The sequence below is a fragment of the Danio rerio genome, chromosome 14 (assembly GCF_052040795.2).
Source record: "Danio rerio strain M-AB ecotype USA chromosome 14, GRCz13ab, whole genome shotgun sequence".
Taxonomy (NCBI): domain Eukaryota; kingdom Metazoa; phylum Chordata; class Actinopteri; order Cypriniformes; family Danionidae; genus Danio; species Danio rerio.
In genome coordinates, this window is record NC_141034.1 from 10,046,405 (window position 1) to 10,190,583 (window position 144,179).

The 144,179-nt window shown below is 36.6% G+C and overlaps 5 protein-coding genes and 2 long non-coding RNA genes across 16 annotated transcripts in view; 5 read left to right on the forward strand and 2 right to left on the reverse strand.

The window, feature by feature from the left end:
• The first annotated feature begins 645 nt into the window (after nucleotides 1-645).
• hmgn6 (high mobility group nucleosome binding domain 6) lies at nucleotides 646-7,128 on the forward strand. Its single transcript, NM_001161336.1, has 6 exons — nucleotides 646-836; nucleotides 1,472-1,498; nucleotides 1,606-1,635; nucleotides 3,548-3,595; nucleotides 3,699-3,815; nucleotides 6,389-7,128. Exons 1-6 carry the CDS (start codon nucleotides 822-824, stop codon nucleotides 6,431-6,433), a joined length of 282 nt encoding a protein of 93 aa, NP_001154808.1. The 5' UTR covers nucleotides 646-821; the 3' UTR covers nucleotides 6,434-7,128.
• A 4,342-nt stretch (nucleotides 7,129-11,470) lies between these two features.
• On the forward strand, nucleotides 11,471-30,355 carry rnf128b (ring finger protein 128b). 2 transcript variants are annotated; one of them, XM_087281158.1, is made up of 7 exons: nucleotides 11,471-11,948; nucleotides 16,355-16,599; nucleotides 16,735-16,806; nucleotides 24,569-24,651; nucleotides 25,880-25,967; nucleotides 26,048-26,189; nucleotides 29,310-30,355. In XM_087281158.1, exons 1-7 carry the CDS (start codon nucleotides 11,507-11,509, stop codon nucleotides 29,438-29,440), a joined length of 1,203 nt encoding a protein of 400 aa, XP_087137284.1. In that variant the 5' UTR covers nucleotides 11,471-11,506; the 3' UTR covers nucleotides 29,441-30,355. The 2 variants fall into 2 exon arrangements, with proteins under 2 accessions (XP_087137284.1, XP_087137285.1); XM_087281159.1 differs by having other exon boundaries at nucleotides 29,313-30,355.
• Nucleotides 30,356-35,504: 5,149 nt separating this feature from the next.
• Nucleotides 35,505-54,637, forward strand: rell2 (RELT like 2). Of its 3 annotated transcripts, none has more exons than XM_087280792.1 (6): nucleotides 35,505-35,716; nucleotides 41,728-41,926; nucleotides 46,515-46,577; nucleotides 46,710-46,773; nucleotides 48,309-48,488; nucleotides 53,352-54,634. In XM_087280792.1, exons 2-6 carry the CDS (start codon nucleotides 41,734-41,736, stop codon nucleotides 54,055-54,057), a joined length of 1,206 nt encoding a protein of 401 aa, XP_087136918.1. In that variant the 5' UTR covers nucleotides 35,505-35,716; nucleotides 41,728-41,733; the 3' UTR covers nucleotides 54,058-54,634. The 3 variants fall into 3 exon arrangements, with proteins under 3 accessions (XP_087136918.1, XP_087136919.1, NP_001035391.1); XM_087280793.1 differs by having other exon boundaries at nucleotides 35,517-35,716; nucleotides 41,722-41,926; NM_001040301.1 differs by lacking the exon at nucleotides 35,505-35,716 and having other exon boundaries at nucleotides 41,639-41,926; nucleotides 53,352-54,637.
• A 5,786-nt stretch (nucleotides 54,638-60,423) lies between these two features.
• st3gal5 (ST3 beta-galactoside alpha-2,3-sialyltransferase 5) lies at nucleotides 60,424-78,200 on the forward strand. 6 transcript variants are annotated; one of them, XM_087280319.1, is made up of 8 exons: nucleotides 60,424-61,166; nucleotides 64,052-64,167; nucleotides 64,249-64,369; nucleotides 71,529-71,597; nucleotides 71,760-71,866; nucleotides 73,754-73,940; nucleotides 74,042-74,200; nucleotides 76,958-78,200. In XM_087280319.1, the coding sequence occupies exons 2-8, from the start codon at nucleotides 64,130-64,132 to the stop codon at nucleotides 77,207-77,209; spliced, it is 933 nt and encodes a 310-aa protein (XP_087136445.1). In that variant the 5' UTR covers nucleotides 60,424-61,166; nucleotides 64,052-64,129; the 3' UTR covers nucleotides 77,210-78,200. The 6 variants fall into 6 exon arrangements, 5 of the variants coding, with proteins under 5 accessions (XP_087136445.1, XP_087136446.1, XP_087136447.1 ...); XM_087280320.1 differs by having other exon boundaries at nucleotides 60,424-60,592; XR_015506673.1 differs by having other exon boundaries at nucleotides 71,529-71,866; nucleotides 74,042-74,931; nucleotides 76,678-78,200.
• An 8,108-nt stretch (nucleotides 78,201-86,308) lies between these two features.
• Nucleotides 86,309-101,357, reverse strand: atoh8 (atonal bHLH transcription factor 8). 2 transcript variants are annotated; one of them, NM_001079991.2, is made up of 3 exons: nucleotides 100,477-101,357; nucleotides 95,450-95,641; nucleotides 86,309-87,296 (listed from the first exon to the last, which is right to left on the reverse strand). In NM_001079991.2, the coding sequence occupies exons 1-3, from the start codon at nucleotides 101,077-101,079 to the stop codon at nucleotides 87,291-87,293; spliced, it is 801 nt and encodes a 266-aa protein (NP_001073460.2). In that variant the 5' UTR covers nucleotides 101,080-101,357; the 3' UTR covers nucleotides 86,309-87,290. The 2 variants fall into 2 exon arrangements, 1 of the variants encoding a protein (NP_001073460.2); XR_015506836.1 differs by lacking the exon at nucleotides 86,309-87,296 and adding an exon at nucleotides 91,022-91,909 and having other exon boundaries at nucleotides 92,330-95,641; nucleotides 100,477-101,300.
• Nucleotides 97,314-100,551, forward strand: LOC147833866 (uncharacterized). Its single transcript, XR_015507236.1, has 2 exons — nucleotides 97,314-99,355; nucleotides 100,157-100,551. It is a non-coding gene; the product is annotated as an uncharacterized LOC147833866 (long non-coding RNA).
• Nucleotides 101,358-130,376: 29,019 nt separating the features above from the next.
• LOC147833867 (uncharacterized) overlaps nucleotides 130,377-144,179 on the reverse strand; it is an 18,845-nt gene continuing 5,042 nt past the window's right edge. The window contains exon 3 of the long non-coding RNA XR_015507175.1: nucleotides 130,377-130,749. This is a non-coding gene — a long non-coding RNA (uncharacterized LOC147833867). The remainder of the gene's footprint in view (nucleotides 130,750-144,179) is intronic.

Sequence of the window (144,179 nt, forward strand, 5' to 3'; positions counted from 1 at the left end):
CGATAAATTTGCAGATATGGTTAAGCTACATGTATCTTTTTCTCCATTTTAGGTTATAATGTTCTGATATTATTATGCCCGTATTGTTTTAGACACCCGTAGAATGTTGTTTTAGTGGAAAAAGCACGTTTAGCACTTTTTGTTTAATGTAAGTCCTGTGAAATCATGAACGGTGAACGCGCATGTACTTGTGTATGAACTGCGCGGCAGTGAGTTTGCTTCAAAATAAAGTTATCTGTTGCTCCAGTGCTTTTGTGTGGAACAATGCTATTGTTACAAGGGACAACTGTGCAGCAGTCTGCTATGCTCAAGACAGACAGAAGTGTGGTTCCCCCTCTTTTGTCCCGTCATCTGCAGGCTGGAAACAAACCCTAACCCGATTCAAGTCGAAGGCGCCATTTTGAACACAGAACTCGAACAATGATTCACCCTGTACACAAACGACAAAACTGTTACGAAATTGGCCTCGCCTAATATTTTCCCTCGTCTACGTTAGCTACTGAATTGTAAGGCTTAAGCCTTCATATTTTAGGATTAAAGATTCATATTTTCAGTCGACCTTGTTGTACTGTCGACATTTATCAGCGATACCGGCTTAGATCTTCTTCATGCTTTGCTCTCAGTTCTCAACGCTGATTGGTCCAAACAGACGTCTATCACGCGTAGCCACTCCCCTCATCCCATTCAGTCCCTTTGCTGTAATGTTCCTCTGTGTTTACTACTGTATTTAGTGAATCGAACTGCGCACGTATATGCAGAGATCTCTTCCAAAGCTGCTGCTTTCCTAGTGTTTTAAGAAAAAAATCTGTTCAGGACCCAACATGCCTAAAAGAAAGGTACGTATCCTTTTGCTCGCGCGCACACACTCCTACACCAGGGAGGCGTTGTTCGGTATTGATAGCCATTTTCGTGGTTTATTTATCCGTTGCATTGCGAAATATATGTATGCACAGCTTAAACATGATTATCTCTGAAATCCGAGCCTCACACGGTTTATTTTTGCGCAGTATGAACAATGGCGGGATGAAGTTTGTTTTGCTGCCTTTCTTGCTCCTCGAGTCAACCATGCTGTGCAAGAAGAAACTCTTAGAAATTCATTCACGAAATATCCACATATGGTTAAATATGACTTGTTCAATGCTCACGAGTTCGCTAACCGCGAACACGTCGATATCGATAATAACAATGTAATAATTATTTTATAGTCTTTGTTCGTGTGAGCAGATGGCAGTAATGGCGCTTGAGTACCGAAAGATGGCGCTGCCGTCAGCTCCTCCTCAGGTCACATCTAGGGGTTGGTTGTGCTATTAATAAGGGGTGGTTGAGCTGAACTGATCTCAGTTGATTGTAATCACACACGTCACACGATTTGTTTTAGGTTTTACATTTGAAAAGTGAATTAATGCACGTGTTTTGAATAAAATGTTTAAATGATTTGATTTTAACTTTTGTTTTGTTTTTTCATTCACAGAGAGCCGATGGAGAAGCAAAGGATGAGGTGAATATGTTCATGCTTACACTTAATACACTGCATGATAATTCTGTTATTTAATTGTTATTTATAGTGGCGTGTGCATATTTCACTCATATCTGTACTCTTTTCAGCCTCAGAGGAGATCTGCACGGTTATCAGCAGTACGTATATTTCCCAGTTATTCTCTAGGATCTGTGTGTGTGTGTGTGTGTGTGTGTGTGTGTGTGTTTAAAAATGCTTTACTACAGAGCTTTAGGCCTGTCTGTTGGTCAGATTTACTGTCAGTGATCACCGTATTAGAGAAGATTTGACATTCTACACAAAGCCAATAAGCTGACAGGTCTACTTATTTATGTAGATCCGATAGAAAAGCTGTAATTTTCTGCTAAACCCAAAATAAATATTTATATTCACTTTATGTTAAGTGTGTTTAACGTACAAACATTTAAAATTAACAACTTGATGCACAGTATTACAGTGTACATATGTGTATTAGAAGTGAAGGTTTTGATAGATCCAACCTATGCTGAAAAGTGTTTCTTTTTTCCATCACATGACGGATTGGAAAGAAGTTTATTCTCAATTAAAATGAATTCAACACTTTAAAAGTGTAAATAAAATGCTTAATGGGTATAAAGAAGAAAATACTTTACATCATAGGCCTCAAACTCAATTCCTGCACAGTTTTGTTCCAATCCTAATCATACACAGCTGATCCAACTAATCGAGGTGTTCAGAAGAGTCATGAACACCTTCATTAGTTGGATCAGCTGTGTTTGTTCAGGGTTGGAGCAAACTGTGCAGAGCTGCGGCCCTCCAGGAATTGAGTTTAAGGCCTATGCCTTACATAGTGTAAATACAATCTGTTGCTTTTTGCATTGCTTTTACACAGTGTAAAAGTATGTGTATGCTAAACAAATAATGCTGCATTCCTTTTGTGTTTACAGTATCTTACTGGGATTTGTGCTTATAGAATCTATCACTATTTGAATGTAGTCAAACAATAATACAATAATAATATCCCGACCCTACCCATTAACCAATTATTAAACCTACCAATACCACCATAGTTTGCCTACTGTAAATTTAATCATATTCCAAAACAGTTTTGCAATACCACAACATGAGCAAAGTGTGTGCATAATATTTTGTTTTTTTTTTACAATTACTTTCTTTTAACAGAAGCACATAGTAGTTGGACCTTATGAAATCTTTATACAAAGCGGCATCAAATATCTTACTAAAATTAATTTTACCAAAGGGTATTACACCATAATCACGCACACACTCTATATATATATATATATATATATATATATATATATATATATATATATATATATATATATATATATATATATATATATATATACACAGTGCTTAATTAATATTGTCTTTAGGAAGCTTTACAATATTATATTTGCATATGCATTAGATTAGTCAGTACTGAAAACAAACCTGGAACTTATCTAACAAAACATAACTTACAATAATGGTTTAAAAATTTGTAGCCCAAATTTGTGTTTTAGAAAAATATTAAATAAAATTTTCAAAAATAGCAAAAATCAAGAGTAAAAAAAAGATAAAATTTTGTTAATGTTGTATTGTCATTTTTTGTTGCAATATTTTGCATAAATTAATTTTTTATTATAATTATCTTTCCATTTCTAAAGATGTGACTAAAATATTGTTTTAATAAATATATCTGTTTAATAAAAACTATTGCCCATATTTACTGAGAAATGGGTAAAAATATTCACTTTCAAAATGGGGTGTACTCAATTATGCCAAGTGCTGAATATATAAAATTTATACAAAATAAATAAATATATATATATATATATATATATATATATATATATATATATATATATATATATATATATATATATATAATATTGTAATAGGATTTTTATTTAATCATTATTATTTTATTACTATTAAGAAAATAAAAATAATAGTAATGGAACGTAATGAAAAGTTTTATTATTCCCTTTTTGTTTACGTCTATATTTTCATGTGAACAATATCTGGTTACACTCATACATGATTTTTTAACCTATTTGTTTATAGCGACCAGCTCCTGCGAAGGCTGAACCCAAATCAAAAAAGACGGCTAAGGTAAATAATATCACAAAACTAAAGAGCGAACAATAAAACTGTAACATTATAATACTATCATGAATTTGCAAAATGTGCTGCTAATCAATCACTTCTTCTGTAGAAAGACAAAGCTGTTAAAAAGGAGGATAAAAAGACCAAGGTGAAGGCCAAGGAGACCTCAGAGTCTGCAGCCAATGAGGAAAACCATTCCGAGAATGGAGACGCAAAGACCAATGCGGTGTGTAGGGGAAACACTCACATATCACAGCACATAAAAACAATAAAAACTCTGTTTGATTATATTATCTTTAATTATCATAGTCATTTATATTGATTAAGAGTGATGAAATCAGTAGTTGTTCTCACACTAATATATTTAAAAAATATAGTTCACCCAAAATTAAAATTCTGACATTATTTACAAATCCTTTACTTATTTAAAACCTTTTTGAGTTTCTTTCTTCTGTTGAACATTAAACAGGATCTTTTGAAAAATGCTATTAGCAGGCACCCACTAACATCCATAGCAAAGAACTATGAATGACCAAGATGCGACACTCAATAGAACGTTCCATTGCAAAAGTCCAACTATGCCGCCATTTTGGTGTGAAAGCGATCGGCCGTCATTTGGATCTTATTGCTGTTGCGATGGCAAGCAGCTGTTTTGTTATTTATTTGTTTGTTTAAAAAGCGCATTAAAGCTGAGATACAACCTGTAAGATGACAAAACATTACTTACTATCACAATCATCAGCACTTTCAATAGTTTATTTTACAGACTTATAATATGCTGTTGTTCTATTGAAATTTTCACTCCAAAATGGCCACTCTGTGACACTAGCGGCATCTAGTGGCTGTTTCCTAAATCGCAGTAGACTTTCGCCTGATGGTAATTCTATGCTCTTTGTCCATAGTATGTTTTTTTCCTGTTAAGGAAGTTCATGGTTGCCAGTAATCAGCATTTTTCTAAATATCTTTTGTGGAAGAAACTCATAAAGGTTCAAAACAACATGAGCAAGAGTAAATGAGATACTTTTCTTCTTTGGTTCAACTATGCCCTTCAAGGCCACGGTATACTTCCAACAAAATCAGACAAGCTCCAACCAAAACTAAGCCCTTTTTGAGGTAAATTTCGCAGTTCAAAACAGCTCCTAAAACCTTTGAGCTACCATTGGTCTGTGAACATTACACAATCAGTGGACGTGATATGGAACTCCGCCACCTTTGCCTGATTCATTTCTTATTCAAGGGGGTCTGACAGGAAAACAGCATCCAAAATAACAATACTAGCCACATAAATACACTGAAGGGTATTTAAGGGTGAGTAGCAAAGCTGGTGCAGAAGTATCCGCACCTGTAAGTTCACTTGCTAGAGAGATTTTAAGACTCAGAGATGGTCAAAAACTGGATGAGAAGCCCACCTCTTAACTCCACAAGTTTTTTGTGTGTTTATGAAACTGTTCCTCTTTTAGCTGCCGTCGTTGTGTGTAGGGCTACATACAAGCAGCGTGACACGTTTACAACCCCACCTACTGCAGCGTTTTGTGTACTGTTTTGAGTATACAGTCACTCAGCCTTTTAAAATTTTTTGTGCTTTCAAAGATTCATACAGAACATAGTTTGAAGTATAACAGGGCCTTTAAAGTCAGATTTATACTTTCGCCTAGCAGAGTGTACCTCCACTGATTCGCGTTTGCCGTTGGGACATTCTTTAAAACGACAGGGGGTGGTCAAAAGTAACTTACTGTAAAATCAGAAGGATAAACAGAGAAGTAGAAAGTTTCTATATTCTATATCATTCAAGGTATTTGAAGTTATTATTTTTATTGTTTTTATAATTTATTTGAATGATTATAAGCTTTTTTTAAACATTCAAGATTTTTTCAATCAAACTTTGATGCATCACTTGCTTTTGTTTATATCTCAGACTTTTACTTATCTCAGTTTTACCTGTTAACGTTTATTAAAATATTAATGGCAAGAGAACACGGGTTGCTCTACAAATATATATTTTTATTATGACAGGAATAAAAGCTAAAAATACATTTATTAAAAAATACAGATGTTTTTTTTTTGGATTTAGCTCGCTCCACAATTCACACATTACTGTCTGGCTAATTTTTATAAAAAAGGCAATAATGGTCCAACATTGCTGACCATTATCACCAATAAAGCCTAAAAATGGCATCAGTATATTGTAAAGTGATAGGTTCAAATATTCCTCTCCAGTTATCAAAGAAATAATTTGTTCCTTCGTTTTAGTTTTGTTACTATTACATTGTTTTAAATTTAAAATTGTAATATATACATCACTGTAAAAACTGTGCCTTGTGGAAAAAAACATTCTGTAATTGTGTATTAAAACCACCTGGGTCTCCACTTTTAGCAAACTTATGCCTTAGGTTTTTCCAAACTCTTACAAAAACTTTCCACTGTTGCAATTACTTGCCAATAAATACTGTCCATCTGATTCTATGATCACACATAGACGGATCATAAAGATGTCTGTACAGTCATACCCGTTTCAGAAAAAATCTCTTTAAAGTGGTTCATGTTCAACTCAAATCAAACGTGATGCCTCGCCAACTGTTCGCTCGAGTCTCAAAAAAAAAAGTGTGCTCCACCAGCTGAAATCATGTTGCACGCACCCAAAAGCGAACCTTCGCAAACACAATGATGAAGTCACAGTCGCCACGCGCACTCAAGCGAACTAGCGGGTGCATCAAGTATAAACCAGGCTCAAGGCACATGCAAAAGTCAAAACTGTAATATTACACTGTTACATTGTTATTTCTCTCAATCTTTCCTCAGGTTGCGAAGACTAACAAAGAAGCGAAGGAAGCAAAGTCCGAGTAGCACTATTGCCCTCTCATCAACTCTTGTCATTGCAACTCCTCATCACTCCTAGTATCGTGTCATTGTCCAACCTCCAAGGCATATTGTTAACAGAGAAATATTTTTATCAATGGTTTTATAAGTATCCGTACAGATTTTTAGCACAAACTGAAGCTAAATACTGAGCACCTTGTAGATTTGCGGTGATTGCTTCTGCGAGAATGCCACTCTAAAAGTATTTTTAAATGCCACTTGTTGTTGATAACTTATTTGGTCTAGAAGAAAAACAAACCATACCCCCCCTCTAGAGCTTTGAGTGTTTTCTTGAACTGTTTCCACATGCATTCTTCTTCCTCACTCGTTTTAAGGTTTTTCAAGCGATTATATACATGGTTGGGAGAAATTGACCTCGTGTATATTTTCCTTGCTATTTAGTAATTTGTCCTAGAGTTAGTGTAGTGTTCATGATAGAAATGATATAGAAACAAACATCATAACCTTCAAGCAGATATTTGACAGAGCTGATGTATTTCACTCTACCCTGCAAAAAAAAAAGAATGAAAATGATGGCAGCTTACTAAAGATCATGATGTTTTCATGCAAATTGTAATTTTTTTACCATGTGAGTCTGACATTTTTTGAAGTCTGCAGGTTGTTATGTACATTATCTGATGTTGCAATGTCTGCTAATAAAGAAAACGGTGGAATTTTCCTCACTTTTGCCTCACATTCTTTTCTTCAGAAATGATAAATTAATTCAAAGGATATAAATACAGTCCTGTGTCTTTCATAAACGTAGATTTGCATATAATGTTGTAGTTAGAATTATTATAGTATTTTTGGTCCCACTTTATATTGTGGCCTTAACTAATATGTACTTACATAGGAATTAATAGTTTGTTACAATGTACTTATTGTGTAAATACATGTATTTACTGTGTACTTATGCTTGATTTAATACATGTATGTACTTACTTCTGTAATTAACTTTTGTAATTACATTTGTAAATACACTGTTGACCATCCCTTACACCTTAACCCACCCTTAAACCTACCCATACCACCAAACCTGTCCATAACCCAACCTCTATCCCAACTCAAAAGCACCACAAGTGTTCTCAAATACATTATAAACACAGTAAGTACATTGTATTTATTTTTCTGATGTAAGTACATAGTAGTTAAGGATACTTAATATAAAGTGGGACCGTATTTTTTTCTGTTTAATGGAGAAAAGCTTTTTTTAACACATTTCTAAACATAAAAGATTTAATAACTCATCACTAATAACTGATTTATTTTATCTTTGCTATGATGACAGTAAATAATATTTGACTATTTTTCAAGACACTTCTATACAGCTTAAAGTTACATTTAAAAGCTTAATTGGGTTAATTAGGCAGGTTTTGGTAATTAGGCAAGTTATCATATAACAATGGTTTGTTCTGTAGACTATCGAGAGAAAAAAAATAGCCTAAAGGGGCTAATAATTTTGTCCTTAAAATGGTGTTTAAAAAATTAAAAACTGCTGTTATTTTTGGCAAAATAAAACAAAATAGACTTTTTTTCTGAAGAAAAAATATTATCAGACATACTGTGAAAATTTCCTTCCTCTGTTAAACATCATTTGGGAAATATTTAACAAAGAAAAACAAATTGAAAGGGGGCTAATAATTCTGACTTCAACTGTATATAACTCTGAACAATATAAAGAGACATTTCTTGATAATTAATCTGGAAGTGGGCTGACACGGTGGCTCAGTGGTTAGCACTGTTGCCTCACAGCAAGACAGTTGCTGGTTCCTGCTCCGGCTGGGTCAGTTGGCATTTCTGTGTGGAGTTTGCATATTCTCCTTGTGTTGGTATGGGTTTCCCCTACAGTCCAAAGATATTAGCTATAGGTTAATTGAATAAACTAATTTGGCTGTAGTGTATGGGTGTTTCCTACTACTGGGTTGCAGCTGGAATCCATTGTGTAAAACATATGCTGGATAAGTTGGTGGTTCATTCCGCTGTGGCGGCCCCTAATGAATAAAGGGACTAAGTCGAAGGAAAATGAATGAATAATCTGGAAGTCCTTGTTGACCTTGGAGTGCGTCAGGAGATCAGTGGTTCTAAAGCACAGTAACTGGGGGAGGGGCAGACAGGAGCCACTCGTGTTATCAGGGGTCACACTTTAGCATATACATTATTCAGAATGATTTCATTGTCATTCATTTCATTTATCAATACAATTCAAGACGTAAGCTCATACACATATTACATATTCTACATTCTGATAAAAATTCAATTTAGCAAGCCAGTAAAACAAGTGGTTCTATAAGTGGCATTATTATTATTATTAAAGTAATTAATATCTCTTTCCTCTAAGCTTGCATAATCATGATTACTTCAAGGTGGCACTGTGGTTCAGTGGTTAGCACTGTTGCCTCACAGCAAGAAGGTCACTGGTTCGACTCCAGTTGGTATTTCTGTGTGGAGTTTGCATGTTCTCCCTGTGTTGATTTCCTCCTGGTGCTTCGTTTCCCCCCACAGTCTAAAAACATGCAATATAGATGAATTGTATAATTAATTGCCAGTAGTATATGATTGTGTGTGAATAGGTGAGTATTACTGTGTTGTGGCTGGAAGGGCCAACCTTTTCATTTTGTAACATTGACCCAAAGAAGAAAAAAAAAAAGAAAAAAATACATAGTACTGCAAAAAGAAAAAGAAAAAAACAACAACAACAACATAGTACTGCTATGTACTGCATGGTACTGCAAAAAGTTAGTTTATGTACTGTATGTGCTGTTTCCATGTTTGGATAGGTGTTACTGCAAATAATGACAAATATTTTAGCCAAAATCGGTTATCAATACCACACTTTAATCACTTAAAGTACCGGTAGGTACCGGGTTCGTGACGTCATCGACTTTCGCTTTCAGATTTAAAGGGCTAGCGTTGCACCAGACCCCCGTAAGTGGTGTCGTTTAAAAGAGTAGAATCTATATTTTATGCACATATGCATCACTTTGGTTTTTATACCACTGTACAAAAGTTATTTACACTTAAATACACAGTATTTTGGATACCCGAGCTAGGTATTTTACATTGGTTCATTTTCATATTTTTTTCATATAACACATGTACAAGTTATAGCTCAAATGAAAGCTCTTGCCGGTGCTCATACAGTTCTAGCATTCTTTTTACTGAATTATATTCATGTGTCAAACAGTTGTTGAATGAATTGTGGTGTTTCCATGGCACAGAAATGTAAACAATACATTCATGATCACTAAGCAGCCCCAGATAGCACAGACAGCTGTCATCTCTTACCTTATGCTGAGCGCTTCAGGGCCATTCTCCTCTGTTTTTGAGGTGATGTGCATAAGTAATCCTTTTATATGTCTGATGTGGTCCAAACACAGTGAATTATGTTTGATCAAACAAAAGAATAGTGAAATATGAAAACAAGGATTGGTCTCTGTGGCTTGTACAGCACCTACCATCAGTTGGAATGGAATAACTTTTGCATAGATTATGGTAGAGACATTTTTCTTTTTTAATATCATTACAGATATGTGCAGGAATCAACAAAATTAATTACAGCACGCTAGGACACACAGAACCTAAAAGGTACACTTTCAAATTTGAGTTTATTAAAAAAAAAAAAAAAAAGCGCCTCTTTTTTTAGGTGTTTATTAAAACACAGACAACATATACAGTTATTTTAAACACTTTCAATAGTGTTTTATGAAAATTCAAAGGGTTTTCTTTAAAATGATACCAAATTTTTGCATTTACACCTCTGCATGTGGATTTGGGAAGCTTTTAAATTTGGGAAGGCAAAACCTAGGCGGAAATCCCCAAATAGCAGCAGAGTTTAAGTGGTTAAAGGAGTGGTTCTCCTCTCTTTCACGCTATTGGGTCTGTGATTGGGGATGTGGTCCCCGCTGCAGTATGCATCCCTTATTTTTTTGTATTGAAAGTGGTAACCCTAGAGCCATACTAAATCACACATTCCAAATAAAAACTGAAAAATTGAGCATTTAGAATAAAATATTCTATTAATTGCAAATTAAAAATTGAAAAGCTATAGAGAATCTCTTATTTTGGATGTAAAATTTGGATTTTTAAATAATTTAAAACTAAAGAGGTTTTTTTAGTCCAAATATCTAAAAATTCTTAAATCAAGAAGCATTTTATTGACAAGCAAAAAAATAAATTCTTGTTTTAAGAAATAATATGCTAAAATTGAGTGTGTTTTTCCTTAAAGCAAGCGAAATAATCTGCCAATGTGGTAAGCAAAATAATCTTGATTTTCTTTGTGACGAGATTATTTTATCTCATTGCCAAATCATTTTATCCCACAAACATTCAATCATTCATTTTCTTTTCGGCTTAGTCCCTTTGTTAATCCGGGGTCGCCACAGAGGAATGTATCTTCCAACTGATCCAGCATGTTTTTATGCAGCGGATGCCCTTCCAGCTGCAACCCATCTGTGGGAAACATCCACACACACTCATCCACAATCATGCACTACGAACAATTTAGCCTAGCCAATTCACCTGTACCACATGTCTTTGGACTGTGAGGGAAACCCGGAGGAAACCCGCGCAAACGCAGGGAGAACATGCAAACTCCACACAGAAACGCCAACTGAGCCGAGGCTCGAACCAGCGACCCAGCAACCTTCTTGCTGTGAGGCGACAGCACTACCTACTGCGCCACTGCGTCACCATCCTACAAACATCACAAATGTAATGGAAAACTAGTATGGCCAATGTGCCAACACAGAGTGCTGAAACTTTCTGTGCATATTCATTATCCTAAATGATAAAAGCTCAACATCAAAATACGCTGATGTATCAAGCCACAGACTTATAAAAATGAAGCAGATGTAAAGCAGTGGTAAAAACAATGACACTGTTGTTCTACCAGATGGATTAAAGTAGCAGAAGTTTCCTGAATACCAAAGCCCAACCCTTTCAAATGAACTATAATGTACATAACCAATGTCCAAGGTCCACTGTGATAAGAACACTTCACCTAATGTAAAAAACCACCTAGTAGGTATCTGATTACGGACGATTGAGTGTTTGCCTGAAGCGATGAAATCGAAGTTGGGGTTTAGAGCAACTGGTGAACATGGCCGTTCATGTATTTGGCTGACAGTATTAACTTTCCAGTGCTGCTTCCAGCTGTCAGCCGCTGCTGCCACCTTTTTTTACTGGACTGCAGATGTTGGCTTGAGTTACTTCGACAGAGAGTCTAATGAAACGGTGATCAGTATGTGTGAATGTGGCAAGTTTGGAATAAACTCACCCTTGAGGTCAGCTTCTGGGTTAGCGGTGCTTCCAAATTCGGATCCTCTGGCATGCTCGAAGAACACTACTTTCACTGCAAGTCACCAGCCATGGATTGCCCTGATAAAAACTGGAAAATGCTCCTACACTAAGAAGATCAATTCGGCCCAGCGAGAAGGAGCCTCTGCTGTGGTTATTTACAATGAGGACGGGACAGGCAATGACGTTATACTTATGATGTATTCAGGTATGAAACTTTCTTTACTTGACAAAACACGTCAGTTTGTTTTGAATCAACTTTAGAAATAAATTGAGTTCTGGAGTGCCTTAATGGCACACAGCGGCTATTTGTGACAAGATAACAACTCCATAATGCATTAGATAACTGAATTAATACCAATGCTAAACAGTTTGAGATGTCGTTCTCTATTGTGTTGTAAAATGTCTCAGACGATCACGTTCTCTCACAAAACACGTGTTAGCAAAACTGAACTGTCGCCATTGTTGTAAAAACCGGAACAAGAGAGATGAACTTTTAGCTGAAAAAAATTCAGAATGCACTGTAATCAAATTTTCTTAAGACACGAATTCTTAAAGTGAGAAACAGAGGGAATTTTTCACATCAATGCTCGTGTCACGCTTCTTCAGGCACCAGAATATGAGTTATATATACAGCCAAGCCTGAAATTATTCATACCCCTGGAAAATACTGACTCAAAGTCTTTGTTAAAATGTAAATAAAAATTTAGATTGTTTTTTTTTTCCCCACAATGTTGCCTCTTGTTCATCGTCTTATTTTCTTTTGGCAGAAGTCGGTGTCATTTCCGGTCAAAAAAAAATGTTGGTTGAACAGAAGTAATTTTAAGTAAAAATTTATGGGTAATGAATAATTTCGGGCTTGACTGTGTGCTCTTCACACTAAGAAAAAACTGTTCACTGATTGGTTCTTTTTGGAACCAACAATTTTTTTTTTTTTTTTATGGAAACATTGTAAAAAAACATAGTTTTTAGGACTGTGAAATTAAATGACTGAATTAAGGGACTCAAAATGAAAATATTTCTTTGCGTTTTGGTCCTTTACTTCCACAAAACCAGACTGCATAGGTTACTTAGATATTGTGTTCGAAAACTGATTGCAATTTACATAACGAAAAATTTGTTAACATTTTCTAGATTAATTTGAGAATGTCACCAAATTTATCACATCAGTTTGATCTAAAATACATTGAGAAAGACAATAGATTCCATTCTATGCTATAAACAACAAATACATTGTTTTATTAAATCAAGGTAGATCAAATTGGGATTTTGCGAAGGAACTACATGGGGCTTTGAGTAGTTATGAAGAAATTTAATCGTACCAATGTAAAATTTAAATAAATAATTAATAATTATCATTGACTTCTGTTTTCTTCATTAGTTTCGAAAACATAGATTTCATTAAAATTTATAATGACATCGTTAGATTTGCTTTTTGCTGGGAATACTGTTCTCCTAAAAAAAACTAGATTAAAAAAAAAAAACGTAAATAAAAAATTCCTACACATACCTTAGGAATGGAATAGCAGAACATTTTGGCGGTTTTAAAATCTTGAGTTTTTTGAACCGCGGTAAAACGATTGAAAACAGTTATCGTCCCATGCCCATTTGTGAGTAGTTTTAAAGATATTCAATCTTAAAAATGTAAAATTAAAATAAATAATTGATAAAACACACAAAAATATTTACAGGAATGAACACTAACAAATCATGTGACTATCTGTGAATATGCAAATGTACTGTTAACTGACATATTAACTTTACTTATAATGTAAAGATTCATTTTAGAAAATTTGTCACCAAATTGATCACATAAATTTGATCTAAAATACATTGAGAAAGACAATAGATTCCAGTCTGTGCTATAAACAATAAATACATTGTTTTAAACTTTACATTACTTCAAGGTGGATCAACAGCATGTTTTTTTTACAATGGATGCCCTTCAAGCCGCAACCCATCTCTGGAAAACATCATTCACAAACACACTCATACACAACGGACAATTAAGCCTACCCAATTCACCTGTACCACATGTCTTTTAACTGTTCTGTTTCGACTGGGTTGATTGTTGTCGTGCGCGTACTGAAGGGGGGGGGGGGGGGGGGGGTATCGCGGGGGCACTTTGGATCATTTTGGAAGGGCACTTTCTATCCAAGACTAAAAAGGGCATGTGCACTGCACAGGTTGAGCCCTATGTGTGCACGTGCCTGAATAGTGTTGTCTTGGTACTGAAATTTAAAAATTGTAATTTCCTGCTAACATTTAGGTGCCGTTGACCATGTCTTAAACACAGCTGATTTGCCATAGTATTCACCAGTGCTCAACAGAGACGACTGTGATTGGCCGTGAAGGTCATCAGTTCACCACTCTTCACCTAGAGCAAACCCAATTACAGGGACACTGGATCGATTTAAAGCCGCGAGGATCGGTCAAGTCATCTGCAGGTCGCTCCTCTGTGTTTGCACGTGGTAAACATTAGTGAAGTGCAGTGAACTGATTTTTTTTGTAAATTTCAGTACCGAAATTCAGTTAAGTTTGATAAATGGCTTCTAAAATGTGAAAGTGTTAGCTAACTAGTGCCATTTCCCTTAACTTAGCTGAATATTAGGTCCGACATCTCTTTATATTTTAACTCTCCATTCAGAACAGACCTTCAGGTCTCTCGAAATCTGTGAAATGATAAATGTGTGTCACCTTCTCTTCGCTGACAACATATACAGTCAGGTAAACAATAATACACCATCGCAGATATTTGTTGTCTGAGCAAAATGAAAAACATTTGTTTGGTCATGTAAATGTAGATGTATAGTGGATCTGACAAACTATTATGTTGAACGTAGGCATGGGACGATAACCGGTTTTAAGGTATACCGGGTTTTGAAAAGTCAAGGTTTTAATAAACGTTAAAAAGTTCAGTTATACCGTTCCTAGGGTATTTGTAAGTTTGTTTATTTGTGTTTTTTATGACTATTTTAAGTTTCTTTTAGGGCAACATTAAAAAAGGACCCTCCACATCCCAAGTTACTGGTCAGTCCATGATTCAGGAAACATCAGAAAAAGAAATCTTGAATAAACCAACATCCAGCATGCTGTAGAGCTGAATAGAGCAGAGACTTGCTTTATATCCAAAGTAAAGAAAGATACCCAAAGTTACCTTTTCAAGTTGAAAATAAATCTATGTTTTTGAAACTAATTGAGACAGCAGAAGTCCAGACTTATTTAAATTATTTAGCCTGACATTTATTGTTTCAAAATATTTTAAATATAAAAAAATAAACCATGTTTAAGGGGGGAAAACGTTTTTAACCCAGACATTTAAAAATAACTTATTTTTAGAGCAATAATTACAATACCGTTATATTGTGGAACCGTGATATTTTTACCTAAGATTATCATAACGTCAGAATCTTATACCAGCTCATGCCTAGTTGAACGGCAGAGGTTTTTGTGGCTATTAGTTAATCTGGGTTTTGTGGAAACATTTGTATGTCAAGTTTGTGAAGTAAAAGGATAAAATAGACCACTGAAATAACCTGGCTTTTCTATTTCATTGGCATCGTTTCTTATTAAATAAATATAATTCGGCAATTATTTCAAAATGTCCAAAACTGTTGATCAGCTTTTGTTATGAAAGTATTTAAAGTCAGAATTTTTATGTCATTAACCTTGACTGTTTATTGTTTAATACGCTTATGGCCCAGTAAAACTTTATGTGAGTTGGGTTTTACCTGAGACCATCAGAATGCATTTTATGACTCACTGTAAACTTGTTCCATAACGTGTTGCACCAAACCTGGTTTTCCTGACTTTTGTGAAATTTGCATAACATGGTTTTGTAACGAGTTATTATCTAGTCTCATGGCAGCTTCTTTTTGAAAATTGAACAACAGTATTTGTTTACATACAGTTGAAGTCAGAATTATTAGCCTCCCTGAACTATTCACCCCCCTCCAATTTCTGTTTAACGGAGAGAAGATTTTTTCAGCACATTTCTAAATATAATAGTTTTAATAACTCATTTCTAATAACTGATTTATTTTATCTTTGCCATGATGACAGTAAATAATATTTTACTAGATCTTTTTCAAGACACTTCTATACAGTTTAAAGTGACATTTAAAGGCTTAAATGGGTTAATTAGGTTAAATAGGCAGGTTAGGGTAATTAGGCAAGTTATTGTACAACGTTAGTTTGTTTTGTAGACTATCGGGGAAAAAAATTGCTTAAAGGGGCTAATAATTTTGACCTTAAAATGTTTTTAAAAAAAAATTAAAATTGCTTTTATTCAACCCAAAATAAAACAAATATTTTCTCCAGAAGAAAAAATATTATTAGACATACTGTGAGAATTTCCTTACTCTGTTAGACATAATTTAGGAAATTTTTAAAAAGGAAAAAAAATCAAAGGGGGACTAATAATTCTGACCAAAATATGTTTTGACCTATCAATGCATTTTAGCTGTAAATATAACCCAAGTTGCCCTGCTGATGAAGAATCACTGCAGCAATATATAAATCTGCACATCACATTTTTAAATAAAGTTTTCATTTGCTGTTATGTTCATCCCTTAAATCAACAATCATGGCTAATATACTATTTTATTTCAACAGGTGCTGATGATCTAGTTGCTATCAATATTGGCAATATTTTAGGCACACAGATTGCTTACCTGATCAACAATGGTTTGGATGTTAATATGACGATTAATGTAGCCACTCCAACTGGCGTGTGGAAGGGTACATGGGCATATGTGCTGTCTTTCACTTTCATTGGAATAACAGCCGTCACGATGTTCTACTTTGCATTCCTGTTTATGAAACGCATGTACATAAACCGACAACTTCGTAGGCAACAGGTAAAAGTTCACTTAAGCACTCTCAAACGTTTATCGTCTAATATAACATTAAATATTTGTCTTATTTTCTACAGTAAGAAATCTCATAAGTGATATTTTAATATTTATTCTGTTCTGTCATTCATTTCTGTGCAGATGGAGATAAAAAGAGAGACTGAAAAGGCAATTGGAAAGTTAGAAGTGCGGACTCTACGGACAAATGACCCGGTATACAGCTATTACAAAACAACAATAAAAGAACAAAGAAATAGCTCTTAAAAAATAAAAAATAAAAGCTTGCTTTATTTACTCAGATATAGATAACTTGACCTTTAGCTGAACTCGTGTTTCTTATTGATTCATAAAATGGGTGCTGTCATGGTGCACCTTAGATACTTTAGTAAACAAACACTAAAACATAAGACTGAAACTTAGTCAGTAAACATTTTAAACTGAAATAAAATAAAAAAAATGCACACTAATTGAAAACTAAAAGTAACTGAAACTAACAACAATCACCAAAAGACTAATTGAAATAAAATAATAATTAGCAAATTGAATTCATTCATTTTCTTTCTGGCTAAGTCCCTTTATCAATCTGGGGTCACCACAGCAGAATGAACCGTCAACTTATCCAGCATATGCTTTACCAACGGATGCCCTTCCAGTGGCAACCCATTGCTGGGAAACACCCATACGCTCTCATTCACACACATACACTAAGGAAAATTTTGCTTATCAAATTCACCTAAAGCGCATGTCTTTGGACTTGTGAGGGAAACTTGAGCACTCTGAGGAAACCCACGCAAACACGGGGAGAACATGCAAACTCCACACAGAAATGCCAACTGAGCCAGCCGAGGCTTGCATCAGTAACCTTCTTGCTGTGAGGCGAGAGTGCTGCCCACTGCACCACCACGCTGCCCTGCAAAATGAATAATTAAATTAAAATTATTAACATGTATGATTTGACCAGCCTGATCTCACGAGAAAACGTAAGTATTTTACGTTTTGCCAGTTTAGTGGCTAATTCGTACAAATTCGTACGAGTTCAGTCGTACGAAATGGTACGATTTTAAAAAGGAGGCGTGGCACCTGACCCCACCCCTAACCCCAACCATCATTGGGGGATAAGCAAATCGTACTAAATTGTACGAATTAGATCGTACGAATTCATACGAATTAGCCACTAAATGGAAAAGTTACGAATTGCCGTGAAATTGTGTTGGATTTGACCTGTGGCTGTTTAGAGAAGAACATGTAAATGGCACTTTTACCATAAAACAGACAAGACCTGTTAAAGTCGGCAAGAAACAGAAGTTAAGAAATATTGAGGGTGGTGAGAGCGTTGGTTATTCGCTATCAACACCCAGCAAAAAGCGTTTGTGTTTAATAGACATCTAAAAGACATCTAAACGTAGACAGCTTGGCTAAAACAAGGCTAATCTTGGGCTGTCAGTGAAAATCTAATAGATATTTAAGGATTGCCCAAAACTAGACTAGTCATCAAATAGACAGATTAGACAGACTTTATATGTGTAGTCATTAATTTCTGTTTAGATGAAGTTAGTTTTTTGCTTATTCTTAGAGATCTTTAAGATTTTCACATACTGCCCAAGTTTACCCTGGTTTTAGTCAAGATGACTGTTTTTTTGACCTCTATTGTGAATTTCATACGCTTGACATTATCCTGAATTTAGAAAAACTAATTATATAAAAACGAAATGGAAATATGTTCAGAAAATAAAAACTAAGCTAAAACTAACAAAACCATTAATGAAACAAACTGAAACTTACACTAGCTGGCCTCTATAACACTCACCCCCCCCTAATCTCACTCCCATCCGGGTCACGGCACCAATATATGGCACCCTCTCTGAGCTGGGATTGAACCAGTGACTTTCCGCATAGGAGTCAGCTGCAAGGAGGCTTGAGACCATGGCCTCTAGCGTCTGTTGCTAGAGCACCTTTTACAGGTCAGAGGACTGATGTTTTACCTGCACAGCACTTCACTAGCTGGCCTCCATTACACTTACCCCCTTTAACCTCACTCCCATCCGGGTCACGGCACCAATATAACCCCCCTGTTCTTACATCACCCAACCCGCTCTGAGCTGTGATTCAACCAGTGACTTTCCACATGGGAGTCGGTTGCACTAACAAGGAGGCTAAAGACCATGGACTCTAGCGTCTGTCACTAGAGCACCTTTTAGAGGTGAGAGGACTGAGGTTTCACCTGCACATCACTTCAATATCAGGCCTTCGTTACAAAAGGACACTGTTTGTTTTCAGAAAATAGAGATGGGAAAGAGGTTGGCGGGTGATGGGGGTTGGGTTGTTTGTTTGTTTTTACATGAAAAAAAAGTGTTTCTATAGATGATTTGTCAAGACCACTCAGCATTGCATGATGTTTAGAAGTTGTCCTGTGGAGGAGGAGGAGGTCCTGGTTTTGATCACAAGGTTTCAGGTGATTCCGGAAACATGGGTTTTTAGTTGTCGTTTGAAGACTACCCATGAATCCACAGTCTGTGTAAGAATGGGAAGACCATTCCACCACTGTGGAACATTGAATGAAAATGTTTTGGAAAGTCATTATTGCCTTTCGGTGATGGTACCACAAGGTGATGCTCATTCCCTGAAAGGAGGCTCCTGGAATGGAGACCTTCAGGAGCAGGTGGTAAGAAAGTGTGGTGCCAGTGGCTGTTCTGTAAGCAAGCTTCAATGATTTGAACTTGATACAAGCCTCTACTGGTAACTAATGCAGAGAGATAAGAGAGGTGTTACATGAATTATCTTGGGCTTAATAAAGACCAGGCAAGCTGGAGCATTCTAGATCATTTGTAGAGGTTTAAGGGTGCAAGATTGTAGTACAGCTAGAAATAGCATTTCTGTAGTCCAGACATGAAAAAGAGCTGTCACTTAAATATGTGCAGCATGACCTGTTAGGAAGAATTTGATTTTTCTGATGTTAAAAAGTGCAAACCTCCATGATCCAGCTGTGTTGGCAATTTGCTCTTTGACAGCTGATCATCCAGGATTACCACAAGATTCCTTACTGAATTGCATGGGGTAAAACTAGATGAAGGGAAAACAAGAAGTTCATTTTTGGCAACATTGAGCTAAAGGTGATAGGTCTTTCATCCAAGTCCAGATATATTGAAAGTAATGCTTAAGTGATCTGAAGTGAGCAATGGTTTAACTGTGACTTTACCAGAATTGCAATGTCTTGTCTAGATAAGATTTGTGTGTGATTGTGGTGGTAAGCTGCTTGAGGCTGAATAAAATTATGAGAGAATGGAAATCTGTAGCATAAGGTTTGTACAAGTGAATGCTGAAGTTATCTAATACTGTAACTTATAAAAGAAACAGCCAATTCTTCAGTAAATGCACCTAACTGACCAGAAGGATGGTAAATGAGCAGAAAGTCAAATTTAGCAAGAGAAGTGATACAGACTGACTGGTATTTAATATTATTGATAAAGTGAGTACAAATGGAGTATTTCCAATTATTCTCAGTATATTCCTCATTCATTAGAAATGAGAAACCCAGTCTTTCCTCCCCTTCCAATCAGGCGGGCAGTGTGGGTGAATGCAAAGTTTTTAGAGAGAGCAATTGCAGTAGGAGTCCTAGAGACGAATCCAGGTCTCAGACAAGGACAGGATGTTAAGATTAGATTATGATGCAAATGCTGGGATAAAGTCTGCTTTGTTGACAACTGACTGACAATTCCACAGACCATAAGGAAATGTGTATAGGGTGTAAGTTGTTGATGTTTCAGTGGCATCTGCGTGTGTTGTGTGTGCATGGAATTGTAATGACAGGAATGTTCTGCAAGCACATAGTGTGAAAAGTAAATGGAAAAGCCTACTAGTGTTGTGGTGGTATCCCTGATCGGTGTAGTCATGTAAGCCAAGTCAGTACCCTTTTCCCTTGTTGGTCTTCACACGATTATTGCTTTCGATGACATGGTAAGCGTTTACACCCAGGTTTATATACAGCTACTCATGCTCCACTGAACTGAATGAAACTGTGCTCAACTGTTCATTAACTGCCCAACAAAGCCTCCAGCTCACGAATGCAGTGAATTGAAATCAAAGCTGCTAAGAGCCCTATCATACACCCGGCTCAATAAGTCGCAAGACGTGTTTGGCATGATTTGTTGCTATCATCAGACCAGGGCAATGTTCACATTTTGCGGCATGTTGTTTAAATAGCAAATCCATTTGCACCACTTTTTGGACTCATGGGTGTTCCAGTCTAAAAAAGAGGTGTGTGAAGGCGCATTGTTGATGAGTTGCTATTCTTAGGAACTGAAATAGACTGTGCCATTGACAAACTAAAACCTGGTCTAAGTCTAAAGTATTATTTTCTACATAAATATAAAAAACAACTACCTCCATGCCTTCTACATGTTGGGGGCTTTTTTAAATTTATGATAATTTGCATTTTTTTAATGTTATTATTAAGATTAGAAGTATTTATTATATGCATATTTATATTTGTTTAATAAAAGTTTTTGGATATAACTTTTTTGACCACACTCCGTAATTATTCTTCATTTATTCGTTTGGTGGAAATTAGAACTGAATTTAGAAATAGTTTTGCTTAACAAACTAAATTAAATATGTAGGCTAATGGATGTTTTCAGTGGAGTGTGTACAACACCGTTTCGTTATCCACAAAAGTAAAGGAGTAAAGTAAAGAGTAGAGGTAAACAAAAGAGAAAGTAAATAGGCAGAATGGAGGAGGCTCATTCTTTATCCTCGAGCTGCAGATTGTCTGTTTAACTATTTTTTCACTAGTGAAGCGTTCAGTTTATCCTCTCATAAAGTCCACTATGTAAATAGCAAATGCGCCATGGCGTGACGCAACAGACTTTTAAAGACACCAATAACTCAATATAAGAATAAGCACAACCCATGCGCCAGGGTGCAAAATGTATATTTCAGTCCTTAAAATAACAAAAGTAGTTTCGGACACACCCTTAATGCTTTTGCCATGCGCTTTACAATTTGCGCCCTTTTTTTTACTGAGCGTAAAAACAAACATATTCCTGTGAAATTCAGTCTATGTCCAGTCTCTAAAGAACTTTTGACTGATTTTGACCCGACCAGCATACTTGTTTAAGCATTTGAACAGAAAGCATTCTACAACAATACTCGTCACCAAGGAGGACACCGGCGCCCAAAAGCATGATGGCCCAACTCAGCCTGAACAGGCTAAATAGTGTTTTTGTGCACAATCTGGAGTGAAGGTGTCTTCTGAACGTGAAGAGAAGCATAACTGCTTGGGGCAGTTCACATATCTCATCTTTTGCACATATTAGTAGTGCACATTGCACGCGCTCGCATTTCCCAGGTGTACCAGTTGAAAACCATGAGTCGCATGACAAGAACTGACCAATCAGCTTCTTACTTTGTAAGGAATATTAGGGGTGTAAAAATTAATTGTTTCTTCTGTATCAAGACAATTCGGTATCGATTCAGTAATAATCATAACCGGTTATTATGTACTGACGTCATTTATCTCCTATGCGCTCTGTCGCGAGGGAGGTGAGCGCCGGTATTTACAACACTCAGCCAACTCAGGGCCGGCCCGTAGCATAGGCTCCATAGGCAAATGCTAAGGGTGTGCATATCCAGTGGGGCGCCAGAAATGAGCGCGCTTCAGTTAGTTTTGTTTTCGATTTTCCTGACACACATTTAGTTATAGACGGCAATAACTCAAAAATCTCTTACCCTAAAAAGATCTAAAGTGTGTTTCCTACAGAAAGACAAAGCTGGTTATGTTTCACAGCTGTCTTTCTTTTTTTTCATCTGCGTTTACTTTAGCCGGCAGAGCTCGCGCTGACAGGAGCTCTCAGTAAGGGACCGTCGGAAAAGTGCTTATTTTTTTTCGTTTTTCTGCTCCGCTCAGTTGCAAGGGCTTAAGTGTGTGTGTTTGTGTGTGTGTGTGTGTGTGTGTGTGCGTGCATGTGTTTGTTTGATGCTGTCTATGTTTGTGAATGTGTTTGAATGATAGACAGTGTGGTGCTGTGTGTCTGTGTGTTTATACAGACAGCATGTTATAGCCTCCCCCCTAAAATATAACACTGTATATGGAAAGCATCGTCAATGCACCGTGATGCACCGAGATATCGAATTGAACCGAATCGATGGCATGATAATCGTAACCGAACCGAACCGTGAGACCAGTATAGGTTCACACCTCTAAGGAATATACACACTTCGGTAGACTAATTACCTCAGACAAACACAGAACACCCAAACACTGCTGTGCTTTTTCATACTATGGATGTCAGTGGTTTCGTGTATCCAGTTTTCTAGTCTTTCGAATATCTTAAGCTGCTATGATTAACTCATTGTAATATTTTTCAGTGAATATTAAACTACTGAAAGAGCTGCAGTTTATTTTGTATTTTCAGGGGTAAAATTTATATGTTTAAAAAGTAACTTCAAAGTAATTAGTAATTGATTATTTTTACATGAAGTAATTAGTAATGTGATCAAATTACATTTTTCGAGTAGTAATCAGTAATTTGTAATGAATTACTTTTTAAAAGTAACTGACGCAACACTGTGAGGTTCAGATCTAGCCATATTACCAAAATGTATTGTATACACACCCCCCAGTTGAAGGGGGGGGTGTACACATAGATATACACATATACACATATGTCTATAATCGGGAGTTTTCCTGGATGTTAGTATGCATTTTTTTTTAATGATGAAAATTTTTATTTGACATCACTTTTCTACATTGATGGATCACTTATCGCACAGGCATTCCTGACAAAAAGCTTGTGTTTGTGTGTATGAAAATGTACTATTCACTCTCCCTGTTAAATTTGATCTAATCGTGTGCTGAAATACACCTCCTCTCCTGCTTTCACTTCTCATACTGACGGAGGGAGCGATTTGTTTGTGAATGAATCTCCGTTATGAACGACTTGTTCACTAGCCGACAATAGTTTCTGGCACCACAGTATCTCTTTGTCATATTTCTTTTGCATTGTTTGCTGATTTATTCAACAAGCCTAGCATAAACCGAGTGTTTAGTGCGAGTTAGTGCTGCTTTGCCTTATGGTGAATGCAGACTATAGCTATTATTATCAATAACGTGACATGTATAGCACAAATTTCAAAACATACAAAAACGTAAAAAACTTAATCCTATGAAATGTTCTGCCTTTGTGCTTTGTTTTCTTTGTTTGCTCGTTACTTCACCCGTAGACAGCGCTTAAGTCCAGCATCTTCACGTAATAACACTGTCTTGACTAGTGCGGTTGAATGACATTTGTCCTGGGAGCACTGTACCAATGTGGCGGCGCTATAGACGCATGCTCAGGGTCCCTATGCGATATCTAGTGTATATATCTATGTCACAAATTGAGGAGCGGGGAAAGGAGGCGGAGTGGCGTGACAACGCGGGGAATCCTTCACAAACTGAGGAGCGATCACAAACCGAAAGTGGCAAGAGCGTCAAAGTAGCCAGAAGTCATTCATTTTTTAACGAGAACCGGCGGCGAGAAACAGCGGCGCGTCTTCATTGGCTATGACGCGGTTCGGCGGCAAGCAATCAGAATGAAGTAGTCCACCGCCTGAGCGGAGTTCAGAGAACACAGACCTGTAAACTTTGGTTCCGACCACAGTTGTTCCCAAGAGTTTGATTATTGCGGTTCCTGGATTTTCAATTATTAAAAATCGCGACGACGTTGGGCCCCCTAATCACGCAGGGCCCCCCCGCGGTGGTTGCCCTGCGGGCCCGTCCGCTACGCCACTGCCTCTATATGATTTTGAATTCAGTATTCTACTGAAGAAAGGGATGTATATCATGGATGGCCTGAAAGTTAATTAATTATTTGCTGATTTAACAAAAAAAAAAAAAATGGTAGGAAAACTATAGCTTTAAGAGAGCATTTCAGCTTAAGTGAGTTTTAAAGATGAATTTTGAGTTGAATTAAAAGTACAATGTCTGTGTGTTTTAAAGGAGGTTGATTCAGATGACACTGGCTGTGTGGTTTGCACTGACTCTTACCAACGTGGTGAACAAGTCACAGTTTTACCCTGCAGGTGCAGTATAAAGTTAACATATGATTTCGGTTAAACATTACTTTAGTACAGTAACAGTATAAATTATTTAAATAGACTGTCTTCATTCTAACACAACATGTATACTGTATGTTACATGTTGTTAAATCACAGAGGTAAATCAAAATCCCTTTAAGCCAAGAAAATTAACCTGGCAGCAATCTATGAAATTCTTCTTATCTCTTTGAATGGGGAAGCATCAAATTCTCCAAAACTGCTTGCCAAGCTTATAATTAAATTTCATATTTGGCATTACTAATGACATTTAACAACAGCTGTCTCTTAAATTTAGTTTCAAAACATTAGAATCAAGACAACAAAAGGTTTTTTTGGCTGTTTCTGAAGGACATGGTCAGACATCATCATGTCAATCAAACGATTTAGCCAAACAATAACTTACATGTGACAATCATCCTCCGAATAAGACCCTGTCTGTTTACGCCGGTCTTCTGAAGTAATTTCCAACTTATTCCTGATCCAAATCTTCTCCCAAAATGACGAGTGAAGTGGTTGCTGTCATGTGATTTGCATTTGAATGGTGGAGGCGGGAATTGGTCAGACAGGACACACTTTACTTCACATTCGTTTTATACAGATTACAAACCCTACTAAAAAAAACAGCTTAAACCAGCCTATGGTTATGACCAGCTAAAACCAGCTTGACCAGCCTAGCCAGGCTGGAAGCCCAGCTAATACCAGCTATGTCCAGCTTAAACCAGGCTGGTCAAGCTGGTTTTAGCTGGATTTAGCTGGTCAAGACCAGGCTGGAAATGGCTGGAAACCAGCCTGAAAATGGCCAAAACCCCTCTAAAACCAGGCTGGTTACCAGCTTAGGCTGGTTTAAGCTGGATTTTTCAGCAGGGAAGCCATAGAACATTTGTTTTCAAGTGTCGTTGGTTCTTTTAAAAGCAGAGATTGTAAGCTTTATGTGAATATATTTCTCATAAATGTCAGGCAAGTATTCGCTGAGATTCTGTCATTTTTGACGATGCCAGACATAACATTAAAGCTACAGTCGTCTGGATAAAGCTCCTCCCCTGGAGAATCATCAATAGCCTGTGCTGGCTCCTTTACTTGACCACATTAGTCCTTATTACACTTATTATTAAATTACATTTTTCCCATTCAAAACTATATGAGTTTTGATGCATTATATTTTGGTTTGCTTTTAATAAGAATAAAATTAACTCTATTCTCTCTTGTTTTCTAGGCATTTATACCATAAGAAATGTATTGAGCCATGGCTTTTGGAACACCCCACCTGTCCTATGTGCAAATATAACATCCTCAAATCCTCGGTTAGTTTGCAAGCAGATCAGCAGATGTAGTCATGAATGATATTATGTAACATGGGTTCTTTGTTTCTTTATATGTTTAGATTGAGGAGGATAGCTATGACCAGCCTTCACCATCATCATCCTCTTCTTCATCATCTTCCTCAAATGATACATTCTGTTTAGCTACAATAACATCAGCAGATCAACGCAGCACATTACAATCAAACATCCAAACTGAAGAAAGTAAGTAAAGTCTAAAAAAAAACCATTTGGTGCTTAAAATTTTTCATTCATGTTTGTGGGTATTAAAGTGATAATACCTCCAAAACTACTTTTTTTTGTTGTTGTTTACTCACCCTTACATGTTTTACTTTCTTCGGTTGGACACAAAATAAATTTTTTGAAAATTAGTAGAAACTCATAACCATTTATTTTTATAGTATTTGTTTAACCTACTATGCATGTAAGAGCCAGTTCATTCATTCATTCATTTTCTTGTCAGCTTAGTCCATTTATTAATTCAGGGTCGCCACAGTGGAATGAACCGCCAACTTATCCAGCAAGTTTTTACTCAGCGGATGCCCTTCCAGCCGCAACTCATCTCTGGGAAACATCCACACACACTCATACACCACAGACAATTTAGCCTACCCAATTCACCTGTACCGCATGTCTTTGGACTGTGGGGGAAACCTGAGCACCCGGAGGAAACCCACAAGAAGGCAGGGAGAACATGCAAACTCCACACAGAAACGCCAACTGAGGCAAGGTTCCAACCAGCAACCCAGCGACCTTCTTGCTGTGAGGCGATAGCACTACCAACTGCGCCACTGCCTCACCCTAAGAGCCAGTTATGCATAATTAATTTGTGATAATAATTTAGTTAAAATGGTTAAACATGGCGAAAGTTTAAAAAATTCATAATGATTCTATTATCTAAAATGCATAATTTAATAATTAATACAATTTAAGAACTTTAATTTTTATTTATTTATTTATTTATTTTTTCTTCCGACAGTAATACGACATGATGTCATTAGTTTGTACTTTAGGTCAGATTGCAGCTTAGGACATTGGAAGCAACACAGTTTTTTGACCGAGCTATATCAAGTCTACCCACAAAGCAAATTATCTCTGTCCCAGCTCTGGCTCACTCAGTCAGCTTTTGCTTGGCTCACATGCCACATTGAATTACGGTACATGACTGTACCAAGTCTGGCTTCCAGACAAGGGTCAAACATGGACCATATGTGGGTCAAGCGTCAGCCAAGTTTATAACCCATAACTGAGCCTGAACTGGGCCAGATATGCTGGTGTGTCATGACTGCAATGGAATTGATAAACCCATGAATCATTTCTCTTTAGGCGTGCTATAGGTGTGCTTTTTCTTTATTTGATAATAATTTAAATGTATTTTAAATGTGGGTCAAACCTACATGGCCAACAAATCAATTTTTAACATCTGTGGGACTGGGGGAAGCCGGAGCATCCGGAGTAAACTCATACAAGGAACATGCAAACTCCACACAGAAATGCCAACTGACCCAGCCGGGACTCAAATCAGCCACCTTCTTGCTGTGAGGCGATAGCGCTACCCACTGCGCCACTGTGCCGCCCTTCTTATATTAGCCCAGGGCTCCCTCCCATTGCAGGGCGAGAGGAGAGTTTGAGCTCAGGTAGATTTCGAAACTCCCCTTCCGTAGTAGCTAATGAACAGAAATGGGTTGCTCTTAAGAGATAACTACTTACTAAAAGCATGTCTATGGTGCAGATTTACATTAGTCAGTTAACTTAAGTTACAGGTTTTTGGGCAGTGGGAGAAACCGGGAAACTCACGTGAACACAGGGAGAACGTTTAACTTCTGCACAGAAACGTCTGCTTGCTTGGTTAGCACTAAAATCAGTGACGTTCTTGCTGTAAGACAACAGTGCTAACGAAGATGGCTGTGATATGGAACTTAGGGTATTTATAATGACTTAGGAAACGTCTGATTGGTGAATCATGAATTGGGTAATGAATGACCAGCTGTGTTCAATCCATAGACTGTAAAATATATGGACGTAGTGTCCGTGACGTCACCCATAGGTTTCTAAAGAGCGCAAAAGAAGCCACAAATAGGCGCGGCCAACCGTCGCCTTTTTGTTCGCGCGTCATCACACCCACGGCGGGATACCAAACAAGGGCAAAGAGGCGGAGAGTGAGCGGAGCTACAGACACGTGCTGGCATTTTGCCTGGACCTGGCTCAGACACACTGTACTTTGGGAGAACGCTTAATACTTTATCACCTGTGACTCGTTTGTGTTCTGACCACTTGTGCTTGGTTGTATACTATATCAATAAAGTGTTTAGACTTTTAAAAACACTGCTGTAATACATTGAGCCACTAAACATTGTTCTTGTGACGTTTTTCAACAGGAGGAAAACGCGAATTACTTCCAAACACTTCAGATATAGTCTGTGTTAGTTAATGTAAGACTATTGATGAAATCCAGCATAACACTGTATGACAACGCTTCAGAGGACTGTTCTAGAGCCTACAGCTAATCAATTCGTCAGATTCTGGAGTGCATTACAGCTCTAAATATAAACATAAACGATAAATGATCTTAAATAAAACAAATACATGTATAAAGATGGTATATAGTATATAACTTTACTCACATGGGAAACGGAGGCCACATGAATGGTTTGTGAGCACAATTAAGTGCACTCAGCATGCCATGCCATCTAATAATTGTAGGAAACAAGTCCAAAAGGCAGTTGACGGTGTAAAGCCACATAAAACAACACAGAAATACGATAAATATGCCAAGTTCAGTGGCTAATCTGCAGGATTCAGCTGAGGTGACGTGACGGCGACCAACGAGACCTAGCTGTCACTCAAGTGGCCACGCCCTTAATTATGCAAACCTAATATAACTTAATATAAAGGAAACGGATGAGTTCTAAAAAAATTCACCCCCCTCACAGTTGTCATGAAGGGAAATATTAGCTGTATTAACCAAAATCTTTTTTTGTATCAGGCTGTAAACCTCTTTTTTTCTGCTGTAAAGTTGGCCATTCTAACAGTGGGCTCAATTGAAATTTGCTCTATTTTGGAGCCAGGAGCAGCCACGACTAGCGGAATTTCGGATGAATTGCAATTTTAGTTACTTTCGTATTGGCTTCCTGAGGGAGAGCGGGAGGTTGACGCTTGGTTCAATCATAAGCACATGGTCCTCTTGAAATTAGCTTATAAATAAACTTCACAAAGTGTAAAATACGGTTTTGCCATCCTATCATTGTTATGCTGGAATAATCTATGCATGCCATGGTGTATAGTTATGACTTATGGTTAACCATGTTTTTTTTTTATCGACAGCAGCAGCTGGACATACATCCGACACTGTGAACTGCAACCTGGACATTCACACTCAACACATTTATGATAACCCAGGATTTGAAGAGGAACCAGAGATAATCGAGCATCAGAACATCAACCAACAACTTTAATACTAAACTGTGACATAATATATATTTGAATATTTACATATTTTGACATCTGAACAGGCACTGCACACATAGGGCTCAACCTGCCCTTTTTAGTCTGTGATATAAAGTGCCCTTCCAAAGTGAACAGAAGTGGCCCCGCGATTTACAACCACCACCACCCTGATCTTCAGTTCTTGACATGTTCTGCCCCGCTCATCAGTTCTTGACATGTTCTGCCCTGCTCTTCAATTCTGCACAAGCCCCCTGAAAGCCTCTGCATGGCATCTGAATATCTGAAACAGCAACATCTATGAAATAGAAGGACATTTAAAAGGATGAAAAATAGGAAAAACAAAATTAAGATGTGTAAAGTCAGCATGAAATGGAAGTTAAGATCGTCCTTTCCCCCTATCTTGACATACATCCAATTGAAATGGTTTCTAAAATGAGAAAAAATGTAGGGCAGTGCATGATTTTGCTCTCTGGCTACTGATTAGATCATTTGAAGATGGCTGCTCACAGCAAGCTAAGTTGCTAACAAAATGGAGGAAGCTTTAAATGCTTTTTGCACTTAGATTTTAAGGAATCACAGTCAGCTGAGCTCCCTCTGAAGCAAAAGGTTTTCAGGATAAGAAAGAGGAGCTAAGTTTTACAGATGGATTAGTATCATATACAAAGCACTGCTTCATAGAAATGAGGCATGCGCTGATAGTCCCGCCCTAAAGCCATGTGACCAGAAGTGAGAAAAGTTGTGTCAAGGAAGAAGAGAATGCTAAAGCGTATGGCGCAAAAGCATTAAGGGTGTGTCCGAATCCACTTTTGCTATTTTAAGGATGGATAAATAGGCTTTGTGCTGCGCCACATGGTCTAACAGGGTTGTACTTATTCTCTTAATGAGTTATGGGTGTGTTTTGAGAATAAACCAATCAGAGTGTCCTCTTCCATTCCCTTTAATGCCGAGTTCAGACTGCATGATTTTAGCTCCGATTTTGGCTCGGTGACACGTTTTGAGAAATTGCAGACAAATGCCTGAAATCACAGGCAAATCAGTGCTCGTGCACGTTATCTGAGGAAAAGGAAGAGATGGGGTGGAAGGGGGGATTCTTCCAAAACGAAGATAAGGCAATAGGGCGAAATCAGTCTATTTATTCTAAGCTTGAATCAATCTAATTGGATTATTACTGATTACGGATGAGAGGCCAGCTGTGATCAATCATATCACGTGCTCCTCTCAAAGTTAGCTTATAAAACTTCACTTATTGTTTATTGTGAATCAGTTTTAAAGGCCACCTACTTTGTTTTCATTTTCATAAGGGGTTTAGGCAACAGTGACAACTGTGTGAATACATCCAGTCTCTAATGGTAAAAAATAATTAATTCTGTTTTTATAATCCACATTTTTTTATAATTATTTTTAGGGGTTTTCACCGCTATTTGGATAGGACAGTGAAAATTTTACAGACAGGAAAGTGTGGGGAGCAGAGATAGGGAAAGGATTGGCAAAGGACCTTGAGCCAGGAATCGAACTCAGGTCGCCGTGAGCACCTTGGTGCTATTTGTTACTATAAATCCACATTTTAATGGACGTTTTCCATTTGTACATTTCATCAGAGGGGGAAAGCCCCCACCCATTCATGACGATTTGTCCCTCTTTAGCATTGAGAGCCATGAGTGAGAAGCTGCCGTCCGCCATTAAGGTTTTCACTTTGTACCTGCAAAAGATGGTTGGCTTGTTCGACTTCACACAGCATCACAAGAATCGGCTGCCACCTGAAAAAAGCAATGCATTCTGGTTAGACATTTAGTCCCACAATGTACTGTGAGAGCAAAACGAGAGCAGGTGCTCAGGTCAGATGCTGCAGTTGCTCAAAATTGGCTGTGAAAGACTTTCATGACAACACACTTTATTCTAATTGGTCAGAGTCTGTGACGAAAAGTATGACATGTGCTACATGGTTTAATCAGTAATTTATTTATTTATTACTCGTTTATTTATTAACCAAACTTTATCTTGAATAAATATATCAAAATATGTTCTTATTGATAAGAACAAATGTTTGAAAAAAAAACATTCTATATTAATAAAATAAAATAAAATTACATCGTCTTCATATATATATATATATATATATATATATATATATATATATATATATATATATATATATATATGAAGACTATGTAATTTATTTTTTTCAGAGGAAAAGTTTTACAGCAAGTGAAATTTTGTAGTCCGGGCTCCTGCTTCTGTGCCTGCAAACAGCAGATCTTGCCTGTAAGTTGCAGGCTAGTGTGGGTCAGCACGAACAAACCTCATGTCAGGGACTAAGAGGCATTATAAATGCAGAGTTTTAGGATGGCCAAATAAACACAGTAGTCTCCATAGATGACCTTCTTCTGAGCCACTTGTTTTTCATTTTCAGAAATAACGTTAGTCCTTTTTTGATTCTGCCGCTATGCTGATTCATTGCCATTCCATCATCTTGGACCACCAATTCATTGGAGTTTTAAGTTAAGACGGTCGCACTTCCCCATTCCATGTTGAACTGCTCTTGGACTTTTGATGGCTTTTCTGAGGTAAAAGTGATGCATTTGTACATTATTTACAAGCTGTTAAATAACATGCAGTCAGAACAATTGAGTGATTACATGAGGTGTTTTCCATTTTATTATGTTGGACTGTTTTTTTTAACCAGTAGGATTGATGTTCACAATTTGCCATGGCACATTATAGATTGTCAAAAAAGGTTTAAATAGGCAGAATTTAAATTTAAACTGGGATTTTCGTCTGGGCTTTTTATTATTGCAAGCATAAAGGTTGTGATTATTGGGTGCCAGATGTTCTACAAATAATGTTTAGTACACTGTAAAACAATTCTGGTTGCCTTAAATTCTTAAACTGAATCAAATTAACCTTATGAGTCCATTGAACTCATGTTAAACTGACATAAATCGTAAATTGTAAATTACGCTCACGTAAATTGTAGAATTAAGTTAGAACATGATTAACTTAGTTTAATAAGTTACAATGAACTAAAAGCATATGCTTTCAGGAATAATTGATCATATATTTTTTTTTACAGCATGAAGGTGTTCAAAAAAATGTCAAATAAAGAAGAATGTATTCTTCTAACCAGAAGAGCTGTAATGTTTATTGAAACAATGGATCCAGGAAACTGTAAATTGATGTAAAACTGTTCTTGTAATAATGGAATTTAAAACTACAGTTGGCTATTTTGGGGAGAAAGCACCCCTGATCTGTAATTGATATTATACTTGTACTTATTAATGGGAAACTCTATGTTTGTATTTTTACATAAAGCTAATAAATTTACAGGTTGATTAACTAATATGTTCAAGTGAAACAAATGATCCTGCTGTTGCTATAAATACTTTATGAAGCTCTGTAAAACACTACAATTGTTATATGTTTATTTCTGTTGTACTGTAATGTGATGGTTTTGAGGATTTGCCCAGACACAAGAACTCTCTCTCTCTCTCTCTCTCTCTCTCTATATATATATATATATATATATATATATATATATATATTGCAATCACATTTACTGATCCAAAAACTAACAAAAAGTGCTCAGGGGTAACTTAGATATTGTGTCGATACTTTTTGGGCAAGGGATACATCAGAATAAACAGCAAAACCAGTCCAAGGCAGAGAGAGAGATTGAAACTGTGTAAAAAAAAAAAAAAAGTGTAGTGTACAAATAAATTCACATAAACATGCAGGTAATTACATTCAGTGCATCCGGAAAGTATTCATAGCGCTTCACTTTTTTCACATTTGTTTATATTACAGCCTTATTCCACAATGGATTAAATTCATTTATTTCCTCAGAATTCTACACACAATACCCATAATGACAATGTAAAAAAGATTTTTTGAAATTGTTGCAAATTTATTAAAAATAAAAAACCTGAAATCACATGTACATCAGTATTCACAGCCTTTGCTCAGTACTTTGTTGATGCACCTTTGGCAGCAATTACAGCCTCAAGTCTTTTTGAATATGACACCACAAGCTTGGCACACCTGTCTTGGGGAATTTTTGCCCATTCCTCTTTGCAGTACCTCTCAAGCTCTATCAGGTTGGATGGGAAACAATGGTGTAGAGGCAGTTTTTAGATCTCTCCAGAGATGTTCAATAGGATTTCAGTCTGGGCTCTGGCTGAGCCACTCAAGGACATTCACCATGGTGTGGTGAAGCAACTCCATTTATATTTTGTTGGTGTGCTTTGGGTCATTGTCAAATCGTCACTCCAGTCTGAGGTCAAGAACACTCTGAAGCAGGTTTTCTTTCAGGATGTCTCTTTACATTGCTGCATTCATCTTTCCCTCTATCCTGACTAATCTTCCAGTTCCTGCTGCTGAAAAACATCCCCACAGCAGCTGGAATGGTATCAGCCTGGTGATGAGTGGTGCCTGGTTTTCTCCAAACATAACGCCTGGCATTCACACCAAAGAGTTAAATTTTAGTCTCATCAGACGAGAGTATTTTGTTTCTAATGGTCTGAGAGTCCTTCAGGTGCCTTTTGGCAAATTCCAGGTGGTGAGTGGCTTCCGTCTGGCCACTCTACCATACAGGCCTGATTGGTGGATTGCTGCACAGATGGTTGTCCTTCTGTAAGGTTCTCCTCTCTCTACAGAAGAACACTAGAGCTCAGACAGAGTGACCATCGGGTTATTGATCACCCCCCTGACTAAGGTCCTTCTCCCCCGATCACTCAGCTTAGATGGCTGGCCAGCTCTAAATTCCAAACATCTTCCACTCATGGATGATGGAGGCCACTGTGTGGAATCGGAACTTTCAGAGCAGCAGAAATTTCTCTGTAACCTTTTTCCAGCCTTGTGCCTGGAGACAATACTGTCTCTGAGATCTACAGAAAATTCTTTGTCTTCATGCTTGGTTTGTGCTTTGACATGCACTGTCAACCCTGGGACCTTATATAGACAGGTGTATGCCTTTTCAAATCATGTCCAATCAACTGAATTTACCACAGGTGAACTCCAATTAAGCTGCTGAAACATCTCAAAAATAATCAGTGGAAACAGAATGTACCTGAGCTCAAAACACAGGCTGTGAATAATTATGTACATGTGATTTTCCAGGTTTTTTTATTTTTAATAAATTTGCAACAAGGCGATGCGGTGGCGCAGTAGGTAGTGCTGTCGCCTCACAGCAAGAAGGTCGCTGGTTCGAGCCTCAGCTGGGTTAGTTGAAGTTTGCATGTTTGTCCGTAGTGTATGTGTGTGAATGAGAGTGTATAAGTGTTTCCCAGTGATGGGTTGCAGCTGGATAGGCATCCGCTGCATAAAACATGTGCTAGATAAGTTGGCGGTTCATTCCGCTGTGGCAACCCCAGAATAACAAAAGGACTAAGCCAAAACAAAAATTAATTAATTAATTTTGATTCACTAATTTTGATTCACTATTTCATTTGTTGCCAGGTTTTTTTTTTTTTGAAAAATAAATGTTGCTAGATCAGTATGAAAAGTTGCTAAGTTGGTAGCACTGAGGCTGCCCAAACAAATGTAACAGTAGAAGCAGCGGGGAAGATGCTTAAAGTTTAGGGCGAGGATGCCCTCTGCTGACAGAATTGAGAACTTGTAGACCTATCGTGGCATTTAATTTAGTTAATAGAAGTTAAAGTCTGGATAAGTCAGTCATTTGGTTTTCTCATGAAGAAAACTGCCCTTGATATTGGCTAATTTGTTACATTTCAATAAATGTCACATAATGATGAGTTAAATTAAATGGGATGTTTTTGATCATCTAGTTGTTATATAATTGAATAGTAAGCAAAAGCACCAATTGTCATTGGAAAAAAAATAAGTTAGTATTATTTGATGTTGTATGATTATATTCAGTTAAACTATTATTATTTATCTTTTTATAAAGTTGAATATAAGATATGTCTTAATTTTATAATAACAGTTTTTTAACTCAATGACTTCACTCAGCTGTTTACAATGCAAAAATGAGGATGTCTTAAGTTTATATTTAATCTATAGAAATAATAAGCCCGTTAAATACAATTAGGTTACTGCACCTTTAATCTTTCCATCTCTGCAAAAGTGAAAGACCTTCTCCAAACAGAGTCATAGACAGACAGCTGTTCCAGACTCCAGTAGACAAAAAAGCTATTCGCTGTCATCTGCCTTTAAATATGTAGCGGACTGCAGCTCTTCAGTCCAGCTGCTGATGCTGCTGCTGTTTCGTCCTCAATGCCATGCTGAAAACATCCGACAACAAGCTTTTCTCCTGATCGTTAAAAGCTTCGGTGAGTCCCTCAGAATTATGCCATTATTAATGTTGATGTTTTCCAACAGTTTTACTGCATGTGGTCGGTGACTTTACTTCATTTTAAAGGTTATTAGGCCTAGGAAATGTAGCGTGGTATGAAAGACACTTGGGTTAAATGACACCGCGATTGCACCGTACAAGTAATATTGATATTAACAAACGAGGAATGTTGCAGTGATTGTGTTACGGGATGAATCGAGCGCACCAGCAGCAGTTCACACAGGATTCATTCTTACGTTTACCTCGAGGGACCCAACGGAATGCAACTCTTGCCTGAACTATTTTTAACTTGGCACGAGTCTGGAAATGAGCGTAGACAAAAGCATCTCTATGTGGGAACCAGCAAAGGATCACAAAGCGCAGAATGCGTTTTTATGGCGTGACAGAAGTAGACTCGATGGCATTTTTTAATTAAATCATAGACAGCAAAGTCTATGAAGGTGGGACGTGCTCTCAAGTCATAATAAACATTGTAAAGTACTTTGAGTTTATTTCTGTTTTTGTTTTTATAACTACAACAAATATGTACACCCTAAAAATGCTGGGTTATTTTGGGTAGGGCTGCACGACACACGGAAAAAAAAAAACTGACATTGCAATAGTATTATTCACTGCGATATACACTTGCCAGCTACTTCGTTGGATGTCCTCTATTGGATTGAGATCTGGTGACTGTGGAGGCCATTTGAGTACAGAATTAACATGACTTATTGTCATGTTTAAGTAACCAGTCTGAGATGATTGACGCTTTATGACATGGCGCGTTATCCTGCTGGAAGTAGCCATTAGAAGATGGGTATACTGTGGTCATAAAGGGATGGACATGGTCAAAAACAATACTCAGATAGGCTGCAGCACTGATACTATGCTCAATTGGTACTAATTGGCCCAAAGTGTGTCAAGAAAATATCCCCCACGCTGCTGCTGCTGTAGCCCATCTGCCTCAAGGTTGTACGTGTTGTGTGTTCAGAGATCCTCTTCTGCATACCTCGGTTGTAACGAGTGGTTATTTGAGTTATTGTTGTCTTTCTAGCCGCTCGAACCAGTCTGGCCATTCTCCTCTGACCTCTAGCATCAAGGCATTTGTGCCCACAGAACTGTCACTCGCTGGATAGTTTCTCTTTTCAGACCATTCTCTGTAAACACTAGAGATAGTTGTGCGTGAAAATCCTAGTAGATCAGCAGTTTCTGAAATACTCAGACCAGCCTGTCTGGCACCAACAACCATGCTACATTCAAAGACACTTTAATAACTTTTCTTTCCTATTCTGAACTGCAGAACTGCAACAGATAGGCTTGACCATGTCTACATGGCTAAATGCATCGAGTTGCTGCCATGTGATTGGCAGTTAGACAGGTGTACCTAATAATGTGGCCAGTGAGTGTTTATGGCGATATAAGCACAATTTCAGCAAATGACTTAAATAGCTCGTGAAGACTTCATAGTTTTAGATAGATTGGGATTATTCTGCAGGGAAGCACATCTGCATAAAATATCATTTAAATAATGACAAGCAAAGTTAAAGACAACAGAGAAAATATGCAAATAAAAAATGATTTATGATTTTTTGGAAAGTCAAACAATATTCAGAAGCAGAAATTAAATAATCACTGTATAAAAAAAATAATAATAACACTATTGTTTTAATTCAATATATAATTATATAATGTATAATGAATCTTGGCGATGCAGTGGCGCAGTAGGTTGCCTAACAGCAAGGAAGGTCGCTGGTTCGAGACTTGGCTGGGTCAGCTGGCGTTTCTGTGTGGAGTTTGCATGTTCTCCCTGCATTCCCGTGGGTGACACCGGGTACTCTGGTTTCCCCCACAGTCCAAACACATGCAGTACAGGTGAATTGGGTAGGCTAAATTGTCCGTATTGTATGGATGTGTTTGGATATTTCCAAAGATGGGTTGCAGCTGGAAGGGCATCCGCTACGTATAACATATGCTGGATAAGTTGGCGGTTCATTCCGCTGTGGTGACCCCAGATTAATAAAGGGACTAAGCTGAAAATGAATGAATGAATGAAAAATGTATCTTTAAGCTACAAACGTTTTATTTATTGTGCCCAAATGGCAGTAATTTGCTAATAATAATGTGTTAAAAACACATGCAAATAATAATCTTTCACTCTAAGGTTAAAATATGATTTTACTCCAGTATGTTGTTATATAACTATAATCTTAACTACATTGCAAATTCCTGCAATGTGATTATTGCGTACTCGCACATTGCGATATCGACGCTGAAACGATATATTGTGCAGCCCTAACTTTAGGTATATGTTTGGGTAAAAATGCTGGGTTCCACACAATTCCTTCATGTTGTCCCAACACAAATTAATTTCACTAATTGTTATTTATTGTTAATTGTTATTATTTGTTAACTAAACCGATTGCTGGTTTATTCATTCATTCATTTTCTTGTTGGCTTAGTCCCTTTATTAATCCGGGGTCGTCACAGCGGAATGAACCGCCAACTTATCCAGCAAGTTTTTACACAGCAGATACCCTTCCAGCCGCAACCCATCTCTGGGAAACATCCACACACACACTCATTCACTACAGACAATTTAGCCTACCCAAATCACCTGTAAGCCACGCGAACGCAGGGAGACCATGCAAACTCCACACAGAAACGCCAGCTGAGCCGAGGCTCGAACCAGCGACCTTCTTGCTGTGAGGCGACAGGACTACCTACTGCGCCACTGCTTCGTCCTGATTTAGTTTATTTAATTAAATTAAATTGATTATAAAACCTTATTTAATCTACCATTTGGGTTTGTCCATATTTTATTTAAATTTATTTGTAGTGAAATAACCCATCTTTTTTTTTAAGTGTACAGATTAGTAGACCATATACAATACATTGCATGTGAATGTTCCTCAGGATATTTATTGGCTGTACTGTGATAAGTTTAGTGCAGTTTTTTTCTGACATCTATTGTACACTGCAAAAAATTCAGGGTTATGCACAATTCATTCATGTTGTCCCAGCACAAACCCATTAAGTTAACTTCATGAATTTAAATGGATTAAACATAAGACAATTAAGTTGTAAACATCCCAAGAATTATGTTGTTTCAGCTCATTTTAAATAAGTCATTTGAACAAACTGTGAAATCCTTATTTTGAGTGTACCTTTAGTACATTCAGTACTAGTTTATCAGAAATATGAATCCTGCAAGTATATCAGTTTATGATTGCTTCTCGATAAATGGTAATGGAAGAAGGATTGCTTGAAAATCAGTAATTCCTGTATTTGTTGTTGAATATACATCTCACCATCACTAGCTAATTAGCTGTACTGCTTTAAAAAATTTGTTTACATAAACAATTTGGGGAATTAGATTCCTGCAGACAGGATTTGTACACATTAGTTTATTTTATATTGTGTTAATGAGTAAATTACTGTATAAAAAGACATAGGCTGAGCTAAAACACATAGATGATGAGGTGGAGGGTAGGGTTTCAATCATTTGAGGATGAGAATAATTCATGCGGTGTCATCAGTGAATGTTGGTTGTAGAGGTCATGAGAATGCTGAGTCATACTGCAGAACAGCTTTCTCATGCTTACCTGCTTTCCTCTTTTATAAATAGAGGCCACAATTTGTAAGTTGATCCAATGTCATAACCGAATCAGCAATTTCTATAGAAAGACTATGAGCCATGAAAGGTGGCATAAAAACACACTTCTTTGTTTACTTCATGCTAATACCATTCAAAGAGGTTTTCACTGTTTACATGCTAGGGCTGTTATATATGTGCCACTAGCATACCATCTGGCAGACTTCACAGGCAGTGTTTTTACATGTTAAAGAAACACACTTTTTTTTAGGGGAAATAGACCCATTCAAGTCACTTATAGTGTAACAGGTGAATTTTTATATTTTTTTATTCATTCAGTCGATATATGTTTCTGGCAGGAGCACTTTTAGCATAGCTTAGCTTAGCTTAGCATAAATTATTGAATTAGACTTCTCTGTAGTTACATCGGGTACTAAAACCAACAGAAAAGTTACTATTTTCTAGGTTGATATGTCTAGGAAATATACTCTATTACCCACTCACTCCTGTATATAATAAAGCTTTTAATGAGTTTTAAAAAAATTAATTCTGACAAAAATTGATCAATCAACTGATTGATCTTAAAACAATTTAGTTGTCCCAAAGAAAACTCAAGAATTGTGCGGTTTCAACTTATTTTAAATAAGCAGGGGAGGCACCATGTAACACGGGGTAAAATGTAACACAGAGTTTTAAGGTCTTTGCTCAGGGTTAACGATGTTAACCATGCTTCAAAGGTTTTCACCACAGTGTTGGCACATGTCTTCCTGCCAATTTTTGAAAAAAGAAACGCAGATGAAACCATTTTTGCAGCATAAAAGTATTTTTATTATACTCAATATTTTTTTTAATAATTGAGGGTGTTTTAACCGAATCTAGCACTGAACTGGGAGAGATTCTGGAAGTTTTCCTTTGTCAAATATTAGCGCTATATTTTTTAAAAATATAATTCTCTCTAATTAAATTGTAAGCACTTCTCTCTTTGTGCCATGTCCTTTGGAAGCCCAAATTAAGAAACAGAACAAGCCCTGTGGAAAAAGCAGCGTTTGGACGCCATTTAAGCTTTCACTGCTTTAACATTACAGTGCCTCTGGCCACGCCTCTTCGCTGGGCAGGGTGTGTGCGTGAGGTGAATGTACATAACCTGAAGCGTTTGTGATCTCACTTACCCGGACTTATTTTTTTGTAGTCCCCAAATTTTTTAGCTGTAGACTAATGTAAGCTAACTCTGTAAAAGCCAATGTCTTCCTTTGCATTGAACTTTGAGTGTATTACATTCAGATATGTTGCTTATGTTCACAAAGCTACATTACACATCAACTAAAGTTTAAAATATGTTATTGTAGTGGACCATCCCTTTAAAACTTGTGGGTGGGGTAAATAGTACAATTTTTACTCCTGCCACTTTTGGCATACTGCACAGAATTCATAGGTCTGGCGTTCATACTTTTCAGTGCTCATTTGTCGGAGAGGCTTGTGTGTTGTTGGTAAAAACAGAATATGGCTTGTCTAACCCCATTACTTTGTTCATTATTTGGCCAAAACCAAAAAAGTGTTACTCTGTGCCCCGCTCTCCTCTAGTATGAACAAACAGAAAATATTTTTTTTGAACGTAACCTATGAATTTACCCAACAATCTAAAGGAAAGGAATTTTCTCAAACTGTTTTTAACAAACAAGGTTTTGACAAAAAAAAAACATCACCATCATACCTAAAGAGACAGTTCACCCAAAACAGCCAAAAAATTGTAACAAACCACTTTAAGTTCTTTCTACCGCTCAACCCAATAGAAGACATATTGAAGAAACCTGCAACCATTGACTTCCACATTTGTTTTTCCAATTACGGAAGTCAATGGTTCACAGCTTTTATCAATAATATATTCATTTAGGTTTAACAGAAGAAGAAAAAAAAGACATAAAGACTTAGAACCACTTGAGAGTGAGTAAATAAGACTCTAAATTTTAATTTTGGGTGAGATCTTCCTTTAAAGTAATGTACTTCGCTAGATAAGTCTGGTTTCTCTCAAGGAGACATTGAAAAATAAACAGTATTTATGGCAGATTTTTAGAATAACTCGAATAGACTGAAATGTTAAACAATGTTATGATAATAAATACTTTTCAGGCTGTTGAAGTGTATCTATCAGTGGCTGAGTAAAAACAGAGGGTGTCGAGGGGTTGAGTTGCTCTCACCACATGCCTGGATGACAAGATAAAGGGACTTGTTAACATGAAATGTGCCCTGATGCAGCTTAGTGGCTGATTATCTCTCAGAGCCAAGAGAGTCAGATGGCGTGACAAAAACAAACATTCTGAAAGCTGGAGAGACCATTCAGGCTGTGTGTGACCATTACCTGCCATATAGTGTAACTCTTTCCCTTTTGTGTGATTTCTAACCTTCTTTGTAAGCGACAGAGGGGTATGACAGACCAGGAGAGCCCCACTGTGGATGATCCCCCTCCAACATACCCAATCTTCCTCCTTGTCTTTTTCTTCTTCATCACCGGCCTTCTGGGTTTTCTAATCTGTCACTTATTGAAGACGAAGGGCTACCGCTGTGAATTGGAAGAGGATGAAGAAGACTGTGAAGGCAAACTGGGAGCAGACCAAGATGGCAAGTCATGTCAACCTTTGTTTTATCGAATTCATACGTATTAAAGGGATAGTTCTCCTAAAAAAGAAAATTCTGCCATAATTTACACACTGTTTACACGTTCTAAACATGCTTGACGTTCTTTCTTCTGTTAAATACAAGATAAGATATTTTAGAGAAAACTGGAAACCTGTATTCATTGATGTGTTTGTTTTTCTTACTATGGAAGTTAATGGTTTTCAGCTGTCTTCAAAATATGCTCTTTAGTGTTCAACAGGAGGAAGAAACTCATAAAGGTTACATAAAACCACTTGAGGCTGAGTAAATAGTAAGCAAACGGAAACTTTGGGGTGAACTATACCCTTAAGAAAAAATCTAATGAAATGAAAATAAATTTGAGTAACAATATAATAACTGCACCCTGTTAATCATATATGAAGCATTAGCAAAAAGCTAATTCATCATTTGTTAAGCATTTACTTAACAATAGTGGACATTAGTAAGCAGTTTAGAAATAAAACTGAAATTGTGGTATTCCTGGCTTATAAAAACATATATAATGTGCTTTAAGAGTGTTTTTTGTTTATGATAGTTTTTTCATGTCTAAATTAAGTATTGCATTATTAAAAAAGTAAATGATAAAAAATATGTTTTTTGCATTCTTACCTAAAAATGAAAATATTGAACAGTTTAAACATCACTGAATAAGACTGAAACGTTTCATCATACACTCAAAAATATTCAAACTACTTATTTAAAATAATCAACTTAATTGTTTTATGTTCAATCTACTTAAATTTGTAAAAACAATTAAGTTAACTTAATTGATTTGAGTTGAGACAACTTAAAGGAATTATGTGGCATTTTACTCAATTAATCATTTTACACTCAAAAAAATAAATAAATAAATAAATATATATATATATATATATATATATATATATATATTAGCCTGTTCAAACTACTTAATTAAAATGAGCTGGAACAACACAATTCTTGAGATTTTATTGGGCCAACTTCATTTTTTTATGTTCAATCCACATAAATTTGTTAAAATTGTTAAGTTAACTTACAAGTCCCTTGTGTTGGGACAACATGAATGAATTGTGTGGAACCCTGCATTATATACAGCGTATGTTCGATCTACTTAATTTGTAAAAACAATTAACTCAATTGATTTGAGTTGGGACAACATGAAGGAATTATGTTATTTGTACAGTGTATTCACTCAGAAAAATGGTTGTTTAAACTCCTTATTTAAAATGAGCTGAAGCAACACAATTCTTGATATTGGTTGGGACAACTTAGCTGTTTTAAGTTCAGTCCACTTAAATTAGTTAAGTTAACTTAATTGATTTGTGTTAGGACAACATTAATGAATTGTGTGGAGCCCAGCATTTTTACAGTGTTTTAATATTGTTAAAATTATTATGTTCTTGTTGTTTCATCAAACTTGTTGCATGCACACAAAAAAGTAGAATTTTTTAACTGTGCAGTTATTCTGTTTTTGGATAAGATTGCAAAGATTCATTTTTCATTTGATAAAGTTTCTTTTGATAAAGAACAGTTTTGTTTTTCTATCTTGAAATTAATATTTTTGGTTCTGAACCACTCTGTCGTTCATTTCCTTTGTTCTGTTTAGAATATAAGCAAAACATACAGTTGAAGTCAGAATTATTAGCCCCCTGAATAAATAGACCTAATTTCTGTAAAACGGAGAGAAGATTTTTTCAACACATTTCTAAACTTAATAGTTTTATTTGCTCATCTCTAATAACCGATTCATTTTATCTTTGTCATGATGACAGTAAATAATATTTGATTAGATATTTTTCTAGACACTTCTATACAGCTTTAAGTGACATTTAAAGGCTTAACTAGGTTAATAAGGTTAACTAGGCAGGTTAGGGTAATTAGGCAAGTTATTGTACAATGATGGTTTGTTCTGTAGACTATCGAAAAAAATTTTATCTTAAATGGGCCTATCATTTTGTTCTTAAAATCGTGTTTGAAAAATTAATAACTTTGTTTATTTTAGCTGAAATAAAACAAATAAGACTTTCTCCAGAAGAAAAAATATTATCAGACATACTGTAAAAAATTTCCTTGCTCTGTTAAACATTCTTTGGGAAATATTTAAAAAATAAAAAGAAAACAAAGGGGGGCTAATAATTCCGACTTCAACTGTAAATAGTCCTCACAAAACTGTAGAAATGTATGTTGATAAAGTGTAACAGAGCCCAGCTAGCGAAGTGCTATGCAACTAAACCTCACAGACGCTAGAGGTGATCTTTATGGTCTTTAGCCTCCTTGTTAAAGTAACCGACTCCTATACAAAGAGTCGCTGGTTCGATCTCAACTCAGACTGGGTTGGGTGCAGCAGGACCAATGGGTTACATGTGGGGGTTCGTCCGGGATGGGAATGAGGTTTAGGGGGTGAGTGTAATGGAGGCCAGCTAGCAAAGTGCTATGCATGTGAACCTCACTCCTCTGACCTCTAAAAGTGCTCAAGGGCTAAACGATAGAGGCCATGGTCTTAAGCCTCCTTGTTAGCAACTGACTCCCATACAAAGAATCACCGGTTTTATCCGAGCTCAGACCATGTTGGGTGTTGTAGGACCGGTGGGTTACTAAAGCATGTATTAACATACAGAATAACTATTAGTATACGAATGAATACTAAGATATATAAATGTTCGTTTGAAGTTCATTTATCATTTCCTTACTCATTCTGAATGATCTTATAAAACACCAAATAATTCTAAGTAACTGGTTTGTATATAATGCAATAGTTTAGTAATTAACAAATAATTATTAACAGTCAATCATTAAGCACATTATACGTGTACAAATAAGTGAAGAAAACAGCATTTGCTGCTGTATAAACTGCTTACTAATGTCTGTTAATGTCCTTCTAACTATTTGACTTATTATTTAAGAAATTATTAATAGGTGGCACAGTGGCTTAGCACATAGCACTTTCGCTTCACAGCAAGAAGGTCACTGGTTCAAGACCCGGCTAGGCCAGTTGCCATTTCATAGTTTACATGTTCTCATCATGTTGTTGTGGGTTTCCTCCGGGTGCTTCAGGTTTCCCCCACAGTCCAAAGACATGCACTATAGGTGAATGTGTGTGCTTGTGAGAGTGTACAAGTGTTTCCCAGTACTGGGTTGCACCTGGAAGGGCATACGCTGTGTAAAACATATGCTGGAATAGTTGATAGTTCATTCCGCTATGGCGACCCCTGATAAAGTGTGCAGTTATTATGAAGTGTTATCTAGTTTTTAGAAATTAACAAGTGCATTGTATATATTATAACTGATTTGAGAAATTAAAATTCTTTTTACTTTTGTAGCTATGTTCCATAGAAGTTATTTGTCTTCAAGGTTCTTGGCTTAACATCAAGACATCCCTCAGATCGTGTGTTAACGTAATCTGTCATTGGATCCAAAAATAAACACAGTTTTTCCATTGACCTTTTGAATTTCCCCCGGACATTTATGGGTAGCTGGGATATTATATGATAAATAGATTTATTAATACATTTTTTCACCCACAGAGGACACAGAATGAGGATCACTCTAAATCTGTTTATGACTTTAATTAAACATTGTTAAAATGAAGTTGTGACTATAACCTTTGCCAGTGAGGTTGGAAATACCTCATTGTTCAACTGAATGTAACAGACACTACCACTGGAAGACTTTATATGCTTAAAGGGACAGTTCACCCACTCCAAATAACAATAATATCCATTCATTCATTTTCTTGTCGGCTTAGTCCCTTTATTAATCCGGGGTTGCCACAGCGGAATGAACCGCCAACTTATCCAACAAGTTTTTAGGCAGCACACATTCACACACACACACTCATACACTACGGAAAATTTTGCCTAGCCAATTCACCTGTACTGCATGTTTTTGGACTGTGGGGGAAACCGGAGCACCCGGAGAAAACCCACGCGATCGCAAGAAGAACATGCAAACTCCACACAGAAACGCCAACTGAGCCGAGGCTCGAACCAGCGACCCAGTGACCTTCTTGCTGTAAGGCGACAGCACTACCTACTGCGCCGCTGCTTCGCCTCATAATAATAATAATAATAATAATAATAATAATAATAATAATAATAATGTCATCATTTACTCTTTCCTGATTTGTTCCAAATAATTTTTTAATACAAAAGAAGTTAAATTATAAAATGTTGGAAACCTGTTACCATTGACCTCCATTACATTTGTTTTTCCTACTATGCAATGGTTACTGGTTTCCAGCATTCTCTACTACAAACAAAATGTTGTTATTTTTTTTTGTTTTTTTGGGGGGGGGGTGAACAGTTCCTTTAAACATTGCATGTTATGATTAGTTCACTAGCTATATATGAGAGTAAATTTTGAGGACTCAAAAAGGCAATTTTAATTAATTTAGTTATTTAAATTGATCATCATCTTGATCTAATGGAGGATTTACCCATATGGGCAAAGCCAGGGTTTGACATTAAACAAATCTCCTTAAACTGAACAAACTAAAAGTGTATTGACACATTTTTGTACAATCATGATCAAAGATTATTTAAAAAAATATTGAAAATCTCTGTTTTCCCTCCAGATGTATCAGAAGACAGTCAAGACACTGTGGAACAAATTCTGAAGTGTATCATTGAGAATGAAGGTACAGAAAAAGTGCATTATTAAATTCTACATCTATTTCAATGACATAAAATGTATGGAGCTGCATTTTATTTATAATCCTTCATGTATTTAAATAGTTTCTTACAACCTTTCTTATGGTTTTGTGTTCCAGCTAATGTGGAGGCCTTCAGAGAGATGTTGGTTGGCCAAAATGTTTGTGAGCATTATGACCCACGGTATAATAATTTAATTATTTACTGTCATAAAAATATAAAAAACAGCCTTCAGGTCACATTTGTCTCATTTTAATTAACATGTGGATTGAAAAGTTGTAGTTAGTACTACTGTAGTTTAAGTCACAATTCATGCTATTACTTCTGGCTTATTATCTATAGTTGAAGTCAGAATTATTAGCCCCCCTTTGATTTTTTTTTTTTTTTTAATATTTCCCAAATGATGTTTAACAGATTAAGGAAATTTTCACATTATGTCTGATAATATTTTTTCTTCTGGAGAAAGTCTTATTTGTTTTATTTCGGCTAGTTATTCATTTTTTAAATGTAATTTTGAGGACAAAATTATTAGCCCGTTTAAGCTATATCTTTTTTCAATAGTCTACTGAACAAACCATGGTTATACAAAAACTTGCCTAATTACCCTATCCTGCCTAGTTAACCTAATTAAACTAGTTAAGCCTTTAAATGTCACTTTAAGCTGTATAGAAGTGTCTTGAAAAATGTCTATTCAAATATTATTTACTGTCATCATGGAAAAGATCAAATAAATCAGTTATTAGAAATGAGTTACTAAAACCATTATGTTTAGAAATTTGTTGGAAAAAATCTCTCCGTGACAGAAATTGGGGAAAAATAAACAGGGGGGCTAATAATTCAAGGGGGCTAATATTTCTGACTTCAACTGTACCTATGATTCGCATATCAACACAATTTTTTTGGTAGTAATAAAGTATGATTTTATTCTACATCCCTAGTCCTACCCAAAACCTAAATCCAACTTGTTAATTATTAATAATTAGCTAATTAACATTCTATCGAGCTAATAGTCTTTATTAAAGGTTTGTTTATGACATGAATTGTGACTTAAAAATAAAGTATTACCAAAGTTTTTATATATATATATATATATATATATATATATATATATATATATATATATATATATATATATATATATATTGCATGCAAAAGCAGCTATGGACATACATAGACATATTGTATCGGACTTCTGGTGTCAATGGATTCACGCTATATTTACACTGTAAAAATTGCTGTGAAATTAACAGTATTACTGGCAATTTTGGATGTAAAAAACAGAATTTTTTGCTGCTTGATAGTTTGAAAATTTATCTTGAGAAATTACATCTGCATTGAAAAACTAGGAGAAGCAGTTTTAACATGAAGTGACATGACATCTGACGTACCAACACTGTCTCAAGGCAATTTGTAACTTTTTGATTTAGAGGCTAATTCGTATGAATTCGTACGATCTAATTTGTACAATTTAGTACGATTTGCTCATCCCCCAATGATGGTTGGGTTTAGGGGTGGGGTTAGGTGCCACGCCTTCTTTTTAAAATCGTACAATTTCGTACGACTAAACTTGTACGAATTCGTACGAACTTGCCACTAAACTGGCAAAACGTAAAATACGTTTTCTCGTGAGATCAGGCTTTTTAGTGAAGTGATTTATTTTTTAATTTTTACATTTTTAGTGAAGTAATTTATTTTATAATTATCTTGTTTTCACCCAGGCTGCGTCATAAAGACAGTGTCGGTGGTCTTCCCCTTCACCACCACACAGTTCATCTCGGAGGTGAAATCAGCTCTTGTGTTCACTGCATGCAAGGACAAATCTTAAAAACGCGACGCAGAAGCCGCGTGGCCAAAAGCAAAGCCCGGCCAGGAGAGCAGACTGTGTTTTCTGTGGGCAGGTGAGACTATTAACTGTGTGAATTACATTATCAGTTAAACCAGTACTGGACAAAGTGTTTTTTTTTTTTAATTTATCAAAACACTACCTAATTAATCAATATCTTCTTCGGATACTAAAGTTTCTATCAAGGAAATTAGACAAAAGAAATAAATATTAGCTGGAGAACCATATTTGTTCAAGGCATAGAGGTAAATAATCAGTTAATATATGAGCAATATCACACGAGTAGCAGTGTGCTATGGCTGTATATCAGCACTGGTGGGAGGCGTGCGCGGCCGAGTGCCTTAGCGCCCCACCAGTGCTGATATACAGCCATACTCGTGTGATGTTGCGTTTATACAACAGTTCGACGGCACAATCTTGTACATAAAAAAGAAAATCAAACACAGAGAGTCTAAAACCCTTTTGTTTTAGGAACTACTTTCTTCCGCCATTCATTCACATCTGCAGCTGACATCAGAAACCGTAACTAATTCACCAACATCACTTTAGAGCTAGTGTTTGAATGATTCTCTATAGCGTAATGTGAAATGGCGCTTCTGATGTGTGACCCCTTTAAGGTGATGACAAAACAGCAAATTTTGCTCACATTTAAGAATATAAGGCTGAACGTGACATGAAATGGCATCCGTCTACAGAGATTTCTCACCAGACGAGAGGGGTCTGGATGCAGACCTGGTGCAGTGCAATCTGAGCTGCATCGAATGCTTTTTAATGGGCTCACCTAACCCCACCCCTAACCCTACCCCTCACCGGGATGTCACTCGCTCCATTTGAGTGCATTGTGACTGACATTGCGTCGCTGAGTGATGCAATCTCAGCCTGCATCATAAAGGCTGCATCCAGATACTATTGCACCAGACTGCTGTTGTGTTTGCGATAAGGAGGGACAAGGCTGAATCCAGCTTCTTATTTGCAGCTTCATATTGACTTTATCCGGTCCACCTTAAAAACCACAAGGCTTTTCAGCTTTTTATTTGCGCTCAAAAGGACACACTCAGCAAGGGCTTATTATGCGGTTCTGGCGCAATCTTGTGGATAGACAACATCAACCCTGTTTGGCCCCCGACAAGCTGTCTCTCAGAAATTGTAAATATTTTAAAATAGGCACTGTTCTTGCAAATAAACTGCATAGTTGCAATTTAAACAACTACATTCTCAACTAAAAAAGCCTCAAAAGTATATTTTGTTGTGTAACAGCAGTAATATTTGCTGGCTGTATTTGGTCAAAGTAATACACAAAGGGTAAAGAGGCTATCAGCCAATCAGATTTGAGATCCAGACAGAACTGTTGTATATATGTATATATATATATATATATATATATATATATATATATATATATATATATATATATATATATATATATATATATATATATATTTATATATATATAAGTCACTGGACTTGTTATTTTAGGGGTACTTATATATATCGCGGGCTGAAAAGTTTGAGTACCCCTGCTGTAAACTATCGACAAATTTTTTTTAGCTTAAATGGGCTAAAAATTTTTACCTTAACATTATTATTAAAAATTTTAAAAACTGCTTTTATTCTAGCCGAAATAAATCAAATAAGACTTTCTCCAGAAGAAAACATATTATTAGACATACTGTGAAAATTTCCTTGCTCTGTTAAACACAATTTGGGAAATATTTAAAAAATAAGAAAAATTCAAAGGGGGGCTAATAATTCGGACTTCTTCTTTTTCTTTACATCAGAAAAAGTGTCATGACCTATTTTTTGTCTCAGTGATGGTACACTTTAATAAGCGGATAGATTAATTTTTAACATAATTAAACTGCAGTTTTACTGTATTAATGGGACAGTTCACCTAAAAAAACTCTGTCATCATTTGCTCATGCTTTAATTGTTCCAAACCAATTTGAGTTTAAATAGACTGTTAACTAAAAGACAGTTGAAAACCTCCCAGATAGCAAAGAATTCGGGCCCATATTTGGCATAAATCTGGCCCAGCAGGCATCCATCCGGCACTGGCATACAGCATGGGTTTGGCAGAGGTGGCACCGTCTTTAAGAATGGCACAGAATACTTGGGCCAGATGTAAAATCTAGTATTTGGCTCAGATGTTAATAATTGACATGTGGGCCATGTAAGTTTGGCCTATCTTGACCCACATTTAAAATACATTTTTATTATTTTCAAATAAAGAAAAACAAAATCTACCTATTAGGTTGCTTCGAGAAAAAGGATACCCATAGCACACTTAAAGCGCAATGATTCATGGGTTTATCAATTTCATTGCAGTAGTAACACACCAAAATATCTTGCCCAGTTCAGGCTCAGTTATGGGTAGGCCCACAAGGAATCTGCGCGTGCAGAAGTGCGCAGATTTTTAGCCGATCATTAATTTTGTTTATTTATTTGTGTAAATGTGTGTACATTGATGTTATTTCAGTTCTAAAATTAATTTCAGTAATATTATTGACTAATATGAAAATATTTATATCATTTATTTTTAATACAGTTTGTAAAGTAATATTTTCTGTCTTTTAGTAGATATATTTTAGTAGATATATATATATAAGTGGAAATAATTGGATTGGCATTGTAAACATTAAATACAAGTTAAAAAGGTATTACTTTTTATGTTATATATTGAGGTTTTAGTTATGATACTCCCAAAATAATTCTGCAGAAATTTGCTAATTTTTACCAAAATTCTGTGCAGAAATAGCAAAAAATGTACGCAGATTCCGTCTGGCCCTAGTTATGGGTTATTAACTTGGCTGAAACTTGGCCCAGAAATGGTCCATCTTTGGCCCTTGTCTGAAAGCCACACTTGGTCCAGTCATGTACCATAATTTACTGCGGCATGTGGGCCAGGCAAAAGATAATTGTGTGGGCCAGAGCTGGGCCAGAGATATTTTGCTATGTGGGCTGTAACCATTAAGTTCCATATATTTTTTTTTCTAACTATGGATGTCAATGGTTTCCAACATTCTTTAGAATATCAACAGAACACAAAAATGGTTTAAAACAAGCCAAGGGTGAGTAAATAATGACATAATTTTGATTTTTGGGTGAACTATCCCTATATATTTTTTTATAAGAATTTTTTTTTTCTTGTCCAAAAATAGGGGAAAAATATTTCCCACCCTGACTCATTGGGAATATGGGCTACATTTTTGCAAACGTTACAAATCCAACAGCGGCTGAAAATTTTTTTTTTGTGATTCTCAAATACATTACTGTGCACAATTCAATTCAATTCATCTTTATTTCCATAGCGCTTTTACAATGTAGACTGTGTCAAAGCAGCTTAACATACAAATTCTAGTTAATAGAAACTGTGTCAGTCCAGTTTTCAGAGTTGAAGTTTAGTTCAGTGTGGTTTAATTTTCTGAAAGTCCAAACACTAAAGAGCAAATCCATCGATGCGCAACTCCACAAGGCCCAAACCAAGCAAGCCAGTTGCAACAGCAAATAAAATCACCTCACGTTCAACTGACTCGCACCCTTCCCTTAATCCAACCGATAGTGTTTTCAAAAGCAAAACAGGAAAAGTGGATCATGGGTTTTACCATCATTTTATTTTACATTGCTTTTTTACCTGGTTCCTGGAACCGTCCTTCACCAGACACAAACCCAGTCAGCCCCAAGTGCGACACTGTACAAGGCGAGCTACCGAGCAAACTGCTTTTATTTATCAATAATATATTCCTGTAAGCATCAGTAGTGTGAAAACAAAAGTAGTGCATTGGCATCATACCACATTCGTTTTACCCAGAAAATGCAGCCAAATGTAAGCTCAAGTATGTTTTTGTGGTTTACAAAAATGTGGCCTTGGCCTTGTATTTCAGAACGGGCCTTGATTGAAAAATGTATGAGCATGCATGAAATGTAGATGTTGAAAATTTAATTTTTCAACATAGGCTTATTCTGAAAATGTAGCCCTACTGTATATACATTTCTGGAGATCGCGAATTGTGTAGCCAGAAGTATGTATAGCTGCATTTCATCTATGAAACGAACGCTATGTCGCGGTATGATGCCATTCCTTTTTCTGCTACCAGCTAACCACTTGGCTCTATGTTGACAGCTTTTCCACTGTAACTTGTTTGTCTAAAGGCTCACCACGGATGGTGGAAAATTTGAGACACAGAGTTGACTGTGTCAACAAGGTTTGAGTCCAGTGAAGAACAGTTCCAAAAAGCAAGCAAGACAAGAACAAAAGTCAAAAAATAAATAAAACAAACAAGTAAATAACACGGTGAGAATGTGGTAAAATCTGAAAATGGGGTAAAAATCAGGCTGCTGTGAGGGCTTTACTGGATTGCTTTTCAAAACACTGTCATTGGGTTTAGGGAAGTGGGTGGACACTGGTCAATTGGTGCTTTTTAAAACACTATCGGTTGGGCGGATTTACACGAGAAGAGCAGGCTTGAATTGCACTTAAGAGAGAAATTTGAGATCTCAAAAAAACATACACAGAAGCCTCTGGTGGATTCGGGAAAACAAAAACTGCATAAAATGTAGCTCCTGGGACGTATTTGGCGCTTCCCAGAAATGTACACAGGGGTACTTAATCAGAACAAGCCTGGTTTGTAATTTTTAGCCCTTAAACATTATTCTTTTCATCCGAAGCATTAAAAATAAATAGAAATGTAAAGTCAGACAAGTGTGTTTTGATGGTGTGTTGTTCACTGTTAAATATCTGGCAATGAAGTATAATTAAGATTAGCAAGATTTACAAAAAAACTTATATATTATATAATAATGCTATATTAAATAGTACTTATTACCAACAATACTACTTTTCATATATAAATAGTAATTATTATTAATATTACAATATTAAATATTACTTATTACCAACATTAATTACCTGAATTCACAGATTCCGTGTCACCCACATGGACAAGAGAAACAGCCTTCACGGGTCAATGAATCTTCCTACCCCCAAGCCAGGAAACACATCGAATGACACAACGCTCTCAGACAGCAGGACGGGATTGAAGGAAACTTCACTGAAGTCTCAGGAGGAATACAACATCCGCAACATGTTTAAAGACTCTGGAGCAACTAACGGCAAAGTCCCAAATGTAGGCAAACGGAAGAAGAGTGTGACTTTGCTGGGCTTTTACAAGACTAGTAGTCCTGTGGAGATCAAAGCAGGGCCGGAAGTATTTGTGGAGGACAAAGAAGGATCAACCACTGCTGATCAGCTCTCCATCTCACTGGAAGAATGCTTGAGCTCCGTTCCGGTGTCTCCCTCTGACACTGAAGCAGCTTTAAATCAAAATTCAAATAAAGGTTCTGGTTATAAATTAGATGAGACTGTTAGGGAGAACAGCCCAGAGAAACAAAAGCCTGAGGATGATGAGACTTTAAATGCGAAATCGCAAGAGAAATTAAGTACGAGCACGGCAGAGATTGTTGATGATAGTTCTAAAGGATGCTCTAGATTTTCTGTGGTACGAACTGTGGAGGAGGCTGTCGTCATACCTGCAGCTGATACCGACAACAGAGGCGAAAGTACAGTACAACAAGATGACCCTAAGACTGAGCAAATTAGTCAGAAGAGTATAGACAGCAGCAAATAATCAGTAAACTAATAGACCATAGATATGATTACAGAATCCCAGCCCCACAAATATTAACGCCGGTCAGACAATCGTGTTTAAAGGAACACTTCACTTCAAAAACTCGCAAAAACTCACAAAAGTGTTTAGATAATTTTCCTACTTAAAGTTTGACTCTTCTGTAGTTACATCGTGCATGAAGACAGATACATTCATTCATTGATTTTCCTTTGGCTTAGTCCTAAGGACTGAGCCTGAAGGGACTATGTTTCTCGGCGGGCCTGGGAACGCCTCAGGATCCCCCTGGAGGACCTGGAGGAAGTGTCTGGGAAGAGGGAATGAATAATGAATGAATAATATAAAATAAATTGAATTGATTAAAAATGGTCAAAACTCAACTGTTTATCTCTAGGGAAGTGGTAAAATTAGTCTATTTTCAAAAACAGTATAGTGTCCTTTGAGAATGTGACAAGTTTTTGACCCTGGGCCACACAATGAGTCTTAAATTGCACATGTAAACTTGTGCGAATAGCTAAAAACGAATTGTATTCTGTACAAACTTCTATAGAATATTAAATAAAAATGTTATGTAAACATGTCATGTCATGCACTCAAAATATGACTTTTGCTGCTTAAGTTTTTTTGAGGGACAACTCTTAAATTTGTATAAATGATTTGGTTAACTTAGTCTATTTGTGTTGTGACAACATGAAGGACCTATGTGGAACCCGGCATTTTTTTTCAGTATGTGTACATTACTAAGCACTTCAATTTGACAGGTTTAAAGGTGATTCTTTCAATATTTCGATTTTTTGGATCCCTCAGGTACAGATGTTCAAATAGTTGTATCCCAGTCAAATATAGTCACATTGTAACAATCCAAACATCAATATAAAGCTTATTTAGTTAGCGTTTATTTGATTTCAATTTCCAAAAGTTGTAAGACTTAAGACTGGCTTGTGGTCGAGGGTCACATATGGAAAATGTATCAATTGTCATTACTCTGCTTTTACTAACAATACACTTTGTACATAACTAATTGCATATCCAATCTATATATATATATATATATATATATATATATATATATATATATATATATATATATATATATGTATATATATATATATATATATATATATATATATATATATATATATATATATATATATATATATATATATATATATATATATATATATATATATATATATATATATATATATATATATATATATATATATATATATATATATATTTATATATATATATATATATATATTTATATATGATGCGCCTAATAGAAAAGCAATGGCTAATAAATAAACAGTTCAGCCAAAAGTTAAACTCTGCTATTAATTTAATCACTATTAAGGCCGTCTGAGGTGTAAATGACTGTCATCTCCTCTCCAGTCTAGGGTTGGGAATGTGAGTGACAACGATGAAAGAGAAAAAAATAAAGGACTGACTATTATCAACTATGCTCTCCTGTCACCAGTCACAGTTGTTGCAAAGTTTATAAAGAATGTTCTTAATTTGTGAACCCCCAGTGCTTGGAAACACCTATACACTCTCATACACTATGCCAAATTTCATGTTTTCTTTCAGCTTAGTCCTTTTATTCATTAAGGGTCGCCACAGTGGAATGAACCACCAACTTATCCAGCATATGTTTTATTCAGTGGATGCCCTTCCAGCTGCAACCCAGTAGTGGAAAGAGATCTCTTCTTTAACAGCACCACAGTGGAAAATGAAGCAGCATCCATGCTGACTGGCCTGCATTGGCATAGAATGGAAGGTTTAAACAAACAGAACCGTCTGGCCAGATATTGGAAAAGTTGCTAGTGTCTCTTTTAGTTCAGTGGTACAGGTATTTTCTTTCAGAGGCACAATCTCAACCAGTTCTTTCAAAATTTGCAACGCATGCCTAATGACAGCTATTGCACCCTTAGATTGATTGGGATGATATCGATTAACTCAACTCTTTCAGCATCTCACACTTTGGTCTTTTACACTGCATTTTGTACCTATTACCTAGGCTACTGCTACTAGGCTACCAAAACAATGCTGATCGTGATTGGTCGGCGAGAATCATTACTAAAACCATTATTATCAGCATCATTACTTGGTTAACCCAGAATGAAGACGATGATGCCATGGTAGTACAGGCATCCAAACCGTAATGATAATCCCACCAACTTTAAACGATACTGACCATCAGTGGAAATGCAAACCAAGCTGAGCAAAACAAAAGCAAGCTGAGCTGTGCCAAACTGCACCATACTGTGCAACAGAAAAACAGGTTTAGATCAGGACCCTGAATTTGCCATTTTATTATTTCAATGTTTTCAGTTTTAATGAACTGTTGTTTTTTCCCCCATTGAGTACATGTGTCATGAAGTTTACTGACTGATTGAATGATGGACAACAACAAAAAAAAAAACAAAGGAGCTTCACTTTGCATTTACTTGTAGATGTTTAAGTAGCCAACTCCTGCAGCAGAAAACATCTCCAAAACCATGAAACTTCTGTAGAGACAGGACAATCCACAGCAACTAGAGTCGTGTCTTTATTAAGAGGAGACAAGCAGTGAATCCGGATCTCACCATTTGCTGAAGAGAAAAGCTTTCAGGTCAATGTTTCTTTGACACGTAAGTTATTGTTGTCGCGTGCACTGTAATCCAAACGTGAGTCCAGCTGCGCTCTCATAGAGAGAAAATGAAAACAAAACCTTCACTGCAGCAAATTATAAAAGCAACACTGCACGCCTGTTTTGCCAACACAACGTGGCGTCTCTGCCGTCTACACTGTAACATTAATGAATATTAATGACGTTGCACAATAGAGTGCGCTGATTGGTTTGAACCAAGCCCTACTCATGCATTAATGCAGCACACTCTGAGACGTAATACACACTCCCAGGTACAGACGTCCAGTCTGCATGCTGGAATACACACTAAGATCTCATGGCCATGACAGAGCTTCAAAAATTCGTTTCAAACTCGAAAAAACTTAAAAACAACCAATTTTCACTTTTTAGTGGGATATGTGTCCTAATAGTGTTTTTAGCAGTTTGGGACACATATACAACTCTTAACAGCTCAAAAAATGTGTTTTGGTGTTTCGTGACCCTTTAACATATATACAGTCTGCACTCCAGAAGATGCACCAATGAATATAAAGCAAACCACTACAAAAACAAGGTGATCTGTGCAATTCAAATGGGATATATTGCCCTCCAAAGAGCACTTCAGAGTGAAAAAAAGATGGCTGCCATACTGAACTGTTGTTCTGAACTGAAGGGCCCTTTGAAATGAAGCATTTTGAAGAATAGACCTGATAGACACTTGGGGCAGGGGAGATGTTTGGTGTCACACACTGCATTCAATCACCCGCTTTAGCTGGATTTATACTTTCGCTTGGCACCACATTGCACACCTCTGCTGACTGCGCACACACCTCGCGAATTCATTCATTTATTTTCTTGTCGGCTTAGTCCCTTCACTAATCCAGGGTCGCCACAGGGGAATGAACTGCCAACTTATCCAGCAAGTTTTTACGCAGCGGATGCGCTTCCAGCCGCAACCCATCTCTGGGAAACATCCACACAGACATTTACACACACACTCATACACTACAGACAATTTAGCCTACCCAATTCAACTGTACTGCATGTCTTTAGACTGTGGGAGAAACCGGAGCACCCTGAGGAAAGCCACGCGAACGCAGGGAGAACATGCAAACTCCACACAGAAACTACCTACTGCGCCACTGCTTCGAGTTGAAGGTTTTTAAACTTGCTGCGTTCGCCTGTGATATTCTTTAAAACGACAGGGGGCAGTCAAAAGAAACTGACCGTAAAGTCAGACAGATAAACAGAGAAGTAGAACCTTTCTGGAACTACGTCATCATGAATATCATTCAATACTCTTAAACTAGTTATTTTTATAAATTATTTTAATGATTATAAAGATTTTTTTAACCATTTAAGATTTTTTTAAAATCCAACTTTAATGCATTACTTGCTTTTGTTCATATCTCAGACAGTTGTACCTATTAAACTTTATTAAAATATTAATGACAAGAGAACATGGGTTGCTTTACAAATATATTTTTTATAATGGCAAAAATAAATACAAAAAAGTTCACCTACTAAAAAATACAGATTTTTTTTTTTTTTTTTTTTTAGATTTAGCCCGCTCCACATTTCACACATTACTGTCTGGCTAGTGTGTCCTCTACTGATATGATAAAAAACCTACGATAGGTTCAAATATTCCTTTCCAGTTATCAAAGAATTAATTTGTTTCTTAATTACAGTTTTGTAACTATTAAACTGTTTTAAATTAAAAACTGTAACATATACATGAGTGTAAAACCTGTGCCTGGTGAAAAAACATATTCTGTAATTGTTTACCTGAGTCTCCACTTTTGCCATGACTTCTTTTGGCTTTAACAAACTCATCTCTCAGGTTTTCCTCAGTGCCATCCCATTTACCAAAAACGTTCCTTCTTTCCCATGGCTGTTGCAATTTCTAGCCAAGAATTATTGGTCATCTGGTTGTCTCTATGATCACTGATCATAAAGCTGTCTGTACAGTTGTATTGTTTCAGACTACATCTATTCAAAAAGTGATTCATACTCAACTCAAATCAAACGCGGCGCCGTGTTCGCTCAAGTCTCAAATAAAATTGTGCACTCCCCCGGCCAAAATCATGTCGTGCGCACCCAAAGCGAACCTTCGCAAACTCCGCAATGATGTCACATTCGTCCCACACACTCTAGCGAACTAGCGGATGCATCGGAGAACTCCAGATCCAGATAAGTTTTTAAATTACTGTGACAGTTGGGTTTAGGGTAGGGGTAGACATTTATAAAATACAATTAAAATTTAAAAAATAATAAATAATTCTCGTTAACTTCCGATTGCAGCCATATGTAAACTATAGCTTATTATGTGGATGGATGATAACAGCCTTCTGAGCCTACCAGTAGGCGCATTCAAAAAACTTTGCCCATTTGAATATTGAACAATTAATAATAATAAATAAATAATAATAATTAATAAAAAATAATAAGACCCGGATTAATTAAGGTGGGCGACGCAGTGGCACAGTGGGTAGCATATTATAGCTCACAGCAAGAAGGTCGCTGGTTCGATCCTCGGCTCAGTTGGCGTTTCTGTGTTGAGTTTGCATGTTCTCCCTGCGTCCATGTGGGTTTCCTCTGGGTGCTCCGGTTTCCCCCACAGTCCAAAGACATGCGGTACAGGTGAATTGGGTAGGCTAAATTGTCTGTGTGTATGTGTGTGTTTATGTTTCCCAGAGATGGTTTGCGGCTGGAAGGGCATCCGCTGCATAAAAACTTGCTGGATAAGTTAGCGGTTCATTCCACTGTGGCGACCCCGGATTAATAAAGGGACTAAGCTGACAAGAAAATGAATGAATGAATGAATGAAAAATATTAATAATAATGTATGATTTTTCTAGCTTCTCTTGTATAAAGTACATTTGAAAATTCATGGACAACAACAACAGCCTAATTAGTAAAATGTGGTTAGTTTTTCTTTGAATAATAAGGTCCAAGATTTACAATAAATTAAGTTCCTGGTAAAATGTTTTCTCTTAACAACAATAAAGTATGTTCTTAGTGAAAGATGACTTCATTTACGTCAGATTCCATGAGTTATTTACACAATTTTTAATGGTTTAGCAGTTGTAGTATACAACAGCAGTCAAAGTAGGACAAATGATCTCATGTATGGGACAAATTCTGGACCTTTGTCAGTAGGGGTTGGGTCTTTAGAACCACCTGAACCCACCATAGTTAAAGCAATGTGTTTGCTATGCTTGTCTTACTAGATCACTGTCTATTGAGATAATGCAGTTTTCCTTTTCCTTAATGTGTTCAGAATAATGAGAATACTTCCATTATAGTGAAATGTTAGGCCCTGGATCTTGGTTTCTGTCTGTTCCCGCATTCTCTCATTGAATGCAGGACTGATTGTGACTAAGTTCATTTTAATTCAACTTTAACTTTAACTAATGTTACATTTTCAGAAAAGTAATTCAAGTATTATTATTTTAATTTTTAAGTAATGCATTACTTCTTACCTTGAAAAGTAATATTACTTAACTTGCGTTACTTATAATGCATTACCTCAACACTGTTGACTAGTATTATATTTTACAAAGATTAAATTACACGTTACAATAAAGTATTAGTTATATATTTTAAAGAAGCAGGGTTGATGGTCAGAATATAAAGATCAGTTTTCGTTTTTTTTTTTAATAATTAAAAACTAAATCCCCTGACGCTCCACAGTCCATCCTAGTAGGTGGCGGTATAGCCTACATCTATAACTGGGTTACCAGTAGCCATAAAACAGACTAGAAGAAGAGACAGAGGAAGAAGAAGAAGAAGAAGAAGAAGAAGAAGAAGAAGATTAAGAAGCATCTCTGTCGATAACGCTAAACTAGACTTCTCTCAAATATTAATGTTAAAATGTAGTGCGACGGATAACAGCTTTGACCTGCACGCGCTGATACGTGTCATGTGCGTTTTGATTGTTGTAGAAAGAAGTGCCCAAGTCTTACACGTTGGACGGTTTTTATTGCATTATTATAGCTGTTATCATATATAATGATTTTATTGACTGTGTTTTATATAGTCGCTAGATACACCCCCAAATACGAAGGGCATTGAGTGGATATCTACTGCTACTTTGTAAATACACTGTAACACTTGAGCCTCAAATATTAGTTGGATAACATGACTGACCGCTTCAACAATCAATAAGTTACATTTTCTATACATTGTTGAAATTACTTACATCAAGGCATGATTTGTAACGTTACATTTCCGTCAGCGGCGTCGATTATTTTGATTATTGAGAAATTGGCGTCGACACGCTGCTAGCTCAGACGGCGAGCAATTTATTCGGTTGCAAAACATGTAGGGAGAAGATGAGTTTAAGAGTGATTCTTGACGCAGTGTCATTGGGTAGACTACATGCAAAAATCCAGTAGAGTACTAAATGGATAAATAATGTACAACAAGTACAACTGGGAAGTCAGTTTTAAGTTTAGTCAGCGGATTCTTCTGTCTAGCATACTACATAAAAGCACAGGTACGTGTGAATGATTATTTATCTATTACTAACTCCAATACTAATGACATATTTTGGATAGATATCATGTCCTGTTACACAGCAGGGAAATTATTGAGGTAAAGTTGGTTTTAGTGACAACGTGTGACATGTTCCCTGTATTGTTTACCATGGTACTTTCAATATTCGGCCTGAAATCACACGTATGAATGACTTCAAAACAACATTAGCTCCATTTGATTGACTGTGAGCAATGTTGTACTTTGATAGTCACTGGCTGCGAGTTATTCACTATTTAGTATTAACAAAGAATATATTTCTAAAGTTATATTATTAAGGATAAATTCTGAACGTGTGAATATTAAAACAACTTTACCATGACCCTTTAACTACCCCACCAAAAAAAAAAAAAAAAAATGTTTGGATTGCATTTCTTAACTCCTAATGTCACTAGTTTATATACACAATGCACTTTTTTCAACACATCCCATAATTTTTAAAATATCAACTTCTACCAAATGGTTGATTTGTCTATTTATGGTAAAAGTACCAGAATAAATGCATATACTAAGAAAAATCTGAAAATATGAAGTGTAAGAGCAACTTAAGTAAAAAAATATTCAAAATAAAAAACATGTTTGAATACTAAATCACATTTTTTTAAGTATGTCATAAAATATTTCAGATTCTCATTTAACATGTTTTTTTTTCTTTTCTTTTTTTTTTACGGTAAAATCAAAATCAAGTGTAGTAGTGCAACAGGATGTTTGTTATTTTTTTATAGATTTTTTTTTCTTTTGTAAACCAACAATGCTGTGTGTGTAAGCCTTTATTTAAAACACGGCACATGTTTTGCATATAGCTGATCATTTAACCTTCTCCGTTTGTGCTGCTTTTAGAATAACACTTCCGAAACGTGAGCAGGTTGTGTGGTTTCTGTGGGTTGCATTTAAAATGTTCCCTATACCCTTAAATAGTGCACTATTTAAGGGAGCAGCCATTTCTAGTGGTGTCTGAAACGGCATGTCATGATTTTGCAAAGTATGATGTGTTCCTGAATTAACATCTGTGTTGATCCTGGAACATCATTTTTTGAAAATGTAATCCATACCTATTCCTAGGGATGGGTATTGTTTACCGTGATGGGTACAACTTATTGGTTCGATATTTTAACGGTTCTCTTATCTGTAATTTTTGTAGTAAAAAAAAAATTGAACCGAAGTAACAAAATTCTGTAAAATAAAGCAAAACCAATAATTGTAAAAGAAATCAATACATTTTTTCCTGTTAAAGAACGTACAATGGTTTGAAGGAATTTGACCGTTTTTAACCTTTTTTCTTTTGGTAAAAAATTAACATGTTTGCTTTTTCTTGCAGAAGTCGGTGTCTTGGTTTATTGTGCTCCCTGCAGTTAAAAATATCCTCTGAGTTGCAAAATGCAGTTAAATAATCAGATAATCTTTATGATTTTTCATTAACGCATTCACATAAATGAGTCACCGGTGTTTTGGGAGTTAACAACAATAAAATAAGCATTTTATTTTAAATGTTTTAATATTAATAGTTTATTATTAGACTATATTTGTAAATACATTTTCATTGTAACAATGTGTGTGTTTATTAAACTAATAATATTATACTAATTTGGAGAGATCTTATGTGATTGGCAGTGTTATGGGGTTTTGTGCTCTAAGCACCATTGACTGCTAGAGCTCAGACATGTGCGGAGCATGTATGTGTTTGTTTGTTTGTTCGTATGTGGTCACGTGATGTGCGTTTTCTGCAGTATAGTATGGACGGAAAGATCTTTTCAGAAATGCTAAATGAAACGCCAGTGTGGACTTGGATCATTTTCGTTTTAAAATTACATTTTAAAACTAAGACATATTAGTGTAATCAAAAAAGTGTGTGTTTTTTTTTAACGAGCGGGTTGCTGCTGTGACGGGGGCGGGGTGGAGGATCGCTATGACGGCTCAGCATTGTGATCTATCGGTCATCTACGATGGCATTGTCTATCATATCAACCCAACCTTACCCCAAAACCCAAACGTCACAGTGATGTAAAAACAGTCGTTGTATCAAATATTATTTGTTATTTATTAAATTACCCATTAAATTGTATTCTTTAATGTCTACCCCAACCCTAAACCCAACCTTCACAGTTCTGTAAGAATATTATCGATTGTTGTACATTGTCACAAAAATGATGCTATATTAATGTGTGTATCCGCAGCTGTATCCCATCTAGACTTTACCGTATACTTGACATGTCACCATAGAAACTTTAAAATGCAATGGATTCAAAATAACGGTCACAATAAAAAAACTCGTGCAGAAGGGTCAGCTGGAGTATTTAAAAATCACGCGTGAAAAAGTTAAAAAAATGTATTATGTTTTTTAAATAATAAAAACACCATCACATTTATTCTCTCTATTAGATGGTGTTCATAATTCACACTATTTTTAGTGCCTGCAATAACAGTAATTAGCATATTTCTTACTGCAATTGCTGACAGTTGTCTAGCTACCTTAAAATACCTTTCTAAAATTGTACATCATCTTTCAATGTGTTTTTTAAAAATAAAATAGCATAGTTCAATTATATTAAACAATAAGTCAACTATGGAATGATATGTTTAAAGGAAGTCTATCATCACTACTTTAGTCAACTGCAACACACTTCTCATTCATCAGTTTATTGTATGGTTGTAAGTGGTTAAGATATTTAAAGTGCTTCCTCTGTTTCATGCAAATTGTTTTAGTTGAGCTCATCGGTTAATCAGAACTTTGGTGCCATTCTGTTAGATTACCGTTTGATGCACAGCCATATGCTTTCTTTTTCATAGTTTGACATCTGCACTATTTTAGTTGATCAGTTTGTTCTTATTTTCTGCTTTTGGTTTCAGTTCCTCCACACACAAGTGAAGTGAAGATCTCTTATTTTGAGCATAAGTAGTAAACCGAGGACTTGGTGTTGAGGAACCATGAGGAGAGTCATGAAACAATCCAGCTGTTATTTCAGGTAAATTGTAGACCCAAGGTTAATGTCTTTTTTTCTTAATGCTAATGTTTTAATTGAAGTAACTTATCCTTTTTTCCCTAGCAAACGGACGATGATTCTTCTTCTGAGCTTGGCTTTGATGTCACTGGCGTTTTTAAAGCTGCCTTCCTTTCATACGGAACTAAAACCTGTGGAAGTGCCTGTAGACAACAAATTCAGAAAGGTAAGTCGTCTTTTCATGACATTTTTACAGGAGTTCTCACATCAATGGGGTATATTCACAGCTATGCACACTGCCAAATGACAAAAGCGCAGTATTATAAGTTGAGAGCGCATTCATATAATACGAAAGAGCGAATATTTTTGCTCACGCGCTGGTTTCCTCTGTTCGTGGACAAAACTGCTCGCGAGCTCTCAAAACACTGGCTGCTCGCGTACAAATTATCTGCTCTCGCTCCATCGGATGATGCGGACTCACAATTTTTGTGTCTTGTGTTTCCTCTTCCTTTCGTGCTTTTGCTCTCCAGAGATCCTTCTGTTAAATTGGTTATTTCAAGAATGTTGATGTGGTTTGTATATATTGCTAGACTATTTATTAACAATACACAAAATCTAAAAGGTTAAGATAAATTCTATAATAAATTCTAGTGGTTTTGAGTGTTGGGTATACTGCCTGTTTTAGGCTAGTTTTATTTACAACTTGTTAATAAAGGCTTCACCATACTGTAGTATTAACAATAGTGAACCGATAAAATGAAATACAGTGTAGTTACAGTAAAGTGTGGTGAATTGTAGAATAATAAACCCTATATTGTAAAAAAAAAAAAAAAATACAGTTTGTTTATATTACACTTGTTGTGTTACCATTGCAACTATAGTATTACCACAACAGAGTAATTGAAGTACTTCACCATAGTACTGTTCATAACACTGTACATGGCAATATACTTGTTTAGTGGCCCTGTGGAACAGCTTTTCCTCAAAATTTAGAGGATGACAATCTTATCAATGTGGAAGAGAGCAGAGACTAGTTCCCTTTATTTTAGTTGCCTTGATAAAATGGGATTGATAGTGAGATTTATTTGAAGAGTGAATAGTGCAGTAGGCTATAATACCTAATCAAAGTTTCCCCTATTTTCTATCACAATTACATTTCTGCTTGCATTAGTTTTATTTAAATGTTTTTTTATTAGTATGGTGCACCTTTTGGATGTTTAATAAATGTTTTTAAATTAAAACTGTTCTCTGGATCTTTAAGGGATTGAAACTGGAAATATCTCATCATATAACCTACAGCCAAAAATGTATGGTTTATTAGTTTAAAATGTAATATGTAAGTCTATTTTAGTATTTTGGTTATTGATAATAAAGTGTACTAATATAAATCTTATCAAAAAGCACGAAAGGAATAAGGAACACAAGACACATTGAGTCTGCATATAATCTCACTGAGCGAGCAGTGAACTGAGAGCGCGCAAGAAAATTGAGCAACGGATTATATTTGAGAGCTCGCACACAGTTTTGTCCACGAAGAGAGAAAATCTGTGCACGAGCAAAGAGATTCGCTCGGTCGTATTACATGAATGCACTCTTGACTTGAAGTACTGCACTTAGGACATTTGTCGGTAAAATTACGCCATAGCGGAGCTCACAGAATTTTTTTAAACTCAGGTGAACAGTTCACATGGCCCAGCATTTGATTTGAGTTGAATATGAAATGCTTTGAAGAGATTTTGTCTGAAACCGTACGACTGTACAGACATCTTTTTGATCAGTCCATGCGTGTTCATAGGGAGAACCAGATGGCCAATAATTCTTGGCAAGAAATTGAAACAGCAGTGGGAAAGGAGGAAAGTTTTTATAAAAGTTTGGGGAAAACCTGAGGGATAAGTTTGTTAAAACAAAAAAAAAGAAGCCCCAAAACATCTTCAATGATATTAATGATATGACCTAGTTCTGGTAACTTCCTACTTCTCTGTTTATCCGTATGATTTTACAGTCCCTTGACCGCCCTCTGTCATTTTAAAAAAATATCTCAATGGCAAATGCGTCAAGTTTAAAAGCCTCCTTCGTTTCGCCTGGTGCGCTATGTGGCACCTGGCGAAAGTATAAAATTAGCATTAGGATGTTTGTTTGTTTGCTTTTTCTGTAGTTCAATGGAGCATCTATCCTGTCTTTAGTGCTGTTCAATTTGAATACATTTATTTTACCACTAATTTCGTGATTTTTGCATTTCTCTTTGTGTATGCGTGTTTTTGATATTGTGATAGGTCTTACATTTAATACTTAATGGTCTTAAAAAGGTCTTAAAGTCTTAAATTTGACATTATGCTATCTGCAGAAACCCTGTCAAATCGGCGTAATCAGAGAATTGAACTGAAAACGGACAGGAAGTGCATTTTGAATTTTAATTTTAGATTAGAAGGCACAGATGAATTGTTTACCACAAAACTAGCAATGCAAGCTAACAAAATTATATGGTTAGTTTTGATTTAATGTGTACTTTAAGTGTTACAATTTGGGATTCATTTTATAATGTACACTGCATAAAACTGTGAATCGAAAACTGAACCAATAACACTTACTGCAGCAACACTGCTGGTGGTTGCTCAGAAAATTTGCCATTGTCACTTCCTGTTGTCACATTTATGTGATGTTTTTACAGTGGTGAAAGAGACACCGCAGAGATGTCTGTATGTGCATTCACACGTCTTAGATGCTTATTAAAATCATTTGCACATAAGCGCAGAAAAATTATGATACATTGTGCAGTACCCCATAAAATAAGATTTGTTAGTTTAGATTTGAATGGGCCTTTTCATAATCAAAATATTTGACTTTTATTTAAAATTAAATTAGTTTAAATTGTCATTTAAATGTATGTGTTTAAACAGTAGGGTTTTTTTCTTTTTAAAATCATTTTAGATTTTTAAACAAATGTTTTTATTTGTTTTGATGGAATATCAGGGTTATACCACCAAGCATTAGTTTCTAAACTTTGGTTTTTGTGTGGTTCAAAAATAAATATAAAGTAGTGCTGCACAATTTTGGCTAAAATAAGAATCACAATTTTTTTGCTTAAAATAAGGATCACGATTTTCTTACGATTTGATAAATGTAAAATAAAGATTAATATGAGTAAGCTATTATTATTGTTATTTCTCAAACATATGGTAAAACAACAATAATACTATTATTATGTGTATGTATACTGTTGGTTAAAATGCTAAATTTTAAAATATACTTTGAATGGTGGGCTTGAACAGACTTTAAATTCAGTCTTGGACTGGTCATTAATGCACAGTAAAGGGATGATTCCTAATTCTGATGTTGAATTGTTGTGTTTGAGATATAGGCTTGCCATCTGTCATTGACAACATTATTAGACCCTTTTATTCACTGGTAAAATCAAACATTTTTCATTATCAGATTCCCTCTTGCATTATATTTAACATTGTATAGGCTAGAGTAGTTATACTGACACTGTTAAACATTTATTTTCATGCACAACACTTTGTGTTCACTATGAAAGAAAAACATTATAAATGCTTATCGCAATCATAACTCTAAAATGTGATATGATTGTTTAAATGATGTGCTCGCTTTCGGTTACATTTTCACTGCTAATGGCCCGTTTCCACTGAATGGTACGGCACGGGTCATCTTGATCAGGCTTGCGCTTCCACTGCTAAAAGGGCACCAATAATACCCTTTTGGTGGGCATGGTGTACGAAAGAGTTTTAGTCAACATCATTTTCGCTTGAGAAAATATCTACAGTAAAGTTGTACGGTCAGGGTTCAACGCTAAGGATTTTTTCTACTGGCCCGATTGGGCCAGTGGTTCTGCTTTTTACTTGCCCTGCCAAAATTTTCACTGGCCCCACCAAAAAAAAAAAAAAGAAGTTATTAGCCCCTTTAACACATACAGACCTTTCCGGAAAATTGGGAAAGGTTGTATGTGTGAACAGGCCCTTTTTGAAAATACCGGTAAATTCGTTCTGGCTATTTTCCAGAAAGAGAAGTTGTAACATTATCGGCAATTTGCCGGAATGCTGCGCTGTGTGAATGCAGAAGGAAGATTGCCGTAATAAGCGCGTGCACGTCTAGAACGTGCTGATGTGAGACGTCTGCTTAAGCCAATCACAACAGTCAGACGCATTCACGTCCGCGCGGTTTGTGAGAATAAAAGCCTGTTAATATTTTGAAAGACACATTTAGCTGCTAGAAGTTAGTCAGATCACGTTTATATGTTCTTCTTTATGCCAACTGTGTAAAATAATCATCGATGAGATGCTTATGATAAGCCGTTGTTTGTTTACCTTCAAGCTTTGCGTGTGCCTGTAAAACAGCCCGTGAGCGCCTGCACACGCACATATTATGAACATCTCGACATGCGAAAGTGATCCTGCGAAAGTTGTTCACAATATTGATCATCCAGAGTTTGTAATTTAGTCAAATGTTTACAAATACAAGCGCAGCCGTTTAAAGCTCATTTGTGGTGATTGATTTTTACCGGTATTTTGGAATGGATGTGTGAATGCTCTTTTTCAGAAAATTTCCGTAACGTCCTCGCCTGTGTGAACAGCGCTTTTGTGAATATACCGGTAAAGTCGTTCCGGAAATTTTCCAGATATTTACCGGTATCACTGTGTGAAAGGGGCTAATAGCTATTTGACTGTGTGTGTGTGTGTGTGTGTGTGTGTGTGTGTGTGTGTGTGTGTGTGTGTGTGTGCGTGTGCGTGTGCGTGTGCGTGTGGTTATGGTAATTAGGCAAGTTATTGTATAACGATGGTTTTTTCAGTAGACAGTCTGAAAAACAATTAGCTTAAGGGGCTAATAAATTTGACCCTAAAATGGTTCATAAAAAATTAAAAACTGCTTTTATTCTAACCAAAATAAAACAAATAAGACTTTGTTCAGAGGAAAAAAATATTATCAGACATACTATCAACATTTCCTTGCTCTGTTAAACATCATTTAGGAAATATTTTAAAAAGAAAAAAAACAACAAAGGGGGCTAATAACTCTGACTATATATATATATATATATATATATATATATATATATATATACAGTTGCAGTAATTTTTAAATGTTTTTAAGGAAAATTATTCAGTTCATCAAGGCTACATTTATTAAATGTAAAAAATTTTAAATTGTTACATATTTATCAAGTTTAAATAACTGCTTTGTTATTGTATGTAGTTTCAAATCAAATTGTTACTCCAGAAATTATTGCTTTTATTACTATTACCATTAATAAATATAATAATAGTTAATATTAGTGATTTCTGAAGGATCATGTGACTTGAGTAATGAAGCTGAAATTCCATCTTTAAAATAACTGGAATAAATGAATAAATTAAATGATAAAGTACTTTTGAACAGTTATTTAGTGCAACATTTCACAATTTGTATTTATGATGAAATAATTGCAGCCTTGGTGAGCAGAAGAAGCTTATTTTAACATATTTAGCAATCATACTGACCCCAAACTTTTGACAAGTTGTGTATAGAAGCGAAAATGTGCACTTTAATTTTAACAACCCACAGACATAGTCACCAAATACAAATCAGAGAGGTCAGACTTTCTTATACAGAGCCTCATTTCAATTGTCAGGTTTTGTAAAATCTATTTATTGAATTAATCAATCTATTAAAGAAACGTTGGCTAGAATTCTGCATTTTAGGCTTAAATTATAGAGACATGCTGATCAATGTTGATCTTTCGAGCTGTCAGTGCAGAAACGAACAAAACAACTGGCCTAACACAACATGTTATACGATTAAAATATGGAAAAAATGATCAGATAGTAATGTCGGTCATTTTTCCTAACGGATAAACCGAGATCAGGCTGGATAAACGGCTCTCGGTAATATTTCAGCATGCTTTCACTTTCGCATTTACCGGTAAGAATGACATCTCGCCCTGCTCATCATTCTCTCTTCATATAGCCGTATATATGGCTATTACACAATCATAATACACTGTGATATAGCCTGGGTCGTTAGTTCGTTGCATTGTTTTGTTTTCTCACTACAATCGATCCGCTCAGTAGGGCAGAGACCGTCTCATTCAGGCGATCTCGGACTGATTGATTTGGCGCGGATGCGAGCGCAACTGCTGGATATATGCCAAACAAACCGCGCTAACGGGGAAAACGAGACAGGTTCTGAAACAAACGTCTATGTGTGAAAGCACTGTAAGATTGTATTTGCACACAATTGACAGACAGTCGCAGCATGCAGCTCTGGCTCGATGTGGCAGGCAACAAGACAGCACTGGCCCGATCGGGCCAGAAACATTCTATACACTGGCCCGAGCGTCTCGTACGCTGGCCCTGGGCCATCGGGCAGTCCTTATTGTCGAGCCCTGACAGTGTCGCTCACATATCATATGAGAAGCACTTCACACAAAACAGATGCTTTATACACATAAATAACTTTTCTATGAACATGAGTTGATTATAACTGCAAATCAATGACAGTGCGAAATAGTCTACTGTAACATCTGCAATTACAAAAAAAATAAATAAATGCAACATATATGAACACATTCAGCAGCACATGTAACCTTTGTTAGAGTAATTCCATCATTCTGTATAGTCATCATAATGGTCCAAAAGGTGATAATAGTAGTTAAACAAGGCAGTTTGTTCATGTTTGCTGAAAAAATATTGTGCTCCTTTTTTTACGACTTCTCCTTTTTTTTTTTCGCACTTCACTCTCGCGTTAGTCAGTTTCTGATAGGATAGGGTTTCAAAAGCACGTCAATATTTAAGCGCATGTTATTATCATCAGCTCAAGAGGTTTGTTAGTTCAAATATAGATGCGCGGCAATTCAGGCTGGCTCATGAAAAAACGAAGGGGCACAGGGTAAAGCTGCTCTTCTTTTTGGCTTTGTGGCTGTTCATCAAGACTACGACGAGGTTTGTTTGAGCCCGGGTCGACCATGGCTCAGTATTATATGTATATATAATTCCTCTGTAATCTCTCAGCTGTGTATTTTAAACATTTATTATGTGTTTTTTATTTTCATTCTGGCTTGTTGCGTAAGCGAATGACGTATCTCTGTACACCAATAGCGTTCAGCTGCGCCTCTAGCTCTGCCTTTTGGTACCCTTTCTCATGTTTGGTACCCTTTCGAAAGGGTGCCGAAAAAGTGGTACAGTACGTTTAGGTTTGGTACACCTTTTGATAGTGGAAACGACCATAAAAAGCGTACCAAACCAAACCGTACCATACCACTCAGTGGAAACGGAACATAATACAATAAACCATTTTAAAAGTTGTAACAGTCTTTCAGGTAGAATCTAAAAAAAAAGTAGTGCCTGTTGAAATTTTATTTATTTATTTTTAATCACTGCATGTTTCACTTGCAGCGTGTCCATTCTCATGTCCGAGAGATACTAGACAAAGAATGCAGACCTTCCTTTGCCCGGCAGAGAATGGTGACTGAACATCATGGCTCCACACCAACAATAGATCCTTTTTTGAACAAGAACATGAAGTTAGATGAACAAATATTCCAGTATCCTCCACCCTTTGGGTTCCTGGACATGAAGAACAAGCTTGAGGAAATCCTAAACCTCTTACCAGTTTCTTCTGAACAGAGGCTTGGGGAGCGAGATTGTCGACGCTGTGTAGTGGTTGGGAATGGAGGGATACTGAAAGGATTAGGACTCGGACATCTACTTAATCGTTTCGATATTATCATCAGGTAAGAATGTGCTCCTCCTAATCTGTGATTTATATATTGCTCTGAAATGGCAAAGAGGAAAATCATTTCTACCGTTAACAATAACTAAGTGAATTCTGAATATGAATGCAAACAGAGTTTAAAGTGCAAGCTTTTAAAATATGTTTAAAATATATGTAATTATTACCAGAACACAGGGCTTTGTGAGAAGTCATGCTCTTGTATTACATTACTTTTTACTTTTGCTAATTAGTTGACAACAAAACGAACAATGGCAAACTGCAGTATAGTACAACAATAGCTATGTTTCCATCCAAAAATGTGAATTTAATGTATGCACAAAACTGGAAAATTGCATAAAAAATGTGCAGATGAAGCAGCGTTTCCATCCAATTTGCTGTGGTAGGAGAAGCTCCGTAAATCTTCTCTTCTTTTAATAAATGACCTGCACCTCAGAAGACAATGCCGACACACAATAAACGCATGTTAGTGTTTGAAGGCGTGAGACGCGGAACACAGAGGCTCTTGACAATTCTGGAGGTAATTGGGGACAGGCACCAAAGCTGATGTGCACCTATTTTATCTGTTCCAGAACTTATTATTCTCCCGGCTTCTTCTTACTCTTCTTTATCTTCCGCTCTGGGAGTCTATGGCAGCCCTATGAACATTTTGCAGCATTTGCGCAAACTCTGCAACACTGCTAGAAGACAGTCTGATCTGCAACTACAACAAATTTAGAGTCTCTAACTTAAACTCTCCAGTGCCACCACTTGTCCGAAGTTTCTCTTATGTTTATCGTTATAACTTTTGAACCCAATGGGCTACAATCAAAATAATTTTTTCCTCTGATTGCTTGGCTCAAGCCAATTCAAACGCATCATATAATGTCATTTTCCATTATGAATTTTGTCCTAGGTTGTTTTTTTGGATTTTCACCAAAATTGAATCACATGACCCACAGACCGTGCTGACCAAAAGTTATGGAATTAAAGTGGATTAGATGAACCATTTTGATTAATTTGCAAACAAATTTAACATAGAGCTTGCAAAAATTTACTTGATATGTTATCTTTGGAACGCATTTACGTATTCACACTTACCTTAATGTGTGTTATCACAACCATGGTCTAATGATGAAGGAAGCGACGTGTGCTTCTAGATGCAATTTATGACTGATTTACAAATTACCTGGTTCTGTGATACATCAGCCTTCCTGGATCCAAAATAACTTCATCCCACACCACAGATGTTGGCTTTTTTGGCACCAAGTCAAATGTTTTTCAGTCTCATGTTCTTGCACTGTTTAGGCGCGCTGCTTTATGATTGGTTCAAATACCGTCCTAGGGGGAAATACGGGTTGTAAAGTGATTTTTAGAAATCATACATGTCCAAATCCCAATTTCGATATGATTTTAATCAATTGCACAGCCCTACCTATTACCATTCACTGTCATTATATGAATCACCATACATCATGGATTGAGTTAAAAAATCTTCTATAATGTTTCACTGAAGAAAAATCACCTACATCATACATGACCTGTGAGTGAGTAAACCAACAGGAGATTTTCATTTTTGTATGAACTAAACCTTTAACATGTTTTTGCATTACTTATTTTGTCCACAAGATGTCAACACTGAACCATTCTTTCACTTGAAAAAGAAGCGAAAAAAAACAAAATACTGAACTAGGCAAATAGGTTTGTGTTGGCAAATGCATGTTTAAGGGCATTACAAGATATCTACAAATCTCACAAAGGCATTAACCTTTAATATGTAATGAAAATGCTCATTGAAGAGCCTATGACTGGGTACATGCTTTAGTCTCTATTAGGGTCGGAGTTTCTCAAATGTTTTATTGCATATGTTTGAGAGCGCAGAGGAAACTTCTTGGCTATTTCTGTGCAGACTGAACAGTGGTCCTCTTCAAGACTTCAGTGCAGATGTTGGGAACCGCACCACTATCAGAATGAGCTACCCTGAAAGCTGCCCGAAGGTCTGGGAAGATACGGATCCAGACCTCAAATATGTGGCTGTGATATTCAAGTCTGTAGACTTCCACTGGCTTCGTGCAATGATCAGCAGGACACCAGTTGTGAGTGCTCATTAAAATTGATTGATTTATACCAAAAGAGATGATTCTGAGACTTGTTTAGTGCTGTGTGCATCAATATCAAATGCAACATCGTCTTTCAGTCGCTGTGGGACAGGCTGTTTTTCTGGCAGAACGTGCCAATGAGCGTTCCAGTCAAGACCTCCCAGTTTCATCTCCTGAATCCCCAGATTATCCGTGAGATGGCGTTGGATCTGCTTAATTATCCCGAGCCTAAAAAGCGGCTCTGGAGCTGGGACCAGGTCAGTTCCTTTTTGCTCTGTTTTATTGGCTAAAGCCCCGGTCAGATCTCACGATTTTTATTGTCTGTTACGAAAGTCACTGTCAGATTATGCAATTTATTTATTTATTTATTTATTTATTCTCCTTGATAAAATCTTGACTTGTCATGAGTAACACATGTGCCGGACTACACATTCCTTCACGATTAGTCATCCCGTGACATCTACATTGATAATAACTACAATATGTAAGGGCATTAGTTACCATGGATGGGATCAAGCTTATGATTCCTTTTTAATATTAAGATACTTTCTTTGAAATCTAAAGAAAATTTTTCTGCCATGGGTTTCTTATTAAACACTACGTCTGAACTTCCCGCAAATGAGCTGAGAAAATGAGAGCATATAAGCAGCAGCAAGGGAAAATCAGATGCTTAAGACATAAAATAATGTTGATAAAATAGTGACATAAAAAATTAGCAAATATATACCTGAGATTTGTGATACAATCACATTGAACCATTTGTTAAATCCTTATTTTTTAATAGTTAAAAATAATAGTCAAATTAATTGAGTAGTGGAGGGGCATAAACGTCAGTGTTGCTAACTATTTCCAATGAAAAGAAGCTAAATGTTGCCAGATGATGTCACACACTAATTTGTATATCAATGACATCATCACTTAGTATCTGACAAGTGTAAAGCCTGGTTTATACTGCTGCGTCAAGTGACCGGCGTAACCAACGGTGCATGCAACGCGCGGAGCTGTGCATTTATACTTCTGCGCGCTGTCTCTGTTGGCCTGCATTAACACTTCCAAAACGCTAGTTGGCAGTGAGGTGTTAATGTGTCTCTGTGTCGAGTTTCTTCGCTGGTGTTTTGTTTCTAGGTTCTTTCTGAATGCTCATTTTGAGGCAGGAACTGGCGAGCATGCAACAACTTTAACTATGAGGTAAACGCTAAACTTTCCATCCGGAGCTCCTTCAAGGGACTCCACACTTGTAAACAATCGCTCCAGCGGGCTCACGCGGCTCTCGGTCCCGCCCTCACTCGTCAGTGCTACCAAGCCAACCAATCACAGAGCTTGCGCTACATGTCGTTAAAAAAATAAATTTTTTGAGAGGTGCACATCAGCTACAGCCACGGCGTAGGGCTATGCGTCGACGCTTGACGCTGAAGTATAAATCAGCCTTAAGCCCATCATGTCTCTACACTCTGAGGCGCCGTGTATTATAATACATTATATTAAAACATTACATCCAGATGCACAGTAAATAGGTTCTTACTAACATATTACTTTGCGTGAGGATGTCATTGCATAATCACATCTCAAAATTACATCTTCATGTTGTTTACAAATAATTGTTTTCTCAAATTGACTGGCCATCTCAGCAAAAACATTATTTGAAATGTGTCCATTAAGATTTGTATGAAAAATATAGTTGACTATTTGCAAAAGTAAAACAAACACTTATTTTGAAAAATAACACTGATAATGAACAGTTACATTATTTTAAACAATCACAGCTTGTGTACTTACTCTTTTTTTTTTACTTGTGAGATTTACACATTTGTGAAAGTGACAACACATGTAAAAGTATACAAAAAGTGACAACACATTTGTGAAAGTATATTGATGCAAGTGCTCATTTTGGGATCACATCTTGGTTTTGTTCTGTTGATATGTAATTTCAAATATTTGTAGTTTGGAACAGATGGAAATATGATTGATATTAGCATGACTACTATGGCGACGGCTTAAATGGAGCAGTGCTTATATCTAGTGAAAAAAGAAAAAGACAGCTGGGAAACATCCTGCTTTGTATTTTTGTAGGAAACAGTTTAGATTTGTTTAGGGTAAGAGGTGTGTGAGTTATTGCCTATGACTGGAATATCGAAAACAAAACCAACTTATCTCCGCTCCTTTAGCGCCCCTCACAGAGCTTGATCAACGCTGGCATTTCACTTGGGTTTTAGGAATTCCACCGCCCTGTCCAAGCTTTAAGGATACCAGGTGTCAGATTTGCACAATCCATATGCACAACGCTTAGGCCTGCTTCCCTCGCTTAAAAGCTTGACAGAGCCCCTACATAGGCATAGCCCTACACCATGGCCGTCGGCGTCGCTGACGTGCACCTCTCAAAAAATGTAACTACACGTCGCAACGACGCGTAGCGCAAGCTCTGTGATTGGTTGGCTTGGAAGCGCTGACGAGTCTGGGAGGGACCGAGAGCCGCGCGAATGGTTCGAGCCCGATGGAGTGATTGTTTACAAGTGTGAAGTAGCTCCGGATGGAAAGTTTTGTTTTGTGTTTACCTCATAGTTAAAGTTGTTGCACGTCCGCCGGTTCCTGCCTCAAAATGAGCGACTTTGAGCCACTTGTACATTCAGGAAGTGTTCAGGAAAAGCAAAACACCAGCGAAGAAACTCAACACAGAGGAGCATTAACACCTCACTGCCAACTAGCGTTTCGGAAGTGTTAATGCAGACCAACAGAGACAGCGCGCAGAAGTATAAATGCACAGCTACGCGCGTTGCATGCGCCGTGGGTTACGCTGGTAACTTGACGCGGAAGTATAAACCAGGCTTTAGCCATGATTGGTGGGTGTCGGTTTTTGGGTGTGGCTTAGCAAAAGGTCAATTGAATCTTGTCACGACACCCATTTGTCGTTTGCGAATCCCTACGACACCCTACGTCAAGGAAATTGTGTCAAAATCGTGACCGGGGCTTAAGAGAGACATTTTAATTCATTTCTCACCTTTGTTTTTTCTTTCCAGAACATCCCTACATTAGGGCTTACAGCTCTCAATCTGGCAACATACATATGTGACGAGGTGAGCCTAGCAGGCTTTGGCTATAACCTCAGCCAGAAAGAGGCTCCTCTTCATTACTATGACAGCGTTCCCATGACAACCATTTTAAAGGAAGCCATGCACAATGTACAGAAAGAGACTGTTTTTCTCAAACGTTTGGTAGCCTCAGGCAGTATTACGGACCTCACAGGTGGGATACACTGCAGCTTCTGTTGAAACCAAATGGCCCCTGCATTACCAAACACCATTGTGGGCCAGATTTTCACAGGAGCCTGAAAGGAATGAAGTTTTATAGTGAAACACTGCTAATGCAGCACTACTGAGTATTTTACTAACCCTGAAACTGTGATAATGCTGTGGTCTTAATCAAATTAAATCAAGTTTTAATGTGAGTTTTAAAGGGGTAGTTCACCTAAAATGAATGTGTACTCAGTATTAACTCTGCCTCAAGTGGTTCCAAACCTTTATGAGTTTCTTATATCTACTGAACATAAATGAAGTACTAAATATTAAAGTATGTTGGTTATGGGTAGCCATTTACATCCATAGTAAATAACGAAACAAAGTAGAACAGACCGAGGGTGAGTAAAGGATGACCGAATATTCATTATTGGGTGAACTATCTAATTTAAGTCTTTAGTTTTAAAATGTTCTTTGCCAAATCAACAATTTTAATAAAAACCTACTGCTTTTTAATATCTCAACATGCCAAATATAGCAATTTGTCAATGACAATAATGCAATAAGTCACTGCAATATGTGTATCGTCTCAACAGATAGAGCAGTTATTGTTAAACACACTGAAGAGCTAAATAATTATGCTGTGTCCTTCATGTGAGGTGCAACAAGCTTCCCCACGCTACATTTGGCATGTATGAAATAGCTGAGAACTTTGATGTATAATTTGTGTTGTGCATCCAGACTGATAACACTCGGATTTATTCAAGATGTTCCTAAAGAAATGTCTGTGATGGGCTTAAACTGTCAGAACTAAACTGACAATGCTTCTTGAGGAGTTGTGAAAATCTTACAAAGGATAGTTTTCACAAAGCAGTTTTATAAAAAGCCACACATTAGCATTTTACTGATATTTAAGACAAGGCACAGTGTTACTTCTCGCAATAATCTTGCTCTTAATGGATTTAAAGTATTAGTGTCCTTTTATTCAGTTGTGTGCAAATAAATGCAATAAAAAAATAACGAAAAACTGTGTGTGTGTATTCACTTTAATTGTGGGCTACTGCCGGTATTACTGGTCATCAAGCATTCTACTGTAGGGGAACCAACAGCTTTAACCCAAAAATGAGCAGTCTGTCTGATGATGAAGAGCCACAGATTCGTTTAAAAGGAAAGTTTACTGAAGATAATTTGCTGTTTCGTCAGCAGAAGCCAGCTTCAATACTTGAAAAACGTTTGTGTGCTGCTCTGGTTACAATCTTAAAACATCAACGATTATACTCGCATAATGTTATCAACTGCGTCATACATATAGGTGTTTTTACTTGACTGGTTGAAACCCAGATAGACTAAGAATAATTTCCATTTGTGTGTGTGCGTTGCATTCTTAAAGATATCTCAAGAATATAAATGTCAGCCCTGACATGTGAAATGTTCCACAAACACACAGTACAATCTGTTTCTTACTCAAGACTTGAGTGTACTCTTAGCCAAACTGATTAAAAACGGGTACAATCTACATTCAAACTGGCAGCTTAAATACAAAGGAATTAACTTTGAAAGGTTTAACCCATAAAAATGGCAAATAACTCAGGAAACAGTTGTCCAGGTCCACTCAAGAGGTCTCCATGATCTCTAACCTGACTGGGTAGATCCCAAGAAAACAAATCATTTGGCATACAGAAAAGCAATCACACACATATTATTGCAGTTTTACTCTAAAGTGGAATGACACTAAGGTCATCATATAGTCTAGGCTTTTAAACATTCAACTTTATTAATAATTACAAAGACATAAGAAAGGATATGTGTTACTCCATCCTGGAGAGGACATCCATCAGAATATTCACAACCTTCACCACTTTGATCATGTTTAGGTTTTGTCTGCTGATGATGTATCAAACTGTTTCTGTGCTTTAATTAACCCTCCCAAGGGTTTTTGAATCTTGATGTTTGGTGACTTTTTCCTAAAATGTCCCCAACATTAGGAAAAAAATGAATTTCTGTTGTAATAATTTCATGAAGGCTTTAGATGGTAAGATTACAGCAGTTGAACTGTCAGCTATAAAACCATTTTTACACCACAACCACTGGCACACACTCGCTACAATCCGAACCTGCTGCTTTCACTTTTAGGAGTAGGCTATTTTAAGCTATTTTTTAACAAGTGACTCAAAATAGCTGTGGTTGCAGGCTTCAGCTCAGATTTTTAATTGTTGGTAATTTAGGAAACAATAAATTCCAATAGTGCTATAATTGTTGTCACTTTTACAAATGTGTTAATTTCACAAGTTAAAAAGAGTAAGTGCACAAGTTGTGACTGTTTAAAAGAACGTGACTCTTCATTATCAGTGTTATATTTAAAAATAAAAAACAATTCTTATCAAAAAGTGTTTGCATTTTAGTTATATATACATAAAAATCTAAATGGACATATTTCAAATAATGTTTTTGCTGAGATGGCCAGTCAATTTGAGATAACATTAATTATTTTGTATACTACATAAAGATGTAGTTTTGAGTTGAGATTAAGCAATGGCATCATCACGCAAAAAAAATATGTTAATTAGGACCTATTTATTGTGCATCTAGATGTAATGTTTTAAAATAATATAATACACGGCGCCTCAGAGAGTACAGACATGACTATGGAAGGCTTTCTGTATTTTCAATATCGGAATTTTTTATTACATTTTTTTATTGTGTTTTAACTATACAAACATTAACTATAACAAAGGATGACATCAAGTACAATAATAAACGAGTAAAATGAATAATAATAATAAATAATAATAAAATATCATAATAAAAAACAGAGTACAGAGGCAAATTATCAAATAAAATTATATTTACAAAGTCCTTATAAAATATCAGTTTTTTTTTGTATTTTGTAAAGTAGTAATTAAACAATTTAAGTCACAAAGAAAATTTTGCAACTAAGGTAATGGTGAAGAAAATTTACATTTGTGAATATAATATTTACCCAATAAAATAAATAAATTGCCTTTAAATTCGGTTATGTCTGTCATGAGAAAAGAAACAAATTATATCACACATGGAAAAATCAATGTTAAACTTACATTTTGAAAAATAAATCAGACCAAAACACTTTAACATGTGGGCAAAATCTGATTAATCGATTCGATGTTTGAGTTAAAGAAGACACAATTTGATTACCGAATTTAGATTTAGAATTTAGATAGCATTTTTGGGGTAGATATTGTGCAACGCTTTTAAATGTAATTCTTTATCTTTGTTGGGAACACAACATTCATATGATAAGAGCCCAGCTTTTTAAAATTAATTTTATCTATTAGAGAAATCCAAACAAGTTTTCTGACTGTGGAAGGCTTACGCTTGTCAGATACTACATAATGATGTCACTGATATGCAAATTAGTGCGTGACGTCATCTGACAACATTTAACTACATTTCGGGCAGGCTTTAGCTACTTTTCATTGGAAATAGTTAGCAACACTGTTTTCGTTGTCCATCAAGTACATTATGTCGGGCACAGTGAATGGCTGATAAAGTAAAGGAGGACAGGCTTAATCTTCACTACATGCGATTTCAGCTGAGTTAGCCTATAATTCCTATTAATGCCATTGGTGTAAGAGTGATTTTCAAGAATTTTTTACTGTTTTTACTTTTTTTTTCCCACTGTTTTTGTGGTTTTACATTCATTTTAGTGGCAGTGGCCAGGTGGAGAGCACCTGAGGAACAACCTTAAACCATGCAACGAAAGTAAGCAAGCAGTAAAGGGCTAGTTTAGTCAAAAATAAAGTTCTGTTAATTACCTTTTTTCCAATCCTTGAGATTTATTTTTGCTTCACTAAAGTGTTCTTGGAGCTTCATATGATTACAACTGTGGATATTCAACATCTCAGGACTCTTGCTGTCTATGGGGGATGAGTGACCTCTCAGATTTAGTCTAAAATATCTTAATTTGTGTTCTGAAGATGAACAGATGAAGGTCTTAGGTGATTGAAGTGACGTCAAGGTGAGTAATTAATAACAAACTTTCCATTTTTTTGGGGTGAACTAATCTTTTCAATCAGCCAGACACTGAATTAAATTAAAACATTTAATTATTTTGTGAAGTCTCTCACATGCACTCCATATTTTACAAACTCATCAATCAATTTGGGTGGCGCAGTGGGTAGCGATCTTGCAGGTTCGAGCCTCGGCTGGATCAGTGGCATTAGTGTGTGGAGTTTGCATGTTCTCCTCGCGTTTGCATGGGTTTCCTCCAGGTAATCCGGTTTCCCCCACAAGTCCAAAGACATGCGGTACAGGTGAATTGGGTAAGCTAAATTGTCTGTAGTGTATGAGTGTGAATGATAATGTATGGGTGTTTCCCAAAGATGGGTTGCAGCCGGAAAAGCATCCGCTGCGTAAAACATATGCTGGATAAGTTGGCGGTTCATTCCGCTGTGGCAACCCCTGATAAATAGAGGGAGTCGGGACTATTTCATACTGAAATGACACTCATAAATTACAAATGACCTGCTTTCAGGAGTTCACACTTAACTGATGATTGATATTAAAACATGTTTGGCATTTGAAGGGCGAGAGGGGAGTTTGAGCTCTCCTGTGGTAGGTCTTGCTTGTAAATATGTTAGGAATAGCTAAGAGATATAGCTGGCTAAGAGTTTCTCTTATGATGTCACTTTGAATTAGTAAATTTATTGTGTGTCTTTGGATGGTGAGAGGAACCCGGGGAAAACCCACATGAGCACCGGGAGAACATGCAAACTCCACTGTGAGGCAACAATGCTAACCACTGGGCGCCTTGCTAGCCTATCAGGAGAAGGTGGAGGAGTAGGAGTGGAAGGAGGGATTCTTCAAGACGAAGAAGACTGAAGTGAAAAACTCTGGTTATTTATAGCGAGTTAGTATTCATCTGATTGGCTCAATATGTGAAGCTGATGCGAGACCAGCTGTGATCAATCATAATCATGCGATCCTCTTGAAATTAGTTTAGAAATAAACTGCACTTTGTCATGGTTGCTTTTTGGCTGTAGTATTAATAGACCGCAGTCCTGCATTTAAAAAAGTATGAACCATAACATTGTCCATAATTAGGCCCTGTTTACACTAGTGCGTTTTAGTTTTAACTAACTAACTAACTAACTAACTAACTAACTAACTAACTAACTAACTAACTAACTAACTAACTAACTAACTAACTAACGCAGTTTTAGAATGAAAAAGATCCGCGTCCACACTAGCTTTTTACCCAGCGTTTCTGAACTGCTCTCCGTCCACACCAAAACGCTGAAAACGCACATCACGTGACACACACACTCTCGGGCAAGCGCTGCAGCATTTCTACACAGATGAGAGCTGGTCGGTCTGCTCATCAAGCATCTCCCGCTGGATCTAATCTCACTATATTTGCTAAACGTGATATTTAATTAATCTTGTTGTCTATATGTAACGGCATATTCCCCAACTTTGGTCTTTTGAATGGATTACTTGTTCACAGGTAACGTATTTTGGCTGAGTGCAAAGATAAGTTAATAATTAATGTAACCACGTACATTGTAAACGTGTATAAACTTATTGTGCGTTATACTTTCATAATGGCTATTATTGATTATTAAAACTGACATTCAGCAAAGCAGAGGATACGTTTCGTATTTTCAATTAAAACGAAAGGATTCAGTGATGTTATATAGGCTCTGTTTTATTATAAATATGCCTACAGTGAAGATCCCGCATGACGTCTCAGCATTTCTGCTCTCTGTTAAGTTGTTAATATCAAAATGAAAATAGGCAGTTCCTTAAATCATGTTTTCATTTTATTGTTGAGAAAGTGAGACAGCGTAGCCAGGATGATGTGAATAACGTTATAAAGTACACTGTTCCCTTTGAAGATTTACCGGATTTGTCCTCGAGGGTCTGTTTTCCATGTCAAACTTGCAAAGTCTGAACTTACAGGGAGAGGATGCGAGACTGAACTGTGTGTGCAAGCTACTTAATATTGAGGAAAAGCCCCAATCAGATGTCTGCAGCCTTGCCTCCGTTTTCAGATGTCTCCGTTTTTCCCCATCCACACTGAGGCCCCGTTTACACTAGTGCGTTTTAGTTTTAAAACGGCGTTTTAGAATGAAAACGATCCGCGTCCACACTCGCGTTTTACCCAGCGTTTCTAAACTGCTCTCCGTCCACACCAAAACGCTGAAAACGCACATCACGTGACCACACACACACACTTTGGCAATCGCTGGAGCCTGTCTACCCACCCAGATGAAAGCTCTGCTAGTCGGACTTCTCATCAAGCATCTCCCGCTGGATCTAATCTCACTATATTTATTAAACGTGATATTTCATTCATCTTGTTGTCTTTATCTAACGACATATTCCCTGACTTTGGTCATTGGAATCTATTACTTGTTCTCAGGTAACGTGTTTTGGCTGAGCGCAAAGATAAGTTAATGATTAATGTAACCACGTAGCCTACATTCTGTATATTGACTGATCGCTTGCCTTTATTTCCTATAATGTATAAACTTATTGTATGTTATACTTTTATAATGGCCATTATCGATTATTAAAACTGATATTCAGCAAAAGAGAGGGTATGTTTCGTATTTTCACTGAAATTGAAAGGAGACAGTTGTTATCGGCTCCGTTTTGTTATAAATATCCACACAGTGAAGATGACGCTCATATATGCAGCACGGCGCCTCAACATTTCTGCTGTCTGTTTAGTTGTTAATATTAAAATAAAAATAGGCAGTTCCTTATATCAAGTTTACATTTTATTGTTGAGAAAGTGAAACAACGTAGCCAAGGTGATGTGAATGAAGTTATAAAGTACACTGTTCCCTGTGAAGATTGACGCGTGTCCTCGGTATGTTTTCCATATCAAACTGAGAAGAAGAGATGCAGCCTTGATCAAACTTGCGAAGTCTGAACTTACACGGAGAAGATGCAGGAATGAACTGTGTGTGTTAGGCTACTTAATATTGAGGAAAAGCCCCAATCAGAGAGGCGAATGTCTGCAGCCCCGCCTCCGTTTTCAGATGTCTCCGTCTTTCCCCATCCACACTGAGACGGAGCAGCAGGGTTTTAGAATGAAAACGGCCTCTCCAGCGTTTTCGAAACGCTCCGTTTTCGGCGCTCGAGAACTCCGGCGTAGTGTGGACGGATGGCGTAACCGTAGCAAAACTTATGCGTTTTCAAACTAAAACGCATTAGTGTAAACGGGGCCTGAGAAGGAGCAGCAACGTTTTAGAATGAAAACGGCCTCTCCAGCGTTTTCGAATTGAAATGCTCCGTTTTCGGCGCTCGAAAACTCTGGCGTAGTGTGGATGGATGGCGTAACCGTAGCAAAACTTACGGTTTTTAAAACGAAAACGCATTATTGTAAACGGGGCCTTAGTTAGTAAAGTATGTTGGCATTAGCATGGCTCAAAGTGCTCAAGCTAATTGATAGAACTTAAATACTCTGTTGGTAATTCTTGTTCCCGGTGCATGTTGGACTCCAGCAGGGTTGCCCTTTGTTTTTAGTTGTGTTCATTATGTTTATAGACAGAATTTCTAGCTGGTTTGTGGACTACATGATTTCATCTCTGCTATTTGCATATTGGCCTGTTTTCCTTATGTAATCAGCACCTTCAAGTGCGAGGCCATGACCCCGATATTTTGAAGAATGCTGGTTGCTGCCACCCACAGACTTCCAATTGTTCCAGCAACCAACCATTTTTTTAAAGATAATATATTTGTGTAAACAGAAAAAAAAAGAAACTTAGACACGTTTCGAACAAGTGAAGGGTGAGAAAACGATGACTGAATTTTAATTTTGGGGTGAAGTATCCCTTTAAAGGTTTAGCCCTTTAGGAATCACTCAGTGGAGAATGAAAGCAGATGAATATCTCACAACTATTTCAGGAGACATGATCTAGAAATGCATCACTAAACATCAGCATCTACACCACTGTTTTGTCTATAGCCCCTTTCACACAGTGATACCGGTAAATATCCGGAAAATTTCCAGAACGACTTTACCGGTATATTCAAAAAAGCGCTGTTCACATAGGCAAGGACGTTGCAGAATTTTTCAGAAAAAGACCATTCACACATCCACTCCAAAATACCAGTAAATTCTGACATCATTAACCAGAAATGACCTCTAAAAGACTGGGCTTGTGTTTGTAAATATTTGAATATATTACAAACTTAGTGGATGGATCAGTATTGTGAACAACTTCGATGAAAACATATAGAGAAACACTTTCGTATGTCGAGATGTACATAATATGTGTGTGTGTGCTGGCGCTCAGTCCTTCACGAGCACACGCGACACGTCAAGCAACTGAAAGAAGCAGAGCTTGAAGGTAAACAAACAACAGCTTATCATAAGCATCTTAATGATAATTATTTACACAGTTGGGATTAAGAAGGAACATAGAAACGTTGTCTGACTAACATCTAGCAGAAAATATTTAAAGGCTTTTATTTTCATGAACCGGGCGGATGTGAATGCGTCTGACTGTACCGATTGGCTAAAGTAGACGTCTCATGTCAGCACGTTCTAGATGTGAATGGGCTCTTTCCGGCAATCTTCCTTCTGCGTTCACACAGCGCAGCATTCCGGCAAATTTTGTAATGTTACAACTTCTCTTTCCGGAAAATAGCCGGAACGAATTTACTGATATTTTCAAAAAGGGCCTGTTCACACATACAGACCTTTTCAGAAAGGTCTGTATGTGTGAAATAGGCTTATGTCTGTTCATTTATTCAAACCATTTCCAATCATATCTACAATTACTTCAAAAATCAATCAACATCAGTGGTTAGCAGTGGTCGTCTCACTGATAGAAGATCGCTGGTTGGGCCAGTTGGAATTCTGTGTGGAGTTTGCATGTTCTCCCTGTGTTTGCGTGGGTTTCCTCCACAGTCCAAAGACATGCGCTATAGGTGCATTGAGTAAACAAAATTGGCCTTAGTGCATGAGTGTGTGTCAATGATAGTGTACAGGAGGGTCCCAATACTGGCTTGCGGCTGGAAAGACATCCGCCTGTTGGATAAGTTGGCGGTTCATTCCGCTGTGAGACTAAACCGAAGGAAAATGAATCAATCAACCTAAAATCAACAACCAGAGCTGTTCATTTATCATTGGCTCATTGGTGGAACAGAAAGTGTAAAGCTTTAATTCATAACAAATGCATACATTTAAATACATTATTTACACTGGTTGACCTAAAGAAGAGTTGCCAGTTGCATTTAAACAAGCAAATACATGAACAGTCTATCATTATTGCAGTGACTCTCATGTTTGCGATACATGTTTGGCAACTTTTATTTGAACCCTATTTGAGCAACACACAATACTGACTTTGGCATAACTAAATCCTTCATGTTGATGTTGTAGCTGAGTGTGACCTGCTGATAGGGATCCCAGGTCAGGTCATTATGTCCAGGTCTGTTTCCTCTTGAAGTTTAGTGTTTTTGGAAGGTCACCAACATTTTGTTATTGCTGATATAAGCAGTTCCTCAGTAATGAAGATGAATTCTTGCACTACATTGAAGTATTTCGACAGTAAATACATTTATGAAATACAGACTAACATAAACAAATGGTTGGCAAAGCCAGAGCGCACATTTTTCAAAGCACAGACTCCTGTTTACAAGCACGAGAACAAATGTTAATACAAGCCAAATGGGAGACAGTTTTCAGTTCATCATATGCCGTTTTCATTTATATCAGTGTTTATAATGTAACTGCTACAATAAAGAATAGCTTAATAAGATGAATTACATGAAAGAAAGAAAAATGCACACATGATAAGGACATTTTAAGCAGGTGTTTTACTGTGTAGGAACACTGCAAATCTCAAATAATTAGACAGTCTGTGACTGCTGCAACCAGCCATGCAACATTGAAAAATGAAACCGATTTCACGTCATCTGTATTTGAAAAATGTTTCTGCTGTGCAAAATGTTGTTCAACAGCAGAACCTAGTTTGCTGTAGTAACCTTAGCTTTAGTCAATATAGTGCAGTGTAAAACCTATTTTACACTTTCATTATAGGGGTTTACCCTCATTGGGAAAATGTCTTCATGGTTCGAGGTCCTTCCTTCTCCAGATTCACAGAAGACTTTCTTCATTTTATTCCTATTGTGAACAACAAAAGAAACACAAAAACATGTTAGTCGTCAAGAATAACTTTAGATACTTAAATATACTCTCACCAGCCACTTTATTAGGTACACCTTACTAGTACCGGTGTTCTGTGGATTTGTCCTATTTCCTATTCAAAAAGTGGGTAGCACATCAGTTTTTGCTACCAGTGTAAAATTAAATGTGTAATAGTGTGATATGAAGCTGTTACATCATCATAACCTACCTAACCCTTAACCTCAACCTCAGAACTATTCAAGTACAGTGTTGGTAGCATAATTTGATGGGTTGGATGAAATGTCAGGACACCTAGTTGGATCCCCTTCAGATCTACCTTAATCATTCATGGCATAGATTCAACAAGGTACTGGAAATATTCCATATTGACATGATAGCATCACGCAGATGCTGCAGATTTGTCAGCTGCACATACCAAAGGTGCTCAATTGGATTGATATCTGGTGCTCACTAAATTATTTTTTTTTTCAGACCATTCTCTGTAAACCCTAGAGATGGTTGTGCGTGAAAATCCCAGTAGATTAGCCGTTTCTGAAATACTTTGACCAGCCAGTCTGGCACTATCAACCATGCCACGTTCAAAGTCACTTAAATCACCCTTCTTCCCCATTCTGATGCTTGGTTTGAACTGCAGCAGATCGTCAATGTCAGGGGTGTCAAACTCAATCCCTGGAGGGCCGAAGCCCTGCACAGTTTAGTTCCAACCCTGCTCCAACACACTTACCTGTAGGTTTCAAACAAGCCTGAAGGGCTCAATTAGTTTGATCAGGTGTGTTTTATTAGGGTTGAAACTAAACTGTGCAGAGCTGCGGCCCTTTTGGAACTGAGTTTGACACCTGTGGTCTATGTCTACATGCCTAAAAGCACTGAGTTGCCGCCATGTGATTGGCTGATTAAAAATTTGCGTTAACCAGTAGTTGGACAGGTGTACTTAATAAAGTGTCCGGTAAGTGTATTTTAGTTAAAATTATAACCATTTAGATAATATATCTAGACACGTTTTCAAATATTTCACAAGTGTTGTTAAAGAGGAGGGAGCAGGAGAGAATTTCACAATATTTCCTTTTTATCTTTAGGAGAAAGTCATTTTTTTTTTTTTTAGTTTGGCTGATAAATGGCTATAAAAAATAATAATAAATAATTGTTATTGCCCCCCTCAAATACATACTTTGCCCAATGACTTGCCTAATTAACCTGATTTGCTAACTAAAACTCATTAACCTTTATTTAATTTACTTTGGCTTAGTCCCTTAGCCAGCAGGCACACAACATCATAAGACGTTAATATTAGGTTAGATTTAGGACATGACATCAGATGACCAAAATTCAATGTCTAGCCAGCGTCAAAAGTAGGCATGAGATTATGACTATTTTGAAATTATATATTGAAAAAGTGAAGGTTTTAAAATCACCACTATTTTCTGTTATACCGTTCCTAAGGTATGTGTAAGATATTTTGGTTTGTTGTTTAGGAAAACAGCAAAGCCGTTTCAAATTGTAAAGAAAAATGTCTTTGGAAACCAGTGAAGACAGGAGAGTCAGTGATTTATTTGAATTATTTAGCCTGACATGTTTACTGTTTCGAAATATTTTAAATGTTTCTCAGAATAAAATATATTGGCTGTGTCCAAAATCCCGCACTACTCAGTAGGTACTGCATTTGAATTTAAATTTACTACTTGACCGATAGAAACATACTATTCTCTATAAAGTATGAATGTGAGAAGTATTAATGGAGCTCAGATGTACAACATCCGCCATTTTACCATGATAACGTGATACACTCGCTACACTCCCATTTATGAATTCTCTTGTAGTGCATCATGGGATAGCTTAGCGTCCATCGCATATGCACTTCAGAATATCACCGGAATTAGTAGGTCATCCAAGTACTTCTCATCAGGGCTTAATTTGTTAAATCAGCTTAAATCTGATCCGGCACCTTATTTTACCAATACCCCTCCTCAACTGCCCTCCCCCGTCCGCTGTTCATTTTCTTCTGCGACTCCCCAACCCTCTTCACTTTTCACCCTGACACCCACGCCCCGCTCACTTTCGTAAGCGACACTACTCCGCCATCCACAGCACCAACCACCAACACCCCGACTCCCCACTCTACACTTTCGTGAGCCACACCTCTCTATCCTCGGCTAACATGCTGGATCCTTTACCCTGATCTGTTCCGAGACCTCGCAATTCACAAATTAAGCACTGGTTCTCACATACTGTTTTTCAATTTCTATGAATTCGGACATACTACTTGGCTCGCATACTGTTTTTAGCGTACTATATAGTGAAGTATGCAATTTGGCATGCAGCCTTTGTGTTCAAATCGGACAAAAAAAAGTTCTTGTTTTTTGCCCAGACATTTAAAAAGAATATATTTTAGAGCAGTTATTACAATACCGTGAAACCATGATCATTTTATCCAAGGTTATCATACCGTTAGAATCTTATTCCGGCCCATGCCTAGTCTAAGGACAACGTTATTTTGACATCCAATAACGACATCAAATTACGCTGATATTTGGTTGATGTTAGGTTGTGTTGGAAAGTGAGCAAAATCCAACGTCTGATAGATGTCATACGTACACACAACGTCAAGGTGTAACATGATTAGACGTTGATATTTGGTTGATTTTAGGTTGGACGTTGGACATTGACATCGGCCTGACTTTGAGTTCTGACGTCAATCTGATTTTAATTTCCAAACAAAATCCAACGTCCCCATGACGTAGGGGTACACTCTCAATATATGTCGTCATGTTGACGTCCTGTGCCTGCAAGGGATTTATCAGGGGTCGCCACAGCGAAATGAACCACCAACTTATCCAGCGTATGTTTTACACAGCAGTTGCCCTTCCAGCAGTAACCCAGAACTGGGAAACACCCATACACTCGCATTCACACATATATTAGCACTTTAAGCTGAATAAATAAGCTGTAAAATATTATGTACTGTCATTATGTCAATGACAAAATTACTAAGTGCTATTTACACTATTGTGTTTTTAATATACTCTGTATCTTGGGAAAATAATTGACAATAATTTACATTTTTCTCAGCGGGGTTAAGTTTTCCTTCAACTGTTTATAGATGTCATTTATTTTTATTTTAATCATTTGAAGCATCCGCTGCGTAAAACATATGCTGGATAAGTTGGCGGTTCATTGCGCTGAGGCAACCCCAGAGTAATAAAGGGGCTAAGTTGAAAAGCAAATGAATGAACTTGAAACTTGGTGTCACGGTGGCGCAGTGGGTTGCACCATCACCTCACAGCATAAAGGTCCCTGGTTCGAGCCCCTTCTGGGTCAGTTGGCATTTCTGTGTGGAGTTTGCATGTTCTCCCCGTGTTGGCGTGGGTTTCCTCCGGGTGCTCCGGTTTCCCCCAGTCCAAAGACATGCACTAGGTGAATTGAATAAACTATGTTGGCTGTAGTGTATAAGTGTGAATGTGAGAGTGTATGGGTGTTTCCCAGTGTTGGGTTGCAGCTGGAAGGGCATCCGCTGCGTAAATATATGCTGGATGAGTTGGAGGTTCCTTCCGCTGTGGTGACCCCTGATAAATAACTAAACTAAATTGAAAAGAAAATGAACGAATGAATTTAAAACTTGCATTTTATTTCATGCAAGAACAGTGAATTATATTTATGGTTTTAGTTTTATCTAGCTCTAACACCCTGAGTTGTCTATTTTTTTTATGTACTTTCTGAAAAATGTTGGAGAATTGCAACACTGGCGCACATTTCCATGTTCACTCGTTGCTTTTCATCAGCCTGCTTTTGCCAAAACATTTTTCCCTTCAGACTCACTGGCTCTACTTGACAAAGGGATTTCTTTCTTGGACGGTGCCCCTCCTCCAAACCCTCCTCCTGTTTCCCCCTCGCCTCTGTAACAGCTGCTCTTTGGAGCCGTATCCTAAGAGAGTGATGATCGGTGTGTTTTTTTTATTTCAAAGTGTTTTTTTGGAACAGATGGCCAAGGGAGAACTGGGGAGTCAGCCAAGACCGCGCTGGGGAATGTGCCAATTCCTGTAGTGAGTGAGTTCTCTGGGTTCCAGCTCGCGTGCCTTCCCTCTGCCCTCTGCCCTGAGTGGCGCCAGCAGGACTTCCCAACTAGTGTTGCGAACATCTGGTGTCTGGCTCTGACGGGGGGGAGGGGGAGGTGCTGGGCCCGCTTCCTTTTCAACACGCTTTGCTGAAGGAACGTTATTAGCTAGCATGGAGATGCGGGGCTGCCTTCCTTTGCACAGAACTTGTTGTGCTTCTGAAGAACTTTTATTGGATTCGTTTCCACTTCCACGATAAACGTTTCCATTTTTACAATGTTGTCGATCCAAGATTGTGATTGTCATTGTTTTTACAGTCCTAATCAAATTAAGGTTTTTGAGAAAAGCTTTCCGGGATCAATGGTTTGAATTGCGGCTGCAGTTCCAGTGCTGCTTGTGTCAAATTGTTTTATTGTAATATTTATTTATTATAATTATTCTTTTTGCCCCAAAATAATTCCCATATTTCACAGTATTCCCTATGTTATTTTTTCTGGTGAAAGTCAGATATATATAGTAGAAGTCAGAATTATTAACCCCCTTTTTTTTTCCCCTAATTTTTGTTTAATGGAGGGAAGATTTTTCAGCTCATTTCTAAACATAATAGTTTTAATAACTCATTTCTAATAACTGATTTTTTTTTATCTTTGTCATGATGACAGTAAATAATATTTGACTAGATATTTTTCACGACACTTCTATACAGTTTAAAGTGACATTTAAAGGCTTAACTAGGTTAATTAGGTTAACTAGGCAGGTTAGGGTAATTAGGCAAGGTATTGTATAACGATGTTTGGTCTGTAAACTATTGAAACATATATAGCTTAAGTGGGCTAATAATTTTGACCTTGAAATGTTTTTTTTATTATAAAGAAAAAAATTATTTTTAAATAATAATTAATTATTAATTATTTAATAAAGAAAAAAATTCAAAAGGGGGCTAATAATTTTGACTTTAACTGTATATGTATATCTTTTTTTTGATTGGCTCCAGGACAATTCCTTGGCAGTCTAATGACTTGGCAAATTAACCGAACTTGGCCTAATAAGCCTAGTTAAGCCCTTAAATTGCACTTTAAGCTGAACACGAGCATCTTGCAAAATAACCAGTAAAATATTATGTACTCTCATTACGATGACAACAAATTAAATGAATTATTAGGAATTAGTAAAACTATTTTTTAAAATGTCTCTCTGTTAAACATCACTTGGGAAATATTGAAGGTGCAGTAGGTGATCTGACAAAATGTTATCCATTAGCATAATATCTTTGAAAACACAGTCCCTCCCCTGCCGTTCAAAGCCACGCCTCCTGAAATTACGAATGCGCATCTTTAAAGATGACAGCAATTCTAAACGAAAACTGTGTTATATCTAGCACGTTTTAAGTTGCTGGCCTGTGGAGTGGAGGAATTACACTTATTACTAAGCCGCTTACAGTTGAAGTCAAAATTATTAGCCCCCTTGAATTATTAAGCCCCCCTGTTTATTTTTACCAGTTTTCTGTTTAACAGAAAGCTGATTTTTTTTCAACATATTTCTAAACATAATAGTTTTAATAACTCATTTCTAATAAATGATTTATTTTATCTTTGCCATGATGTCAGTAAATAATATTTAACTAGATATTTTTCAAGACACTTCTATACAGCTTAAAGTGACATTTAAAGGCTTAACTAGGTGAATTAGTTTAACTAGGCAGGTTAGGGTAATTAGGCAAGTTATTGTATAATGATGGTTTGTTCTGTAGACTATCGGAAAAAAATTGCCTAAAGGGGCTAATAATTTGTCCTTAAAATGGTGTTTAAAAATTTTAAAACTGCTGTTATTTTAGTTAAAATAAAACAAATAGATTTTCTCTAGAAGAATAAAATATTATCAGACATAATGTGAAAATTTCCTTGCTCTATTAAACATCATTTGGAAAATATTAAAAAAAGAGATAAAAATTCAAAGTGGGGCTAATCAAAACTTCAACTGTACATGCTATTTTAGAGCAAATATTCAGAGTAGCATGGTAAACAATATATGAAGCGCGTTGTCATGCTGTATGCTGTAAAAGTTCATTTATGAAATTCAAAATAGTCACATCAATCATTCGTCAGAAGATTTCAGTGGCTGAACAACACTTGTGTGCATATAACACATTCATTGGTAACACTTTACAATAAGGTTCATTAGTTAATGCATTTACTAACATGAACTAATCATGAACAACACATGTACAGCATTTAATAATCATAATTAAACTTATTTACTAATGCATTATTAACATTCAAGTCCATGCTTGTTAACATTAGTTAATGCACCATTAGTTAACATGAACTAATAATGAACTACTGTATTTTCATTAACTAACGTTAACTAACATGAACAAATAGAGTAGTAAATGTATTGTTTATTGTTTGTTCATCTTAGTAAATGCATTAATTAGCATTAACTAATGAACCTTATTGTAAAGTGTGACCCATTCATAAAACCAACACAATCTACATCAGCTCTGCGTGACTAAAATAGGGTTAAAACAGAACATTATCTGTCTAAAAGAAATACTTCAGCCATGGTGTTATCTTTTCCTCCAGCGTACAAAAGTAACTCCAATATTGATTCAGGAGTTTAAAAAGTTTTTATTCAGCATTTGTTTTTACCACTGTCACTCTATCTCTCTTGTGTGCACGCGCTAATGGCGGGTCTGCATGAACAGGTGCACTGATATACACATCTACATTTGTTGACAGACAGTTTGGGCAACTTATCAGAATTATGGGAATTGTCAGACCAAAATTTTTAAGTGGATGAACATTTTTTAGTCTTATGCCTTACCCAGAATATAAAAATACATATAAACACATTTAGATCATTTACTTTAATCATCACCATTGGAATGTAAAGAAACTTTCAACCAGCATAACAAAACATGTTTCTGAAGACAATCACCTACTGCACCTTTAAATAAGTTCACAGGGGGATAATATTTTTTTCAACTGTATTTATAATAAACAACTGAGCACCATAGACGCCCACTGTATCAAGACAACTATTGTTTTCAATACAAAACCTTCTTTGCTGCTGAGGAAATAAAGAAATGAACATCTCTGGTGACAAGGAGGTCAGTAAAGGAAATTTTCATTCTGGAGGTGAACAGACCCAGGGTTTCTACAGGTTTCATCAAGTCAAATATAAGATTTTTAAGCCCCTTTTAACGGGTTTAAAGACTTTTTCTAATGGCCTGGTATTATCATGAGGAATTGTGTAATTGTTTTTTGTTTACATACCTGATTGGGAAATTTAATTTGGGGATTTTGCTGTAAAAATGTGTAATATATGTTGTCAATTGTTTCTCTTTGCAATAATTATTAAAAAAAAAAACAGTTTTATTGAAATGTATTGTTGGTCATTGGATGGATGTCGGTTCGATTGAGTAGCTTTACTTGGATAAAACAAAATTAAGACCTGTTTAAAATGATTTAACACAATATTTTAGTGAATTTCCGGCCAAAAATATACTTTTTAAAGACTTTTTAAGACCCAGCGGACACCCTGCAACCATGCACTACCTGCATAAGCACTTTTAGATTGGATTTGTCACTACTGCATGGTTATTAATTATAAATGTTCATACTTTCCTAAGAAAAGGATGATGGAAAATGTGTGGTTAGCTGTACATAAACCCCGAGCACAACGACCATCCTTACCAAGGGAACACACACATGTTGATATAGGATAGCGCTACAGGAAATTGGGACTGCATAGATGACTGTGTCATAAAACTCCCTACAAAAACACATCAATCACTCCATTTATTCACCCGGGATGCTTTCTCAGCATAGTGGAGGGAGAAAAAAAAGAAGCTGGCGGGACACCCAGTGCTGTCTCTGACAAAAGTTGATGATAATTTCATTTAATAGGATCATTATTAGGCAAAAGGGAAACTCTCTCTAATTGGCATGTATATGCATAATGTATGTTTTGCTTTGGCTACTATTCCTCCTTGTTGAAAAATAACTAATGGATGACAGAATTACGTCTAAGAATACAGAATCAGCTCTGTTAAGCAGTCTATAATTATTCACTGTTTACCTTCCTCTTCTTGGAGCGACCCTCTGCCTGTAGAGTTCTAGTGCACTGCTCCACACACTCTCTGAAGCTCATGTTGCGGTGGTCTGGTGTATAGTCCAGGTCTGCAAGCTGAGCAAGGGACAGTATGTAGTTGCAAGCTATTCTTAATATAGCCAGCTTGGAAAGCTTCTGCCCATAAGAGTAGCAGGGTACCTGTAAAAGTAGATCAAAGGGTCATCACGTGAGAAAATGCAGCTTGTGATTATTAGAAATTGTGATTATAAAATATAAAATTAACTCCTATATGCGAGCTGAGAAATACAAAGTTTTCTTTTCCTTAATTCAGACACATTTTATTTTTTCCTGAATCCATTTTATTAGTTACAATTAATTTGATCCATTAAAAGGCTTGCATGCACTGTTAAAAATACTGTGTTTTTAATCATAAAAACTGTAACCTGGTTAATAGTATAGTAATAGTAATTTTCTTTATACAGTTGAAGTCAGAATTATTAGCCCCCCTGAATTATTAGCCTCCTGTTTATTTCTTTCCCCAGTTTCTGTTTATTGGAGAGCAGATTTTTTCAACACATTTCTAAACTTATTGGTTTTAATACCTCATCTCTAATAACTGATTTATTTTATCTTTGCCATGATGACAGTAAATAACATTTTACTAGATATTTTTAAGACACTCCTATACAGCTTAAAGTGACATTTAAAGGCTTAACTAGGTTAATTAGGTTAACTAGGCAGGTTAGGGTAATTAGGCAAGTTATTCTATAACAATGGTTTGTTCTGTCGACTATCGAGAAAAAAATATAGCTTAAAGGGGCTAATAATTTTTACCTTAAAATGGTGTTTTAAAAATTAAAAAATGCTTTTTTTTTCTAGCTGAAATAAAACAAATAAGACTTTCTCCAGAAGAAAAAAATATTATTAGACATACTGTGAAAATTTCTGTGCACTGTCATTTAGGAAATATTTAAAATATAAAAAAACTCGGGGCCTAATAATTCTGACTTCAACTGATATAGTCATGCCTATATGAATAATTTCGGGCATGACTGTATATATTTATAGTCAAGCCCAAAATTATTCATACCCCTGGGCTATGAATATTGAATAATATATATATATATTTTTGTTACCATTAGTTATTTTCAATGTTTTCTCATCACTTATGTATATTAGCCTTTTTTTGTTACATTTATTATTATGATATATTGGTTAATTAACGCTGTGAATCAATAAAGTTTGGTAACTTACCATAAAATGTAGAAAATTATTTTACAGTTTTTATCATATTTTTTAATGGTTGAATTCAGACAAATACAGCTGCCAGTTTTTTTTTTTTTTTACCATAGATATTTTTTTACAGTGTACTACATAAATAAAAATGTATATAATTAAAATGACATCTACAAAATGTTATGTATAAATTTATGCATTTTTAGAAACTCAGAATGAACAATGTGAGCAGCGGGAAATAAATAATTGATTATTGTTTTGAAAATGTTTAATTATTATTATTATTATTATTATTATTATTATTATTACTTTGGAAATTGCAATCTGTAATTACTTTAGGTCTAAACAGTATTTGTAAATACAGTGCTCAGCATAATTGAATACACCCCATTTTGAAAATTAATATTTTTCTCCATTTTTCAGTGAATGTAGACAATGTTTTTTTGGTGCATTTAAACAAAAAATAACATTTTAGTCACCAAACATATATAGAAATTGAAAGATAATACAATTAAATGCAAGCAAAATATTGCAAAATAAAAATTACAACCTACAATATTGCAACTACATTTTTTCCTTTTTTTTCTTCTCTTGATTTTACTTCTTATTTATATTAGTATTTAATATTTTTCTTAAACATATACATTTGTGTGTATTTGTTTTTGGACTTTTATAGTAAGTTATTTTGTTTTTTAGATTGGCTCCAGATTTGGCTTCAGTACCGACTAATCTAATGTATATGCACAAATATAATATTGTATAGCTTCCTATTAAAAGTAAGAAATTAAAAGATAGATTTGTGAGTGGTCTACTCATATATGCAGAGCACTGTGTTTGTTTGTATTTTTCAAATAAATCAAAGAAATGATTCTTAAGGCAGCTCTGGAGATGAAGTGTATGGTGCCATATAGTGAGATGCCATATGCTGAATAAACAAAAACAGGACCGTTCATTCACCAGACATGCAGAAGTTGTTTAGACTAAATTATAAATTTTTTTATTCATAAATAATATTTAATAAGGTGTTCCAATCTAATTTTGATTCATTTATGCAATACTGAATTATATAAATCAAAATTAATCATATGTTATTATTAACCATATGATTTTGTTAGCTCACATTGCTATTTTTGTGGTGAACAATTCATCTGTGCATGTCATTAAGAAAAAAAAATGCTTTTCCCTTCTAATCTTCAATTTAAATATGAAAATGCACTTCCAGTTTGTTTTCAGTTAAATTATCTGATGACTTTGAGATAATGGGCGTGGCTATCATGCTTAACCCCGCCCCTCCAACTGTCAGTTTTGACAACAAACAGAAATGGTGAAAAGGAGGAGCCTGTTAGGTTGTAATAACTCTTCTAAAACCCCCTTTCCCGATCTTTCTGAATGAAATGGCTACATTACAACATCCACTCAGCTCTCACTGGAAAAAACAAGCCACGCCTACTGTTTGCTCATCCAAAATTCAGTTTCTCTAGGAACTGCGTCATAATACAAAACAAAAAAATGATGATGGCAGCTTCCGGTTGATTGCAATTTTAAAATAGTGATTACTCAAATGTTCATTTTAAGCCTGATTAGCTGTTGTCATTTTGTTGTGGAAGTGTTTGTGAAATATACTAGCTATTTCAGACTGATTTATGTTCATAATAAAAAGTATAGTCTTTTTAGTTAGTACTGTGATATTCAGTATAAAGTTTGACTAAAGTTTCTACTATCTTTCACAAAATAAATAATAAAACACAACTAATGAATCATCAAAAGTCTTTTCCAACATACTGTGAATACTACACTGACAGAAAAAATATATCAGTAAATAAAGAAGAATTAAAACGCACGCAAGCAATCCGATAATTCAACATTTTGACTGTTCTATCTGCCATTTATTTGTCTACCTAGCAAAGACACTGATGATTTATGACTCTCTTCATGTTGATTTGTACTTTTTTGTACTCAGCTCAGTTTAGTACTCATAAGCAGTGTTGAAGAAAGTTACTTTTGAAAGTAATGCATTACAATATTGAGTTACTCCCCAAAAAAGTAACTAGTTGCATTTCTTAGTTACTTTTTATAGTACGTAACTTATTATGTTACTTTTTCTGGCATGGCTGAGGCTTAATTTCTTTCATAACTTTTTTGTTTTTAATAGAGGATTTCTGCAATAAGCAGCACACTCTATAACCTTCATTTACCTTTAAAAAACACATAAAAATAATATTATAGTATAATCTTATCTGAGAACGTCCTGACCCCAGAGCTGTGCATGCCGTATTTACAGATTATTGAAAGCTTAAAGCAACTTGTGTGCTATACTATTATAGTATTTGTCTTAAGTAAAATCACTGTTCACTGAGACTATATTCCCCTTTTCCTTTTTTCGTCATTATTCATTGTGACTACTTTAATTTTACTTCAGCAATTTATTTTTTAAAAGCTAATTAATTAAACTAAAGTAACTCTCGTCACATTTTCAGAAAAGTAACTGAAATATTATTACTTATTTTTGAAAATTAATGAGTAATACTCAACTAGTAATACTCAAAAAGTAATACTATTACATAACTTGCGTTACTTGTAATGTGTTACCCCCAACACTGCTCACAAGTAGTGCTCGGCAAAAACTAATCACGATTAATCACATCCAAAATAAAAGTTTGTATTAACATAATATATGTGTGTGTACTGTGTATATTTGTATTATATATAAATACACATATGCATGAATATATTTGAGAAATATATATATATATATATATATATATGTGTGTGTGTGTGTGTGTGTGTGTGTGTATTTGATAAATATTATACATTTGAACATGTAACAACTTTTTTATACAGTTGAAGTCAGAATTATTACCCATCCCCCCTCACCCCCTGTGTATTTTTGTCCCCAATTTCTGTTTGACAGTGAGAGGATTTTTTTCAACTCATTTCTAAACATAATAGTTTTAATAACTCATTTCTGATAACTGATTCATTTTATCTTAGCTATGATAACAGTAAATAATATTTGACTAGATATGTTTTAAGACACTTCTATACAGCTTTAAGTGACATTTAAAGGCTTAACTAGGCTAATTAGGTTAACTAGCCAGGTTAGGGTAATGAGGCAAGTTATTGTATGACGATGGTTTGTTCTGACTATTGAAAAAAGATATAGCTGAAAGGGGCTAATAATTTTGTCCTTAAAATGGCGTTTAAAAAATTAAAAACTGCTTTTATTCTAGCCGAAATAAAACAAATAAGACTTTCTCCAGAAGGAAACATATTATCAGACATACTGTGAAATTTTCCTTGCTCTGTTAAACATCATTTGGGAAATATAAAAGAATAATAATAATTCAAAGGGGGGCTAATAATTATGACTTCAACTGTATGTGTATCACATATACATAGTAAATATATATAATACACACATATGTCAAAATAAACTTTTAATTTGGATGCGATTAATCACAATAAAAAGTTGGCCAGCACTACAGATTCACAGGTATAAAACCTCTCCATCAAAACAGCTCAAATCCTTCTTGCTGTGTAAGAAGCTAATTGGGGAAGTTATAAGTTTGTTTACTTCTTTACTTCCTTGGAGAAACTTCATGAGAAGTAAAGTTTCGTGTATACATTCCTTTGTGTTTATTCGCAGGCTTGGATACATTACACTCCACCTATTCCTCTATCCTTCTTTCTTCAGCGGTTTCAGCTAAAGCCACTGCCAGAACCTTCAGAATTTATGAGAACATTCATCCTGTTGCACTTCATACAACACCGAATCAATGTGGCCCGTGGGAATTTACCTGCTTTCTGAGCGCCTCGAAGGCTGCGCTGATGGTGTGCACGCGCGTTCTCTCGCGCGCGTTCGCCAGTAGCCTCCGAGTCTGCTGAATGGCTTTGATCTCCGTGACGACGCCAGACGGCTCTCCAGCGCGTTTCCTAGGCGACTCCGCGCGCTCGCTCCCGCCTGCAGGCGCCTGAGAGGCTGCGCGCTGAGACAACACAACCCGCTCCAAAGGAAAAACCTGCGGAGCGCTCAAAACAGACACTTGAGGACTTGCCTGAACTATTTTGCTGTTGACAGTCTTTTCGGAGACGGATCTTAATTTCGAGTCAGGTACTTCTGCTGCAGTTATGGTGTTAATCCTCATGTCTACGGCCGTATTCAAAACGTCGTTTCTGACACTGTCATCCCTCGACGTGATGATTTCAGACCTGTGCGTTTCTTGCGGACTACCGTCTCCAAGTGTCTCTGCCATTAGATGCGGGTTTTTGTAGAGTTTAAAGTAAGGGTAATGATCCTCACTGACATGCTTAATTGGCTCTCGTGCTTTCCGTTTCATCTTCTTGTCTCCTGACACCGTGTTCAGGATCTTGCAGGGACTGTTTAGATGTGGGTTCTTCATTTCGGATGTCCAGCCTGACTAATAAGTCCAGTTAAAAAAAAGTAAAAGATGAAGAAAAAAATGTTGAATCAGAGCTGAAGCGCGCTGTAAGTGTCAAACGAGCGCTCGGTCAGCTGCAGTGAAGTCTTCTGGAAGGAGCATGTCTGCTTCGCTTGTTTAAAACTCCATGTCAGTGTATTTCTGAGGTGACGTGCTTCTCCTGTGGTTTCCAAGAGTCTTGTGAAGTCAGGCAGACATTGCCAGGACATTTTTGTGAATGTGCTCGACGGTTCATCTGTGTTTATTTAGCCTCAGTTAACACAGAAGCCCCTGTTGGTGAGATAAGTCAGCGCCGAGAGACCGCCCAAAATAAACCCTCCAAGAGGACCTGACACATTACCAATGAAAGCATTCTGTCCACACATTTCTAATGAATGAATGAAGGAATGAATAAATAAATAAACAAATGCATACAATATATATACATACAGATGAAGTTAGAATTATTATTCCCCCCATCCCCCCCCCCTCCCCCAATTAATAACACACTGTCCCAATCCCCCCCCCCACCCCCCCCACCCCCCCAATTTCTGTTTAACGGAGAGAAGATTTTTCTAACCCATTTCTAAACAGTACTTTTATTATTTTATAATAATCGTTTTTTTTTACCTTTGCCATGATGTCAGTAAATAATATTTGACTGGATATTTTTCAAGACAATTCTATACTTCTTAAAGTAACATTTAAAGGCTTCAACTAGGTTAATAAGGCGGGTTAAGGTATTTGGGCAAGTTATTGTATGACAATGTTTTTTTTCTGTAGACTATCGAAAAAATATATATAGCTTAAAGGAGCTGATAATTTTGACCATAAAGTAGTTAAAAAATTTTTTACTGTTTTTATAGGTGAAATAATATAAATTCTCTAGAAGAAAAAAATATTATCAGACATAATGTACTTAATTTACTTGCTCAGTTAAACATCATTTAAGAAATATTTAAAAAAGGAAAAAATTTAAAGAAGCGCTAATAATTCTGAATTCAACTGTATGTAAATATACATATATATATATATATATATATATATATATATATATATATATATATATTGTAGTTTTAATATTAATTGCAACGTTGTCACAATTAATAAGCTGTTGATAAATTGGGCAAATTAACAAAGGTGGTAATTCATAATTAAAGAAAGTTTCAGTAGTCGTGCTGTTAAATAAATTTTTTCTTTATTATCCATATATTCGATAGTGTTAGTTACAAAATTTACAAAAAAAATTACAAAATGTAAATGCAAACTATTTAAAATCTAATATTTTTTACTTGAACTTATATATTTGGTTGCTATTTATGCTAAACAATGTTATTGTTCACTGTAAACACTTAAAGTTTTCAGTCAAGTGATTCAGCATTACATGAAATTAAATTATTAATTACAAAATACTCCTGAAATTATTTAACACTTAGCTGAAAATTTATCATAAAGCGAGTTTGCCATGCCGTTCTGGGGAGCCCTGATCTCATAAGATCCTCAATCCTGGGCCTCCCTCCCTATTGGTCTCAGGTAAGTGCCTTATTTAGGGCTAATGAGAAATTATAAATTGCTATATAGAGATATACTGCTGGTTAAGAGCTTGACTATAGTGCTAGTTTAGATTTATTAATTCACTTATGACGCATGTCTTTGGACTGTGGGAGGAAACCGAAGGATGGAAAACCGACATTAGAATGAAGAGAACATGCAAACTGCACACAGAAACGCCAACCGGCCAGGTAAGGACTTGAACCAGTGATGTTGTTGCTGTTAGGCAACAGTATAATAACTGGGGCACCGTACCACCCTATAAAGGGAAAGGAGGAGGAGTAGAGGTGAAAGGGGGATTCTTCAAGGTGATTATAACTGAAATAAGAAACTCTGGTTATTTATAGTGAGTTATGAATGATCTGATTGGTGAATCATGCGTTAGCTAATGCTGGACCAGCCGTGATCAATCATAAGCACATGATCCTCTCGAAATTATTTTATAAATAAACTTCACTTAATCTAATGATCCATAAATTCTGAATTTTTTAGCAAATTCTTAATTTATTACATGAAATTTTCTGTTAAATGCAATTAAAATTTATTTGAAAGGACCCCCCCACTTCAAAATGATAATTTATTCAGTATTTAATCACCCTTAGTGGCTCCAAACCTTTATGAATTTCCTTTTCTGTTGAGCACAAAATAAGTTATTTTGAAAAAAATAAAATAAAAAAATTGTATTTGACTTTCCTAGTAGTGGAAAAATACTATAGAATCCAATGTTTACCGGTTTCCAACACTTTTCTAAATTGGCTTTGTGTTTTTTTGTGACAGTAATTTTGTGCCACCAAAGGTGCATCACCAACGTATTGAGCAAAGGCTGTGAATACTTCTGTACATGTGATTTTTTAATTATATATATATATATATATATATATATATATATATATATATATATATATATATATATATATATATATATATATATATATATATATATATATATATACATACATACATAAATTTGCAACAATTTCAAAAAATCTTTTTTTCACATTGTCATTATGGGGTATTGTCTGTAGAATTTTGAGGAAAAAAATGAGTTTAATCCATTTTGGAATAAGGATGTAACATAAAAAATTGTGGAAAAGTGAATCTTTGAATACTTTCCAGATGCACTGTAGCTATTTAAAACAACTAGCTGTGTGCAAACCAACACACAATAATGCTCTGTTTATTGTCTGCAGTTTTTCCATCTGGTGCTTTAAAGGCCTGAGGGTTTAAGATGAATTCTGATTGTGAATATCACTGTTTTTGTATTTATCAGGTATTTATTCCCGCTGTTTATGCTCAATAACTGGCATGTACAAATTTGAAGAAATTATTCATAAATACTTTCCAGAATTGCAACGTGTCAGAGTATGGAGATCTCTTTGTGAAGCGCTGATGATTGTAGCCTTTTTTGCTGCTCACAGCTCATGTAAATAAACAGCACAGTGACAGACAAGAATGAAGCAGATCTCCTTTACTACGGTAAGAACTTTCCCAATGGTTATTTGATTTATTTACTTCAAGCACACACAATGGCTTTATAACATAAACAAGTTTAGCTTAGCACTGTTTTTGCATGCCAAATGTGACAGGATACACAATAATGTATGAAAATACGAAGAGAATTGTGAAATATACAAAGAGACATTTAAAATACTATCATAGATGTAATTACAATGTTACAACAATGTAATTACAATGTTATTACATATTAATTATAATATAATGCCATAGTAATAATATACAAAATAACAGTTTTGTAATTACATATGTAATGCCTATATTTAAATGCATGTCAACTATACAAAGAAACATTTGTTTATAAATATTATCTTTGATGTAATTACAATGCAATAGCAATGTAATTGCAATGAAATGAGATAGTAATTAAGTTTATTTGTACTGTATATATATATTTACGTATACAACCATAAAGAACAAACACTGTACATTCAATGTACAAAGAAACAGTTAGATTCATAAATATCTTGGATGTCTACAATGTAATTACAATGTAACAACACAGTAATTTCACACAAGATAAAAGTTTGTAAATACATATTACATCATTACATCTCAATGTAGTTAAAATGTCATTACATGCAAAAGAAAAGTTTGTAATTACATATTTACTGTGTACTTTACATATAAATACACAAATACTCTACGTGAAATATACAAAAAACATGCATAAATATTATCTTGGATGTTATTACAATGTAATAGCAATGTAAATACAAAGTAGTTACAATGTAATGACACAGTAATTGCACTCAAAATGAAAGTTTGTAATTACATTTATTGTGTATATTTGCATATACAACTATAAATGACAAAACACTGTACAGGCAACATACAAATAAATATTTACATTAATAAAAATCATCGTGCATGTAACTACTATGTAATTACAATGTAATGACATAGTAATTACAATGTAACGACTTAGTAATTACATCAACGATAAGTTTTTCATTACACATTACATGTGTACTGTGTATTTATATATATCTAAAACACAAAAATACTGTACTTGAAATATACAAAAAACAATTTACATTACTATCATCTATGTAATTACTATGTTGTAACAACTTAATTACAATGTAATGACACAGTCCTTAAGTTTGTAACTACATGTGTACTGTGTATAATTAAATATACAAATATAAATGACCAAATACTGTACATGCAATATACAAATAAACAGTTAAATTTATAAATATCTAGGATGTAACTACAATATATTTAAAATGTAATACAAGATGAACCTTTGTTATTACACATTAAATCTCTGATGTAATTGCATTGTTATATCAATGTAATTACAATGTCATTACATCCAAAATAAAGTTTGTAATTACATATGTACTGTGTATATTTACATATAAATACACAAATACTGTACTTGAAATATACAAAGAAACATGTTTATAACTATTATATTGGATGTGATTACAATGTAATGACAGTAATTACAGTGTAACGACAAAGTAATTGCACACAAGATAAAAGATTGTAATTATATACATCACATTTCAGATGTAAATACAATGTTATAACAATGTAATTACATTCAAAATAAAAGTTTATTACAAATCGCCGCTTAGAATTATAAGGTTCTATCTGCGCGCTTAATGAGCTTGATTTATTGAGCTTCAAAGATCTGTATTGTATATAGCAAACAATATGTGTGTAACAGTTCTCTTTCATACATTATCACGACAGAGACCCTAAATGTACTCTAGATGTAAATATATCGAAATTCTCTAAACTTTGGGAATTGGGGTAAAACAAACTGCAAATGCAGATAGAACCTATTAATTCTAAAGTCATAACCATAAAGTCATTGTCCGCTTGTTATAAGGTTCTATCTTGCAGATCATTGATTAAAGCATTACTTTTTCCAGAAATACAATCAAGTCTGCTTATTAATTTAGTAAAAAAAATTTGGTGTTGTAACAATAAGTTGATGTTTGAGAAAGTAAAATTTTTTGCTTTCTATAACATTAATGTTTTAGGATGACTATTTTTTCTTGTTCAAATTAAGCATACGAGGCTGTGCTAAATATTTTGTCCAGTGCAGATGTTAATTTTATGTAATTTATTTGAATTATATACTTCATATGAATTATTGAATCATATTTATTGAATTATATTTATTGAATTATATGCCCGATAAGTTAAATTAAGCTTTTCAGTTTCAGGTTTCTGCTGAATTTTATGAGGTGCAGCATTATTTAGTCGACTGATTTTGTTTCTTTCTGGTCTTTCCCCGTCAATGAGGCAGTCCGGCGAAATGACAAAGAAAGCTGATCCTAATTAACCCTTGTGCATGCATTCGAAATGCTGATTGGCTCACAGAAAGAACCTTACAGAGCCAGGCTAGAGCGTGACTTTGTAGATAAAATCTTTGTTAAAAGTCTTAAAATGTAAACAACTCATTAAAAAACATGACATTATGTAAATAAGTTGTTGTTTAATAAGATTATGTGAATAACTCAATTTTGACAAAATGTCAGATACAACCTTATTGTTGACAATGTTTTGCTGCCATAGTCTGTCTGTAGACTTGAGTATTGTTCAATATTTTTGTCTCATGCTAACTATGTCAAAGTTTATAATAAACTATAAGGAGCACTTGCAGATCAGCTACTGGCATTTGAAAAAGTCAATGAAATATCGTAGCAACTTTGGTAAGTAAATTGAGAGTTAAACTTAGGGTTTTACTATCGAAATGCATTCTGCTTTTCTCTGGAAGGGCCATGAAACCCCCTTGCTTCAGCAGGGTTTTCCACACCTCTACTTTGGAAGAAGTCAGGAAAGTGGGCGTGTCCAGCTCTGTTTAGGTGGGAGTGTCGGAGGAAGGGAAGAGGGAAGGTTGGTAAAAATTTTCATAAGATATTTGATTCGAGGAATTGCTGAAAGCGTGTATTTTTCATGCAATGTTAGTTACCGCACGGCGATTGAGAGAAAAAACCCTCCGCATTTCTCTGTAACTTATATGCACTCAATAGGTAGCGTCAGAAAGCCGTGTGTGTTATTCCTGTCACAAATGCGGCGAAAATCCTACACGACGGTAAGTTTGATTGTGGTGCTTACATGTTTACACTCGGAGAGCAGCATTTACAGCAGATTTTTCAGTCCATAATATTGTAGTGATATTAACGTACTGTAAACTTTATTAACTTAGAAATCATTTAACTTTGGTACGTCTTTAAACACTAAAAGAGTACTGCTGAACATACAAACTAACTTTGTCTCTGAATATACAAATAAAGACCACTGGTCGCTCACTTACTAATCTGTAGAGACAGGACAATCAACACCAACTGGAGCCGCGTCTTTATTTAAAGGAGACGAGCAGCAAATTAGGATTTCACCATTTCCAGATGAGAAAAGCTCTCAATGTTCCTTAGACACATATTTGTCGCGCCTCGCATGCACTGATCTACACGTGAGTCCAGCTGCACTCTCATAGAGGGAAAATTAAAACAATCCTTTACTGCAGCAAATTAGAAACGCAACACTGATGATCAGTATCTCCAAACATTTCTTGTTCTCCCGCTTGCCAACATAACATGGCGTCTTTCTGCCGTCTGAACACTGTACTGGTACAAACAGTCTTCAAAGCTATCATGCATATTAATGAGGTTGCACCGCATACACAATAGAGCACGCTGATTGGTTTGAACCAACACCAACTCATGAATGAATGCAGCACACTCAGAGACATAATAAGGTACTCTCAGGTACAGACATCCAGTCTACAAGCTGGAACACATGCTAAGATCTGATAGCCGTGATGCAGCTTCAAAAATTTGTTTCAAACCGGAAGTACGAATTTGCTCGAAATAACGCAAAAACAACCAATTTTCACTTTTTAGTGAAATATATGTGTCCTAATAGTGTTTTTAGCAGCGTGGGACACATATACGACTGTCAACAGCTCAAAAAAAATGTGTTTTGGTGTTTCGTGACCCTTTAAAGCTCATAAACATTTAGTGTCTTCAACATTTTTACCATTGATTGACTATGGTGATATTTTATACATGAATGCTTCAACCAAATGTCTTCAGCTTTTAAACTGTTTATCACAGCGATCTGATGTTTGTTACAGGCTGTCAGAGACTAACTGACCGTTGTGAACTGTATGCCAAAGCTGAGTGGCCTTCTCTGAATGTAAGAAGGTAAACCCACTGGATGACTCTGGTCTAAGGCTCTTCTGGGACTGGTGCCTTTATACCTAAGTTCCCTTCTTCCCTTCTTTATACCTAAGTTCCCTACAAGTCAGAAAGCCAGTATGCCCTACATTCAAGTAAATCATATCATTTGACTGTTCCCCATGTTCGAACTGAAATAGGGAAGCGAGTCTTTAGTCATGCCACCCCCTCAACCTGGAATACTCCTCAGTCTGAACTAAAAATATCTGAGCTCATCCCAATCAAATCATTTCGCTCTATACTTTTTAACAAACAACAACAGTCCATTTCTCAATGTACGTGTTTTTAATATATTGTAATGTGGTATAGCTGAACAATTAAATGTTGTATTTTTATATTATCTTAATTTTCTATTTATTATTAATATTATTATTAATTTTTCATAAGTCGTGTGGCCAGGTCACCCTTGCAAATGAGATCTCATCGGGTTTTTATATGGTTGAATAAAGAAACATATACATAGGTATCGCTACTGTAGGACTTTTTTATGTTGTTTGTCTTAGTTTCCTGTCTTATTTTGACTTGCTCCCGAATCTACCCCTACTATCTGTCTGTTACTTGTGATCATTGATCAACTTCTTCAGTATTCTTTAATTTTCTAGTCGTATCTTAAACCTTGGCAAATAACCGAGAAAGCACCAATGTAGACTTCTTACAAAGTGTTTTACAGTATTTTAAAAATACAAAAATATAAGACACTAAAGTATTTTGATAAAAAAATATTTAGCCATTTTTTATAAACCCCATCAAATACAAATGACAAAATACTATTTTGTATTTGAAATATATATTTGAAATAGATTTATCATAAATACTGCCCGTCCCTGACCTTAAGTACTAGAATTAAACATCAGTGTCTAATTATTATTCATGAGTTTTTTTATCCAATGAGCAGAGATGCCTCTAAATTATTAGGTCAAGCTATGAGACTTTTAAACTACCCCTTTAAACTACATGCATAAAGACACATAACTTGAAAAGAATTTAGTCTGATCTGAAGGTGAAAATGGAGACATAAAGTAAGAGATTTTCTGCTAGTAGTGACGTTTGTGCTGTGTTTGAGTACTTCTAATCACAGAGTACCCAAACAGATTAAGCAGATTATAAGATGCAATATTTGTCAAATACACATACATTTTAGGCATCTTCATTCCTTTTATTCAGAACCAGAGTTTTTATCTCTATAAAAAACTAAAATTCATGAGCATTTGCGGATCTGAAGGTGTCAGAATGTGTTTGAAAAGATTTTACCAAATTGAGTTTGTGCTGCAAGTTCTCCCTGTGTTGGCGTAGGTTTCCTCCGGAATCTGCTAATGATGATGCATTCCAAAGCAGACAAGCATGCCTCCGAAGTGAGAAATCATGTTTGCCAATACCTTATGGTCTTACAAATACTCAAATTACTTTAATAGAGTAGTTTTTCTCAGGAATTGAGTAGTTTTAAAAATTTGTACCTTTCCTTTTACTTGGACACATTTTAGTGCTGTATCTGTACTTGTTATCTTCAATCACTCCTTTTGTATATATATATATTTTTTTTACTTTGGTGATTGGGGAAGTAGAATAATCTCACATGATTCCTGTCCTATCAAATTGCTTTAAGTGTCAAAGACTATGCATAATCGTTAAACACTCCCCAGTCCCTTTATTAGGTACACCTTACAAGTACCGGGTTGAACCACCTTTTGCCTTGAGAACTGCTGTAATCCTTCATGGCATAGATTTAACAAGGTATTGGAAATATTCTTCAGAGATTTTGGTCCATATTGATGTGATTGCATCTCGCAGTTGCTGCAGATTTGTCGGCTGCACATCCATGATGTGAATCTCCCGTTACACCACATCCCAAAGGTGCTCTTTTGGATTGAGATCTTGTCACTGTGAAGGCCATTTGAGTACAGTGAACTCATTGTCATGTTCAAGAAACCAGTCTGAGATTCGTGCTTTATGACATGGCGCATTATCCTGCGGGAAGTAGCTATTAGAAGAAGGGTATAATGAGTTTATAAAGAGATGGACATGGTCAGCAACAATCCTCAGGTAGGCCGTGGTATTGACACGATGCTTAATTGGTATTAATGGGCCCAAAGTGTGCCAAGAAAATATCCCCCACACCATTACACCACCACCACCAGCCTGAGACCATTGATACAAGGCAGGATGGATCCATGCTTTCATGTTGTTGAGGGCAAATTTTGACCCTATTATCTAAATGTTGCATCAGAAATTGAGACTCATCAGACCAGGCAATGTTTTTTCAATCTTCTGTGGTGTTCTGCTGCTGTAGCTCATTCGCCTCAAGGTTAGACATGCCTGACCTCTGGGATCAACAAAGCATTTCGCATACAGAACTGCCGCTCTCTGGATATTTTATCTTTTTCTAACCATTCTCTGTAAACCCAAGAGATGGTTGTGCGTGAAAATCCCAGTAAATCAGCAGTTTCTGAAATACTCAGACCAGCCCATCTGGCACCAACAACCATGCCATGTTCAAAGTAATTTAAATCACCTTTCCTCCTCATTCTGATGCTCGGTTTGAACTGAAGCAGATTGTCTTGACCATATCTACATGCCTAAATGCAGTATGTTGCGTAATATTTTAATGTCATATCATTGCAGTTGGACAGGTGTACCTAATAAAGTGGCCAGTGAGTGTATGTATGATGACTGAAAAAAATGCAGGCTTTTCGTGATCTTTTTTGGATGTGAAAACTGAAAAGAATTTAGCAATATTTTAAAAAATTATTGACAGATGAACGTTTTGGAGGCAGTTTGTCAATATAATTGACACAATGTGAGATTGAATTAATTTTTTTATTCATAATTTTTTTTTCAGCTTAGTCCCTTTATTAATCCGGGGTTGCCACAGCGGAATGAACCGCCAACTTATCCAGCACGTTTTTATGCAGTGGATGCCCTTCTAGCCGCAACAGATCACTGGGAAACATCCCCTCACATTAATTCACACACATACACTACAGACAATTTAGCCTACCCAATTCACCTGTACCGCATGTCTTTGAACTTGTGGGGAAACCAGAGCACCCGGAGGAAACCCACGTGAACGAGGGGAGAACATGCAAACTCCACACAGAAATGCCAACTGACCCAGCCGAGGCTCGAACCAGGACCTTCTTGGTGTTAGGCAACAGCACTACCTACTGTACCACTGCGCCACCTGAATTTATTGTTTAACGTGCAGAAATTTCAGACTCTGTGCAATAATCTTTAAAATAAAACAGAACTGATGTATGCTACATTTTTAATTTGCAAGTGGAATATTTTTTTTACAGCATAATGTTCACCACTCACTGTCTTGAGTACTTTTAGAAGGGCTACTTATGACTTTGCTTTGAGTAGTATTTATAACAGTTATTTTTGACACCACAGCCAAAGGGTCATTCTAAACCAAAGTCCTGAAATCTAGTCCCTTTAAAAGAGCCCTTTATATAAACAGCATCTCATGTTAAGTTTGAGTAAATATAAATGTGACCTTGTTGATTGTAGCTATACCAATGTCTAAAACAGCTGGACAAATTGCTTTCAGTAAGAGGGAAACAGGATATGTGTGGACACCACACCAGTGGACACCGGTGAAAAAGGTCGCAAAAATGTGTCCTATATAAATACCAATTTATTTGCTTATTATACATATCCATTTCAAGAAAGTCCCACAGATCATTTGAAGCAATATTGAAGGCAGGTTTTAAGCAACCTGCAATCTTCAGACCAGCTTATCTTATCATTATTAACTTTATTGTCAAATATTATCTGTGATCATGGGCTTTGCTTGCCTCATGAATCACGCAACAGTCTGCTTTGTGTTCTGATTGGCCTGTTGTTCCCAGGGGTTTTACACTTGTGGAATTAGCATGATAGCAAGGAAACAACGGCACCAATATTCTACAACTCTCCTGCCTGCCTGATTTGCTGGAATGTTCCATTATCAGAAATACCAGCCTGATCTTACGGGAAAACGTAAGAATTTTACGTTTTGCCTGTTTTGTGGCTAATTCGTACAAATTCGTACGAGTTCAGTCCTACGAAATTGTACAATTTTAAAAAGGAGGCATGGCACCAAACCCTACCCCAAAACCCAACCGTCATAGGGGGATGAGCAAATCATACTGGATTGTACAAATTAGATTGTACGTATTCATACAAATTAGCCACTAAATCAAAAGTTACGAATTAGCTTGTGACTGTGTTGGAAATACTGTTATGGCTTTTTATTCTGTTTTCTCCATATATACAGTTGAAGTCAGAATTATTAGCCCCCTTAAATTTTTTTCTTTCTTTTTTAAATATTTTCCAAATGACGTTTAACAGAGCAAGGAATTTTTTACAGTATGTCTAATAATATTTTTTCTTCTCGAAAAAGTCTTATTTGTTTTATTTCAGCTAGAATAAAAGCAGTTTTAAATTTTTTTTAACACCATTTTAGTGACAAAATTATTAGCCCCTTTAAGCTAATTTTTTTCGATAGAATACAGAACAAACCACTGTTATACAATAACTTGCCTATTTACCCTAACCTGCCTAATTCACCTAATTAACCTAGTTAAGCCTTTAAATGTCACTTTAAGCTGTATAGAAGTGTCTTGAAAAATATCTAGTAAAATATTGTTTACTGTCATCATGGCAAAGATAAAATAAATAAATTATCAAAAATAAGTTACTAAAACTATTATGTTTAGAAATTAGATGAAAAAATATTTTCTCTGTTAAACAGAAATTGGGGGAAAAATAAACAGAGAGGCTAAAAATTCTGACTTCAACTGTATATAAAAGCAAAGGAAATCATCTTTGATCCCAAGTGGTTGTCGAGCATTTACCGGTGTTTGTACATAATCAAGAAATCACTCAGGTACAGTCATACAAGTATTTGGGAATTTACATAGACAGGTCTCTAACATGGGACCCACTTAAACTGGATCTGTGAAAACCTTCACCAAAGACTGTATTTTCTACGAAGGTTATGGTTCTATGGTGTTGATATGAAAATCATGTACCTATTTCAGGCTCTATTTGAGTGTCATCAGGTATGTTCTGTCTACATGGTATGGCAATCTTTCTGTAAATCTGAAATCAAAAATTGTTGATTTCATCAGGACTGCAACAAGACTAATAGAATCTGAAACTCTTACCAGTGTTTAAACACTTTACCAGCAATGTACTCTGAATGAAGCGAAAAGAATTTTAAACAATGCTTCTCATGTACTCTTTCCATTTTACGAATGTTCACCTTCTGGTAGAAGATACAGAACCTTCCACTGGAAGCGGAACAGAGTAAAGAACTCTTTTTTCCCAGTGTCAATCAGACTATTGAACACTGATCGATTCTGTGTTGTTGTTGTTATTTCCTGTATGTAATTATTTTGCATGTTTGCTTATTTTTAATTGTTATTATGTTAGAACGTTGTGGTGTGTGAGTTCACAGAAAAATTTCCCCTTGAGGGACAATAAAGTTTACAAACAAACTAACAACATATATGTTCAGCTGCAATGACACAATCTATTCAGTTCAATCTTTATTTCTATGGGATTTTTGTGATGTAGATTCTCAAAACAGCTTAACATAGATGAAGAATAGAGTGTAAAAGCCATGATATTTCAAATGATTAAATTGAAACAGTTTCACTTCAGTTTAATATAAATGTCACTGCTGAAGTTCAGTTCAGTTTATAAATCAGTGTAATGCAAATGTCACTGCTGAAGGCAGATTCACTGAAGAGAAAAACCAGCAATGCGCAACACCAGCAGTCACAGCCAAGCAAGCCAGAGGCGACAGTGGCAAGGAGCCAAATTGATAGAAGTGAAAAAAAAAAGAGAAACCAGGGTGTTTAAGTGTGCCAAATTTTTTAGTGTGGTTTGTGTGTATTTAATATTCCTCTGAGACAAGTGTGCTGCTAATCAACAAGTCTGTACACCATACTAATCAAGCAATACAACTGTTTGTTGATGATATACACAGCTGATATCATTCATTCATTCATTTTCTTTTCAGCTCAGTCCCTTCATTAATCTGAGGGCCCCACAGCGGAATGAACCGTCAACTTATCCAGCATTTGTTTTTACACAGCGGATGCTCTTCCAGCCGCAACCCATCTCTGGGAAACATCCATACACACACATACACTATGGACAATTTTTTAGCTTACCCAATTCACCTGTACCGCATGTCTGGACTGTGGGGGAAACCAGAGCACCCAGAGGAAACCCACGCGAACGCAGGAAGAACATGCAAACTCCACACAGAAACGCCAACTGACCCAGCCGAGGCTCGAACCAGCGACCTTCTTGCTGTGAGGTAACAGCACTACCTACTGCGCCACTATGTCGCCAAAGCTGATATCAATCATCATAATAATATTCAGTGATCATGAGCAACAATCATGAGCATCATTTATAAAAATATAACAAATACAACTTCAGGGGTGTGCCATCATCTACCTTTTTTAGAATGGGGAGCTTCAAGTTTGCAGAAAGACCAACACATTTGTCTGAGAAATATTGGGTGGTGTGCACTGACCTCACAAATCGAGCCTCCAAATCACTATTGCTAAAATGTGGGTGCTGGCCAAAGATTAGCCCTCCAAGTATGAGAGAGACAAATCTGATTAGACTTGGCCCCTCTCCCATTCGTAGGAACTTTTTTAGGTCCCACTTTATATTAAGTGGCCTTAACTAATATGTACACAGGAATTAATAGTTTGTTACAATGTACTTATTGTGTAAATACATGTATTTACTGTGTACTTATGCTTGATTAAATACATGTAAGTAATTACATCTGTAATTAACTTCTGTAATTACATTTGTAAATACACTGTTGACCATCCCTTACACTTTAACCCACCCTTAAACCTAACCATACCACCAAACCTGTCCATAACCCAACCTCTATACCAACTCAAAAGCACCAGTGTTCTCAAATACATCATAAAAACAGTAAGTACATTGTGTTTATTTTTTGATGCAAGTACATAGTAGTTAAGGACACTTAATATAAAGTGGGACCCTTTTTTATGAATTACATAAAGCAGTTCATCCTGAGATTATGTGATCATCGACAAACATTCTGCACCCGTGTTGCTGTTATTCATTGCCTGTAACGGGCACAGCTCGACCTTCAAGGCCACAAAATTTCCCTCCCTTCTGTCCATTGAGCGCATCAAAGAGAAGAAACAATTTATTTAAATTCCCTAGTGAGAAAAACAACCCACATTTTACACATGGGTCAGCTGTCTACGAGCTGCTGTCCTTTAGCCAAACGTTGAACATTATGAAGTTTTTAAAACTAGTTTCAGGAGAAGCACAAAGTTAGTAAACGCAATGAAATCTCTATCCGCAATCACACTGATCATCAGAATCAAAGAGAATTCCTATAAATAACCAGGCTCATCCTACATCAGTCATCTGCACTGCTGGCAGCTAGCTCTCTGCAACTCTCACATGGTCGCCCACTGAAATACTGGGCTGTGCCCGTTCAGTACTTGGATGGGAGACCACATGGGAAAGCTAGATTGCTGCTGGAAATGGTGTTAGTGAGACCAGCAGGGGGCACTTAATCTGTGGTTTGTGTGGGTCCTAATGCCCCAGTATATTGATGGGGACTGCTCAGTGACCGCCGTCTTTCGGAGGTCTTGACTCTCTGTGCTCATTAAAAATCCCTGGCCTGATTAGCCCACTGGCCTTTCCATCATGGCCTCCTAACCATCCTGTTACATTCTATGGTGTTTGAATGTATTATTGTTAGGTTTGTTTTCTCTCTCTCTCTCTCTTTCTCTCTCTCTCTCTCTCTCTTTCTCTCCCCCTCAACAGCCCACATTACCATGCCGATATAGTTCCACTGACGGACACACACATTCACTACTTATATTGGTGTACAGATGATAAAATAATATAAGCAGTACCATATTTAATAGATGTTTAAACATTTAATGTGTTACTGAAACAAAAACAACCCATTTATAACAAATTCATACATACAGTCAAACATGCAGTCTGTATATCCTAAATCCCACATTATCTGCTGATAATGACATTTTAAAATGTACAGGAGTTAAGCTTACCGCTGTTACTGTAAGCTGTCAGAAGTAATGTGAAAATTACTTAGTATATTTTAGGAAATTGACTTGTATAGAAGTATATTTTGCGATTTCTTCTTACCTCCTTTACCGCACTACTGTCCTCCGATGCAGCAGCCGAAATTTAAACCTCCAAGAAGATTTCAGTTAATTTTATACATTTGGTAGCATCTGATTTTAGAGCCTTTTTTGCTTTATCTGAGCTTTTCGGCACCACCTTTTTACGGTCTATCCCTGACAATTAGCACTTACTGTTTGTTTGACATTCTTGCCAGATTTTAATTACGTCCGCGTAACCTCTGATTGGGTTGGCCCATCTCAAAACCAGCCGGCCATCACGGTTTGGGTCAAATGCTTAATATTTATTTTGATTATTATTATTACTATTATCATCATCATATACACATGTTGCAAGAGATAAAATCTGCCTGCATGTACATTTAAAAAAAAAAAAAAACTGACTGGCCAACATTTAAAAAAATGGTCCGGCCCTTCTGGCATTTACCAGAATTGCCAGACGGCCAATCTGCCCCAGCTGTTGAACTTGTTTAAGTTAAAATCTGTTTTAAAAGCTTTTGAAATGGTTAAAATTTTGCTTGTGAAACATAACTGTGTTAGGAAGCTGTAGGGATGTAGGTGCCATTTTATTTCTAAAACTCGTTTTCTCTTGTTTATGTTTATAGCTACACTCTAAAAAAAAGGTTCCTAGAGGTTCTATATAGAACCTTGGGGTTCTATACTTGGCCAGTAGAACCTTTTACCCAAAAAATGGTTCCATTTAGAACCCTTTGAGTGCAAAGAACCTTTTTGATTAAAATGGTTCTATAGTTTTTGATTCATAACATACTTATCTAGTAAAGATTATAAAATAATTATAAGCTATAACACAGATATACAAAGCTTTTTGAGTCAAAACCTAATAAAATGAATGCTGTGGTCAAAAACTTTATCAGTGTACAGTATGATGTGATTTTTTTCATTCAGGTTTGCACATTAGCATATAACTTATATTTTATATATACTTAATATTTAACATTTTTAACAAATTATTTTGTGAAATAAATAAAATAACCAGTTTATTTATTTAGACTGTGCAGTACCATGTTTTTATGATTTAATAATTTATTTAAAACTAATAATCATTGTCGTGGACAGGTGGTGAAGAGCCTTGAGAGTGACGGTTAATTTTTTCGAAAGGAAAAGTCCACCACAGCTTCATCATTCACACAATATATATATATATATATATATATATATATATATATATATATATATATATATATATATATATATACTTAAAGGTTTAATATTTCACAATACATTTAGCCTGCCTTTTTGTGTCCTTTATAAATAACACCTGATCTTTCATCTATGGTCTATTAAAATATGTTTGGCTTTAAAAGGTTTTAATAATATCCAGGGACGTACTGGCCCTAGGGAGAACCGGGACCTTTCCCGGTGGCCTGATGGTCAATCTAGCCTGCCACCGTGACTCTGGCCTGCCGCGCATACACAGACTCGGTGCGGGCACGAGCGCTGCACTGCTACCTAAATAAAGAACCCTTAAATGGTTCTAAATATAACCATCTAACTTGAATTCGAAGAACCCTTTGGGGTTCTATTTAATGAACCCTTAAAATAGTTCTATTTAGAACCTTTTTGGGGTTCCATATATGAAGCGCTTGATAGCACCATTTTTGGTTCTATATAGAACCGTTTCTTTTAAGAGTGTAGTTAGGGAGTTAGTGTACATTTCTGTTGATTTAATTTTACTTTGTCAGTTTAGACCACAGGTGTCAAACTCAGTTCCAAAAGGGCCGCAGCTCTGCACAGTTTAGTTCCAACCCTGATTAAACACACTTGATCAAACTAATTGAGTCCTTTAGGCTTGTTTGAAACCTACAGGTAAGTGTGTTGGAGCAGGGTTGGAACTAAACTGTGCAGGGCTTCGGCCCTCCAAGAATTGAGTTTGACACCCCTGGTTCAGACAGTTTTACTCCCTAACTAGCTAGTGTACTTTTATTTGATGTTTTGGCCTTTCCCCTTCATAAAGTCTATTTTTGCTTCCCAGCTTTGTTTTATTATTGTATATTTCTGTTAATAAATTCTTTAACTTGAATTTGGTGTGTTGTCGTGAGGGCAGGGGACTGATCCACACTCACCCCAACCAGCATTAAAACTTTTCACTGTGGCTCCCACACCTAGACATTTAACATCAGAGATGTAACAATCCCCATATAATAATTGGCTTCATCACTCTGTCTGCTCTCCCCCAATCAGCTGGTGTTTGGTGTGCAGTTTGGCACAATATGGCTGCCATTGCATCATCCAGGTTGGATGCTGCACACTGGTGGTGGATAAGGAGATTCCCCTCAATGTGTTAAACGCTTTGGGTGTTCAGAAAAGCGCTATATAAATGTAAGTATTAACTCAATTTATTTCAACATTGCATCCCTCCTCCACACCTTTAACCAGAGAAGGATACGCAATGACACAAAAGCGTGACACTAAGGGTGCTTTCACACCTACACTTTTGTCTCGTTTGCCCATTTGGCGCGGTTCATTTTGCATATATGAAACCACCAATCGCGCTCGGATCCATGCCAAAACAAACGCTCCTAGATCGCTTGAATGAGGTGGTTTTGGCTAGATTGAAACAAACTCTTGAGCGGATCGATTGTAGTGAGAAAGCAATACGATCCGAGTGCGGTTATATCACAGTGTATTATGGATATGTAATAGCATTCAGCTATAGAAAGAGAGAATTATGAGTAGGGCGGGAGGTCATTCCAGACATCCCAAGTCTCTTGGAAGTTTCGTTAGTCTCCCGCAAATGCACAGAGACTCCGTGGTGTCCGCAACCGCGCGAAAATCGCACGTCTCCCTCCCAGTCCTCAAATACTTCGCGCAACCTTCTCACCCTTCTTCACCGCATCCATTCTCGTTCGTCAGACACGTCGCGCGCACGCTGTCAAACACCACAAAACCACTACCATCCCCCTGACACCTGAGCGGGACTAAACCGTGAAACTCTGACATGTGACTTGTTTTAGCTCTTTTGGTCCGTTTAGAAACTTAGCCTTGTGAAAGCGAACCGCACCTAGAACAAAGAGCAACATTGTAACAATTTTAATCCCTATTTTGGAACAACTGAATCGATTCACAGGTGTGAAAGCACCATAAGGCCCCGCTTACACTAATGCGTTTTAGTTCGAAAATGCATACATTTTGCATCCATCCGTCCAAACTTCGCTAGAGTTTTCGAGCGCCAAAAACGGAGCGTTTTGAAAACTCTGGAGAGGCCGTTTTCATTCTAAAACGCTGCTGCTCCGTCTCAGTGTGGATGAGGGAAAACAGAGACATCTGAAAACAGGCGGGGCTGCTGAGATTCGCTACCTGATTGGGGCTTTTGTGTCATTGCGTATCCTTCTCTTATTCGTCAAGCCCCTATCACTTGACTATAACATATGGCTTTAACGCTACTGGAAGACAGCACACCAGCCTTCACTTTAAACAACAACATGGACACAGAAATGGGAGTGTTGTTTGCACTATTGTCTGTTTTAGGCATCATTGTGCAGTTATTCATTTGTTCCGTTAAGTAAAAACTTGACCTCGTCCTCTGTTCACAAAAATACCTCTTGCTTTCTTTGCCATTGCGTTTATTGTTCAACCGGCATTTGTTGACTAACAATAACCAAATGCCGAGCGTGAAACATGCTTTCTGTTTATACTAGAATGCGCATGCCCAGAGTGCACAATGGTCACATGATATACGTTTTTGGTGGCGTAGTGTGGACGGAGATATGTTCTGAAAAGCTAGTGTGGACGTGGATCGTTTTTGATCTAAATGTCATTTTATAACTAAAACGCACTAGTGTAAACGGGGCCGAAGAGGGAGCTTTCTGGGATCGGGCTAGACACTGAGCTTGTATTCCTCTCTGTCTCTCTTGATGGAGAGAATGGCTCTAGCTCAGACGTCTTTCCAGCCTCAGAGTTCTTTCTGTGTGAGTGCGAACTTATGAACTAAATTGTAAAAGTGCTATAGAAATAAAGATTAATAGAATTTAATACATTTTTTTTTTTCCAGTGAGCAGTGGTTGGTATTTATCAAAACCGGTTAATGAAGGACAACCTGCCATCAGAGATCACAATAACTTTTTATAGTGCAAACACATTTAAAAATATTACAATTTGATAGCTGAATGTCAATTTGTTGTATAGGCTTAGTAAAATACCTATAAACAGCAAAGGCTAGACTGCCTGGCCAGGTCACAAAGAAGTGCTAATATAGTTCAAATTGTTAAAAGAAAGCGGCAAAGTTTCTGTCCACCAAAAAAAAAAAAAAAGCATTTCCACTACAAGTATATAAGAGTTCCAACTGGACCATCAATGAATGGGAAAACGTCTAATGTTGAATGGGAAAATGTCTTATGTTCATCCATAAATCTCTGCAATGACTCAAATAACAAAGTCATCTGGAAGGCCTAAGAACTTTCTACTTTTAAATGAACCAACTTCACTTGAAAACAAAAGTTTTCTGGTTTTGTAATCTGTATGAAACAAACGTGAAGTACAGTCCGTACTGTCATACGCACAACACATGACAGCATACTGTCATATGATAAAGAGTCACTGTCATTTCTGGAGGAGATTCAACATCAAGACCAAGAAGACTAGCATGATCAGACAATCATTATCCAGAGGATGATAATGTGTAAACCGGCCATAAATAAGGTTGGTGTCCTTGTTTCATTTTGAGTGCCCATGCGCATTAGCTTGGGCAACCTGAAAATATGCTGATTTAGTTTGATTCGGACGTTTAGAATGAAAACTTCTGAAGACAGTTGTTGTTTAATTTTATTGGCAATTCCAAATTTTTTATGTAATCATAAACTTGGCTTACAGTTTTGGAGAATTTGATGTTTCCACATTCAGACAGAACGAGTGAAATGACTTGACTTAAAGGGGCTATTGGCTCTAAATGAATTAAATAAACTACATTGGCAGTAGTTTGTAAATGACTGTGTATGGATGTTTCCCAGTACTGGGTTGAGGCTGGAAGGGCATCTGCTGTGTAAAACATATGCTGTGATAGTTGGTAGTTTATTTCGATGTGGAGACCGTTAAAATAGAGACTAATAGAGCCGAAGGAAAATGAATAAATGTTGTTTAAATGTTACGTTGTACAGTTAAAGTCGGAATTATTAGCCCCCCTTTGATTTTTCCTTTCCTTTAAAAATATTGTGCAAATGATGTTTAACAGAGCAAGGAAATTTTCACAGTATGTCTAATATTTTTTCTTCTTAAAAAAGTCTTATTTGGTTTATTTCAGCTAGAGTAAAAGCAGTTTTAATTTTTTTTCTAAAAACATTTTTAAGGTCAAAAATATTAGCCCCTTTAAGCAATATTTTTGTTAATAGTCTACAAAAAGTATCATCGTTATACAATAACTTGCCAATATAACTTAGTTAAGCCTTTAAATGTCACTTTAAGCTGTATAGAAGTGTCTTAAAAATATTTAGTCAAATATTATTTACTGCCATCATTGCAAAGATAAAATAAATCAGTTATTAGAATTGAGTTATTAAAACTATTATGTTTAGAAATGTGTTGAAAAAATCTACAGGGAAAATCTACAGAAAAATAAACAGGGGGGCAAATAATTCAGACTTCAACTGTATATTTACATTTACATTTAGTCGTTTAGCAGACGCTTTTATCCAAAGCGACTTACAAATGAGGACAAGGAAGCAATTTACACAACTATAAGAGCAACAATGAATAAGTGCTGTAGGCAAGTTTCAGGTATGTAAAGAAAGTGTAAGAAGCAAAACATTAGTAATTTTTTTTGTAGTAAGTGGAGGAGTCAGAGAGGTAATTGCATATTAGTAAGGAAAGTGAAGACTAAATAGTTGAGTTTTAGTCGTTTTTTGAAGACAGCGAGTGACTCTGCCGTTCTGATGCAGTTAAGGAGTTCATTCCTGCAACTGAGCAGATTGAGCGCTATAGTTCGGGAAAGTGATTTCTTCCCTCTTTGGGATAGAACCATGAGGCGACGTTCATTCACAGAACGCAAGTTTCTGGATGGCACATAAATCTGCAGAAGTGAGAACAGATAAGAAGGGGCGCAGCCAGAAATCGCTTTGTAAGCAAACATCAGAGCTTTGAATTTGATGCGAGCAGCAACTGGCAGCCAGTGCAAACGGATGAGCAGCGGAGTGACATGTGCTCTTTTAGGTTCATTAAAGACCATTCGTGCTGCTGCGTTCTGAAGCATCTGAAGAGGTTTGATAGAGTTAGCTGGAAGCCCGGCTAGTAGAGAGATGCAATAGTCCAGTCTGGAGAGAACAAGAACTTGAACGAGGAGTTAAGCTGCATGTTCAGATAGGAAGGGTTGGACCTTTCTGATGTTATAGAGTGTGAATCTGCAAGATCGAGCTGTTCTAGAAATGTGGTCAGAAGTTTAGTTGGTCATCAATCGTTACTCCAAGGCTTTTCACCATTTTGGATGCAGTAATGGTTGACCCATATTTTAAACAAGACTAAAATGTCCTGTTTCACTTAAATGTAAATAATTGTTTGATTTATTTTATCTATACATTGAGATTAAGTTGATTTTTAGTATTGAGTCAGATAATTAAATTGAGTAAGTAACAGACACGGCAATTAGAAAGTAATTTAAATAGGATTGTAATTATGTAAATAGTAAGTAATAACTTTTTTTTATTAACTTGCCTGATACGGCACCTCACCATGTTAATAATGCATAAATGGCTACCAGCAATACAGCTGGGAAACTCCTGAAACTCTTCCAGTGAGGTAGATAGAAAGTCTACTGCATGCAAATGTGATGTGTTGATGAGAAAAAAACAGCTCTAAATATGAGCATCTAATAATAATAATAATTATAATAATAATAAACAGAGGACAGTGAGGCCAGTGTTTCCCTTCAGAAAGAACACACATGCTTAAACATTGCTTGTCTTTTTACTTCCTTTTTTCCCCCTCCAAACATAAGGGCGCCCGTTTGTTCCTGGGCACTGTGCCAGTCATCCAGCGACCTGCTGTTCCCTCTGATATTACATTCCTCTGGCACTGACTGTGCCCTGCCTGACGCCAGCGCTCCACAAGAACTCACAAGTAAATATTTCCAGCTGTCAGTGCTGTTGTGCTCTCCAGTGAGGTCATTCATTGTATTCTCACCCATTTAAAGTGTTTGAAAAGCATCCAGTCTGTTTATTACAAGCTAATGCATCACCGGGCTGTTTTAAATGTATTAATGGAGTGCTTTAGTTCTTGTGCTGATTAGATTAGAAGTAGAGAAAACTAAAATAAAATAAAGAATGCAGGTGTCGGTTTTTATCAATAAGACTTTGGTTAATGTTAATTATATGCAGTATGTGTCCAAATCAGGGGCGTTGCTAGGGTCGAAAGGGATAAGGGGCTTAGCCCCAAAGAACCCCCCCCCCCCCCCCCCAAAAAAAAAAAGAAGTTTTAATTCACCGCACTAATATACCAATTCTTATCTTATTAACAGGATTAAAAATGGTTAATAATAAATAAAGGGTTTTTAAGACTTGTAAAATCCAAATATGAAACGTTATGAGCCATAACATACCTCTTGAGCCTCCTATCTCCTCCTGATTTGAAGTTTCTGTTTGTTTTTTGAAAATGTAATTTTCTGCATGTCTTCAAATCTAAAAATATGATTTATTTTTTATAGTGTGAGTTGTTATCTAATGTGATACAAAGCTACAAACATGTTCATTTGGACAGAGTGATTAACTGAGGTGTAGTGTTGTCAAAATAATGGAATTTCTAAATTCAATACCTTGCAAAATATTGATATTCAATAGGCTACTATTTTTTACATAATAACAATTCTATCAAAAATAGTAGGCTAGGTAAGGCTACAAAAAAAATAAAAATAAAGATCTATATGCTAGAAATATGTTTACTTTAAATTTCTTCAGAAGGATTTTTTTTCAGTTTTCCTCAAAATAGGGTGATGTGGGCATTGTAGCACTTTAAATGCATGTAATGCCTGTTTTATTCATACTTGAGCAGAAATTCCATATATATTCTTCACAAAAGTAGTAGAACATTCTAGGAAATCCCTAATATGGATGAAGGCATCCAGCTGTTGCTGTAGTAGAATAAAAATATGATCTGAATAAAAATAAAAAGGCTTTAACTGATCATTTACACGACTGCGACAATAATTTTTTTTATACAGTTGAAGTCAGAATTATTAGCCCTCCTTTGAATTTTATTTTATTTTTTAAATATTTCCCAAATGATGTTTAACAGAGCAAGGAAATTTTCACAGTAGCCTATGTCTGATATTTTCCTTTTGAAGAAAGTCTTATTTGTTTTATTTTAGCAAGAATAAAAGCAGTTTTACATTAAAAAAAAAACATTTTAGGGTCAAAATTATTAGCCTCTTTAAGATTTTATATATTTTTCCTATAGTCTACAGAACAAACCATCGTTATACAATAACTTGCCTTATTACCCTAACCTGCCTTTAAAGCCTTTAAATGTCACTTTAAGCTGTATAGAGGTGTCTTAAACAACGTCTAGTCAAATATTATTGCACTGTCATCATGGCAAAGATAAAATAAATCAGTTATTAGAGTTGAGTTATTTAAACTATTATGATTAGAAATGTGCTGAAAACAATATTCTCTCCGTTAAACAGAATTTGGGGGAAAAAATAAACGGGGGCTAATAATTCAGACTTCAACTGTGTGTTCTTCCAACCATTTTAGGTATTTTCATAAGAAAGTCGATTTATAATTTGATTCAAACTGACATAGCATGTTACAGTAGAATATACTTAAATAGTAATAAGCTAGATGCATAAACTCACTGTGATTTAACTATTACAGAAACAGATGTGACTTGCTATATCATATAAATATATGATATCTAGAAAGCTAGTACAATTAACGTTTTTTTTACTTGTATTTACATTGATATGATGCACATTTTACTGATTATAGTTATTTTATGTCACCAAAACTACACATATTTTATACTGTGGAAACAAGCTTCATCAGTAGTTAAAACTATTCAGTTTCGCGAAAGAGTTGTATTATTACCTCATTAGCTTCAGTTCCTCAAAATAATAAATGAATGATGTGCAGTGGCGGGATTTTTTTAACACCATGTGACAACAGAGCCACTCCCACCTGCCGGTAGAAACAGGTACTGCTGAACAGCTGACGGTTTAATTACCTGACACAAACGCTGCGTTAAGTGGAATGTTCGTGATGTATGTGGTAATTTTTAGTACTTAAATAACAAAATAAATGTTATACAACATATTTTTATTTAAGTGCAACATATTCCAAGAGATCAGGGGCTTTTGACAATACATCAGGGGCTTAAGCCCCCAAAGCCCCCCCCACCCCACCCCACGAAACGCCCCTGGTCCAAATCATTTATTTCTTGATGTAAGATCTTAATACATAAACTCAAACAAGGATGAGTAAAATATTCTGTTCAAAATCTAGGTTCAGTTCTTTGATAGAAAATAAATAAAAATAAAAACAGTTGAAGTCAAAGCCTCCTGTCAAATTTGTAAACTTTTTGAATAATATTTCCAAGTGCTGTTTAACAGAGATTTTTTTTTTTTTACTTAGCAGTATGATACATGAATGTGCTCCACGCAGGTTTCTGCATCTGGTTTATATACACTATGAACAGCAGTTACGCTAATTATTCTCTTTATTCTCCATTTCCCCTGGGGATACTCCTCCCGAGGCCCTCAGACTCAGCGCCACTGATTCGATCTAAGACCAGCAACGAGATGATCCCAAGGTGTCCATATCCTGGACCAGGCCGTATCCTGAACTGCTGCTGTGGTGGTCATGGAGGAGTGGAGAGCATGAGACTGATTCCTCTGACGCTCCAGGGACAGCTTTCAGTCTCCACTGCCTAGACTGCAGCTGCACAAGATGTTTGGCCAGAGGAGAAAAGGTCTTGCCCAACTGAGCCTGGTTTCTCTCAAGGTTTTCTTTTTTTTTTTATTCTTCACTTTCGCCAATTGGTGTTTTTTCCTCGCCGCTGTCGCCAGGACCATGCAGAAATCTTCCAAGGGGCATGTGCAGGTAAAAAAAATGTTGAAGAGCGAAGGTGGGGGATGCTCTCGTGGGCGTACTGAAAAGCGGGGTGGGTTGGCGGCGGGGGGGAAGGGGGTTGGTGTCGCTGGGGGACTTCAGATCATTTTGGAAGGGCACTTTCTATCCAAGACTAAAAAGGGCATGTGCACTGCACAGGTTGAGCCCTATGTGTGCACGTGCCTGGCTGTCGATGAATTGCTCTTCAGTGTTTGGACTCTCAGTAGTGACTATTAAGCCACACTGAACTGAGCTAAACTTAACTGAACTTAAACTCTGAAAACTGAACTGACACTATTTCAATCTACTATGATCTTCTATGTGAAGCTGCAAGTGCTGTTTAACAGAGAATTTTTTTAAACATATTTCTAAACAAAATAGTTTTACATAACAGTACATAACAGTTTTACACAACAGTACAGAAACATAACAGTTTCTTCATTGCCATGACAGTATATGATATTCTACTACTGAACCCTTGGGGAAGTAGGATGTTGGACCCTGGGGATGTTTTTATCCACTCTGAGGTGATTTAAGTCTTAATTTGCCCATAACCTTTTTGTATTTCAGCTAACGGAATTATTTTTGGTGACAAATCTTATTTTGACACATATTTTGAGAAATGCTTTGATAAAATTTACTACACTTTTGTAATGTTCGAGATGAAAATAATGAATAAAACTTCTGTAAGAATGCATCACAATTTATTTATTTTTTGCATAAATCTGTTAATTAAGAAAATTACAAGATTTGAACTCTTTAATTGTCAAATTCATAAATGATGTCACCGATTCGGTAAAAAACACACACAAAATGGCATATTTTAATATAAAAAGTAATTGTGGATTGGATTTTTTGCCTTTTATCACAGTCTTGGACATGTAAAATAACATTGCCTCTGACTGTTTTTCATTGATTTATTTTTTTCTGTTGGTGGCTGTTTTTGTCCCATTGACTTCCATTATAACCACATTTTTTTATTGCAAAACCATGACACCATATTTTCATGCATTTTTGATTATTGGTGGGTTTTCCCTGTTAAGAGGTCAAATTTGTAATTTTTACAGTGGATCATCAGCCGGCACCATTAACCCTTTAGATATGCCTGTGAAAAAAAGCTTAGTTTCTGGATTTAATATGGAGTATAAAAGCAAATTTAAGTGTGTATGTGTGTCTGAGTGTGTGAGAGTGACTTTTACGTGCTTGATGTCAAAATCAAAAATCAAAATCTGCATCTCAGCTCTCAGAACTACATGGAGTAAATAAAAACAAGGCCTGTGTATTTATGCACCATCAAATGTGGTTATAATGGAAGTCAAAGGGGCAAAAACAGCCATTAACAGTAAATTAGGGAGAAAAATGAAAATCTAACAATGCATCAAAGCCAGTGTTGCTAATTGCTCACTTGTTCAAGACTGATAAAAGTTAAAAACAATCCAGTCCACATCCTTTTGTGTATTTTTTCCCCCAAATCAGTGAAATCATTTGTTAACTTAGCAATTAAAGAGTAAAATCCAGTAATTTTCTAAACAATTTAGTAGTTTTGAACAGGACTGAGTTTGTTCTGTAGCCAATCAAATATTTATATTTTCTTAAGGAGGCTAAAATATTGGTCTTAAAAATCATTTACAAAATAATAAAACTGCTTTTATTACAGCCAATATCGAAAAAATAAAACTTTCTCAAGAAAAATAAAAAATAAATAAAATTTAGGAACCACAAGGGATAGTTCACTCAAAAATGAAAACTTACACACTATTTATTCAGCCTCAAGTGGTTCCAGACTTTATTCTGCTGAACAAAGAGATAATGAACCAAGTAATTGGTAACTTTTTAATTTAGTTGCTAATTTGTATAAATTCGTATGATTTAATTCGTACAATTTAGTACGATTTGCTCATCACCCAATGACGGTTAGGGTTAGAGGTGGGTGCCATGCCTCCTTTTTAAAATCGTACGACTAAACTCATAAATTATCCTCTAAACTGACAAAACGTAAATATTTACATTTCCTTGTGAGATCAGGCTGGTCTAAACACTATAGGTGAATTAAATAAACTAAATTGGCCCTAGTATAGTGGGTAGCGCTATCGCCTCACAGCAAAAATGTCACTGGTTCAAGTTCTGACAGGGTGAGTTGGCATTTTCTGTGTGGAGTTTGCATGTTTGTTTCCTCCGGCTGCTCTGGTTTCCCCCGCTGTCCAAAGACATGCATTATAGGTGAATTGGGTAAGCTAGATTGGCCGTAGTGTATGGGTGTGAATGTGTATGGGTGTTTCCCAGTACTGGGTTTTCGCTGGAAGGGCATCCTAAACATATGCTTGAATAGTTGGCGGTTCATTTGACAGTGGCGATCCCTGATGAATCAGAGACAAAGCAAAGGAAAATGAATGAATGAAAACCTGTAACCAATTCCATAGTTAAAGGAGTAGAAACCAGTACATGTTTCCAGATGTCTTCATAATATCTTCTTTTCAACAGAAGACATGAAGTCACAAAGGTTTGGAACAAGTAAAAGATGCGTAAAGGATGACAAAACGTTCAGTTTTGGGTAAACTATTCCTTTAAACATCACAGTAAATATTTGAGAAAGACTTAAACCTTCATGAGACAGCTAATAATTTTGCCTTCAACAGTATATGTGCTTGTTGTAAGTCTTAAACACTTTGAAGTGAAATCATACAATATACATTTCTGTAAATAAATAAGAAAAAGTTGATTTGTAGCAATGATACTCATTCTGCGCACCAGGGGATAATAAACCGACTTCAAAACAACACTACAATGACATCTAGTGGTAGAGATTAGTAGTTTGATCTACTCTTTTTTTAATTATTAAACTCTGATCACAATTCAAGTTGACTCTGTCATTTCCAGACCACAGCATTGTTTTTATCATTAAGGACCACAAAATTATAGAGATCAGGATCTGGCAAGGCTGTTAACAGATGAATTCTCTAATCTAATGCAGCCATTGACTTCACTAGCCACTGCAGGACCTGAAAAATAGCACCATTCAGCAGTACTGTACTAAAGGTATAATTACCCCCTAAAATAAGCATTCTGCTATCATTTACTCATCTTTCACTTGTTACAAACCTGTTTGGTCTTCTGTTGAACACAAATTAATGACATGAAATAAAATGTTTGGTTCTGTGGGTCTGAGACTTTTTTTTTTTTTAATTTCTGTAGTTTTTATACCAATAATGAAGAAATCCCTACTTTAGTTGTTCTTTTTGGATGTTGAATAGGCAAATGAATAAACATTTCTGTTTTTTTTTATTGCATCATTAAATCTGTGCATCTATTCCCAGAGTGGTGTATTAATAAAATACTATTTCTATATAATTTTTTAGAGACAATGTTTAAAATCGACCTAAAAGAATTAAAATTATGAACGAGTTTAGAATTACGGTTTTATTTTCACCTAAGTAACAGTGGAAGAACAAATTTGCACCAAAGCCTGTAAGACCTTCAGTTTTAAACTTCACCATCACCCCCTTTTTGAGTTAATTTCATTTCCTTTTTGGCATAGTCCCTTTATTAAAAAATAAAACCCACGCGAACGCAGGGAGAACATGCAAACTCCACACAGAAACGCCACTGACCCAGCCGAGGCTCGAACCAGCGACCTTCTTGATGTGAGGTGACAGCACTACCTGCTTTTTGAGTTCACTTTTGACATTTATATATGAAATATGCATATTATTTATAGTTTGTCAAGGTATGTTCAGGCTTAGACAAAATAATAATTAATTATGGACTGAAACATGCAATGGGACAGTGAAAGTTCTGAGGTTAAAGCAGGTTTTATTGAGTTGTAGAAATGGGTTTATACAGATTTATTATTTAAAGTGCTAATACTATGCCATATTAAATGGCCTCATTTATCCTCAGTTTTACATGCATCCATAAAAACATATTAATTTTCATAATATCTTCTCAAAGAGTCTTACAGAATTCATTTGAAGATTCATTCATTCAAGATCTTGCTCTGCTCTGATCAGTCAGATGGCCCAGTATGTTGTGACTGATTGATGAATTCATCTGTGTGTCAGCAACTAAACACGTTATCATATCTGCTCAAGAGGCTTCCTTCCCTCAGTGACTGACAACAATAATTGTGTAATTATATTAGTTCTGATTTTCATCTGATGAAAAACAGCCCTAAAACACAGAAAACATTGAATGATTTAGAATCAGCACTGAAATCCTTTTCTGTTTAATATTCAACCAGTTAAATGTGTTTCCACAGACATGTTTGAGCTTCTGTTCACCGACTGTGATGTGCTCTGTGAATCCATTATTTAAGTATTAAACTAATCTCTGGCAACGGGATTAAATATCTATTACAAAAAATGTAATCACTAGATTATTTTAAAGAGTCACACTCAGAATTATTATGTTTAAATAAAAGTACAAGACTCCAAAATGAAATTTTCATTTGTTTATTTGACATCATATATTTAAGGCATTTTAGACTGAAAATATTTGATTACATGTAAATAAACTGTATTATATTAAACACATATTAAAAGATTATGCAAACATAAGAAACAAATGACTGAGATGTCAGACTGAGAACAATCTTTATCCCATGTCTTACAAATATAAGCACAAAAAGCTTTAAAAAAGGAAGAGATAAAGAGAATAAGCAAGTATAATGTTTGATCCGGCTTCAATCTTGCATATTCACACAAAATACTTAAAAAAGAGCATAAAAATACTCTGAACTGAAAACAAAATGCACATGACTGAGACGCTGAGAAATATAAAAAGACTATACTTTTTTTTTTTAAATAAACCCACCACCACCCCCTCTCTATGGGGGACAACTTTATCTTTAATAATAATTTCATTTTTTACATTTGCATATCCATTTTATGTTATTATTACACAAACAACAAAAATTGACAAATAGGCACAAGATGACTGTGAGACTGGACTGACAATCTGGGGTGCATTTCCGAAAACCATCATTAGCCAGAAAGGTCACAAGTTTTGTTGTTACAAACAGTTCAATGATTTGACGTTTCCCAAATACGTAGTTACAGCATACATTCGCCAACATGTGCACTTGCAACTACACCTCCGGAGCTGTAGTTAGAAACATGGCTGTGTTCTATTTCCAGTTATCCTCCCTATGCCCTATTCTTTTAGAACATTCTAACATTTAAACTAGGGATGATTAAAAAAGCATTAAAGTCATCACTCTTAGCTGTAATTTGCTTTCAAACAGTGCACTGTGAAAACATTGATGTCATTTTGAACACAGCCGAGCGGAATTTATGTTACGTCTCCCAAAGCTAGTATATTTTTTACAGTCATTGCTTTAAAGCTTGTGAAAACAATAAACATAGCATATGTTAATGCTTTTATTTTTAGTAGGTTGTTTAATTAAGAAATGTAGCCTATATGACATGGGCCTGCTGGTTAGAACATTTCTGCAGTGGTTTACATGTGTTTTACAATTGTAAAAGTAGACTTTTCAAAAAATAAATAAACAACATCCTACTTATTAATAATAATACTTAATATTGTTAAAGTAGGATTTTGTTTCATTTCCTGGTAAATTTTCTTTTTAAATAAATTGCCTCATTATTTATTTTTATGATTTTTATATATTAGAATAGGTGTTAGCTTTTGTAAGTAATTTTATGTTTTAGAATAGAATATGGAATGTTCTCAATAATATTTGTAAAGAAAACACAGGCCCTATATGTGCCGTTTACATATATTTCAATTAATCTGGAAAGCGAGTGCGTTTTTACCAATATATATATATAAATAAATATATATATATATATATATATATATATATATATATATATATATATATATATATATATATATATATATTATTTTTTTCAATGCATGTGTGTGTAAAACAATATAATTTGAACAAAGTAATCATGGGGTTCTTCTCTAAAGAAGTTGTTACTCCACCCCGTTTAGAGCATCATGGGTGTTTTACGTTATAACTAACGTGGTTGAAGCGATGGATCTGCGACAAAGAAATTACATGTTTTGGGAAACACTTGTCACTAAATTGTTCTTTTCCCAAACGATGCATCGTACTATGATAGTTCAGCCGCGAGTTACGTGGTAGTTTGGGAAACGCACCCCTGGTCAAATACCCAGATATAAGGCATGCTGACTCAGATGTTCATCCATGTGTTGATACAAACTTACAAATCTCGAGTCACAAATAAAGTCAGAATTCTGAGTTATAAAGGGTCCATTGACCTGCGTATAATTGGTTTTCTTGTTTTCAAGACGGAAAAACAAATGAACGGTTCTTATATGGTAAATTTGAACCTTCTAACAAACATATAAATTGTTTTTTTTCAAAAAAAAAATTTCATCACACTTTGTTATTTACATACAAAATTAAAATGCAATTTAACCAAGATGAAAAAAACAGCTGGGCGAGGCAGTGGCGCAGTAGGTAGTGCTGTCACCTCACAGCAAGAAGGTCGCTGGTTCGAACCTCGGCTCAGTTGGCGTTTCTGTGTGGAGTTTGCATGTTCTCCCTGCCTTCGCGTGGGTTTCCGCTGGGTGCTCCGGTTTCCCCCACAGTCCAAAGACATGCGGTACAGGTGAATTGGTTAGACTAAATTGTCTGTAGTGTATGAGTGTGTGTGAATGTGTGTGTGGATATTTCCCAGATGTTTGCGAGATTGTGTTGGAAAACTAGGTTGCTGATGGAAGTGGTGTTAGTGAGGCCAGCAGGGGTGCACAACTGTGGTGTGTGTGAATCCTAATGCCCCAGTAATAGTGAAGGGGACACTATACTGTCAGTGGGTGCTCTCTTTTGGATGAGATATTAAACCGAGGTCCTGACTCTCTGTGGTCATTAAAAATCCCTTGGCACCTGGGTCCTGGTCAAATTCACGCCCAAACATCCCCACCACTGAACTGGCCCTATCACTGTCTATAGCTGGTGTGTGGTAAGTGCACTGGCGCTGGATGCTGCACTTGAGAACAATCTTTATCGCATGTCTTACAAATAAGCACAAATGATTCGGCTGCCATCTTGCATATTCACACAAAATACTTAAAAAAAAAAAAAAAAAAAAGAGCATAAATTACTCTGAATTGAAAACAAAATGCATATGACTGAGACACTGAGAAACATAAAAAGATGATGAAAATACTTTTTTTTTTTTAAATAAACCCACCACCACCACCCCTCTGTAGGGGACAACTTTATTTTGACACGTGTTTTAATTTTTTGCATTTGCATATCATACACATTCTCTGTTATTATAACACAAACAACAAAAACTGACAAATAGGCACAAGATGACTGAGACACTGGACTGGCAATCTGAGGTGCGTTTCCGAAAACCATCGTTAGCCAATAAGGTCACAAGTTTTGTCGTCACAAACATAGTTTGTTGATTTAACGTTTCCCAAATACGTCGTTCCAACATACATTTACAAACTGCGTCCCAAACATGTGGACAAATCTCGAGTAACAAATAAAGTCAGAATTCTGAGTTATAAAGGGTCCATTGACCAGTGTAAAATTGGTTTTCTTGTTTTCAAGACGGAAAAACAAAGAAACGGTTCATTTATTCCAAATTTGAACCTTCTCACGAACATATAAATTGTCAAATTTTTTTTTTCATCACAGTTTGTTATTTACATACAAAATAAAATACAATTTAACCAAAATGAATAAACAGCTTTAAAATTTGTTCTCTGTGTGGGCGGGAACTACACACCCACTCTCCACTGATTGGTCGACCAAACTGTCATCAGCTGTTTGTCAGTTTTGCAATGCTATTGTTTAATAACTAGAAAACTTATTAATATTTGGAATATTATGATAATTATTTAAGTAATTTCACTGACACACAAGTTGTTTATCTTATTTAATTCATTAATACATCAGTGTATGTCCTTTGGTTTTTATTCGGAAGAGCAGGCAAGTTAAAAGTGCTGAAGTTTGATTGATTTGAAGTACTCATTTGATGGCCACAGCCATATGATCCTGCAGCCCAAGACCGGTTACTGACTAAAGCTAAGTAGGGCTGAGCCTAGTCAGTACCTGGATGGGAGACCACATGGGAAAAAGGTTGCTGTTGGAAGTGGTGTTAGTGAGGCCAGCAGGGGTGCACAACTGTGGTCTGTGAGTCCTAATGTCCCAGTAAAAGTGAAGGGGACGCTAATCCTATGTCCATTGACAGGTGGTGTCTTTCGGATGAGACGTTAAACTGAGGTCCTGACTCTCTGTGGTCATTAAAAATCCCATAGCACTTCTTGTAAAGAGTCTTGGCTAAATTCACTGCCAATCCACTGAATTGGCTCTATCACCATCTATAGATGGTGTGTGGTAAACGCGCTGTCGCATCATCTAAGTCAGGGGTGTCCAAACTTTTTGGGCCGAGGGCCAGATGCAAAAAAACAAACGTTGTCGCGGGCCAAATTTTACATACATCACACAGACACGCATATATATATATATATATATATATATATATATATATATATATATATATATATATATATATATATATATATATAAATACAGTTGAAGTCAGAATTGTTAGCCCCCCTAAATTATTAGCCCCCGTTTATTTTTTCCCCAATTTCTGTTTAACGGAGAGAAGATTTTTTTCCACACATTTCTAAACATATTAGTTTTAGTAACTCATTTCTAATAACTGATTTATTTTATCTTTGCCATGATGACAGTAAATAATATTTGACTGGATATTTTTAAGACACTTCTATACAGTTTAAAGTGACATTTAAAGGCTTAACTAGGTTAAGCAAGTTAACTTGTTAAGTTAAGGTAATTAGGCAAGTTATTTTATAACAATGGTTTGTTCTGAAGACTTAAGGGGCTAATAATTTTGACCTTAAAATGGTTCATAAAAAAATTTAAACCGCTTTTTATTCTAGCCGAAATAAAACAAAAGTCTTTCTCCAAAAGAAAAAAATATTATTAGACATACTGTAAAAATGTCCTTGCTCTGTTAAACATCATTTGGGAAATATTTAAAAAAGAAGAAATAAATCAAAGAGACTTCAACTGTGTGTAGATAGATAGATAGATAGATAGATAGATAGATAGATAGATAGATAGATAGATAGATAGATAGACATACCGACAGACAGACAGGCAGACAGACAGGCAGACAGATAGATAGATCATAACAAGAACTGCTGCTTAATTGAATGCATGTAATAGCGACACCCGGTGGTTATTTTTTGAATTACGTTCATTTTTGTATAGCGGGCCAGATTCTATCGATATTTATAAAAAGCCTCGCGGGCCGCCAAAAAACTGATTGCGGGCCGCAGATGGCCCGCGGGCCGTAGTTTGGACATGCCTGATCTAAGTGGATGCTGCACACTGGGGGTGGTGTGGAGAGACCCACCCCCTGCATGATAGTGGAGCGCTTTAGGTGTATGGCCATACACAATCAATGCGCTATATAAATCCACACATTACATTTGAAATGCCATTTTGCAAAACACTGTTACATGAAATGGGCATGAAGTAGGAACTGGGTACCTCATTGTTTGATCTTACCTATTATACTCATGTACAGTTTTATTGTATTATAATGTGCATGTATTATTATGAACTTATTGCAAATGACCTTAACATTACAAATGAAACAACATTACAATTACTGACAAAGACTTTACAAAAAGAAAAAGGTATGCAGCATACTTAACCTATACTGTTAGAGAGATTGAGAGTATTTTAACAGTGTATTGACACTAACAAGAATGTTATCTTTAAAGCTAAATTAAGCCAGTTAATAAAAAATAACATAGACTCATACCAGTTTATTTTGTGATTTCTAAAGCATTTTGTGCTACATAGGTTGCAAAGTATCTGCATCTGAAGTTGAAGCTGTATTCCTCCCTGACCGAACGAGCTAGCCACAATGGACACAGCAAGCTTGGATTCAGTCAGAACTGCCATCACCCAGCAGGGAGCATTGTTGGGCCACCATGAGGCCTTGCTCACCAACACTACCAGGGAGATGGAATTCCTGGCCAACCAGGTAGCTGAGTTGACTCCACAGATTCATGAACTGCAGGGGGGGGGGTGCCCTAGTCACCAGCATGAGCTCCAATGCAACAACCTGCCACCTTATGATGGGGATCTCACCTTGTATCGAGCATTCGTATCCCTCTGCTCTGTAGTGTTCGCTCTAGAGCCAAGTACCTATGCAGCTAAAGACACCAACGTGTCCTTCATTCTCATGCTACTTACAGGCAGGGCTCCTGATTGGGGGACATCTGTCTGGCAGACTCAAGCTCCCTGGTTGTGCTTCATTTGAAAAGTTTTGACAGGAGATGGTGAGGCTGTTTGACAAATCTGCTTAGGGTCAGGAGGCAGCTGATCACCTAGCTCATTTGTGCCTGGCAGGCCATTCAATCACAGAGTATGCCATTCAATTTAAGACCCTGGTGGCTACTTTTGACTGTGTTCCGCAGGGAGCCTGCAGATCCATGTGTTGTGCACGGCTAGAGGATGAGATTTAGGATGAGTTGGCCATCCTTGACCTTCCTCATGATTTTGATGACCTGATAAATATAGTTCTATGGGTGGAGGGACATCTGAGCCGCTGCTATCAGTGCCCAGCATTCCAACCATCCTGGAGGGTGCAGGACACTGCTTCTTCCTGCTTCTTCTGATGACTCTAACACACTTCCACATGTCCAGAGCCCATGCACGTGGGACTCCTCTGGCTCACTCTCCCACATAAATGGCAACACCTTGCCCAGGACCCGTGTCTGTGCTGTATCAAGCCAGGGCGTATTGCATTGCTTCTCCACTCGTACTGTCCTTCCTGTCGCTGTTCTTTTGGGTGACATTTTGAATTCTTGTTAATCCCTTATCGAATCTGGAGCCGAGAGTAACTTTATAGATAGTTCTTTAGCCTCTTAGTGAGTAACTCTTCCTCTTTCTGGTACTTTTATTACTATTGTGTCCCATACCACCCCTCCTTTCAATGTCATTGGCTTGGACAATCACCATAAGGTTAGCATGATGCTTCTTTTCAATTCCCCAAGTGCCCCCAAAATTCTGCCACTCTTCCCAGGCACTTGATCAATTGTTTTTGTCATCCAACCCTCTTCCCTTGCGCTGGGTTCTTTTTTTATCTTTGATGAGATGGGCATTAGGTCTATGGCACAATCATATAGCCTATGTGGGGGTAAGACAGAAGGTGTTTGCTGAAGACCGAGTGAAAGGAGTGATACTGGGGTGGGACTCAAGACAGGTCAACAGGTTCTTGAGACTCGGGATTATTACTAGGTGGGTCTAAGCAAACTGTGACACAGGGGGCCCCAGTGGAGAATTTCGCCATTAGACCAATCAATGTGGGGATTATGAAGAGTAAGCCAGGGGTAGCCAAAGATCAAGGGCAGGTCAGGGGACTTAATTAAATAATTAAATAAAAGGATATCTCCTCTTTGTGGTGGAACACAGAGACATGCAAGGGAACAGTAAGATGGGTAACAGCTCCGGGAGCTATTGGTCTCCTATCCAAAGCGGTCACCTCTAGACGGTTATCTAACAGTTTAAAGGGAATCTTAAAATTAGTTGCTAGTGTCTGATCCATGAAGTTCCCTGCTGCTCCAGAATCAACAAGTGCTTGACGTTGGTGTTCCTTAGACTCAAATGTCAAAGTGATGGGTAAGAGCAGACTGGAGTTGCTAGGAGGGACGAATTGGGTCACTCCCGAGACAGCTCTCTCCTTACTGTCTGGGATGGTGAGTTTTCCTTCAACTCAGGACAATCAGAGCGGAAATGACCAGACCCACCACAATAGAGGCAGAGACGGCTCTTCATATGACGGGTGCATTCCTGAAGAGTTAGTCGGGCACGGCATAGCTGCATAGGCTCTGGGGAATCTGGTTCTGAAAACTGAGGTGACTCAGTAGCATATGGGGTATTGAGGAGGTTGGGAGAATGTGAAGGAACATAGCAGGCGGTTACTCTTCTTTCTCTCAGGCGGTTGTCCAGGAGGATAGCTTGGTCTATTAAGGACTCAAGGGTTTTAGCTGGATCTCGGGTAGCCAACTCGTCTTTGAGGACCTCAGACAACCCATTCTGGAAACAAACGATGAGGGCCTCATCATTCCAGCCTGCTCCTGCAGCAATTATGCGGAATTGAAAGGCATAGTCTGCGGCACTTTTACCTCCTTGACACAAGGTGAGTAGTTGCTTGGAAGCCTCTCGTCCTGAGAGGGGATGGTTAAATACACACCGTAATTCTTTCACAAAAGCTGAGTAACTAGTACAGCAGGGAGACTTAGCATTCCAGATTGCTGTTGCCCAAGCAAGTACTTTGCCAGATAATAGGGTGAGTACATAAGCAGTCTTAGCCTGATCTGAAGGGAAGGTGGAGGTTTAAAGCTTGAAAGTGAGCGTCATGCTGAGCAACAACAGAAACCCTTTCTTGGGCAGTGGCCTCAGTTTGACTTGGCCTCAGTTTGACTTGGTTTTTCTGTGATGAGCCCAAGGCTCGAACCCGGGTCGCTGGTGTAGTAGACCAGTGTTTTAACGTTCAGCCACAGGGAGAGTTGGTGAACCCAATTGCTGAGGCACAAGGTCTAGTTCAAACAAAGGTGTTTATTAAGGAAATCTAAAATCATCAAGAAAAAGCAGCCAGGCAAAAACATAGGAACTCTAAAAGCTAAGCAGTTAACAAACATAAAGTTCTCAGTGGAGCAAAGGGTACTATAGCCAAAAAATACAAAAGGTAATGACAAGAGGACTTCAAACTCAAACTCAAAAACCAACTGACAAGTGAAGACAAGAGGGTAGAATAAATAGGCTAGTCTAACAAGACACAGCTGAACCGAATTAACACAAATGAACCACAAACAGAAATGTGGTCAAAATTTATCATGTGGGGTCATTCCTCCAGGTTGACCTGTCACCTAGGAGTTCAGAGATCGTTGACAAATTACAAACTCCTAAGTGACAGGTCATCTGGTGGCCATCCATGGCCAAGGGCATCAGGCAGTTTTTGGCTGCCTGTTTGATTCGCACTCATAACAGAACAACACTCAGACTTCCAACGTACCTCTTGTTAGTTTGCTCCACCCTCTTCCCTGGTCACATTTGGCCATTGATTTTGTCATTGGCCTTCCAGAATCAAAAGGCAACATTGTCATACTCACGGTGGTGGACTGCTTCTCCAAATCGCTTTATTTCATTCCCCTTTCCCCAGCTCCCTTCAGCCAAGGAGACAGCGCAGATAGTGATTGAACAATTTTTCCAGATTCATGGTCTTCAGGTCAATAAGGTTTTTGATAAAGACACCCAGTTTGTCTCCCAGTTTTGGAGGGAGTTCTGTCAACATATCGGGGCTTCAACGAGTCTGTCATCATGATTCCACCCCCAGACCAACAGACAATCCTAGCTCTTGGTTCAAACAACTTTCTTGAGTACGGCCATAACTCTCTTCCTTCATCTGCCACAGTTATGTCCCCATTTCAGTGCTCCGTTTGGCTCCAACCACCTTTTTTTCCCCACAAAGGAACCCGAAGCTGCTGTCCCATCTCTCCTCTCCCATCTGGCCATGTGTTCCTGGTAATCAACTTGCGATTCTCTCCTTCACCTGTTGCTGCTTGATTTCTCCACTATTTAATCTCCTCTCGTCTCTTGTCTTTCGTCAGTCTATTTTACATGCTCGTGAGTCTTGTACTTTGATCCAATTGTGAGTAATCTGTCTTGTCGTGTCCTGTTTTCTCAGACTCCAAGCACCAGCTTGTTTTGGTTTCGTTTTTTCTCTCTCCTTTATTTTGATACTTTGTCCCGTCATCCTGCTCGTTGTGGTTCAGTCTGGCTGCCCCGTTATCGCTACTAAACCTCCATCAAGGGAAAAAGCCCAGCAGTTCCCGAACGGCTCTTCTTCTCCTGTTCTGGCCGAGCATTTGATATCGCTCTTTCGCCCCCTGGCGGTAAAATCCGGAACTCACCAGATCCTTTACATCTCTCTTTCTACTGCCCAGTAAAGCCTTGGGAGCACTCTCCTGCCATCTGGTGGTAGCTCTGAAACTGCACCGATTTCTGACTTCAGCCTTTTGAGTTTTGAACTGCCTTTTTGAGGATATTTTGTGTTTTTTGGAGAAGAATAAATATGTTTCACCTGCAATTGAATCTGTTCTTTTTCTACCCTGACAGAACGGACTGACCAAATTATGGATTCAGCAGGTGCTGAGCTTGTGAAAAACGCAGTGGCACAGCAGGGCATTCTCCTTGGCCAGCACGCTACACAGTTAAATGCAGCCTCACAGGAGGTGGAGATGTTAAGGGCCCAAGTAATCGAGCTTAATGCTCAAATTCAGGAGCTTCATGAGAATGCCCGGGGTGGCAGACAGGTGGCTATTCCTCATCTCGAACCTGAACCTCACTTCAACAACCCACCGCCCTATGACGGGGATCCTAGTTCTTGCCTGGCATTCCTCTCTCAGTGTTCTCTAGTATTTTCTCTACAACCCCATCGCTATGTTACTGAAAAGTCAAAGGTGGCGTTCGTAATCACCCTTCTTAAGGGCAGGGCCCGTGATTAGGCAACAGCAGTGTGGGATGCACGTGCCCCTTTCTGTGCCATGTTTGAGGACTTCCGTGCAGAAATGACCAAACTGTTTGACTGATCCGCCCAGGGAGATGAAGCAGCCTCCTAACTGGCCCAGCTGAGTCAGGGAGGGCGCTCAGTCACTGATTATTTTGTTCTGTTCAGAACCCTGGCAGCTGTCTGCACATGGAATGAGGCAGCTCTTCGTGCCAGATTTAGGGATGAGATCACCACCCATGATCTTCCCCGAGACTTTGATGCCCTGGTAGATCTCGCTTTTCATGTGGAGGCCCGACTGCATCGTCGCCAGCATAGGCGAGTCTCTGGTGCCTCTTGGATGAATGAGGGCCCTTCAAGTGTTCCTTGCACCCCATCACCTACCACCTTACCAGAGCCTATGCAATTAGGTCGTCTTCGACTTACTGTCGAGGAGAAGCGGCTTCGTCTGGCTCAAGGCCTTTGTCTGTACTGTCGGAAGCCGGGTCACCGAGCATTGCAGTGTCCTTTAAAAGCTCCAGCTTATCAGTAAACTGGGGTATTCTGGTGGGCACTGTCCCTTGTTTCGACACCCCCACCTGTCTCCCGGCCTCAGTCCAGTTCAATGGATTGACTCACTCTTGTCCTGCCTTGCTTGACTCTGGAGCTGAGGGAGACTTTTTGGACAGCACCATTGCCAGATCTTGGGGCATCCCCACCATTCCTCTCTCCTCTCCCATCACTGTTCGCTCCCTTAATTTTGCCATTACGTCTATCACCCACTTTACCCCCTCTGTAAGTTTGATAGTCTCTGGAAATCACAGTTAGGTTATTACTTTTAATTTATTTGACTCCCCGAGTGCTCCAATAGTATTGGGGCACCCGTGGTTAAGTAAACACAACCCTCACATTGATTGGTTAGGGAATTCTGTGTTGTCTTGGAGTCAGTCTTGTCTTGCTGTTTGTCTTGGTCCTGCTCCGTGTCCTGGTTCTGTGTCTCATGTGTTTCAGATGGAGAGGGTCTCTCTGGTGTCCCGGTGGAGTACCACGATCTCCGCCAGGTCTTCAGCAAGTCTCGAGCCACTTCCTTGACTCTGCACCAGCCATACGATTGTGCCATCAAACTCCTCCCAGGCACTTCTCCGCCAAAGGGTCGATTGTATTCCCTTTCTGCTCCTGAGAGATTATCTGGAACTCACAAGATCCATTACATCTCTCCTTCTGCTGCCCAGTAAAGACTTGGGAGCACTCTCCTGCCATCTGGTGGTAGCACCCGGAACTGCACCAATTTCTGAGTTCAGACTTTTGAGTTTTGAACTGCCTTTTTGAGGACATTTTGTGTTTTTTTTTTAGAAGAATAAATTTGTTTCACCTGCTATTGAATCTGTTCTTTTTCTACCCTGACAGGAACTGAGTTAGATTCTGTTTTGTTTTTATGTTTGTACATTTGTTTGTTTTATGTTAGACTAGTCAATAAATCATGCTATAACCATGCTGGATTGCCTTTGTTTTGCCTCACAGAAAAAGTCACTTTAAACAGACCCTTGCTACAAGCTTATTAAGTTTACTAAAACTTCTAAACTATTAATCTATTTTACAAGAAGTAGTTATAATTCCTTTTCTAAACAAATAAATAATTACAGAGTCCACTCAGATGGCGGGCCAAGTCATAGTTATATTTATTTTGTTAAATTAAATATAAGTTAATTTTGAATATTTATAGTTATTGTTGCTATTAATCATTAATTTTTCATAAACTGAACTAATTTCGCTACAGAGTTTAAACATGCAAAGGAAAGTGTTAAATATTATTTTAAGGAAAGTACAAGTTGCTGAATCTATGCTTATTTTATGTTTGTTTTGAGTTCACTGTGTGTTTTTATCAGATAAGTTACCATTATCAGTTATTAGTCAGTTCAGTGTGAGTAGGCATTTTTTAAATTCCTATAACGTTAAATGACAGTACAGCGGATTTGAACTGAACTCCGGAGAGAGAACGTTAAATGAAAAATCAGGAGAAAAGACTGTCAACTTAGGATCAGATGTCCAGACAGCAACCCAAATAGCCGGGATATTTGGTGGTTCCTCTGGCTATGTGGGAGGTGTATGTCATCAGCTGACGATTGAAATTGAAAGTGAGGATTTGAAAGAGACCTGTGGCAGGAGTTCACCGTTCGATTGTGCTCATTGGATCACTGTCCATGGGATCGTTGTCATCTGAATTGTTGTCATCTGGATTACTGTCATCTTGATCTGAGGTACTTTGTTTAATTTTATTTGTGCTGAGGAGAGTGAAGTGACCATTTTTATTTTCCTTAATGTACACTAGCAATGATACAGGCCTGCAACGGGATGGGGAATGAATGTGTGAGAGTGTGAGCCCACTGAATTTTGATTTTATGATGGTTATGGAAAAATCTCCTGCATGCAGGCCCGTGCAGAGACCGTCCAAAGGGCAGACATTTTTTTCTGTTGTGTTGTTGTACTGTCGTACTGAAGAGCAGTGTTGTCGCGCGCGTTCTGATCAGCTGTGTTGTCGCGCACGCGCACTGTAAAGCAGGGGAGGGGGGGTTGAGCGCGCGTACTCAAGATCAGTGTTGTCGTGCGCCTACTGAAGGGCGGGACGGAGGGTGTGTCGCGTCGCGGGGGCACTTTTGATAATTTTGGAAGGGCACTTTCTATCCAAGACTAAAAAGGGCATGTGCACTGCACAGGTTGAGCCCTATGTGTGCACGTGCCTGCCTGCATGTTTTGCAGTATAGTTTTATACTGTGAATAGTTTGTATACATGTAATTCAGTGGCACAATATTAGGTATTTACAAAGAGAAACCTACTTCTAAGAGTCTGCCACCTTTTAGTCACTTGATGTGTGTAAAGGTGGTATTTTTTCTATATTTGTTTATTTATTATTTTTCATGGTAAATCCTTTGTGTTGACATATATTTGGGTCATTTTACTTTCTTTTGGTTGTGCATAAATTCCGTATTTTTGTATTTTGTTTACACTTGTTTTTTTCTTTTTCTTTACATTTATATTCTAATTAAATTCATTATATT

Coding starts and splice junctions, on each gene's coding strand:
- atoh8 (NM_001079991.2), bottom strand. CDS start 101,079: ATGAAGAACCCACATCTAAACAGTCCCTGCAAGATCCTGAACACGGTG. Junction 95,642..100,476: donor TCGAGGCGCTCAGAAAGCAG/GTAAATTCCCAC, acceptor CTACTTTTACAG/GTACCCTGCTACTCTTATGG.
- rell2 (XM_087280792.1), top strand. CDS start 41,734: ATGACAGACCAGGAGAGCCCCACTGTGGATGATCCCCCTCCAACATAC. Junction 41,927..46,514: donor ACTGGGAGCAGACCAAGATG/GCAAGTCATGTC, acceptor TTTTCCCTCCAG/ATGTATCAGAAGACAGTCAA. Junction 46,774..48,308: donor TGTGAGCATTATGACCCACG/GTATAATAATTT, acceptor GTTTTCACCCAG/GCTGCGTCATAAAGACAGTG.
- rnf128b (XM_087281158.1), top strand. CDS start 11,507: ATGAAATCGAAGTTGGGGTTTAGAGCAACTGGTGAACATGGCCGTTCA. Junction 16,600..16,734: donor GACAACTTCGTAGGCAACAG/GTAAAAGTTCAC, acceptor ATTTCTGTGCAG/ATGGAGATAAAAAGAGAGAC. Junction 25,968..26,047: donor ATAACATCCTCAAATCCTCG/GTTAGTTTGCAA, acceptor TTATATGTTTAG/ATTGAGGAGGATAGCTATGA.
- st3gal5 (NM_199516.3), top strand. CDS start 64,130: ATGAGGAGAGTCATGAAACAATCCAGCTGTTATTTCAG. Junction 64,168..64,248: donor CAATCCAGCTGTTATTTCAG/GTAAATTGTAGA, acceptor TTTTTTCCCTAG/CAAACGGACGATGATTCTTC. Junction 71,867..73,753: donor CGTTTCGATATTATCATCAG/GTAAGAATGTGC, acceptor ATTTCTGTGCAG/ACTGAACAGTGGTCCTCTTC.
- hmgn6 (NM_001161336.1), top strand. Junction 1,636..3,547: donor GATCTGCACGGTTATCAGCA/GTACGTATATTT, acceptor ATTTGTTTATAG/CGACCAGCTCCTGCGAAGGC. Junction 3,816..6,388: donor GAGACGCAAAGACCAATGCG/GTGTGTAGGGGA, acceptor ATCTTTCCTCAG/GTTGCGAAGACTAACAAAGA.